General features: G+C 45.5%; 1 protein-coding gene across 6 annotated transcripts; it reads right to left on the bottom strand.

Annotated features, from left to right (window-relative positions):
- Window positions 1-44421: 44421 nt before the first annotated feature.
- Window positions 44422-133257, bottom strand: EEF1D (eukaryotic translation elongation factor 1 delta). Of its 6 annotated transcripts, none has more exons than XM_069220883.1 (9): window positions 133142-133257; window positions 107613-107790; window positions 97158-97229; window positions 83527-83598; window positions 76007-76100; window positions 75139-75263; window positions 74042-74245; window positions 73367-73561; window positions 44422-44525 (listed from the first exon to the last, which is right to left on the bottom strand). In XM_069220883.1, exons 2-9 carry the CDS (start codon window positions 107784-107786, stop codon window positions 44487-44489), a joined length of 975 nt encoding a protein of 324 aa, XP_069076984.1. In that variant the 5' UTR covers window positions 107787-107790; window positions 133142-133257; the 3' UTR covers window positions 44422-44486. The 6 variants fall into 6 exon arrangements, with proteins under 6 accessions (XP_069076984.1, XP_069076985.1, XP_069076986.1 ...); XM_069220884.1 differs by having other exon boundaries at window positions 97158-97226; XM_069220885.1 differs by lacking the exon at window positions 83527-83598.
- Between the last annotated feature and the right edge of the window lie 10922 nt (window positions 133258-144179).

Genomic DNA, 144179 nt, shown 5'->3' with positions numbered 1-144179 from the left:
ACTTATGGAGGTGCCAATAATCTACCTTGGATGATGAGCCTGCCTTTCGTGCTGCCAAGGAGAATGCCCAGTGGAGAAACCAGTCATGGCTCCGTGGTAGAGGAGGTGCTAGTATGGCATTGTGAAATATGAGGGGTATAACACTGCAAGGATTTGAGGTGAGCCCCAACACCTCTTGCCACTAAAGCACCTGTCCATGTTGTCCTCAACTTGGTCTTGAGCATGTCTTGAACCCAGTCTTTCACCTGGGAGAGTTTAATGGGATCACTGGAATCAACTGAGCGTAATATTAACCAAGAAAGGAGCCCAGTAAAGCCGGGACCTTGTGTCACAGAGTGGGTCCCCACTAGCTCTCTGCAACACAAAGCACTTAGTTGACCACTACCACAACTGGTTGATGTTTGTCTGTTTCAGAAAGAACTGTGTGTGGTGCTGTGAAGTAAGCTGGTATGACCGTAGTCACCTTCACCACTTGGACACTGGAATCTTGGAGCAACTGCTCCAAGGATCAACATTGTAGGGGGCTGGTTCTGTTTTTGGTGTACAAATATGGTGGGCAAACTATACTGAATCCAGACAACCCTTAGTGATAGTGTTTAGGTGTCCAGATAGCAAACGCTCTCTAGGAGTAGCTGTGGTGAGCAGCTAAAGCTTATCTAGGAGGTGTGTAAAGCACCTGCAATACCACAATAGTCAGTCAGTAACTGTTCACAAGAAAGAACCACACTAGGTGTTGCAAAATAAAGGTTTCTTTATTACAACACTAAAGCTATACTAGCATTGATATATCTCCACCTGGAGATATCAACACACAAAAATATACACAAAGCAATAATCACAAAAAGCATAACAATACAGGAGGCCCTATTGGGGGTGCCAACCATATACTAAGAAAGTGGTTTAAGAATGGAGGTGCCCAACCAAGATAAGTGTGTTAGGATCCCAGGGGCTGGGGCAGTAGGAAATTATCAAAGGTAAGTACTAGAAATCCTACAGGCACCGGGTGCGGAGCTGTTATTGAGCCGGGTATCCCATAGACTAACACAGGACTGTTACGGTTTCAGGACCCTTCCCAGTGGACCCCGAGGAAACCAGTTTGCACAAAGAAGGTTGGAGAGTGCCTCCACCCGTGGATACCCAGAAGACTGGAGTACCTACACCAGGGAGCCCAAGTGCATAGGGGTGAAGTGGCATCGGAAACCCTTGTTGAAGTCAATGGAAGCCTCGACTGTCCAGCTGCTGTTGCGACCCATGGACCAGGTCAGGGGAACCCAGAGGTGGATTCTGGATGAGAAGAACCTGAGGAAGAAGGAGACAGAGTCGAGACCACTCAGAGATGTCCAGGCAGTGCAGGGAGGCAATGCCCACCCTCTTGGAGGTGAAGTTCCTGCAGGACGGTGAAGGCAGAAGTCTAGCTGCGGAATCCAGAGTATGCAGGAGATCCTTGGAATCACCCACGAGCTGTCCCACGTCGGTCATCAGATTGCAGGAGGGTCAGTGGCCAGCAGGGCCACCAACAAGCCTTGGTAAATGCAAAAAAGCTGGTTTCAAGGAAGTTTGTAGGTTTTTGGGGAGCAGCAAGGCCCTAGTGACTCGACCCTTGGAAAAGAGTCAGGGCAGACCTTCAGCAGTGAGGAAAGACATCCAGAGTCAGAGGAGCCCCCACGAGTGCCCCACTGGCAGCAGACACAAGGAGTTGCAGGGAGGTCTCAGCAGCACAAGAAAACAGGAGTCTTACGTCGCAGGAGCTACAGAGGGGAGTCTATCCTTTGAGTGGCAGAGTGCTGGAGTCTGGGGCTTCTCAAAGCCTGAAAATATCCTGAAGAAAGAGTCAACAAGCCTTGGCAAATGCAGCAGTCATGTTGGTGAATCAAGTCCTTGCTGGCATGGAGTCCTTTAGTGCAGCATATCTAGATGATATTGCTATCTTTATTTCCAACTGGCAGGATCACCTGGTCCACCTGGAGAAGGTTTTGCAGGCCCTGAAAGCAGCAGGCCTCTCTATCAAGGCATCCAAATTCCAGATAGGGCAGGGAACAGTTGTATACTTGGGCTACCTTGTAGGTGGAGACCAAGTGCAACCTTTACAGCCCAAGATCCAGAGAATTCTGGACTGGGAAGCTCCAAAAAAAACAGACTCAAGTCAGGGCATTACCTCCAAGAAAATGTCCAAGAAAGTAAACTGGACCCTAGACTGTCAAAAGGCCTTTGACACCCTAAAAGAAGCTATGTGCTCAGCACCAGTTCTAAAAGCTCCAGATTATTCTAAGCAATTAATTGTGCAGACAGATGCCTCTGAACATGGGATAGGAGCAGTTCTACACAAACCATTGATGATGGCCTTGACCAGCCTCTGGCTACTGCCCTCTGACCCTAACACACCCCTAAATTTAGTATTTAGGGGTGACCCTGAACTCAGCTCTTCAGATTCCTGACGACCTCAAGAAAGAAGAAGGACTGCTGAGCTAAAAAAAACACAGAGAAGAGAAGGAGACACCAACTGACTCGGGCCCAGCCCTACCGGCCCATCTCCTGCTTCGAAAAGCTGCAAGAAGAGAAGCAACGCATTCTACAGGACCAGCGACCCCTGAAAAGCCTCCAGGGAACTGCCTGCACCACTGAGGACCAAGAAACTCCAGTGGACAGCGGACCTGTCCAAAAAGAAGACCAAGAACTAACTTTAAAGGGACTCCCACCTCACTCCAGAAGCATGATGCCCCCAGCCCGTGCCCAGAGAAACCAAGTACTTAGAAAGGTCCCCCAGGTGACTCCGACGACGTGTCCACCCTGGGCTGACCTCTCTGCACCCCCACGACGATGCCTGCAGAGGGAATCCCGAGGACCCCCCTGACCGCGACTGCCCGAGACGAAGATATCCGACGCCTGGAGAAGCACTGCACCCGCAGCCCCCAGCACTGTGAAAAAAACAACCACCGGTGCAGCAACGTCCAGCAGGCGGCCCTCATCCTTGCTCAGTCAGTGGCTTGCCCGAGAGGCCCCCCTGTGCCCTGCCTGCAGCACCTAAGTGACCCCGGGTCCCTCGATAGAGTTCTATTGAGAACCCGATGCCCTGTTGGCACACTGGACCAGGCCGCCCGTGCTGCTGAGGATGTGGTTTTTGTGCCTACTTGGGGCCCCGCTAGTACTCCTCCAAACGCCCCTGGTCTAGCCTCTGACAACACAGGTACTTACCTGCAAGCAGACTGGAACTGGAGTACCCCCTGTCTCCATAGGCACCCACATTATCTTGGCTCCTGTTTGACCTCTGCACCTAACCTGCCCTGTGTTGCTGGTGCTGGGTGCTTGGGGTTGCCTTGAACCCCCAATGGTGGGCTACCTATGCCCTGGAGACTGAACCCATAAGTGTGGTACTTACCTCAGAAACTGTACTTTACTTACCTCCCCCAGGAACTATTGAAAATTGCAGTGTCCACTTTTAAAATAGCTTTTTGCCATTTTTAAGAAAACTGTGTACAATATTGATTCTCTTCAAAGTCCTAAGTATTACTATGCAAAGTACCTTTCATTTGATGTACTTACCTGCTAAATTAATCTTGTGGTTCTAAGACTAAATTAACAAAAGAATATTCTTCTATATAAAAACCTATTGGCCTAGAGTTCAGTCATTGGGTGTGTGTTTTCACTTATTGCTTGTGTATGTACAACAAATGCTTAACACTACCCTCTGATAAGCCTAACTACTCGACCACACTACCACAAATAGAGCATTAGTATTATCTATTATTGCCTCTGTCAAGCCTCTTGGGGAACCCCTGTACTCTGTGCACACTATATCTCATTTTGATATCGTATATACAGAGCCAGCTTCCTACAGCTCCCATCCCTCATTCACAGGACTAAGGGGACCCCTAATTCAATGTCCAAACAAAAGTTCAAATGGGCTGTAGCCCACCCACTTTTGGGGAACCTCTCTGTAGGCAAAAAAAGGCAAGGTAAAAGGACATCCCATCTCCTACTGAGTTTTTCTGAGAGTCCCATGATCATACCTTTAAGGGTTTTGTTGAGTCTTTCAACCAACCCATTTCCTTGTGGATGATAAGGAGTGGTGAATTTGTATGTTACACCACATTCCTTCCACATTGCTTTGAGGTATCCAGACATGAAGTTTGCGCCTCTGTTGGATGCAACCTCCTTAGGGAATCTCACCATGAAAAAGATTCCCAAGAGGGCCTTGGCCACTGCAGGAGCTGTAGTGGTCCTAAGGGGAATGACCTATGGGTACCTGGTGGCATCACCCACCACCACCAGAATAAATCTGTTTCCAGGATGCTGTAGGACGGTCAAGGGGGCCAACAATGTCAATCTCTACCCTCTCAAAGGTGACCCAACCAAAGGTAGTGTGATTAATGGGGCCTTTGTAGTACCACCTGACTTGCCACTGGCTTGGCAGATGATACAGGAGCGACAAAACTCCCTGGTGTCTTCAGGCCAGTCTGTCCCAAGTCTTACTCTGCCCAAGATGTCCTACAAGGGGAATGTCATGAGCTAGGGTCAAGAAGAACTCCCTAAATGTCTGGGGTATGACCATCTTCCTAGTAGCACCCGGCTTGGGGTTCCTAGCCTCAGAATAAAGGAGTCCATTTTCCCTGTAGATCCTGTGGAATCCACTGACATACCCTGCCTCTTCTGCAGCAGCCTGCGGCCTGAGGCCTTCAAAGGAGGGGCAGGATTTCTGTTCCAAACTCAATTCCTGCCTGGAAGATCCCTCTCCCCCCTCCCCCAAGAGCTCTGCAGTGTCAGGTCCAAGTTCCTCTGGTGTAGGTTCCTCACAATGGGCAAGATCATCTCCCTGAGGAGATTGATCCTCACATAAATTTTGGGCAGAGGGTAGTTTCTTACCCTTCCTACCTCTCTTCTTGGGAGCTCTCTGGTCCATAGTTTCAGGCCCCAGAGCTCCTGATTCTCCATGTTTCTTGACCTGTGTTCTAGTAATCACAAAGACATTTGCAGGGATGACTAGCATTGCTGCATGGGCCTGTACCCCACTTCAGCTCAGGCTCAGGTCTCCAAGTCATTGCCCATTAGACATTCTACAGGAATAGTCAAGGACACTACAACTTTGTTTAGGGCCACTAACCCCCCCCCCCCCTAGTTAAAGTTAACAACTGCCATGGGGTGGCACTTGGTGATGTTATCAGCAATGGTGACTTGGTAATTGTGATCAAGTAATATTTGCTCAGGAGACACCAGTTTTTCAGTCACCATGGTGACACTTGCTCCTGTGTCCCTGAAAGCTTCTGCTTCTCAGTACCATTTATGAGGGGGTACTGCCTGTATTTCAACATATTAGGAGGCCAGGCAGCCAGAATGGCAAAGTCAGTGTCATCCTCTGATATCAGGACACCCTCAGTGATTTCTCTTACTAGGCCAGAGTTCATTATAGTACCCAAGGTAAACCCAGCTACACCTTTGGTTGAAGTGCTACTACCAGTGCTATTGCTAGGGCACTAGGGGAAGTAGTAGTAGTACTCTTGATGATTTCTCAGGAAACCTGTCCTATGACGTGTTTCTTTACACAGAAAGCACCAGGGTTTCTTTTTAGAAGAGGAGGAGAACTTGGACCCATCCGCAGAAGAATTGCGTGGACCTGTAAAAGACTCCTCCGTATCTTTAGGTTTTTCCCCATCCTTCTCCTGAGACTTAGAAGCATTCTTCTTCTTTTGGTCAACCTTACTGTGGAATTTTTTACCCACCCTGGTGCAAACCCATTTGTCTATCTTCTTTCCCAATTCTTGGGGAGAGGTCAGATCAGAGTCCACCAGGTATTGGTGCAGTTTGTCAGACACACAGTTATTAAGGATGTGCTCTCTCATGCTAAGACTGTACAGCCCTTCATAGCCATGCACATTATTACCATGTAACCAGTCTACCAGAGCCTTAACTGCACAGTCAGCAAAATCTACCCAGTCTTGAGAGGACTTCTTCTGAGTTTCCCTGAACTTAATCTTATACTCCTCAGTTGTAAGCCCAAACCCATCAATCAGAGCCTCTTTGAAGACTTGATAGTTGTCTGCATCCTCTTATCTAACTGCCAAAAGGTTGCCTCTGCCTTTGTCTGCAAAGGAGAGCCACAGGATAGCTGCCCACTGCTTTTGAGGGAACGTCTGGACTTTGCAAGCCCTGTCTAAAACAGTAATAAACTTATGGATCCTGCTGTCCCACAGACAATGAAAAGGCTCTGTGCACAGGTGGTGGTTATGAGGTCCTCTCTGGGTGCCCCTGCTCTGCTGGCCACCTTGGGAGACAGTGGGCCTGTCTGCAGCCACTGGAATGGAACCCCTGTGCACATTGACTGTTGCTCTTGCACAGGCGTGTTGGCTCTTTCTCCAGGAGGTCTCCAGGCTACAAGAAGCCATAGCCTCCAGCACTCTACAACTTGAAGGACAGACCCCCGTCTGCTACTCCTGTGACTTGGGACTCCAGTTTTGTTGTTGTGCTGAGGCCTCCCTGCAACTCCCTGTGCCTGCTGCCAGTGGCTCACTACGGCTGGCTTTCCTTGCTGCTGAAGGCCTGTCCTGGCTCTTTTCCAAGGGTCGAGTTACTCTTACCTTGCTTGTCCCCAAAAACCTACAAATGTCCTTGCACCAGCTTTTTTGCATTTGGCAAGGCTTGTTGGTCGCCCTGCTGGCCATTGACCCTCCTGCAATCCGGCGACCGACATGAGACAGCTTGTGGGTGACTCCAAGGTTCTCCTGCTTCCCCTAGACCGCGCAACTGGACTTCTGCCTTCACCGTCCTGCAGGAACTTCACCTCCAAGAGGGTGGGCATTCCCTCCCTGCACTGCCTGGACATCTCTAAGTGGTCTAGACCCTGTCCCCTTCTTCCTCAGGTTCTTCTCACCGGGAATCTACCTTTGGGTTTCCATGCTCTGGTCCATGGATCACGACAGCAGCTGGACAGTCAAGGCTTCCACTGCAAATGTGCCCTTCAAATTTGTCTGGTAGCGCTCAGAGGCCACCTCACCCCAGCCCAGCCCAGAGGTACTTATTTCAAAGGGAGAGTTGATCACACCTCTCCCTTGCAGGAAATCCTTTGTTCTGCCTTCCCCTGTTTGAGATAGGCTCATCAGTGGGAGGGCAGAACAGTGTCAGGGGTCGGCGGCAGCGTGGGCTGGCAGCCAGACCCCATAAGCCTGCACAGGCAGAACTGGGGGTCCTCTAAGAAACCCCCAGAGTACATGGGATCATGTAACTAACCATGGGAATCAGTGTAATTGCATGATTCTGACATGTTTGATACCAAACATGCCCAGGTTCAGAGAAGCCATTATGTAGTTGGACCACTCGTGTTGACCTGTATCCACTACATATCATAAGATGGCTTCCTCACACTTACAAAGCCCAGGGAATGGAGTCTAGGGTTTGTAGGTGCACCCTGCTCATGCAAACCTTTTATGCAAGCCTTTTATCGGTAGTGAAAAGGTGCATGCACCATTTCACGCAGGCTGCAACACCAGGCCTGCAGACACAGCTTGCATGGACTCCTATGGGTGGCACAATACCTGCTGAAGCCCATAGGGGACCCCTTGTGTACCAATGCCCTTGGTACCTAAGCACCATATACCCGGGACTTATATGGGTGCACCAGTATGCCAATTGTGGGGTGTAAAATTTTAACACCAACCAAATTTAGAGGAGCGAGTAAAGACACTGTGGTCCTGATTAGCAGGATCCCAGTGTACTTTAGTCTAAATACACTGAAGCCAGGAACAATGTGGGTGAAACTATGTCAGAAAGATGCTACTTTCCTACATACATCATCTAGTGAAACAGCCTCCATATTTGGTGAATAACCAGGTGGGATGCTCTTTTGTTTGTGCAAGGAGGTTTATTGTGGCCATAACAATGGCATGTAGATCTATAACTTTACCTGGCCCAACTACTCTGTGAGTCTATAGGAGCGGAAATGAGGCAGTGAAGGGCGAATGAAGGTGATGTGACTGGGCTACTGCAGAACAGAAGGTGAAGGAGAGGATCAGAGAGGCGAGGATTGGATTGGCGCAAAAGGCACATTTAAAAAAATGATTATTATTTATTTTGTCATCCCCCCCGCTAGGTGCCGCACCACCCCACCTGCCCCTTTTCCCTCCTGCGAGCATCCACTGATTGTAACCATCTCATGCAGATTGTGAAGGGGATGAGACTCAACCCAAATTGCACTATGAGACTTCGCAAGTCAACACATAGCCTCAATTCACCTGAGGCCTTAACAGAAATCATTACAGAAGATGGCACAAATATCAATTACACCTTCTTTACATAAACCTTTCAACATATCTTTGAGTTTCCCTCTCTGAGACAAGGATAAATTGTCACACATCCTAATGCAATGCCTAAATCCCCAGTACTCCCATAGTTTATCACTGAAAGCATCACTATATTTTTTCCTTACTTTTTCAACAAATGTGTCCAGCTGTGGACATTTTTCCCCTTGCCAGACCTTTCTGCATTATCAATAATGTAAACCAGAGAGGAGTTTGTGCAGGGACCTAACCTAATCCTTCTTTCCTCTTGGTGAGGCCAACCCAAAAGAGACTGCCCATTCCTTGCCACATATACTTTTCCACAGGTACAGCCTCTTCCCAGAATTAACCCAACAGATAAATTGTATGTCCTGTATACCCTCCAGGCGACACATCTGGTGGTAGAAATGTTTTTTGGGCCATCCTTCCTTTATTATGGTTTGTCCAATAATAGTGTACCACACACAAGAGTCCACTAAGACTGTGACAATTTTCCCAATCTATAGTGATATTACAAGACAGGAACTCTTTATTCACCTTCTCCATCACTTATGCTTAAAATAGTATTAGGGTCCTGATCAACAAGTCACCCTGTCATCACTGTATTGTACAAGATTCATCTTCCTAGTGTTAGATCTGCATACTCTATTAAAGTGCCCTTTCTTATTGCATTTAGAACACACTTTATCAACTGCAGGGCAATATTTTGAGTTACCTAAATGTGACCTACTACCACACCTGTAACATAACTGTAGGAAATTGCCCCTTTTGGCATGGTTACCCCCACTTTTTGCCTGATATCTGATGCTAACTTGACTGAGTGTGTCCTGGGGTCCTGCTAACCAGGCCCAAGCACCTGTGTTGTTTTCCTAAACTGTACCATTGCTTCCACAATTGGCACACGCCTGGCACACAGCTAAGTCCCTTGTAAAAGGTACCAGTGGTACCAAGGGCTCTTATGTACTTGATGCTCCGTTTCCAGGAGACCTAAGTGGACAGCCCCAGGACATCAAAAGTACATGGACTTGATAATCTTAACTCAGGCCCAGTCACTCCTGAGTGCTGTTTGGCTTCCAAGACGGTTCTGAGAGGAAACTGATGGGACTTTATGATCCAGTAAACAGGCTGCCAAGACTTCTTGTTCCAGGGAAATCTCATGAATATCAACTCTCGGACACGAGGGCATCTTGGTAGTGTAGTGCAGGCCAGTGGCCAAGTAGGCAACGGCCACAATCTCTGGACCACAACTGTGCAGAACTGGAATAAAGGGTCTGTTGTCTGGATGCTTGTGGGGGGAAGCCCTTGAACACTTGTGTTTCTGGGACTCTGGGGGAAACACAGGAAACATGAACCTCTATAATGTGGGAAATCTGTTGGGAGCCCTGCGAGTCCTTACAATTTCTTACTACTCCATACTAATCAACCATGTTTTGCTAGTCTGACCAATCGTGTTGGCAAGAATCGAACACGAAAGCATGACCAAACATGTCAACTATTGCTTTCCTATTGTGAAATCTCAATAAATAAATAAAATTCTAGCCTTGGTTACGTCCGTGCTTGGCTTATGCAACCATGTTTTGTACGCCTCGTACACCAATTTCAATAAACACGCAATACATTGTGATACACATGCTTAATGCATGTAAATACTTTCAAGCCACTCATGTGAGCAAGGTTATCCCAGCAGCTGATACTAGTCCATATTATCCTAGTATTTGTTTTTGAAGCCAAGAATAGTCTTTGAGGAAAAAAAACAACTAACAATGACATTGTGCCCTTCTATGGAATAATAGTCGAAAAATATCAGACCACCTGAATACAGAGAAATTATTTTTGGTCACTGAGTCACGGTTATTTCAGTATATGGTAACAAAGTATGTATGCCACCCCTTGCGTTTTGGGGCATTTATAACTTGTCACTAATAGCTACACTAATTGTGTTTCATAGGTCAAATGTTATCTTGTTTTACCTCTAGCTTTGTTCCAGATTGACATATATTCATGAATCATTCTGAACATTACTGGCTGATCCTGGAACCTTTAGCACAGACTGAAAAAAGGAATAGGTAAACTGTAGTTAAGACCAACCAAGTTAGTTATCCCATTTAAATTGGGACACAAGATGTTTGCTAACTTCCAGAGCAGGAAACAGAAAATATTTTCACCAAGCTTGGACCAAGAAGTAGTGGCTGTTCCAACTAGCAAACACCTAACAATTTTTGAGACACACCCCAAAAGCAATAATAAAGATTCTAAATATATTTGATTCTCGTGTGTATGTAAACCAAAAACTTAAACTCAAACTTGGAGGCTCATTGATTAACAAGATTTTGATATCTTTTCCATTGTTGAATTTTAGATTTTAATCTGTGTCCACAGTTCTAAGCAGGTGAAAAAATTGTTAAGACCTTGTAGGTGAGCATGGGACCACACTCCAACTTCTGCGTGAGGATAATAACGCTAACATTTTGGCAGTACACTTCTACATAAAAGCCTCCAGGTGCTAGAGCCTCAGTTGTTTGCAACTGCAATAAAGATCGAGGAGAACAGAAGTAGGTTAAGACTTACTTGAAACACAAAAACAACAATATTGCCATTGGCCCTCAAGTAGAGAGTTCCACTTGTGAACTGCAGGTTTATAAAAGCCTCTGCTTCAGCAGAAGGCAATAGGGCATGAAATGTTAAAATAAGATCTTAAAATTCAATTTCTAAGTGGATGTAGCATGTCCTCAAGTAGGAAGGAGCTATACACAGGCACCAGAAGATAATCAGATCCTAATCCCTGAGCCAATATAAATCCTGCCTGGACTGTGAGACAGGCTCTATCCTGCTAGAGCTCCCCTACAGACAGCGGATAACACCAGTAACAGGGGTTGGGCCAACCCATTTCTTGTCATTGGCTGGCTTTCTTATAAATTTTATTTGCTTTCTTCTTATTCAAAAACCTTTCCTTCCTATTCTTCTGTTTGCACTTCCCTAGCAGCATATCTGCTGTACAATCCTTTTGGTTGGATGACTGGCATCCTTCTACTGTTCACGTTTCTCTCTTTCTTTCAGCATGCCATGAGAGTAAATGAGTTTCCTTTCCTTCATGTGATACTTCCTCCTTCAAATAACTGGCCTGTCAAGTGGTCCAAGTGGACGGGATCAGAGGGGCACGATATGCCCCTACTTTTTTCATTTATGAAAAACCATTCCCCTATTTCTTATTAAAAGACCAACGTCCTGGGACAGAAAACTCCGATTGTGCAAATGCTTCAGCTTAAGTTTCATTCAGGAAGTCTCCTGTGCTGTGAGACCGAGGGAGGGACAGGAAGCTTAACAATAAACAGGCCTTCTCGCCAGGGTGCCTCCTCGCCTAAAGTAATGCAAATGCGCACAACTGGTTAATCTGCAAATGTAAAGGTGGCTTGGGAGCAGGTACTGGTTTAATTGATCGAATCACATTCTTTTCAACTGGTAGTGCAAGGGAGTTACCAGCTGGGCTGTGCAGTGTGTGCTTTTCAGGGCAGTTAAATAAAAAGAAATCATTACCTACAGTCTGGGTATTACTGAAACCTATATTTTGGAAGCACTGTTTTATCTGAAACCTTTTTGCACATTTAGTAGCAGTATGTCTTGAACTGTGTGTAATGCAAGGTTAACATAATGACTTACATTTTCTCAGTGCTTCCTGTCACAGGCTGGGCCCTCGTAGCACTGACAACACACAAGCCACATTTCTCCATTGCTCCAACCAAGACTTCATTTTTTGCCTTTCTGGTTACACACAGACCTCTCAGTGCATTAAGAAATAGAGGTTTCATAATGCACAATAGTGCACATACCACTCATTAACTTAGCTTTTTATTTTTTTTATTGAATCCATGAGTTATTATATATGTGGGTACCTGAAGAATAATCTTTTGTTTTTTTCAGCCACACTTTTGTACCCGCCCTCACACTCATTAACTCCATTCCCATTGCATGCAGCATCATAGCTCCCATACTTTTTTTTTTTAATACACTTCGACCGCCGGCCCTGTCCCCCCCAAATGCTGTGCGTTGCCCCCCTTATCCTCCCTAGCTTGTCTGCTTTTTTTGCCCCATCACTTCTTACTTTTTTTTGGTTTATAATTTATTTTTCTACTTTCCCTGCCGTAAGCTCATTTGTTTCACCCCCTGCATTGACTTCTGTCTCTATCTTCTGCTCACCCATTGCTTTCCTGTCCTGTTCGTCACAGTTTTGTTAGAAAACAATGTGTTTTTTATCAATTTTTTTTGGGTGTGCCCAAAAGCCATAATTTGCTGCTGGGCCACTCCTTTTTCAAAGCACACATTCACGCATTTTTATATTATTTTTTATTTACTGCTTCAAGATTGACGTCCGTCATCTTGGAATGGTATATAAAAATCAAATACAAAATATCAGCTGTAACATGTTGTACATGTGGTGATGTATGCGTGCATGTACATCACACTGGGTCACCATTGCGATTGTGCGGGCACACAGTTAAGCATTTTTTTTGCCAATGCTGTAAAGCATTGGCAAAAAAATTATCTTTTTGATGATGCGGAAGAGCATCAGCCAAATGAACTGGCAAAGCCAATAGGCCTTGCATTCCCAAATAATGTGAGATGTCATAATGCAGGCTACAGTTGATCAGTGCACCAAACACTAGTAGATACACTTTAAGTCAATGCGGGCTCCCCGGGCATGTATTGGTCTGTGAAAAAGCCAATATTTTCAAATTAGGGGCTGGTGTTCACTACTGCTCAAAAACAAGTAGACCACAATCAAGAGCTGCAGATTCCTCTGTTTGACCTATGTACCAAATAGAATGGACATAACCTGCAGCCTGTTGTGCATGAATATCTTATTTCCAGTCTGTTGATCAGCATATCATACAGATTGGAATCACCATCCAGGACCATGATCTGGTTATCATCAGGTTGAGAGGTAATACATTTCACTATCTTGAAAAGGTAGTTTGATAAGCAAGGGTCCTCTAGTAACCCATATGTCAGCAGAGTAGTGGCAGGTGACTAGAGAGTTCCCAATTTACATCAGTCAGGAATGATCAAACCCAGGAATGATCCAAGGAGGCCCCACTCCTCCTCCCTGTAATCTTTCCAACAGGACCAGATAGAGAACTGGAGATAATCTTAGAGGGTGTACAATGCAAGTTGCTACTTGAAAACAGCCGAGATTGTGCCACTGTGTTTGCACACCCCAGCCCTATATTTGTGAACAAATATGGACATTTTAGTACTGCTCTGCCCAGCAATGTAAAAGAGGCAAGGATACTGTAACAGTGCCACGCTGTATGCCCAGTACTGCATGGTAACAACCACTGGCCTTCCACAGCATCGCCCATACTGTGCCCTTTCAGGAGCTACAAAAAGGGGTATGCAGTGTGGTCTTTGACCCAGGGCATAGGCTGTCTTATGTAGAATGTGATGGACCTGGCTATGCCCATCAGGCAGTGAGGGCACCAGTGCTGGCCATTTCTGTGTCTATTGCCAGTTGACTCTCCAGGCAAAAGTAACAGACAAAGGTACAGCTCATTTCAGACTGACCAGTAGCCACTGAGAGCGAAAATAATGGCTTTAGGCCTTTTGACTGGCCCCGTAGTCTGTCCTCGGTGCCTGCAGGCTGTACCTGGCAGGGAAAGCATATATGGGTAACAGGTAGAGGGAAGGATCAACAACGGCACAAGGCATCCAGGGTCTGTTGGGAAGAGATGAAGGCAGTTTCCAGTTGCATCTACAGACACAGGTACATGGCTTCCCTAATTGCTTGACACAGGCCATGTCCAGTTGTTGTAAGGACAAGAGTAGGTAGTTTTGGGTGAGGAGACAGTGTTTTAAGAACCATAACAAATCTTAACCTTTATTTCCTAAAAGACCTGGCCTCCTTGGAGTACAGCGTGGGTCAGAGCTGTGGACATGTTCAGGCTCGAGCTTAAGACATTACACGCTTAAGACTACTGTTTGGGGCGGCGCTAAGACATTACACGCTTAAGACTACTGTTTGGGGTGACCTACCTTAGGTCTAGAGCTCGCCCCCCACGTCCGCAGCACCAACCTGCTGTCTCCTGCCTCTGACCCCCGCCCACGCTGCTGCTAGCGTGTTCGAGGCCCTCCTCCTCCCGCAGGCATCCTCCTGCGCCTCATCCCTGGTGTCTAGTGGGCTCTAGTAAGCTTCACTTGACCCGTGTGCCGCTTTCCTCCGTCCTGTAAGTGTTTTTCTATATTTTCAGCGCCTTGCCTCCTTGCGCTTCTGCCCCCGTCGTGCCCCTTCTGATTGTGCTACTTTTCGCCGTCCTGTAAGTGCTTTTCTATTGTTTTTTCAAGCGCCTTGCCTCCTGCGCATCTGCCCCAGTTGTGCCCCTCTGATTGCTGTACCCCGATTGTATTTTGTGCCATTAGTGTATTTTTGTGACTGTTTTTCAAATTGTGCCCGACTTTTTTGTGCCTTGTTTTTCTTGTTTTCGCCCCTTGGGCGCTCCCCCTTACAGTTCTCTCCCTGCTGCTGCCTCCCTGCGGCCCGCCCCCCTCGTGCCCCCATTCGCCGCTCCCTCCCGCCTCCCGCCTCCCGCCTCCCAGCTGCTCCTCCCTCCCCCCTCCCTTCTTAATGGCTGGCGCTGCGCGTCCGCGCCACTGGCGCGCCAGAGGCAAGCCCATCTGCGCGCGTCCGCGCCTGGACCGCGTCCAGCGCTCCCCTCCCTGGTCCACGCGTCCCCCGCACCCCATGCCTTCGTTACTCGGCCAGCGAACTCCTCGCCTTCAACCCTGGCTCCTCCACAGAGTGCTTCCAGGCCAGCCCGAAGCACACCAAAGGACCTTTTTCCTGCCGCACCTGCAACTTCACCTGCAACAGAACAACGAAGCCAGCAACAACCAACACAAACCACCTGCACTGCATCCTCCTCAACACACGCTCTGCACGAAAGCACGCCATCGAACTCTGGGACCTGCTCGACAGCACCGCCCCAGACGTAGCCTTCCTGACCAAAACCTGGTGGAACGACTCCTCGGCCCCTGACATCGCCATCGCCATCGCCATCCCTGACGGATACAAGATCACCAGAAGAGATCGCACCAACGGAATCGGCGGAGGAATAGCCATCGCCCACAAAGCTACCCTCAAGATCCATACCCACACGGACGACACCCTCAAAACAGCCGAACACCTCCACTTCCAGATTCACACGGACCCCAACACTACCCTCAGAGGAACCCTCATATACCGTCCTCCAGGACCAAGAGCCCTCTTCAGCGACACCGTCTCCGACCTCGCAAGCACCCACGCCCTCGCCTCTTCAGCCTACATCCTCCTGGGAGACCTAAACTTCCACCTGGAGAACAACAATGACATCAACACCGCATCACTGACCACCAACCTCTCCAACCTCGGACTCCGTCAACTGGTCAACACTCCCACCCACATCGCCGGCCACACCCTTGACCCACTCTTCACTTCAAGCAACCACATCTCTTTCAGCCACACCTCCGAACTCCACTGGACCGACCATCACTGCGTCCATTTCTCCTTCAAGAAAAACACCGAACACCACCGCACCCCTCTGCCGCCTCACCGCCGCTGGGGAAAAGTCACCGAAGACCAACTCACCAACACCCTCGCCAAAAACCCACCACCCGACCCCACCGACCCGGACTCCACCGCCATCAACCTCCAACAATGGATCCTCAACTGCGCCAACATCCTAGCCCCACTCAAGAGACCCACTGCCAACCAAGAAAAGAAAAAAACAGCCTGGTTCACAGATGAACTAACCACCTCCAAACGCACCTGCCAGAAACTCAAGGAAAAATGGATCCTCGAGCGCACACCCGAGAACCTTACTACCCTCAAGGAAGCCAACCGTAAACACCACCAACTGATGCGACTCGCCAAGCGCTCCCACTTCACAGAACGCCTTAACAACAACACTCACGACTGCAAGGAACTCTTCAGCATTGTGAAGGAACTCACCAACGCCAACGTCAACGACATCCCTCCATCCCAGAAACTCTGCGACGATCCCTCCACCTTCTTCTACCAGAAAATCGCAGCCATCCACGACAGCTTCAACACCTCACCTCCGCCAGACCCCACCCCCAACAACTCCTCCCACGCCGACCACATCACCACCTGGACCCAAGTAGACGACGCCAAAACCCTAAAAACCATGAACTCCATCCACTCAGGATCTCCCTCTGACCCCTGACCACATCACGTTTTCAACAAAGCCGACGTCGCCATCGCCCCCATACTGCGCAAGATCATCAACCTTTCCTTCAACACCGCTACCTTCCCGGACAGCTGGAAGCACGCAGAAATCCAACCTCTCCTCAAGAAACCTAAGCCTGACCTCAACGATCTCAAAAACTTCCGACCAATCTCCCTCCTCCCTTTCCCAGCGAAAGTCATCGAGAAGATCGTCAACACACAGCTCACCCACTACCTTGAAGACAACTCCATCCTAGACCCCTCCCAATCCAGGTTCAGACGAAACCACAGCACAGAGACTGCACTCCTCGCCGCCACAGATGACATCAGACTACAAATGGACAACGGCGAAACCTCAGCCCTGATCCTCTTAGACCTATCAGCCGCCTTCGATACAGTCTGCCACCGCACCCTACTAACCAGTCTACACGAAGCCGGCATCCAAGACAAAGCCCTCAACTGGATCTCCTCCTTTCTCTCCGGCAGGACCCAGAGGGTCCGACTCTCACCTTTCCACTCCAAAGCCACCAACCTCATCTGCGGCGTCCCCCAAGGCTCCTCACTAAGCCCAACGCTATTCAACGTCTACATGGCCCCCCTCACACAACTGGCCCGCCAGCTCAACCTCAGCATCCTCTCCTACGCCGACGACACCCAGCTCGTCCTCTCCCTGACCAAAGATCCTCACACCGCCAAAGCCAACCTTCACGAGGGACTGAAATCCATCGCCGAATGGATGAGCAACAGCCGCCTAAAACGTAACTCCGACAAGACGGAAGTCCTCATCCTCGGGCGCACCCCCTCGGCCTGGAACGACTCGTGGTGGCCCACCGCCCTGGGCCCTCCACCCACCCCAGCCAACCACGCACGAAATCTCGGCTTCATCCTCGACTCCGCCCTCACCATGTCCAAACAGGTCAACGCAGTCTCATCCTCCTGTTTTAACACCCTCCGTATGCTCCGCAGGATCTTCAAGTGGATTCCAACAGGAACCAGAAAGACGGTAACCCAAGCCCTCGTCAATAGCAGACTCGACTACGGCAACGCACTCTACACAGGCATCCCAACAAAAGACATCAAACGACTCCAACGCATCCAGAACGCATCCGCCCGCCTGATCCTCAACATACCCCGCCGATGTCACATCTCCCCTCACCTGAGGGACCTCCACTGGATCCCCGTGGACAAGAGGATCACCTTTAAACTCCTCACCCACGCACACAAGGCTCTACACGACACCAGACCCACCTACCTGAACACCAGACTCAACTTCTACGTTCCTTCACGTCAACTACGCTCTGCCAACCTTGCCCTCGCCATCGTCCCCCGAATCCAGCGCAAGACCTCTGGCGGCAGATCCTTCTCCTACCTCGCCGCCAAGACCTGGAACGCACTCCCAACCTCACTACGCCAGACCCAGGACCTCCTCACCTTCAGGAGACTCCTCAAGACATGGCTCTTCGAACGATAGCAGCACCACCACCCCCCCCCCCCCAGCGCCTCAAAACCCTAACGGGTACATAGCGCGCTTTATAAATTATTGATTGATTGATAGGTGGAGGTAGGTGCATGCTCACGTTAAATGTTCATAACGACATGAAAGAAGGTTGTTGTCACATGGGAAGAAGGCCCTGGGCAGGCGGCAGTAGGGGATCAGGGCAAAGGCTATGTAACAGGTATAAAATGCATGTAGAACGTGCACCGCACGCTGGCCAGCGCCCACTGCACAAATCATCCCTACTTCTCATCCATCATACATCATCCCTACTTCTTACTTCTCATATATTATCCCTACTTCTCATCCATCATCGCTACTTCTCATCCATCATTCATGCTTCTTACTTCTCATCCATCATCCCTACTTCTCATCCATCATCCCTGCTTCTCTTCCATCATCCCTATTTCTCATCCATCATCCCTACTTCTCTTCCATCATCCCTGCTTCTCACCCCTACTCCTCTTCCATCATTCCTCCTTCTCACCCCTCATCCCTGCTTCTCATCCATCTTCCCTCATTCCTACTTCTCTATACCTCATCCAACTCCTTATCCATCATCCCTACTCCTCATTCCTCATCCCTCAGTCATACCAACACATTTTCAGTTTTGAGAAACACACCTTCACACTGATTGATTGGCAACAGCCAATCAGAGTTAAGAAAGAGAGCTGCATTCTATTTCACTGAAAAGCAGCCTCCTCCTTCGGGCACGGTCTTAGGACTTGAATCTTGGCTCCCTCAAGAGAATGCTTGCCCTAGATGCAGGGCTCATGTTGAGGGTAAGAACCAGAGAATCAATCTTCGTATGGCACATGAAACATCTGTGTCTTAGGTGTAAGTTTGTTTTGGGGGGCTTGAAGACTGTTCCTCCCCGTAGTCAGAAACCTCTGAGCCAAAGCTGTGGGCTCCTTGTATTTCCCAAACCAGCATAGCTATCTGCCGAGGCCTGTGTAAACAGAAAAACACTTAGTTAAATAAAATGAAATGTTGTACAGCCTTGAATTCATTGGAAACAAACACACAGTTGCATTTCCACTCCTCTGTCTTCATCCAGCACATGCAATGAGAAGGCTGCTTTTCAGTGAAATAGAATGCAGCTCTCTCTCATAGCTCTGATTGGCTGCTGCCAACCAATCAGTGTGAAGGTGTGTTTCACAAAACTGATAATGTGTTTTGTTATGACTGAGGAATGAGGAGTAGGGATGATGGATGAGGAGAGTGGATGATGGATGAAGTATGAGAAGTAGGAATGATGGAAGATGGATGAGAAGTATGGATGAGAAGCAAGGATGAGGAGGAGGAATGATGGAAGAGAAGTAGGGATGAGAAGAAGGGATAATGGATGAGAAGTAGGGATGATGATTGAAGAGAGGTAGGGATGATGGATGAGAAGTAGGGATGATAGATGAATAGTAGGGATGACAAGGAAGGATGAGATTTGGGGTGATGGATGGGAAGAAGGGATGATGGATGAGAAGTAAGAATGATGTACGAGAAGTAGGGATGATGGATGAGAAGTAAGAATGATGTATGATGGATGAGAAGTAGGGATGATGGATGAGAAGTAGGGATGATGGATGAGAAGGAGGGATAAGAAGTAGGGATGAGGAGTGAGGAATGAGGATGTCCTAAAATGGATGCTGTATGCCTGAGATGTGCACGCTACTGTCGTGGAACGTACATCTGTAAAAAGGCACAAGTTACTTCAAACTATGAAAGTCACACTCTGCAGTTGAAGAAATCAGAATGTGGTTTATTCCCCACATGAACACCAGGAATCTTAATGTCCACATCTCTGGCAATGTAAACTGAAGTTCCGTGTCTTACTACTACTAGACAAACGTCTTGACATTAATACACCACTGAGGCAAATGACCGCAGAAGCAGCAGCACTGGGTTGAAATGAACCCTTGCATGCGGGAGGGATGCCCCATGTACAGACAGGATAATCCAATCATATCCATACGGCCGGGATCTGCACCGCAGTGCAAAGCTTCTGGGACCTAGAGAAAACAACAGATAGACCAGACATGAGCCCAGGGGACGTTAATGCCAACCCATCAATTATATGGATCGTGAATACATTTTGCAATGGATATATAGTAAGTGAGATCACTAACATGTAAACCTCAAGCTGGTCCTGTGCACGGCGATGGCTGTTCTATTTAGCCAAAAAGCTTGGGAAAGTGTTTGAATTAAGAGACCTGAACATCCGTAGATGGGACAATCTCATTCAGGCTCTAGCAGCACACTGACTTTTTTGGTATTTCTCACTGGCAGAGTCTTTAGTCCTAGTGAATGAATACCTTTGACAGCGGGGGCAGGAAGTATTATATATAATATTTTATACTTGTGAATGGGGATCTCCTTGAAACCTTTAATCTACTCCGGTACACTTTCAATGTATTCTTGGCTCTATTTAACTTTAGAAAACAAATTAGACTTTTTCATGTAGAGGCTTATACTAATATTGAGATGACAAGAACATCAAAAGTGTGGATACTCAAAAGGTGACAGCATGACACACCATACATAGGGAGTGGATATTACATATGGATTCTTGACCTTTTTTTTGTGCTGTTATTTCCTTGGGACCGGCTCTCTTTCACTCGCACTCAAATGAATGGTTCCTAAAAATCTGAGCTTTAAGTCACAGATGCAGTTTGTAACGGGACTGCGGTTATCCTGTGATTGTTCAACATATCCTGTGCCCAGCTTTGTAGATGGACAGTGCGTTCTGTGCAATCAGTGTTGGGTATTTCAACGATACATGCTCCTCTAGAATCACAGGGGGCGCTTGGCCATTAATGCCTCCTACTGTTCTCATTAACCTATTATCCCGATGACGACCCTTGAAACTAACACAGGTTGAAACAGCCCGAGCGAGTCGATCCATGGAATGATCAGGTTTTGAGTAATTTGTTGCACAGTGAATTGTTTACCAATATTCTGAGTCTGTAGGTTCCATTGTCAACCACAATATATAATACACACATTTTGTTCCTTTTGATGTTCGTCCACCTCACCGCGAGCACTTTTTTCTCATTTCTGTATGTGTGCAATGAAACTACACATCATATTAATTCCTTTAATTGTTGTGTCTTTATATAAGGCCCATGCTTGTGCCCAAGCTTGATAAAGCTTTGATTGCTTGCTACATTTGTTTTTGTTAAATATATATAACATACAGTGCAAAGGACCACTGTATACTTACTAATTCCACTGCCCCACGTTCCGGGCAGTTACTGGGCTGCCCTAATTGCTGGTGCATTGCATCAAATGGCAGCCTGGTATGCTGTGGTGTTGTTCCGAGGTGAAACCTTCCCTAGGGATGGTTCAAGGTTGGTATTTTCTTTGAGGGTGTAAGTTATAGTCCTGCCAAGGACTCGAACTAGTGGTGTTGTGGGTCAAAGTGACTATCCTGATCAGAGTCAATATGAGAGTGAAGTGAGCCCTGAGATGAAGGTGATTGCTGGGCTGATGGAGAACGAGTAGTACTTGGTTGAGGAGCAATATGGGCATCTTTCTGCTTAAGTCTCTATGGTATTGGGAACCTCTGGAATTCCTCAGAAATAGCTTCTTAAAATGTCTGCTCCTTTTGGTTAGAGCGGTGTGTCTGTCTCCCGATGTTGAGGCACATTTCAGGGCTCACCTTGGCACTCGAGGTTTTGGCTTGATGTCTTGTTCAGGGGAAGCAGTGGTTTGGCTTTGAGGATCATAGCCTCTAGGGGTGCTTTTCCAGGGCCTATATGGGCTATTGGTGACAAGCATCCTCAGAGCCAGTGGCGACAGCAGCAGTATACCGAACCTCCTTTGGCACGGTCTTAGGGCTTGAAGCTTGGCTCCCTCAGAGAATGCTTGCCCTAGATGAAAGGCTCGTGTTGAGGGTAAGAACTGAAGAATCAATCATTGTACGGCACGTGAGACGTCTGTCTTAGGTATAATTTGTCTGGGGGGCTTGAAGAATGGTCGTCCTCGTAGTCAGAAGCCTCCGAGGAGAGTATGTTAGAACTATGATCCAGGATATTTGTCTGGGCTTTCCCTTCTGACTAGGCTGCCTCGTTGTGCTCAGGTCTGACGACCAGCAGCAGCCCTGCAGGGTCCTTGCAATGTATCCTGTAGTGCACCCACTAATGCTACTTTTTTAATTTAATAAACTTGTCTGTGAAGGCCTGGCAGGCCTAACAGCTAGATTCCTTTTGGTTCCTGAGCAAGCAAAGTTTGTGTACCAAGTGATGGTCTGACCATAGGAGTTTACTGATTCACCTGGGACAGAACTGGAATACGCAAGCTGGTTCGCTTTGTTAATGTTTTTAAAGATGATGCACAGTAGCACGGGCTGCTGCGCAATATAGCTTAAAGTAAATAAAACAAAGCGCTATTGACGGTCAGTGATGACCGCTCCATGGTGCTTTGTTTTGATTTATTTTAAGCCATGTTGGTACAATATGCCCTAAAACAGCACAGGGGAGGGGTTAGCAAGCAAGAATGAGAAACAATGTGTAGCAGGAGGCAGCAGCAGAGTGGTTTAAAGAGAATGACAGCGGGATGTTTTAAAAAGATTAGACTACAAGAAGAGGGTGGGTTATAAACAATGGGCAGTGGGAGAACTACGGAGGGGGAGGATTGACACCACAGACAAGTTGACACAACAGAGAGCGGGAGGAGGGCACAGGTAAAGTTTAAACACCATTGATAGCCGGAGAGGAGGTAGGGGGTGAAGGAGAGGTACTGCAGAGCATTGCACTCTCCATGACCACTGTCTGAAAAGTTAAAACAGAGTACCAGCAAGAGCCTGTGGCCAGTGGAAGGACAGTGGCCAAAGTAAGTTGTACTTGGTCCATGCTCCACAGCAGAGACAAAGACCGAAACCCAGGAGGAAGCCTGAGGCACGGAGGAGGCGCTGACTAATAGGAAGCAAGGAAATAAGTGATGTGGGAGACAACCAATTAGAAATAAAGGTAAGTAATAGGTGGGCTCTAAGTCCCTTTTAAGATTTTTTTTTTCTTTACAAGAAATTTTGCAATACAGTCCAAGTGATGTGCAAGCAAAACCTAGAAAAAATTGTAGTGGAATACTGACATCATTTTTGATGACAGCCATCTTCCCCCACACCCCAAATATTGTATACCTTATAATAGCTGCTGTATTATCAGACTGTTTGCATCTATATACCAAATAATACGTAATTTTGGCAACCCCCTTTGAGATGTCCCATATGCAACACACCCCGAATCAGGTCTTTAGCCAGAAGAATAAGTTACTTACCTTCGGTAACACCTTTTCTGGTGGATACATTAACTACCTGTGGATTCCTCACCTAAAGAATTTTCCCCCACGCACCAGCTTCGACGGAAATTTTCTTCTAGCTCTGCACATCGACGATGACATCACAATTGCCCGACTACACGCGATCCCGTATGACATCATCCAGGCAATAAGAAGCCCTCGTCGACGTGCAGACATCAGTTTATCACCAGTTTTTACGTGCCTTTGAGGCGAACAGGTAAACATTGACCTTGAAGAGAACATAATCGCATCAAGTAAAGTGAAACCGGAAAATTTATTACAATAAAAATAAAACGAAACTAACGGTAACAGCACCTTCATATGGAAACATATATACACAGTCAAGTTCAACCATGTTTCCTTGAAATATATAAATTATAGAAAGAAATACATATATACATGCCATCATTATATACATGACTTAATTATATACAAGAAAACGGTGCTCACTCACGGATTTCGTGGTAAGACCAGCCAGGCAACGGGGAGGCGGGTGGGACTGTGAGGAATCCACAGGTAGTTAATGTAGCTACCAGAAAAGGCGTTACCGAAGGTAAGTAACTTATTCTTTTGATGGATACACCTACCTGTGGATTCCTCACCCAAAGAATAGAGTCCCAAAGCAGTACTACCTCCAGAGGTGGGTTCCTGAATGGTCAAACCAAGAAATCCTGCAGCACTGAGCGGGCAAAATGGCCATCCCTCCTGACCTCAGAGTCCAAACAATAATGTTTGACAAAAGTATGGAGGGATGCCCAAGTTTCCGCCTTGCAGATGTCAACCACAGGAACACCCCTAGCCAAGGCCGATGAAGCAGCCTTAGCCCTGGTGGAATGAGTCGAAGCCCCACAGGTGGTTCTTTCTTTGCTAAGGAATAACAAAGTTTGATACATAGAATGACCCACCTGGACAGCGTTCTCTTGTGGACTGCTCTGCCTCTCCTCTTCCCCACGTATCCAACGAAGAGCTGATCGTCCTGCCTGAACTCCCTTGTCCTGTCGACAAAGAGGCTCAATGCTCTTCGTGGATCCAATCGGTGGAGCCTCTCTTCCTCCTTGGATGGATGAGGCAGTGGGTAAAAGGAAGAGAGAGTAATAGACTGCCCCAAGTGAAAGGGTGTAACAACCTTCGGGAGGAAAGCCGCCTTGGTCCTTAACACCACTTTGTCTCTAAAGAAGGAAAGGTATCGAGACTCTACACTAAGAGCCTGGAGCTCACTCACTTTTCTGGCCGATGTTATGGCTACTAGAAATACAGTCTTTAAGACCAGTAAACGCAAAGAACAAGAGTGCATCGGCTCTTATGGCGATCCCATCAGAAATGTCAATACTAAATTAAGATCCTACTGTGGCATAACAAACATAGTGGGTGGAAACCTATTAGTGAGACCCTTAATGAACCTCAAAACAAGTGGTGATTTAAACAAGGAGGGTTGATCTGGGAGGCACAGAAAAGAAGACAGCGCAGAAAATAGCCCTTAACTGTGGCAACTGCACAACCCTTCTGTGCCAAGGAAAGAGCAAATAATATGTCAGACAAGTGAGCCTTTAAGGGATTAATTTGGTTCTCTCCACACCAACCTACAAATCTGGCCCACCTGCTTGCATAGATTGATTTGGTGGAGTGTCGCCTGGCCGATAAAATAACATCCACCACTTCCGGAGGGATAGAAAAAGCACTCAGATTGCCCCGTTCAATCTCCAGGGATGAAGGTGCAGACTCTGGAGGTGGGGGTGTAGAATCTGCCCCTGCGACTGCGAGAGGAGGTCTGCCCTGTAAGGGAGACAGAGCGGAGGGCACAGAGAGAGTTGGAGAAGATCTGAATACCACACCCTATTTGGCCAATCCGGGGCTATTAAGATGACTCGGGCCCGGTCTTGGCGGATCTTCCTCAGAACTCGAGGAATCAGGGGTATGGAAGGAAACGCGTAAAGCAACTGACCCTACCAGGACATCTGAAACGCGTCCCCCAAAGCTCCTTGCACCGGATACTGGAGGCTGCAAAACAACGGGCACTGCGCGTTCTCCTGAGTAGCAAACAGATCTATCTGCGGACACCCCCACATCTGGAAGATGTAAAACACCAGATCCGGATGAAGACGCCACTCGTGGTCGACCGAGATGCGCCGACTGAGAACATCCGCACGTACATTCAGAACTCCGGCCAAATGATTTGCTACCTAGCAAATCTCGTGGTCCTGAAGCCAGGACCAAAGTCGAAGAGCTTCTCTGAGGAGAAGATACGCCCCACTCCTCCCTGCTTGTTTATATACCACATCGCAGTAGTGTTGTCCGTCAGGACCTGAACCGACCGACCGCGAAGGGAAGGGAGAAAGGCCTTGAGAGCCAGATGTACTGCCCGCAATTCCAACAGATTGATGTGAAACCTCTGTTTCACTGGATACCTTTGAACTCCAGGTCCCCCAGATGAGCTCCCCACCCTAGAGTGGAAGCATCCGTTACAACTGTGGCCACTGGAGGAGGCAGCGAGAACGGCCTTCCTTGTGACAGGTTGCTGACCGCAGCCCACCACTGAAGATCCACAGCAGTGTCTCTGGAGATCCTGATCGAATCCTCAAGATCTCCCTTGTGCTGAAACCACTGCCTGCAGACGCACCACCGAAGAGCCCTCATGTGCCAGCGTGCATGAGTGACCAGCAGTATGCAAGAAGCAAACAGACAGAGCAGACGAAGGACCTTGAGGACTGGAACTACCGCTCCATTTTGAAACATTGGAATCAATGCCTGAATGTCCTGAACCCGCTGGGGCGGAGGAAAGGCCCGATTCAATGTTGTGTCCAGCACTGCCCCTATGAACAGGAGGCGTTGAAAGGGCTCCAGGTAAGATTTGGGCACATTGATTGAGAAACCCAGGTCAAACAACAACTGAATTGACGACTGCAGGTGACGCCGCACGAGCTCTGGAGACTTGGCTTTGATCAACCAATCGTCCAGATAGGGAAATACCGCTATCCCCCTTCTTCCACAAACCAGAGATACTTCCTGTGCGATTTGAGGATCGGAATGTGGAAGTACGCATCCTGCAAATTGAAAGACACCATCCAATCGCCTTCGTTCAACGCCAAAAGAATCTGTGACAGGGTCAGCATCTTGAACTTTTCCTGCTTGAGGAACCAATTCAAAATCCTCAGGTCCAGGATTGGCCTCAACCGACCATCCTTTTTGGGGATCAGGAAGTACCTTGAATAGCAGCCCTGACTCTTCTCCCGCTCTGGAACCAACTCCACTGCGCCTTTCGACAAGAGGGATATCACCTCCTACTGCAATAACAGAAGATGGTCGTCCGAACAGAAGGAGGGACGGGGAGGGAAGGGAGGAGGGAATTCCCGAAAGGGAAGAGCATACCACTTCTTCACGATGTCGATGACCCAGGAGTCTGATTTTATAAACTCCCACATGGGAAGAAATCGGGCAAGTCTCCCCCCTACCGGAGACACGTGAGCATGGAGTGGTGGAGTACTAAGGCTGCTTTCCATGCTGCACCCCTCCTGAGGAAAAGGAAGAGGCAGAGTGCCGCTGGGTGACCCCTCTAGTTTGTACTCTACCCCTTGCTCTGAAGGATCTGTAAGGTAGGGATCCTGCAGATTGCTGTGCCGCCTGGAGCCTGCCACGCAAGGAGGAACCACGACCAAAACCTCTAAATTTTCTAAAAGATCTAAAGGCAGAGGAAGTGGCTGCTTGAAGTCCCAACAACCTCGCTGTAGCTCTGCTCTCTTTAAAGCATTCAAGGGCAGAATCTGCTTTTGCCCCAAAGAGTTTTTCCCTGTCAAAAGGCAGGTCCAGGAGAGTAGTCTGCACATCCGGGGAGAACCCTGATGAACGCAGCCAAGCCTGTCGCCTCGTCGCTATGGATGTACCCATAGCTCTTGCCACGGAATCCGAGGTGTCCAACCCAGATTGAATCACCTGGGTCGCCGCCGCCTGAGCGTCCAACAATAGGTGCAACACCTCCTGTGGCAATCCAGGATGACCATTAGCCTCCTCCATAAGGGCATGAATATAACACCCCAAAATGCAAGTCGCATTGGTCGACTTCAAGGCCATGCTGCACGAAGAAAACGCCTTCTTTGCTGCCTGGTCCATTTGCTTAGACTCCCTGTCCGCAGGGGTCCCGGGGAACGAACCAGGAGCTGACCGGGAGGAGCACGATGCCTGAACAACCAAACTCTCCGGAGTTGGATGTTTGGAGAGAAAGTCCGGGTCACTGGAGCCGCACGATAGCGTCTATCTACCACCCTGTTGACGGCTGCTGAGGTCACTGGCTTCTTCCAGATATCTTTAGTGGGGTCCAAAAGAGCCTCATTGAAGGGCAAGAGAGGCTCCGCCACCGCCGACGCCGGATGCAGCACTTCAGTCAGAAGGTTTGTTTTCACCTCTGCAGCAGGAAGAGGAAGGTCCAAAAAGTCTGCAGCCTTTCTCACTAACGCATGAAATGATGCAGCTTCCTCAGTATACTCCCCACAGGGAAGCCAAATCCCATTCGGGGGAAGTGTCAATGCCACTTGCTGTGTCCAAGCCTTGGAAATCACCCGAAGGCTCCAGGATCTCACCTTCCTCCAAATGTTGTCTGCTGTATTCCTCTTCCTCCAGGAGCCGTAAAGCTAATCTCCTGGATCGGAGTCTGGATTCGAGTCCCGGCGTCAATTTTGGGCAATGCCAAAGGCATCGGCACCGAAGCGGCTCCAGAAGGAAGAAAGGGCATAAAGGGTGTCGGCTTGTAAGGAGCCGGAGCACCCAAGTTAAAAGCCAAAGGGCCTGACGGACCGACATGCCCTCCACCAGGTGCCATGGTGGAAAAGATATTGAACATTGCATTTAAAAATGCAGCGGGATCGGTACCCGGCGCCGGGAAAGCCGGATAAGTCTGTGGAACCGGCGCCGGAGTAGAAACCGATGATGGACCAGGCATCTCCTGCTCCGGAGAAGCCGTCGGCTCCTGATGAGGCTTAATATCAAACACCGACAAAGGTGAAGTCGGAGAAGCCTGAGTCGTCAGAGGCGGAGGTGTGACGGTCGGGCTAACCTCCCATGTCGGTCGGCGCCGAGCTGACGGAGATCTGGATCGGCCCCTGCTCGATCGGCGCCGTGACTCGTGACGACGCCGAGAGTCCCCATGACGTCAATGAGTCTTCGAAGATTTCGAAGAAGACTCTCTGCGATGACGCCTTTCCTTCCTTTTCTTGGAACAGGCCCACAAAAACTTTGCCTCTCTCTCCTTAAGTGCCTTGGGATTCATGCGTTGACACGATCTGCATGACTCGACCTCATGGTCGGAACTAAGGCACCATAAACAATTTTCATGGGGGTCCGTGACCGACATCCGAACCCCACACTGGTTACAAGGTTTAAAGCCAGATTTTCTCGGCTGAGACATAGTAACACCGAAGTGCAACTGTAGCTCCCTGTTAGCCTAGAAGAAAAACCTTTACTCGAAGGCACGGAAAAAAGGGAACTGACGTCTGCACTTCGACGAGGGCTTCTTATTGCTTGGATGACGTCATACGGCGTCGCGTGGAGTCGGGCAATTGTGATGTCATCGTTGATGTGCAGAGCTAGACGAAAATTTCCATCAACGCTGGCGCGTGGGGGAAAATTCTTTAGGTGAGGAATCCACAGGTAGGTGTATCCATCAGAAATATTTGTTTAGGGGGGCATGACCCCCAGTAGTAACATGAAGGAAATTGCATGGGCTGGGTGCACAGGGCAGTGAGTGTACAATAGCAGAATATTACGACCTAAATATCATGTGTAAAAATATGTTATTGTTTATGAAAATATTGCACCATTGTAGTTATAAATATAAACAAAAAGATGCCAATCTAGTAGGGGCTTCTATGTAGTGCACAGGACATTGCACTGCAATTGACTGTCAGCATGTGATCAAAGATACACCATTCCCCATATGCCAAAGTTCATAGTTCAACAGGCATAAATGCAGTGCACTAATGGAAGTAATAAGCTTCTAGCTGTGGGCATATCATAGAATAAAGTGAAACGTCCTCCCGAAAGCTGACTTTAGATCATCAGTGCAGGAACTGGTCCACTCCAACCTGGATAAAAGCAAAACTTTTCAGGGCTTTCTCCTTTTTCATTCTGTCATGGCTCAAAGGCATCCTACTTTCTGGGGATGTGAGCAAATGCAATGACATCCCCTGAACTCTGAAGGAGCATCATTGATTCCCCATTCAGGCCTACATCTTTTTCTTAAGACTTCGCCTTTCTGATAAGTTCGTCTATATGAAACTCATACCAGGGCAACCTACCCTTGGATACAATAAGGACTGCATTAAAATTCCCAGGATACACTTGGGAGGATCAGGACAGATCTCTTAGCCAATGAGTGACCACCCTCTTCCCAGAAAGCTGCGTTATCTTTAAGACATAGTGCACCATCTAAACGTCCACAAAATTAAAACCCCTAGTGTACCTAGCAGCGAAGCTAGCTATCTTGAAGAACAATGCCACACCAAGAGCAAGGATGTTTCCAATTCTGAAACAAGAAAATGGAAGAAAACAAGATCAGAAAGAACCAGAATGCAAACATTCTGAACTGATGCACCTATTTGTCTCAGAATAACTACTCTCACCCTCCTGCGATTCCAGAAGGAACTGAAGATGCATCTCTTCTCAGAAATCACACTAGTTACTCTCTCTTGCAACTTTTGTCTTGATAGAAAACTATCTCGTCACTGCAGCTTACCTACCTTTTCTCTGCCTCCCTGTAAGTATTTTCAACAATGTACCTTGACCTTTGCCCTTCTGTTCAGCACTCCATTGTTTCCCAGCCACTTGTGTTATATAATTACCCCCACAAACATGTACTGTTACAATAGGTGATCATTTCAAAAACAGAAATGATAGAATGGACATGGAAACTGATATATTCCATCACCCAATAGAAAGGTTTTATCTAAGGAAAGGCCAAAGATTGATTAGGCATTAACATAACCCCGCCACCTTTCCATTGTATGCCTACTTGTGTATTGACTCACTTTTCCCTAGGTTGTGTGGACAGTGATTGAGTGTTTGGATGTTTGATGACTCAGTCTTAGCTTTTGTGTCTTGCTTAGTGGACATGGTTACTTGGCTTGCTTGGCATCTTTCTAACATTCCACCCTTTCTAAACATATGTTAACCCCCTGATCCTCACACGGTTAGCCCTCAATGCATTGATTTATATCTCCAGCCCTATCTTACTCCCCCCTTCTGTCTCCTGCAGCCTTTTTTTTTTTTTTTTACATACTACTTCCTCCCTCTATGATAAGCAGACACATACATTTGCTTATCAACCACTACTTATTTCCATTTTGAGGAAGATCATCTCATTCAATAGGCACCTTCCTCAATCCCTAGCTTTTCTCCTTTCACTCCCTTCTCCTGTCACATCAGCACTTGCAAATGGCCTTACCACAGCACAAATTACTATACAAGAAACCATCATACCACGTTGTGTGGTCTGTTTGTATGGATGATTGCATGTATAGGTGCCTGTATGCTTATATATGCACGAGTGCATGATTATCTGCTGATTATGTGCATGAATGTCTGTAAGTGTTCCGTGATGCCTGTGTATTTGCATTCATGTGCCATCTATGTCACTGAATGTGTGGACTGTTTGTGTGTATGCACCACATAAAAGCTAAACCTGTTGGTTTTATCACTACTTACACCCTGTAGTTAAATGTCTCTTTTTGCATCATCACCCATTTTTTGGTACTGATGCACTGGGGCTCTGCTAAGAAGGCCCCAGTCCATGTGACCTGACCCCTAAAACACGTCAAAATTTGGTATCCTCCTAAATGTCATATTCTGGTATAAAGTGTACCCAGGGTCTGTACGTTATGTGTCACTAGTGGATAGCAGAATACATTGTGCCACCACTAGAGTGACAGTGCAAAACATGACTGCAGGTCTACCACTGTAGCCTGGTTGTGCAGTTTTAAAACTGCAAATACGACTTGTCAAAGTAACCATATTTAACATGCTTACACCCTCCTTTTAAATATTCATAAGTCACCCCTAAGTAGGCCTTAAAAGCACATTAGGCAGGGAGCATGGTATTTAAAAGTAGGATAAGAAAAGGGTTAATGTTAAACATGTCGCCACAGTCACAAAGCCCTAAAAACTATTTTTACTGTAGCATGGATAGCTGTTCAATAAGAAAACACCGAGCTACATTATTGAAGGTAATAAAGTTATCTCTCCCTAGGAACCAGTTGAAAAGTTAATTCTTGGACTTGTTAAATATTTATTACAAAAAACAATCCATTGGTAAAGTTAGAAATGTACTAAATATTATACAAAAGGAACTTTTAAAAAGGTACCTTTTACCTGCCTAAAGTCTCTGGAAACCCATTTGCACGAGCTTCCAAATGTTACCCAGAAGCTGAGTAGCCCCTTTGATGAGGGTGAACTTGCTCTCAGAGCCGAGACAAAGATCATGGCTGTGGTGGGTGTTCTGTTCCTCTGACAAGATAACCATCTGGGCAGTATCTAAGAAATTAACCTCAAAGAGGTCTACCCTGTCAGTGGCAGCTGAAGCTAAAACCTTGGCCTGCCCCCTTCTTTGCTACTCTATTCAGCCATGCACAGATTTCAGTTAAAGAGGAGCTGCCCCAGAAACGATTCTGAGTGACCACAAAGGAGGGGTTGCTCATTCCCCGCACCTCAAGTGTGGGCATAGGAGATCTGCACAGGGGAAGGAAGAGGAAGGCTTTGCCATGTTGGATTTAGGTAGTGAGGGAGACAATGGGATTGCTTGCAGAAGTGCAGCAGAAACTGCTGTAAAAGTAGGGAAGATTCTCCATAGAAATGTTTCCCCTATTGGTTAGAGAAGATCTAGGAGTCACACCCACTCAAAGGTTGGTGCCCCCAAAAATGCCGCACCCCTGAACACCCCTCCTCAGAAAACTACTGGACCTTTAGAAGACAGAAGGAAGGCTGCACCTGCCATTGAGACCTGTGAGGAGAACTCTAAGGGTTGGGCTTGCTCCCACTTCTACCAAGGACAAAGAAGTGGACTCCAGGTTGCCTGCCCGCCTGTTAAGTTACAGAGACACAAAAGCTGTAAGAAGCTCATGTCCCCGGAAGAGCCCAACTGCTCAGTTTCAAATGGACATGCACAGGGCCCTGCTGGTAGCTCCTAGGTCCTGACCCCCAAGTGCTGTTTCTGGGGTCCTGTAACCCTTGGCTGGTGTCGGACTGTACTGCTCCTGCTTAACACTAAAACATAGGGACTTAAAAAACTTCCTGATAACTTTTCTCCTGGAGAACGTTTGAGGGACTGGGGAAAACCTGCCAGCGAATCCACCAAGGAAGCATTGCCAATGGGTTGGACGTCACCACAGCTCCCATTATGCTCTGCTGTCGATGCCAGAATCTGGTCACGCCAAGCCCTCCTCGGTTTCCAACCCCAGCTTGATCAGCGCTGCTGCTGAAGGAGACCTGATTGACCATGAAGACCAATAGGGAGCGAAAAGTTGAACTTCTCCTGCCAGAGGTTTTCCTGCATAAACCAACAGTTTCACCAAAGCTCCATCTCAACACCGATATCTGTTGAGGTCGAGCCCCTTCTCTCAGTTCAAGTCCACTTCCTGCTCTCACTGAAGACTATTGACATCAGGAGGTAACCAATCCAGCAGGACGAATAAGGTCATTGTATCAGACCCGCACTGTATAATAGCTAGTCAGAAAATATACCCGTCTCTGTCCAGCACAACCAGTTAGTAGCGATTGCCGCTTTGAACTTTTTTATGCTATTTATATTTAAAACTTTCAAAATTCATACTCTGGTTCCCTTTATTGGATGTTTTTCATTTATGTGACATATTGGGGCATATTTATACTCCGTTTGCACCAAATTTGCGTCGTTTTTTTCGACGCAAATTCAGCGCAAAACTAACGCCATATTTATACTTTGCCGTTAGACGCGTCTAGCGCCAAAGTATGAGGAAAGAGCGTCATTTTTTTGCGTGAACGCCTTCCTTGCGTTAATGAGATGCAAGGTAGGTGTTCCCGTCCAAAAAAATGACTGCGACACAAATGCGTTGTATTTATACTCCCGGGCAAAAATCACGCCCGGGAGTGGGCGGGGCAAAAAAAAACCCGCATTTGTGCCTCTTTTTAACACCTGGGTCAGGGCAGGCGTTAAGGGACCTGTGGGCTCAAAATGAGCCCACAGCTGCCCTCCCATGCCCCCAGGGACCCCCCCTGCCACCCTTGCCCACCCCAGGAGGACACCCAAGGATGGAGGGACCCATCCCAGGGACATTCAGGTAAGTTCAGGTAAGTATAATTTTTTATTTTATTTTTTTTTGGCATAGGGGGGCCTGATTTGTGCCCCCCTACATGCCTCAATGCCCAATGACCATGCCCAGGGGACATTAGTCCCCTGGGCATGGCCATTGGGCAAGGGGGCATGACTCCTGTCTTTACTAAGACAGGAGTCATGTAAATGGCGTCTGGGCGTCATTAAAAATGGCGCAAATCGGGTGGAGGCGATTTTTTTGCGTCAACCTGACTTGCACCATTTTAAGACGCCCTAACGCCATTTTCCCCAACGCCGGCGCTGCCTGGTGTACGTGGTTTTTTTCCACGCACACCAGGCAGCGCCGGTCTGCTAGCGCCGGCTAACGCCATTCAATAAATACGGCGCCCGCATGGCGCTTCAGAATGGCGTTAGCCGGCGCTAAACTTTTTGACGCTAAACTGCGTTAGCGCAGTTTAGCGTCAAAAAGTATAAATACAGGCCATTGTTCACAAAATTATTATTGGAGTGAGGATTTTTATTGTGTTTTCAACGTTTTAACTATTTTGGTACTTATTCATGCTTAACACATTTTTCTTAAGTTAAGCCTGTCTGCTCTGCCATAGCTAAAAAGGGTTGAGCTGAGGTTGAAATTACTGAAACCTTTACTGGGCCTAACAAAAATAATGACATTATTACTTGTGGTCGGCTACCAGCCACCTCAACTAATAATCGACTTCCTAACACACCCTATACTGCAGTTTGAAATCCAAAATGTTGTAAATATCTGATGTTACTATTTCCCAATTTAATTATACTCAAACGATTATTCTTAAAGGGATAAATGGCTGAGTGTGCCCTGCAAGGGATTCAACAGAGGAAAATTCAGCCAGGAGACTGGATGCATTGGGGTGGCTTGCTGAAATATACCATGAATGACTAAAATCTCCAGGTACAGTGTTTAAAGTTTTATAGATTCTTAATGGTGAATTTGAACTTTTGCACCACAACAGTGCACCCTCCAAATTACCAAAGGGAGCTGAGTGTAAAGCAGATGGACCTGTATTTCATTGAATATTGGGATTCATGATACCTATTCACAATCAATCCCACTTCAGCACCTCACCCTCACATCCCCGCTCATGTGAATGAGGCTCTACGTCTATGGCTCACAACCTTCAAGGCAAGTTACAGTAAAGGCAACAAGCTCATAAGGACCATCCTACTCTTAACGTCTTGCAATGATAAAAAGAAAATAGTAAAACAGACCACCACCAAACACACAGTAATAGCCCATAAGCAAGATAGAAAAAAAACACATAGGCTTGGAAACTGATGAAGAGAAACCTGTAAATGAAATGGCATGTCAGATGAAGCTGCTAAATACTTAGCAGTGCATTACCACATAAGGAAGACTATAGTTGAGAAAGCTGTGACCCTGCAAAATAAAACTTTTGCAGAATAAGTTAAGGAGCATGTAACCAGCGCTCTCTCTTTATTCCTGTTTCTGTCTCCTGTGCTGTATTAGTAATGCGTTGCTCTTCATATTCCCCCCAGTCATTCGACTGCCTGGGTATTTTTTGGTTGGTTTGTGGTGACTCCCCTGTTTGACCCTGTTCGGGCCAGAAAAGGGCTTTGGACAGAACCCCTCATTCTCCAGCAACAAGCTACACCTTATCCTAAAGGAAACCTTAGAGCCCGCAGTTTAAGGTCCTATAGAAAATAATCCACTTTGGCTCCATTGAAAGTAAAAAATGTACAACTTTTAACAAGATTCCTGTGCTGTTTCTTTACGTTTTTTTTTCTTTGATCCATCTTCTCTCTTTTTCAAGGTTCTTTCTTTTTTCCACATTTTCCCTTTTCTCCCCGCTCCTCTCCCACATTTTTGTCCCTTTTCCTCTCATTCCACACTTTTTGCCTTGTTTTCCGTCTCTCTTAGTCTCTCCCTCTCTCTATTTCTTTTCCTCTTTTGAACTACAGGAGTCCTTTCTCTAGTGTTGTCTGGGACTTCCCCTCTCTCTTCTGGCTTCGCCCCTTCCACCTTTCGCTTTCCTCCAGCTATATGATCCTCTTTTATACAGTGCTCCAGCCACGGCATACGAGTGAGGGTGGACTGTTGAGGGCATCTTCCCGTGGAGTCTTCCCCATTAGGATCTGTTAGGGCCAGGAAGGGTGTGGGGCAATAATTCCTTTCTCTTCGTCTCTCTTGTCCTTTCTTCAACCAATTTCCATGTAATTCTGTGTAAACACCTTACATAATTGCTTTGTTGGTTTAACAGTGCCCTCAATATGTTGATCCTCATGTGTTCCTAGGCAGACTCCATTTAATAGTCCTCACGGGTTTAGCAGTGTCTCTAATGGGTCACACCACTGTCGCCTTTGGACAGTCTCCATATCAAAGTAGTTGATGTTCTAAAAATGCTTCCAATAGGTTGTTTTTCTGTTGCTCCTCTGGTTCTCCTGGGTAGACTCCCTATAATACCCTTGTTGAATTAACTGTGGCTGTTTTATTTCTGTGATCTTGTCGGGTAGACCTGGCATTTAAAGAGCACCCCCAATGTGTTGCTTTCCTGTTGCTCCATTGAATGCATCTTGGTAGTTTAACAGTGCTATCAATAGTTTGGTTCCTCAGGCACTACTGAGTGATTCCCATACACTACAATAAACCCCCACTGATCTACGTAGATGCTATACCCTTGCGTATGCGCAGCAACACTCCATTTCATCCAACCTTACACACCTCATCAATATATCCCATGTAGGTCAAAATGCAAACAACTCCCTTTCAACCATGCACTCCAAAGGGTGCTCAGGAATCCAATGCAAATTGAAGTGTTTGAAGATCTCACCCGAGGGATGAGGCGCTAAATAAATGATGCAACTTGACCATTTGTACTTTAGGTCTCACAATGGGTATCGAAAGCACTATATAAGTAACCAATAGGACCCCTCGATTTTCAAGAAACCTTATAAACATCTAACCTTTGGTAATGCTGTGCATCCTAAAGTTATGCTACTAAAAGTAAAACTGTATTGCCATCTTGCATACAGCAGTAATTTAAACCTGGATGTATTTTAGGACTAGAGATAGGCAAGACTGAAAATTAACAGGGACAGTTGAGCTAAGCTATGACCAGAGGTCTGGCTTTTACCCAAGTCCTAATGCACTTTTGTTATGTAAATTATACAACAAATAGTAAAAACATGACAAAGTCTTACAATTCAAAACATGTTTTTCTTTAACATTTAGGAGAGTTTCAGTGCAGCAATTAGATTACATCACTGCATTCAGGGACATTTATTACAAATGAATGTTTCTAAATACGTACTTAAAACATTTATGAACCACTCCCATTGCCCACCATCCATTACCACTGTAAGAATATGCCACAAGCAAGTTAAGAGACAATTCAGATGTTATGCACTCCCCTATTAGAGAATAGAGAATTTTGTATAAATCACACAGTAAAGTGATTCCTCTACAATCCCACAACTTGGTACGTGCTAGAAGCAGGGATTTAGAACCCAGATTTCCTGGTTACAAAATGTGCTATTTAATTATTGAATTGATATCTTCTTCCATGTTTCCTTTTCCATCAAGGCACAGTGATTTTGTTTAAATCTACCAGTAGTGTAATAGTACATTGTGTTAAAGGTAAATTAATCATATGCAAAACGTCTTAAAAAAAAAAAAAAGAAAGTACAAATTTTAAAAAGTCAGGAGCTAATGCTAGTCTCACTGCACAGGTGATGGTGGTCAGAGAAGTGCTGAAGTGCCTGTGATATGATGGATGTAAGGCACATGCACTTTCTGATGGCACAAGCTAGGGAGGCAGGCACTGGTACATGATGCAAGCGTGGGGCCCAGATGGGTGCGTTGGAATCTGGACTACCTGCTTGCCACTCTGCATTTTGACACTTTTGGAGCTGTCCAGTAAATAGACTAAGATTACTCTAATTCAGTGGTTCCCAACCTTTTAACTTCTGTGGACCCCCGCTTTATTACTACTGGAGCCCGGGGACCCCCATTGAATCTTTATTGGAATCCGGGGACCCCCACACTGAGTCCTTAATGAAAGCTGGGGACCTAATCTGTTAATAATATATAATTTTCTAAGCTGTCGCGGACCCCCAGGGGTCCCCGGACCACAGGTTGGGAACCACTGCTCTATTTAATCAAGGCAGAAACCGGAATGTGAGCCTCATATTTTCTAGGTACAGATTGTGCATTTTAACTACTATCTTCTTTTAAAATACACTTGACACCAGAGGATCATACTTCTCACAGGAGCTAAACAGTGCACCATGCAGCCTTGCCAAGTTTCCCAGGGCCATGAGTGATGTGCTGCTCCATTCCAGGCTTTTTCTCTAAATTCTGGGACTTGTAGTATTGCTTTTTTCCTCAGGAAAACAGGACTACAACTCCCAGACTGCAAAGTAAAAACCTACAGTGGAGCAGCACACCACACATGGACCTAAGAAACTTGGCAGATAGGCACAATGTTAAGTAAATACTTTGGTCACACGTAAAATTAATCTAACACAAGTCAGCTTTCTTAATAAAATTAAAAAAACAAGTAGACATGTAAAGAAGGGATTTCGGTGGCTTTGCACTCGTGATGCTGACGGCCTGGCAGAGCTCTCAAGGAAGGTGAGTACATGAGCTGCAATTAAAATGTGGGGTCCAGCTGCTTGCATTTGAAACAACACCATGACAGTCCTGCATGGTGACAATGCTAGGGACTCACAGGAGTGGAAGCTGTACTTGCACAGAGACTGTGCCGCTGCTCCACGGTGGGCAGAGGAAGTAGCAGCTTGCCAGTTACTGAAGGTGTTGATTTATCAACAGGAAACACGAGAATGGGAGCAAACAGAACCACCAACTTCAGCCTCTCACTTTCATATTTGGTTTCCGAGCTTATAGAGTTTGGAAATGCTGCCCCATAACCCCCTCCCACACTAGCCCTTGGACCATATAGGACATGCCCCAGTAGGTCTAAAATTGAACATCTGGTGTGGGGGGGGGGGGGGGGGGGGGGGGGGCACAACAAACTATAAGCTGGCCTGGCCCCTAGCACCACAGGGCTATGGCCCGAGTTAATATGACCCATGTACTGCCACAAAGTCAAAAACAGGTCAGAAATATCTAACAATCGTCACATGAGGGCACGGCCGATAAACCGAGCAAGCTGGTGGCTCTTCTAACTACCAATCTCAATATATTAACATTAGAAGAACCAGGCCCTAACCAGAACACAATACTAATGCAAGGTACAGGCTACAAAGGTTTGCTGAAGGGTATTGCCAGGACCCCAGAGATTATTCTATTTGGCATAGTTAACAAAATAGGGTCCACGTGCAAGCATATATGTCGATTGCTAATATAATGCTAGCAACGGTATGATTAGACCAATATGCCCCACTGGCTGGTCAATGGTTTTAGAAATGTTTATCGATTCCATACTGCTGGATCTTAAGGAGTAATAGCTAGAGGACAAAGGAATGTAACCCATCAACTAATTTTAATCTCAGCATACCTGATGGTTAAACTGCAAAAATGCAGTGGGAGTAGCTGGGCTTGCATACATACCATAGAGGTCCATGTGTTCCTATTCTTTTAATCTGCATTAAGGAAAGCGTAAAGTGCAGGGCTCCTTAGTTGATTACTTTCAATATTCAGGCTTCGGCGCTTCCATTCACCATTTTTTATCGCATAGAGTATGAAAATTGATTTATGAACTTAGTTCAGTATTTCTTTCCATTAAGAAAATTAAAAGTCCATTTAATAAAAAGGAGCAAAAAGTGATTGGTAGGACGATGTTCGAGGTAATTTTTGTAAGCTCTGCACATCTGGATTATTTCAATTTGCGACTTGATGTTCCCTTCTTTATCCACCCAAACTTGTGTGTGTCATAGTTATGTTAGCACTGTCAGGCATAAATTATAAAAATTCCTCTCTTTAGAGTATTGTTGGGATATTCTTAGATTATGTAGATTAAAATGTTTAACTCATGATGATCATTTGCAGACCACTGCTTGATAGTTTTTGATAAAATCCCAATGATGCAGTTAACAATAAATGTAATAAATTAAAATTATTCTCCTTTCTTTAACCCCTAGTGTGCGACGGACAACAGGGAGCAGACTGACACCGCAGTTGGTGAGTGCATCGGATGGTTCCCTGCCGCCCTAGCAGAGAAATCCACTAGGCCACCAGGGAAATACATTTTGGCGATTATGGGGAACGTCCACTTGGGCAAGGATAGCTCCCTTTAGGGGGCAATGTATTTTGGCTGCTTCTGCCCCCCTGAGGGAGGGGGTAAATCGGCCATTCTTTTAGGCCCATATGCCCCCAGAGGTAAGGAGAGGGCAGAAATCCACTAGGCCACAACAGAATTGCATTTTGGTGATTTGGGGGTGCGGCCCCTTGAGCAAAGGTCGTTTCCTTTAGGGGGGGGCACATATTTTGGCCATTTCTAACCCTGTGGGGGGGGGGGGGGGGGGAGGGCAGATGGGCCTTTTCTTTTTTCAGGCCCATCTACCTCCAACAGTTACAGAAACCAGTAGCCACCAGGAATTTCTATACAAGCATGATTTTTGTGTTTAGGGAGCATCTGCTTTGGCAAGGGTCACTCCACTTTAGGGGGTGACTTTTATGGCCATTTCTGCCCCCCTTGGAGGCAGATTCACCTTATCCTTTAACCCAATCTACCCCCAGGGCGGTCAGAAGCCACTAGACACCAGGGATGTTTTATTCAGTATGTTGCTGTTGTTTTGGGGTGCAGCCTCTTGGTCAAGGGTCACTCCCCTTTAGGAGGGTGAATTTTCTGGCCATATCTTTAGGCCCATCTGCCCATGGGTGCTGTAGATGGAGTAGATAAGAGAATGGAACCTTACACTGCTGTTCATAAGGCTTGTGTTTGGTATACAAAGTTGACTATCTATCTCTTCCATTTGATCAACCTTTAATGCTTTCACTGTGTTCAAAGATTGTTCTCCAGAGTCAAACAGGACTCGTTCAGGAATTTGTGATAGGCAGCCTTGTTGTAGCAGAACAGGCAAGTGTTCCTTCAGTTGGAGTGGTGGAGGACGTGGCTAGGTTGAAAGATCGCCACTTTGCTGATCACATTCCTCCCACACCAAAAAACAATCCCTGTAAGCGACGTAGTCTTTATGCATACAGGCGTGCGGAAGAAGAGTCCTATGCACCCCCCGATTGTCCTAAACCTGGGCTGTGCGCCCCGGGCTCGTTTTAGAATGTACCACATGCAAAAGAGTTTTTGAGTGCACCTGTGAGCGTTGCCTGATCTTAATCGTTTTATATTTTTTGTTCAGTTTTCACAGATGGCATTAGTGTGATGTATTTAGTTACAGCTATTGGGTTTGTAGTTTTGTATTTACTTACAGTTGGTTTGTTTTCTTGGTGGTGTGCGTAAACTGGCTCTTGGCTGGCGGTGTGCGTGGGCAGTATGTGAGTAGTGACTTGCTGCTGGTCACTACACACCGCTAGCCAAAAGCCAGTCCACACACTACATTAGCCAGTGTGATTAGTGTGTCAAGCATGTGGGCATATGAAAGTGATGGGCCTTTGCACAGCGCTACCTGTTGATTTGAGTGTAATATGCTGGGCCTGCGGCTGGCGGAGTTAATGGTCTTGTATGTATCACGTCTGAAAGGTTTGTAAATGGACTATAAAGCAATTGGTGCCTTGACAAGGGCTTACAGCTCACAAGCAGTCAATGGTTCAGGTTTTGGACCTTTCAATTATTATCAGTGCATTTGATTTTTTGTGAAATCATGTTAATAAAATTGTATATATTCAACCATCACTCACCCTCGTGCCAAATCCACCCAGAATGTACATGTGAAAATAATGGTGGGTAGCCACAAGACGTTTTTGATCAGACTTCTCCTCTACTCATGAAAAACGAAGAAAAAAAAAAACTGCTCCACTGTAATCAGGTGTCGAAGCAAACCCCCCCCCGACATGCTAGGTGTGTCGGGTGTGACTCCAATGACGAAGACTGCCACCAACGAGGTTGGTGGGTGAGAGGTCTTTTTAACAAAAAACAAAAAAAAGGGGGGGGGGCATAATTTGAGTGTTTGGGACATCACAGAAGTAAGACTTGGTAGCGTGTTCACTTCTTGTCTAGGGAAAATCTACCAACTCTAGATGTGTTTGAAAACTAGACACCCTGGGGAGCACAGGGCTGTGTGCCTCTTGTGGATCCCAACAAGTATCAAGTTTATTTATCAAGTGCTTAGTTAATAAAAACCGCTACACTACAAAATAGCATGAGGTAAAAGGAACTATAAATAGCATTCATCCATTAAAACATATTTTAAAAACTTATCAATTTTGTGTACCTCTGGCCATGCTGCAACTGAAACGGAGTCCAGGAGGTTGAAGTATGATCTTGAGCATATGTGCAAAATGCATGCAGGTGAACTAGAATGGTGTTCAAAAAATTATTTCCCTCCTGGTCCACACACCTTGAGTTACCTCATCGAGTCTTGGGTAAACTGTATGTCAAGCCGCCTGATGCAAGAGTTTGTTCACTAGATTCATGAATCTTACTCCTCTACTAGCCAAAAGGATTGACGTCCCTTCCAGCCAGCTTATAACTGCTTGGCGGCAAGATCATATTTTTAAAGCAAGAAAATTGGTTTAAGCATAGTCTTTCTTTGACCCATGACCTTTGGGCACATACAGATAAGGTGGCTTATTGATTCCATTTTGTAGCCACATAATCGACATCTTGGGTCTGTGAAATCACCCTTCTATGCTGGTAAGAGGTCCTTATATTCAAAGAACCCAAATCGGAAGAGCATAAAGCTCTGTTTAATTGCCTGGTGGAAATGTGCTTTGATATATGGTTGAGGTTTCAAAATAGTATATGAGTTTATCACTGCCCAAGCATGCCTTTGCTCTGCTAATATAATCCTGTCTTGCATAAAGGATTGTTTTTTGGATGGAAGGTTACATACCTTTGCGAAGGCCACTTGACGCATTTTAGCGGCTCCAGGCTCCCTGGACCTCTAGTGCTGGGAAAGCATTATCTAGGTCCCAACAAGTTTTCTTATCCACAATTTCCTACAAATCTCAAAATGTGACTAAAATAACATTTAATTGCATTTCTATGCCATATTCTTCCAGAAACAGAAATAAACCAAACGTTTTCTACCACCCAGCATACCCCTCGGTCTCCTGATAAAAATGGTACTTCGCTTGTGTGGATGCCAAAAGCAGATTCAGCCTGAAAACGTTAAAAAAAAAAAAAAATTTAAGAATGCATTTATGAACATACTTTGGTGCCCCGTCAATCTCTTCTGACCCCTACCTGTCGCAGGCAGTTGCCCATCCACACAAGTGAGGAATCTTTTTTAATCAGGAGACCGGGGAAACGTGGAGTGGGAGGAAATTTGTGGCTCCCCTCAGACTGCAGAAATTTATATCACAGAAATGTGGGGAAAATGTGTTTCATTCAGACAAATTGAGGTTTGCAAGGGATTCTGGGTAACAGAACCTGGTGAGAGCCACACAAGTCATACTATTCTGGATTCCCTTAGGTACCTGGTTTTGAAAAATGCACAGGTTTGGTATGTTTCCCTAGGTGCCAGCTGAGCTAGAGCCCAAAATCCACACTTAGGCACCCTGCAAAAAAAACAACAAAAAAAAAAAAGTGTCACTTTTCAGTGAAAAAAATGTGGTGTCCATATTGCATTTTGGGGCATTTCCTGTCACGGGCCCTAGGTCTACCCACACAAGTGAGGTACCGTTTTTATCGGGAGACTTGGGGAGTACAGAATAGCAGAACAAGTGTTATTACCCATTGTCTTTCTCTGCATTTGCACCTTCCAAATGTAAGAGTGTGTGCAAGTAAAAAAGTCATTTTGAGAAATGCCCTCCAATTCACATGCTAGTGTAGGTACCCACAAATTCAGAGATGTGCAAATAACCACTGGTTTTAAACTCCATATCTTGTGCCCATTTCGGAAATACATAGGTTTCCTTGACACCTATTTTTCACTCTTAGTATTTTAATAAAATTAATTGCTGTATACCCGGTACACAATGAAAACCCATTGCAAGGTGTAGCTCATTTAGTGACTCTTGGTATCTCGGGTTCTTGATGAACCTACAAGCCCTATACAGCCCCTCACCCAGAAGGGTCCAGTGGACGCAACTGTGTATTGCTTTCAAAAAGCTGTCATAGATGGAAAAATGTATAGATGAAAACAGACTGAAATGGCTGTTTTTTTCAACTCTATTTCAATATTTCTTTTTTTATTTCAACTATTACTTTCTATAAGAAACACTTGTAGGATCTACACAAATGACCCCTTGCTGAATTCAGAATGTTATCTACTTTTCCGAAATGATTAGTTTTCTGGATCTACCATTAGTTTCACACCCATTTCTGTCACTAACCGGTAAGAGGTTGAAAGTACAAAAAAAAAAAAAATAGGAAAAATACGTCCCAGTAAAATACCCAAACTATGTTGAAAATTTTGGTTTTTGGATTCCAGTCTGCCTGTTCCTGAAAGCTGGGAATATGGTGATTTTAGCAACACAAAGCCCTCGTTGATGCCATCTGCAGGGAAAAAACAGCTGCTTTCTTCTGCAGCACGGGAGTGGACTGGGTGGGGAGCGGCAAAGGGCTCAGCAGAGAAGGATTAATTTACATTGAATTTGTGGTTGAGATTAGATAAACAATACCAAATATTTAACTTCTCAGCAGCCTCAAGGATTCAACTACATCAGTGCATTCAGAGGCAGCCCTTCACAGCTCCATGTACACCACCATGGCAGACAACCTGCTGTCGCGAATCTCTTCTGCGAGGGGTTACTCTTGCTCATGGGATAGAAACAGAAACTGAAGACGAATAGCAATATAGATTTTTATTATGCATGGTTGACCTTTATTACAGTAACAAAGCCTACACCACCTCTCAGATCTTGTTGAAAGCAGCAATGTCGACACTCTGCACCTAAAACGAGACCAGAAAACAAGCTATTAAAATCACACGTTGAATAGGAAAACTGCAGAGGACATTCAATCAAAACCTCTAACACACGACTGCATGATTTGACAAAACATGAAAAAGTGACGTTCTGAGGGTAAAATATAAAAACGTAGAGTTGATAATGTACTTGCTTCAAAGTGAGCCAAATCCACTTGGTGTGCATTGCAGATGATGACCGTGCCTATTTACCCCAGAAGGTACACTCTGGGTGGCAGAGTTGTAGTATGTAGATCATTACGCTCTCCTTTGAATGACAGGATATTCCACAGTAAATATTAGTACCACGCGTTTTCCAGACATTAGGCACATTAATGGCCTAATATACTACTGGTGAGGGGGCCGGAAAGGGGGGGGGGGGGGGGCAGGGGGTTGTGGAAATCACCTAGTATTTTCTTGAGGAATGCCATTAGAATGTCACAAAATTATTCACAGCGAAAAAATTGCTGATCTCTCATCAATTATTTTTTTTTGCACAAACATGCAGCTAGAGAATCCTTTGAGCAGAAGCTGTCTCTTGGCAAGTTTCTGTGCGAACCAATCTTCCATTGGTAGCCGGCAAAACTTAACACGAGACGAGCACAGAGATTAGGACAAGCGTTGGTAAAGTCTATAGGTCTCACTATGCAAGATACGGTCTTTATCAATGTTTTAGCTACGTTGCAAAGATGCATGGCTGTTGTGCGGCAGGATTGAACCCTTTTTTAATTTTATTTTTTAAATAGCATAGGTTTTTATTGCCATTTAACAACATCAAGACATAACAGTGACAAATCACAATGTCATAGTGCATGTGCAAGCATAGTAGTATACAATCACAAACTGGAAAGATCTCCCTCCTCCCCCCTCCCATCTCTCCTCTCCCCCCTTCCCACTTCCCCCTCCAATATGTTCCCAGGTGTACCACAACATAAAGGGAAACCAGACATATCGTCCGGAACTAAGCCCATCGATATACCCACGCCACGACTCCAGGAACACCCCTGGCCCCTCGCACCCACCTCGGAGGGGAGACCCACTTTTCTTCCTAATCACAGTTCACGTTGGGACGAGCATCTGGAAGGGGTGGGTTGGAGGGGTGAGTAGTCTAGTAACTCAGTAAGCATTGCAGCCCGAGCCCAGGTCATCAGCAAGTTTATCATCCGTGACTGAAAGTTTTTATATACAAAATAAAAATTATAAAAAGGCTCTGATGTGTCACAGTTCTTCAAAAATGTCTGGTCGGGGGGCCTGCGGAAGGCACCTCCTCAGGAAGAGGGCACATGAAACACAGGATGTAGATGCCTCCTGTGCCACCCTCCTGCCTGCAATATATACAAAAGGTGCAGTATGCCAAATGATGTCCTGGGCTCGGGGCTTTCTGGCTCAGTCCTGCCACCAAGTGACACTCTGGCATCCGGATAAAAACAGGAACAGAGTTTTAACCATGTGTGATATGCGCAGCGTGGTCTGTCTATAGACAGAGATCGGCAGTGTTTGAATTTCACTGGCAGAGGTGAAACTCTGAACGCTCACAAAGCTGCACATTCTCAAACCCTCACATGCTAAAATGTTTTTGAGGAAGAATTTTCCACAAAAACTTTGCCGGTCAATTTTCTAGTACAAATAGTATTTGAACGTTTTTTGTTTTTTTTTAATCTGACAAAACCTATTTTATAGCAAGTTCTCGAAGTTGCCGACGCTTGCAAAAACGTTGTCACCAAATAACTGAGTCTGTTCTTGCCAAGTCTGCACACTGTCTACTATGCAACATATGAGATATTACACATCACACTTCACCTCCCTTACGATTTTTTATCTCCTGTTCCGTGTATTATATTGCTCTTCATAGCACTAAATATAGAAAGTTTTGGGATCTGAATCTCACCCTTTGGGCTAACAGTGAGCCCGGACACATTTAAGACTAGTGAACAAAGATCACGCAATGCCTGAAAAAACATTTATCTGGTGTCTCTTCTGGTGTGGAAGCAGGGAAGCAACAAAAAGGGAGGGAAAAAGCAAAAACAATCTAACCTTAAGTAACAAAATCTGGTCCTCATGTAAAGTTCTCCAATGCAGCTGGCTTCACTGCCCTACATATAATAAAATAAACTGCAGTGTGGGACTTGTGAGGTGGGGGGAGGGCTTTGGAGTTATACCCGGCAAACAAATGCACTCTTAAGGAGTGTGTCAAGAAGAGAATAAAAAGGTAGCACCAAAAGTGTGTGCAGTGGAAGGCAGTAGATAAGGAAGCAGAACTAGGGCCATCCCCCAGAGGAGGAACACAGGAAGTTAAGCCGCATGAGCTGACCAAAGTAAAGCAAGGAAACAAGTGAACATGAAGCAATGGATGGGTTCGAAGTGCATGCACACACGTTCTCAGACGAGACCTAAAAAGTCAGGTAAACCATAGCTTTGACAATTTTCACCAACATAATTAGAATTTCTCTCCAGCCTGCCCGGAATACAATTTACCATTGGGGGATCCTAAACTTGTTTTTGGGGGTTTTTTTTCTTCATATTTTAGCTGCAGGTATTTATCACTCCTTGTGGTTGATGTAATGTCACTGCATAAAGGCAGCATCAATGGACCATAAGAGGAAATGGTAAACAAGTTTCTCTACGCTTCCTCTTCTGTACCTATGCCCCATTCCATTTAAAGTAACATTTAGGTAAGTATTCATGCAGGACACCTTAGTATAGCAGGAGCAATATATGTGATATATTGGCAAAACACGGAAAATGACCTATCAAGTAGAGTTTGCCTGATTTGTGGCAGGAAGGGACTCTGGAGTTCAACACTACCATAAAGCTGACCAGGTGTACACATGTTTGACAGCGCCCTAAAACCCCTGGTATTTCACTACAGTACAGGAGACTCCTATGTCGAGAACAGGAAAATTGCCTTCATTGCAGAAGAATGCAGAACCCTGGATTTAGGTCCGTAATTAAAACTTTATCTAGTTAAATAGGGCAAAAAATTTTTTGACAAACTTAAGACAGAGGTAGCTCTTTTAAAAGGTTCTTCTGCAGGGCTGGAGAAACATGAAACCCGTAGGAGTAATTTTGTAACTTGATGTACTAACATGCCCTCCATTATTCTAGGATCTAGTGGTTGAGTCCAGAATTATTATTTTTTTTCCTTCATGGGCGTCGCCAACCACCATTTGGTGGCATTTGTGTACCTCCTGTGACATCAGACGTACGCCCTATAAGGTCTTGTGCATGGTTGCACGTTCAGACCAGTTTTTCTCCTTCTTGGTGACTTGCAATCCTTCAGACTTCCTTACACACATGCAGTTTCCGTCCACGGTTTGCATCTTCTTCCCACTCATTCCTGGGGAGGTGGGAGGGTTGCATGTGAATCCAGAAAATTTATCAAGCTGCAAATCTACTACTGCTGATAAATAAACATTTTAATTTAGTTTCACAGCATGATCTTTTCCTGGATTTAACTATGCGTTGATTTTGTAGCAGTATTGGTCACCTTCGGGAGGTTGGGCTGAAATGACTTCTTGCTCGAGTTACAGGTGCTTCAGCACTTCTGTTCTACCCAGGCTTCCTTGTTGACCTGCATGCCTATACAGCGATGGTTTTTTAAAGTGTTGATGTACGAAAAAGTAGTGACCATACAGATGGTGGAGACATTGACTAGGAAGCCCTTCTGTCTTGTGGTGTAGGCTCTCCTATAGTACTCCAGAATCGTCTTAACCATGCATTGTACTATAGTCCCTTGGAAACTGGCACCCCCTTGCCTGGTGGTGCAGACGAAGTAGACAATTGTTTTCTCTTTTCCTAATCTTTGTTTCCTGGATACAGTATACAACTGCCCTTCAGATGGCCAGCATGTGCAAGGCTCATTCAGCGGATCTTTGGCTGTTGGAAGAACGCTGGCAGTGGGAAAGTTTGGTTTACATACAATTGTAACTTAGGAAGGAATTGTGTTTGTTTTCATGACCATTCTGTCCTTTTCTATCTGCAAGTATGGATCCTGAGTTATGAATGCTTGCAGCTTGCTACCTCTGCACAGTGATGTGATGGCTACCAGGAAGGCTATGTAGAGTTACAAATTTTAGCTCTGCTTTGTGTATTAGTTTAAATGATTCCTTCAATAACTGGGCGAGCATTAAGTTCATGATCCTCATGGGTGCTGAACCTGGGGGTTCCCTTTTCTCCTACTAGGGTTCTCTTGATGACGTGTGTTAAAGGAGCTTCTGCTTTTTAGCCCCCTACTAGACGCTACAATGCCGGGCAGGTGAACCTTGAGTGATGCACAGGTTAGAGTTTCATCCAGTAAGTCAGTTAGGTATGTGATAACTGGGATATCCATATTTCTACTATCCCGCAAGTCCTCTTTTTTGTACCAGTGGATATACCTTTGACACTGTGGGGTATAGCATCCCCACCTACTTAGTGTCCTGAGTACTCAGAAGCCAGGCTGAAATTTGCCAGTTCTAGGTGACAAACCGGTCTGCCTGGTACCATGAGTCCTTAACTACTGGAAGATTCATCACAGCTCCTCACAAGAGATCTCCACCAGGTCAGAGAACCACATGTCTTACTTATTGCAGAGTTACTATAAAGAGCATCATGGGCAACATTTTGTATTTGCTCGTTTCCAGCAGAATCAGTGTTACTAGAGAAAAAGTGTACAAAATTACCCTGACTAGTCTATCGATAAGTCATTCCCCTTGGATTGGTGGTGTGGGTACCTGGACACAAAGTTTTGGCATTTTGCCATTTCTGGGCTTGTGCACAGGTTTGTCTGGTGTGCCCCGCCTGTAAAAAAAAAAAAAAATAGCGTCCAGCCCCTGCTGCTATAGCCTACACTCGTAGGATGTGTTGCTTGCCTGCTTAACCTGTCTCCTTGAACACGTTGCACATCCAGCTATATTGCCAAAGGGTTTGCCTCTTTGAAAGCTCACTTCCACATGTTCTGAGCAAGCTTGGACAGTGGATAAGATCTTGTGCCCCAAACCTCCTCTTGCTTAGACAGAACACAATGGTTATGATGTCCATCTGAAGCTGCACGGTTTTCCCTTTGCTGGGTCATGAAAAGCCTTCAGTGCTTGGTAAAGTGTCTTCAGTTCCAACACATTAATGTGCTTTACCACCTACCCATTGAACTATATTGAAGCACAAGCAAGTTTAGACAGGAGATAAGTAAAATAAACAATTTGTGGCTTCAAATAAAACTTGGGAGTCTCCTGCCTGAATCAGGTGTGTTGCCATGTATGTATTCAGTGTGTGCCACATCTGTGGTGATGTTGAATGTAGGAGTTGGTAAAGTGAAAGGTTTTCCACAGAAATGGGACTTGTGTTTTGCCACACACTCTCAGCACACTGTGACAACTTCTAGATACTTCCAACTTCCTGTAGTGCACGACTATTTGTCTGCAACCGTTCCTAATTGGATGCATGTGAAGGCTGACCTGTGGAACGAGTGCTATTCAAGACCCCATTGTGCCCATAGTATGGAGTTAGCAATTCTCAACTGGGTGGGAGCTGCTCAATTATCTTCCTGCCCACCATCTCCACACACGTGCGCTCCTTGTTTGGGGGTGGTCCTGATGATGTGGGGGCATTACCTCTCTTTATGGCCACATTACCCTTAATGAAGGTGATAGTTGTGCAACGCAAGTCTTACTATCGACTAGTGGAAGCACCACCTTCAAGGAGGCTGGTTCTCAAAAGGCATACAACTGTTGGTCAAGCATTCTTGGAAGTCTCAGGAAGTAGAGGTTCTTTTTCTGTGTTGGCACACGTGTTTCAAGGAGAAAAGCAGTTTGGCTTGCTCCTCTTCAAGGTGCACCCCATGGGTATCCAGAGCTTTCTTCACAAGTGCATTGTACACAGCCAGGTCATCCGGTGGCGAGGTCCTCAAAGTGTAGGTGTCTACACCTTCCTCTGGCGAGTTGGCGGCAAGTCTTTGCCAGTCGTCCTGTGGTTCCCAGTCTTCGTAGGCTGTTGTGTGACCCTCTTCATCTTAGTCAAAGAACTCATATCACTGGGGCGGGTGTGACATGCCATCAAATGATGGTTGACAACAACGCCCAAATAAAACCCACCACAATGGCTTTTGTTTGCCAGGGGGGCCTGGAATTTCGAAGCACGAGGGACGAATAATGCACAGCAGAAAAAAAAAAAATCAAACGAAAAGGAACCAGGGCACTTCAGTTAGTTAGTAATGTGTACAGCCTTCACAAGGTCCGAAGTCCACAGAGTAGGAACTCCACTTCTGAACTTACTCTGTATGTTTCCTGGCTTGGGAGCCACTAGTGACAGCTCCACCTGCCAGGGCGCTCCACAAAGAACCCTGCACGCTGCTCCCCAGCTTAGTGCTTAGCTCTGCTGGGAAAGGGAGTTCACGCTATGTGTACCTCTTTTCAGCATAGGTGATAAATGGCAATATGTCCATTACCAGGATACAACTGATGTCTGACAGAAGCCTTCCCTAGCAAAATGTATGTGGTACATCATGAACGACGACTCCTATACGACTCCTATCACATTTCAGTGCAAGATAGAAACAATGTTCGAGTGTAAGCAGTTAAGGGACACTAGTGGGTGGGGGGGAAGAGTGATCATTGCAAGATGGTGGGCTGCCACTGAAGGCCCTATTGGTAGCTTACCCTCTTCATTTCGCTGCACAGCTCAGGCGTTCCCCCACCCCTTGGTCTGTAGGCCAGTGTAGATAAACACGTGAAACAATGTAGCTGAAAGGAAACCTTACATTTTAACCCACTGGTTTGCGCAGCATCCACCAAGTCAGCCAAAAGCCTGCGAAAAGCACTACACAGACACAGAGGCCAAGGACTCAGCAGCCGAAACAGCCTCCAAATGTTGGAGGACTGTCTAGAATAAGTTCACATCCAGTGCCAGTATTACAGGATGTCTGCACGGTAGAAAAGAGGATGTTCTAGCTTTTGGTTGCTTCAGACAGGCAGCCTACACCTCACAAGGTCAACAAAACACTCCATGATCTTAGTTGGAGCATGCGAACTCAGACATGAGAGTGGTAAGAGTCAAGTTGTTCCTGGTTTCGGTGAGAACAATTTAACCGAGAACTATCATGTTTTAACCAGACTCATGAACTTTTGAGTAAGTAAAGTCAATTTAATTTTTAAAGTGAAACGCTGTCTAGACCTCTATTTAATACACATCACGTATGGGCTAACTGTATTTGAGCCCAAAAATCACACCCCTTTTAATGATGAAGTCTCAACTGAATAACTTCACAACTCTTCTAGTCTGAGAATCCAAGCTGCCAAACGAAAGAGGGTTCCTGGCGTTTCATTGACGGTATGTATGTAGGCCGCTGTTTTACAAGAATAACAGGCATTTGTAGTCACAAGAACTGCTATGTAACCCAGAGGCCTGCAGGTCCTGACAAACCGGCTTGACTGCTGCGAGGCAGGAGGGGCCAATGTTGATCTGCAACCTAGGAATTCAATAAATCAAAACTGCTGGTTCACGCAGTGGTGCCTATTACCAGTGCTGATACCAGCCAGGGGAGTTGTAGAGGTGGGAGGGGCCAAACAGAGAACACAGATTTAATACTATCTACTAGTTACTTTTTATAACTTTGCGAAAAAGAAAAACGCAGACATACAGATCGGCGAAGAACTGGTCTGCGATTGCAAAAATATGAGCTCTACCAAATCTATTCCTTGCTAGTGGCCTATAACCTAAACAATGGAAATAAGGCAAATCTCCTCTCAATACGTAGTTTGTTTCAACCTCATTTCTCACTCCCTACTAACAAAAGTGGAAACTGCATGAGAAGACATCCTCCAGGACTTGTAAAGTTTAATCTCACGATTTAGCAAGAGTCTGTGGGATTAAAAATAAATTACTGGGTTCACAAGGAGGGGCGAGGCCAGAAGGACAACGCAGGGGAAGCAAATCTGTTCCTTTTCTGCCAGGGCAGCTGCCTAGCAAGCGCACCTTATCCAAAAACGACTACCTATACCGTTGTTACTCAACAGTGCCTCCTAAACAGGCTACTCTCTCACTTCTGGGTGCACCACCCCGGGTCTCTATCTGGGTATCTCTTTTCAGCATAGGTGACAACTGGCACCAAAATGAAAATGTCACTTACCCAGTGTACATCTGTTCGTGGCATCAGTCGCAGTAGATTCGCATGTTCTGCAATAGCTCGCCATCTGGTGTTGGGCCGGAGTGTTACAAGTTGTTTTTCTTCGAAGAAGTCTTTCGAGTCACGGGACCGAGTGACTCCTCCTTTTGTCTCCATTGCGCATGGGCGTCGACTCCATCTTCGATTGTTTTTCCCCGCAGAGGGTGAGGTAGGAGTTGAATTGTAGTAATAGTGCCCATGCAATGGAGTGACTAAGTATGCACTTATTTAAGGTTGAGATGATACATATATAAATAATTGAAGGTAACTTCCAAACTGCTACAGGCTCCCGGGGAGGCGGGTGGGCACATGCGAATCTACTGCGACTGATGCCACGAACAGATGTACACTGGGTAAGTGACATTTTCAGTTCGATGGCATCTGTCGCTGTAGATACGCATGTTCTGCAATAGACTAGTAAGCAGTTATTTCCCCAAAAGCGGTGGATCAGCCTGTAGGAGTGGAAGTAGTCTGAAATAATGTCCTGAATACAGCTTGACCTACTGTGGCTTGTTGTGCGGATAACACGTCTACACAGTAGTGCTTGGTGAATGTGTGAGGCGTAGACCATGTGGCTGCCTTACATATTTCTTGCATTGGGATGTTTCCTAGAAAGGCCATGGTAGCACCTTTCTTTCTGGTTGAGTGTGCCCTTGGTGTAATGGGCAGCTGTCGTTTAGCTTTAAGGTAGCAGATTTGGATGCATTTAACTATCCATCTGGCTATACCTTGTTTTGAAATTGGGTTTCCTGCATGAGGTTTTTGAAATGCAATAAAGAGTTGTTTAGTCTTTCTGATGTTCTTTGTTCTGTCAATGTAATACATTAATGCTCTTTTGACATCTAATGTATGTAGTGCCCTTTCAGCTACGGTATCTGGCTGTGGAAAGAACACCGGAAGTTCCACTGTTTGATTTAGATGGAACGGTGAAATAACCTTTGGCAAAAATTTAGGATTGGTCCTTAGGACGACTTTATTTTTGTGTAGTTGTATAAAAGGTTCCTGTATAGTAAACGCCTGAATCTCGCTTACTCTTCTCAGGGAAGTAATGGCGATGAGAAATGCCACCTTCCAGGTTAGGAACTGTATGTCGCAGGAGTGCATGGGTTCAAAAGGTGGACCCATAAGTCTAGTTAGGACAACATTTAGGTTCCATGAAGGAACAGGTAGTGTTCTTGGTGGTATAATTCTCCTAAGGCCCTCCATGAATGCTTTAATGACTGGTATTTTATATAGGGAAGTTGAATAGGTAGTCTGCAGGTATGCAGATATTGCTGCAAGGTGAATCTTAATGGAAGAGAAAGCTAGGTTAGATTTTTGTAAGTGAAGCAAGTAACCCACTACATGTTCTGGAGTTGTGTGTAATGGTTGTATTTGATTAATATGGCAGTAGCAAACAAACCTCTTCCATTTACTTGCATAGCAGTGCCTGGTGGATGGCCTTCTTGCTTGTTTTATGACTTCCATACATTCTTGGGTAAGTTGTAAGTGCCCGAATTCTAGGATTTCAGGAGCCAGATTGCTAGATTCAGCGATGCTGGATCTGGGTGTCTGATCTTTTGGTTGTGCTGTGTCAACAGATCTGGCCTGTTGGGCAATTTGATGCAGGGTACCACTGATAGGTCTAGCAGCGTTGTGTACCAGGGTTGCCTTGCCCAAGTTGGTGCTATCAATATGAGTTTGAGTTTGCTTTGACTGAGTTTGTTTACCAGGTAAGGAAGGAGAGGGAGAGGAGGAAAAGCGTAAGCAAATATCCCTGACCAGTTCATCCATAGGGCATTGCCTTGGGATTGTTTGTGTGGGTATCTGGATGCGAAGTTTTGGCATTTTGCGTTCTCCCTTGTCGCAAACAAGTCTATCTGAGGTGTTCCCCAGAGTTTGAAATAAGTGTTCAGTATTTGGGGGTGAATTTCCCATTCGTGGACCTGTTGGTGATCTCGAGAGAGATTGTCTGCGAGTTGATTTTGTATCCCTGGTATAAACTGTGCAATTAGGCGAATTTGGTTGTGAATTGCCCAATGCCAAATTTTTTGTGCTAACAGGCTTAACTGCGTGGAGTGCGTCCCTCCCTGCTTGTTTAGATAATACATTGTTGTCATGTTGTCTGTTTTGACGAGAATGTATTTGTGAACTATTATTGGTTGGAAAGCTTTTAGTGCTTGAAAAACTGCAAGAAGTTCTAGGTGATTGATATGCAGTTTTGTTTGATGTACGTTCCATTGTCCTTGTATGCTGTGTTGATCGAGGTGTGCTCCCCACCCTGTCATGGAAGCATCTGTTGTTATTACGTATTGTGGCACTGGGTCTTGGAAAGGCCGCCCCTTGTTTAAATTTATGTTGTTCCACCACAGAAGCGAGAGGTAAGTTTGGCGGTCTATTAACACCAGATCTAGAAGGTGACCCTGTGCTTGAGACCACTGTGATGCTAGGCATTGTTGTAAGGGCCTCATGTGCAGTCTTGCGTTTGGGACAATGGCTATGCATGATGACATCATGCCTAGGAGTTGTAATACCATCTTTGCTTGTATCTTTTGTGTTGGATACATGCGTTGTATGATGGTGTTGAAATTTTGAATTCTTTGTGGACTTGGAGTGGCTACTCCTTTTGATGTGTCTATTATGGCTCCCAGGTATTGTTGTACCTTGCGTGGCAGAATTTTGGATTTTGTGAAATTGACGGTGAACCCTAGTTTGAAGAGGGTTTGTATGATATGATTTGTGTGATTTGAGCACTCTATTAACGAATGGGCCTTGATTAGCCAGTCGTCTAGATATGGGAACACATGTATTTGCTGCCTTCTGATGTGTGCAGCGACTACCGCTAGACATTTGGTAAAGACTCTTGGTGCGGTTGTTAATCCGAAAGGCAGTACCTTGAATTGGTAATGTATTCCTTTGAATACAAACCTTAGGTATTTCCTGTGCGATGGGTGTATTGGTATATGGAAATAAGCATCCTTGAGGTCTAAAGTTGCCATGTAGTCGTGCAGCTTTAGCAATGGCAATACTTCTTGTAGTGTGACCATGTGGAAGTGGTCTGATTTGATGAAAGTGTTGACTACTCTGAGGTCTAGGATTGGTCTCAGTGTTTTGTCCTTCTTTGGTATCAGAAAGTACAGTGAGTAAACTCCTGTGTTTATTTGTGTGTTTGGCACTAATTCGATTGCATTCTTTTGCAATAGTGCCTGCACTTCTATCTCTAGGAGATTGGAATGGTGTGTTGTTAAATTTTGTGCTTTTGGTGGTATGTTTGGAGGGAACTGTAGAAATTCTATGCAGTAACCATGTTGGATAATTGCTAGAACCCAAGTGTTTGTAGTGATTTTCTCCCATGCTCTGTAATAATGACCTATTCGTCCCCCCACTGGTGTTGTGTGGAGGGGGTGAGTGACATGTGAGTCACTGTTTAGTAGTAGGGGTTTTGGGGCTTTGGAATCTTCCTCTATTTCTAGGGAATTGCCCTCCTCTATATTGTCCCCGAAAACCTCCTCTATACTGTCCTTGGTAACTGGACGGTGTGGCTTGTGAGGTGCTGGCTTGTGTGCTTTGACCCCGAAACCCCCCTCGAAAGGGCGTTTTACGGAATGAGCTGTAATTCCCTCTGCTCTGCGGGGAGTAGAGTGCGCCCATGGCTTTGGCAGTGTCCGTATCTTTTTTGAGTTTCTCAATCGCTGTGTCCACTTCTGGACCGAACAGTTCTTTTTCATTAAAAGGCATATTGAGAACTGCTTGTTGAATCTCTGGTTTAAATCCAGACGTTCGGAGCCATGCATGCCTTCTGATAGTTACAGATGTATTAATTGTCCGTGCAGCTGTATCTGCAGCGTCCATGGAGGAGCGGATCTGGTTGTTGGAGATGGCCTGTCCCTCCTCAACCACTTGTTTTGCCCTATTTTGGAAGTCTTTGGGCAGATGTTCAATGAGATGTTGCATCTCGTCCCAGTGGGCTCTGTCATAGCGCGCAAGTAGTGCCTGGGAGTTCGCGATGCGCCACTGGTTTGCAGCTTGTGCTGCGACTCTCTTACCAGCTGCATCAAACTTGCGGCTTTCTTTATCTGGGGGTGGTGCATCTCCAGATGTGTGAGAGTTGGCCCTTTTCCTAGCTGCTCCTACAACAACAGAGTCTGGTGGCAGCTGTGTTGTGATGAAAGCCGGGTCCGTAGGAGGCGGCTTATACTTTTTTTCCACCCTTGGTGTGATTGCCCTACTTTTGACCGGGTCCTTAAATATGTCTTTTGCGTGCCGGAGCATACCAGGGAGCATAGGCAGGCTTTGGTAGGAGCTGTGGGTGGAGGAGAGTGTGTTGAACAAGAAATCATCCTCGACCTGTTCTGAGTGGAGGCTTACGTTGTGAAATTGTGCTGCTCTAGCCACCACCTGAGAGTACGCGGTGCTGTCTTCTGGTGGAGATGGTTTTGTAGGGTATGCCTCTGGGCTGTTATCTGACACTGGGGCGTCGTATAGGTCCCATGCGTCCTGGTCTTGGTCACCCTGGCTCATGGTGGTGTGAGCTGGGGAGTGTGATGGCGTTTGTGCTGGTGAAACGTTAATCACGGGCGGAGGAGAGGGTGGTGGTGTAACTCTTTTCACCACTTTTGGTTGTGGTGCTTGTTCCGTCTGGAACTCCAACCTTCTCTTTCTCCTAATGGGGGGAAGGGTGCTTATTTTTCCTGTCCCCTGCTGAATGAAGATACGCTTTTGCGTATGGTCCGCATCAGTTGCTTGTAGCTCTTCCTCAAACCTATGCTTCTGCATTTGGGAGGTTAGCGAGTGCTCTTCTGTATAAGAGCCTGAAGCTGGGTCGCTTGCAGTTTGTTTCGGCATCGAAACTTTGTCTGCGTGTTTTTTCGGCTCCGAGGTGACTTTTTTCCTTTTCGGGGCCGAAACCTCTCGGCGTCGATCTGTTTCGGTGCCGCTGTCTCGGCGTCGAGCCGTGTCCACACCGGCATCTCGGTGTCGAGGCTTGTCTCCAGCACTTTCTCGGTCCCGAGAAGGCTGCGTGCCGGTGTCTCGACCGGAGTCGGACGATCTCGGCACTGTTTGGGCCTTTTTCGGTGCCGACGGTCGGTCACCGATTTTATGGGTTGAGCCATGGCCTGGTGGCAGTGGCGTCCCCTGGGCCTTGTAAATGTTTCTTTGTGTGGTTTTCGACGTCTTACTCACGGTTTGTGTATCGTCGAATCCTTCGGAGTCTGAGTCTTGGATGGAGAAGGTACCTTCCTCTTCCTGTTCCTTGAACTCCCGTCGGGCTGTCGGTGCGGACGCCATTTGAAGTCTTCTGGCTCGACGGTCTCGGAGTGTTTTTCGTGACCGGAACGCACGACAGGCCTCGCAGGTGTCTTCGCTGTGCTCAGGTGACAGGCACAGGTTGCAGACCAAGTGTTGGTCTGTGTAGGGGTATTTATTGTGGCATTTGGGGCAGAAACGGAACGGGGTCCGTTCCATCGGCGTTCCTCAGCACGCGGTCGGGCCGACCAGGCCCCGACGGAGGATCGAAAAACTACCCCGAAGGGCACCGGAGCTCTTCGATCTTCGATGCGGTGTTGAATCTAAGTACGCCGATCCCGAACGCAACAATACCGACGAAAATCTTCCGAAATTAACTATTTTTCTGTTCCGAAACTCGGAGCGACAGGAACACGTCCGAACCCGATGGCGGAAAAAAAACAATCGAAGATGGAGTCGACGCCCATGCGCAATGGAGACAAAAGGAGGAGTCACTCGGTCCCGTGACTCGAAAGACTTCTTCGAAGAAAAACAACTTGTAACACTCCGGCCCAACACCAGATGGCGAGCTATTGCAGAACATGCGTATCTACAGCGACAGATGCCATCGAACAAACAACTTCTTTCTTTTCCTTCAGGTTCCTGGTGGATTCCACTTATCCACATTACACACGTTAGGGCAGTCTCGACTATAGGGAACCGAGGACCCTGCATCATGCTTGAGCCACGCTTGATCCTCACACACTTCACCCAACACCTCCTGTATAGGTGTAACTACACTGAACCCTTCACCCAACACCTCCTGTATGGGTGCAACTACACTGAACACTTCACCCAACACCTCCTGTATGGGTGTAACCACACTGAACACTTCACCCAACACCTCCTGTATGGGTGGAACTACACTGAACACTTCACCCAACACCTCCTGTATGGGTGCTACTACACTGAACACTTCACCCAACACTTCCTGTATGGGTGTAACTACACTCCTGTATGGGTGTAACTACACTCCTGTATGGGTGTAACTACACTGAACACTATCAACCATGCACGTGAAAAGGCCCCAGGAAATCCATGCAAACTGGAGGGCTTTGGAGCACTAACTAAATGCTACAATAAAATATGCGGTATAAACAGCTGTATGAAGCGAAAAAGTGATGTGTATTGCTGGAGGGTGCCCTAAAAAAATGACAAAAGAGGGTGCCCTTGGCACAAGTATTAAGGGTTGGAGAAGGCTATAAAGTTTAAAGGGGAGTAAATTGGTCATGGGCAGGTTAGCCGGGTTGTGGCGTGGAAGAGACGTGCCCACGGGTGAAATTGTGGGTTTGAAAATATTACAAATCTCTGCTGGCTGGCAACCCTACTGATGACCTAGGTCGAGGTCCCCGGAATGAGAATGGTTCAACCTCGCTCACCGCGCACTGCCATTCTCTGCTGATTTATTTGGTCTCAAGAGCCAGAATACACCAAGATGCTTTATTCGTGTTCAGTGTGGGACAGAGGGCGGAGCCCCTCTAACCCTGGTACTATATCCAGCTTGTGCCACAAGACCAAAATCCTGTAGTTTGGTATTTTCCCTCCAAAATAAACGGCTTGCACCATCTAATTAACTGCCTAAACGCAATAAGAAAAGCATGCTTGGAGAGTGAGGCTTTTTTCTTTTTAGCCACCTTGAAATTAAACAAATTGAAAAAAAACAACACAGAAGATGAAGGCAGCAAAAACAGAAAGAATATCACTAAAAAGGGGAAGCTGGAGATTCAAACTCCTCCATGCAAGGAAAACAAATCTAGACAGATTTTGAATTTACCAAAGCGCAATAAAAACATTTCGTGTCTGATATCAGTGCCAACAAAGGTCATCTAGCTGAAAAAATAACCACTCCTTGAGAAGTTTGGCACTAGCAGAAATAAACAATAAGACCTCTAATAAGTTATCCGAAAATAAATACACAAGAGTGATAAGCAACCACCTCAGCTTGCTACCTGCAGCCTAAAGTCCGGCCAGGAGTAAGACCTGCCCTCCATACTGACGCAAACTTGCAAAACAGCCACCTCCAGCCACAGGGGCGCTGCCTGTTGTCTACGGCGTTGCAAGCAGCTACACTTTAACCACCTCAGTCTGGAAGAATATGGATGTTTCACCTCAATCCGGACCCACAACCTGCTAAGAACCCATAATCATGCCTGGATATCCATGCAGATCATCTCTTTTTTTACAGTCTGTAAGCTTAGTGAAAACATGCGCCTAAGAGGCGCACAAACCTCTCTTCTCTTTTCTGCTGCCCAGGTCTCATACTCCCTCTGTCTGAAGTAATCCGCTTCTACCAAAACCATACCCAGCTTCCCTGTGGCATCTAGGGCACCCATAGTCAGCAAACGTGGTTCATGAACCATCAGTACTGCGGCCTCCATCCAATACCACTGAATGCAAAAAGTATTAAACCTCAGAACTCTGGCGCCATTAGTGTCATTTTCTTCTCCAGACTCGCAATAAAGAATGTGCAAACCTCCAGCACCCTCTCTCTATGCACACCTCCTTATACGGCCCCTCTATAGCTGAGCACGGATCATTCAAACGTCCATTTGCAGGCTCCATTTCAATCGGACGCCCTCCGATTTAGTCAAAAATATTCTCCATCCCCTTGATCCTGTTTTCAATCCTGTGTGGCCCCTTTGAAATCGGATACGGCTACTTGCCAGAATCATAGCCCACTGCGAGAGTAAAACTCCCATGAAGATGCAGGTACAGCCTGGTCTGTCTTTACTTGCAGATATGTCGGGGACCAAGGTAAAGAAAATAAGTTACTTACCTATAACTACTGTTCTCCAGTACACTATCTAATGTAATTCCATTTAAATTAATTAAATGGGAAATGGGCATTTTTTCTTTAAAAGCTGGTATGAATCACGCACTTGGAGACGCTGCACTCTGCCAATTTAGAAATGCAAAATACTTGTCAATCCTCAAAGTGTAACGCAATCTAAAAATAATTGGTAATTGTATCACACGAGTACCAGCATAGATTTTTTTTTTGTAAAGCTATTATTTCTGAGTACCCTAAATGGAATGCAGAGAAGTAAAGCAAAACACATCCAACTACTGTGTTGTATGAAACCGAGTCCTAAAACTATCATTTACATACACTCCTGAGAGAGGCACAGAGACAAACTACACAGATGCGGGGCCCGGAAGAGCATGATGAACCTGAAGGGTAACACGTCAGACTAGTACCCAGTCAAGGGAATGATCAGAAAAGCCTTCCGTAATTCTATGCATAATGTAACCAGCAACCACTGCTTCCCACGCACAATTAAATAATTATCTGCACTTTTACGTCACCTCAACTACCACGTCAGAGGCATTCTGCACTAGCTCAAACAAGCCTGCTACAGGCACATTAGAAGTAATTGTCAGTATAAGGAGTTATCTACGAGCAAGGCAATCACTGGCGAAGCCAACAGGACTTGCATCTGGAGCCTATTGGCTTTGACTGGTTTTCGGCAATACTGTACATCACCCGCGAAACTGCGCAGCATGGCTAAAGAAGAATATAAATAAAAAATAATAATAATAATAATAATAAATAAAAAAAGCCATAGAGGAATCACTTTTTTCTTTTTCATTTAATGATCGAACTTGGAAAACAGTCACGGTTGGGGAGTGGGGCAGAGAAAAGCGGAGGCGAGAGAGCAACATGGAGCTGGTGGGGGGGATGGGTGGCGAAGTGCACAGAAAATAAAGCAAATTGGGGGTGGGGGAAGCACATGAAGAACGCACCACTGATAGGTTGTGGGGGGAGAAGTACACGGGTGAGAAAGCTACACGCGGTACTGACAGAGAAAGAGAAACACGTTAGGGAGACCACTTGAAAACATGGAGTCTTGTGGAGTACTTAAGATAAAAAAACAGCAGTGCCCTAAAAGCGAGCAGAGGAAGGGCACTAGTAAATTGGAAACGCTCCACTGGAGGGAGAGGCACAGGATGGACAAGGTGAACCATTGAATCGGACAGTAAAGCCAACCAACAATAGGGAACGGGCGGGCTGGAAGACCCTCTATGTTTTTGGTAAAAGACACAATGTGTCTTTTGCAACCAGACAGCTATGCTGTCTGGTCGACTCAACCTAGAAGAAGGATAAACACCACTTAGGGATGGGTTGTAACAAACAGCAGTATCAAGGCTCCGAATCAAAGCTGGTCGAGTTTAAAATCTTAATTCATTATTCCTTCTTACCTCTTCTTGGTCTTACAACCTTGAACAAGAGACATATCCCCTAAAAGCAGCATGTCAGACTTTATTCCATCAATCTCTACTCAAATTGTGCTACGTAACAGGAGCAAACTGCTAAGGCAGATACTCAGTCTGGCAACCATTCTAGATCAGGACCGCAAAGATAAATCACTTATTCGGCCATCTGAGGGCAGCTAAATGCTCGCACTTGAGGGAGAAAAAAAACAGTTCCAAAAACTTTGGTAAACAAGTGACCGTCGGCAGCTCCAGGAAAGTAGAATTCTGGTTTTGCAATGTAGATGCCAGGTCTAAGCAAGTTTTGCAATTAATGAGACTTGCACCTTGCACTCAAGTTTCCAGATCCCATAAGTCAGTAGCTCATCCACTTAATGTGTTTCCCTGTACATTCTCGTACTTCTATTTCTAAAGTGAGTAAACAGGGCTATAAGTACCAAAATGCAAAGATCAGTATTTGAAAACTAGAGTGCTCACCCATCAAGATAACACTTTTAAGGCTTTACCAAGTTTGAAGAAAAGAATCTAGAGGAACGTAAAGGTGTAGGAGCCCACGCTCATCCACCAACAGTTACAGTGCATGAAGGATGGAAGGGCGCTTTATGACAAGAGGAATAGAGTAACACCATCTTGTGTAGTGCCAAATTCAAAAACATTCAATGCAACACCTAGACAGAGTATTAAACTTTTGACAAAAGTAACAAGATATTCCTCGGTTCTCACGCATCATGTACCGCTGGTGAACTGCCTCTTAAACAGATCTCCAACATGCTATGGAATTACAGTCCGACATGTTACTGGTTTGAGGTCACTGAAAATCCAGCTAATGTCACTTGTCAAATTGACCTGAAATGCCTGGAGATTTACACTTTTGGCATTTTCAAACATAATAAAAGGAACGAAACAGCGGCCAATTTTCTTGCCCGGGACATGTTTCTATCCAGGGAGGTCAGAACAACGAAATGGAAAGCTAGAGCACCCCCTCACGTTTATTGTTTGGTGCCTGTCCACTTTAAAGAAGGCTGGAGCCGAGAGCAGCGCACTGAGAAAATAACGCATAACCTATGATTAGGATGAAATGCCCAGAGATGATACAAGGACATCATATACATCTGGAGCATCAGTAATGGTCTCTGAACTTAGCTATGTCCTGCATTTGCAATATGTGGGTGATACGTGTCGGACCCAACACCTGAAGGCCGCACAACTATGAATTAGAAGTGCTTATGGCTCCAAAGTTCTATCTCTCAGATCCAAGAAGTCCCATCCTAGATGAAGGACTTGGCAGCCACTGGGCCACGGAGACCAAGAACTTGCCATCCCTCGAATCTATACAATTAGGTTATGCGCATAGTTTATTTTAGTTCACCTGGTGTTTGTGTTTAACCAGCTGTAAGGAAATGCCTCCTTGGCATGGTTACCCCCTGACTTTTTGCCTTTGCTGATGCTAAATCAAATCAAATCATTAACATTTATAAAGCGCGCTACTCACCCGTGCGGGTCTCAAGGCGCTAGGGGAAAGGGGGGGGGGGGGTTACTGCTGCTCGAAAAGCCAGGTTTTTAGGAGTCTCTGGAATGCGGAGTGGTCCTGAGGCTGGTGGGGAGGGAGTTCCAGGTCTTGGCTGCCAGGAAGGAGAAAGACCTCCCACCCGCCGTAGAGCGGCGGATGCGAGGGACGGCAGCAAGTGCGAGGCCAGAGGAACGGAGGAGGCCGGTGGGGACGTAGAAGCTGAGGCGTCGGTTGAGGTATTCCGGTCCCTTGTTGTGGAGGGCTTTGTGTGCGTGGGTGAGAAGTCAAAAGGTGATCCTTTTGCTGACTGGGAGCCAATGCAGGTGTCTCAGGTGTGCGGAGATGTGGCTGTTGCGGGGTACGTCGAGGATGAGGCGGGCCGAGGCGTTTGGAATGCGTTGCAGGCGATTTTGGAGTTTGGTGGTGGTCCCAGCATAGAGGGTGTTGCCGTAGTCCAGGCGGCTCGTGACGAGGGCGTGGGTCACGGTTTTTCTAGTGTCGGCGGGGATCCAGCGGAAGATCTTGCGGAGCATGCGGAGGGTGAGGAAGCAGGCGGAGGACACGGCGTTGACTTGCTTGGTCATGGTGAGAAGGGGGTCCAAGATGAAGCCGAGGTTGCGGGTGTGGTCTGAGGGGGTCGGTGCGGTGCCGAGGGCCGTGGGCCACCAGGAGTCGTCCCAGGCGGACGAGGTGTTGCCGAGGATGAGGACTTCCGTTTTGTCAGAGTTCAGCTTTAGGCGGCTGAGCCTCATCCAATCTGCGACGTCCTTCATACCCTCTTGTAGGTTGGTCTTGGCGCTGGCGGGGTCCTTGGTGAGTGAGAGTATAAGTTGGGTGTTGTCGGCGTAGGAGGTGATTATGATGTCGTGCTTGCGTACGATGTTGGCGAGGGGGCTCATGTAGACATTGAAGCGTGTCGGGCTGAGCGATGAGCCTTGAGGTACGCCGCAGATGATCTCGGTGGGGTCTGAGCGAAACGGTGGGAGGTAAACTCTTTGGGAACGGTTTGAGAGGAAGGAGGCAATCCAGTCCAGGGCATTCCAGCTGCGTTTTGATTTGAAAGTGTGCTGAGGCCTGCTAACCAGGCCCCAGCACCAGTGTTCTTTCCCTAACCTGTACTTTTGTTTACACAATTGACACACCCTGGCATCCAGGTAAGTCCCTTGTAACTGGTACCCCTGGTACCAAGGGCCCTGATGCCAGGGAAGGTCTCTAAGGGCTGCAGCATATCTTATGCCACCCTGGGGACCCCTCACTCAGCACAGACACACTGCTTGTCAGCTTGGGTGTGCTGGTGAGGACAAAACGAGTAAGTCGACATGGCACTCCCCTCAGGGTGCCATGCCAACCTCACACTGCCTATGCAGTATAGATAAGTCACCCCTCGAGCAGGCCTTACAGCCCTAAGGCAGGGTGCACTATACCATAGGTGAGGGCACCAGTGCATGAGCACTGTGCCCCTACAGTGTCTAAGCAAAACCTTAGACATTGTAAGTGCAGGGTAGCCATAAGAGTCTATGGTCTGGGAGTCTGTCAAACACGAACTCCACAGCACCATAATGGCTACACTGAAAACTGGGAAGTTTGGTATCAAACTTCTCAGCACAATAAATGCACACTGATGCCAGTGTACATTTTATTGTAACATACACCCCAGAGGGCACCTTAGAGGTGCCCCCTGAAACCTTAACCAACTACCCGTGTAGGCTGACTGGTTTTAGCAGCCTGCCACACTCGAGACATGTTGCTGGCCACATGGGGAGAGTGCCTTTTTCACTCTGTGGCTAGTAACAAAGCCTGCACTGGGTGGAGATGCTTATCGCTTCCCCCTTGCAGGAGCTGTAACACCTGGCGGTGAGCCTCAAAGGCTCACCCCCTTTGTTACAGCACCACAGGGCATTCCAGCTAGTGGAGTTGCCCTCCCCCTCGGGCCACGGCAAGGCCGGAGGAGATAATGAGAAAAACAAGGAGGAATCACTGGCCAGTCAGGAGAGCCCCTAAGGCAACCTGAGCTGAAGTGGCTCTGACTTTTAGGAATCCTCCATCTTGCAGATGGAGGATCCCCCCAATAGGGATAGGAATGTGACCCCCTCCCCTTGGGAGGAGGCACAAAGAGGGTGTAGCCACCCTCAGGGCTAGTAGCCATTGGCTACTGCCCTCCCTGACCTAAACACACCCCTAAATTCTGTATTTAGGGGCTCCCCTGAACCTAGGAACGCAGATTCCTGCAACCTAAGAAGAGGACAGCTGAGCTGAAAAACCCTGCAGAGAAGACGGAGACACCAACTGCTTTGGCCCCAGCTCTACCGGCCTGTCTCCCCACTTCGAAAAGACACTGCTCCAGCGACGCTTTCCCCAGGACCAGCGACCTCTGAATCCTCAGAGGACTGCCCTGCTCTAGAAGGACCAAGAAACTCCCGAGGACAGCGGCTCTGTTCATCCAAGACTGCAACTTTGTTTCCAAAGAAGCAACTTCAAGACAACTGCGTTTCCCGCCGGAAGCGTGAGACTTGCTACTCTGCACCCGACGCCCCCGGCTCGACTTGTGGAGAAACAACACTTCAGGGAGGACTCCCCGGCGACTCCGAGACTGAGTAACCAGAGTTGCCCCCCTGAGCCCCCACAACGACGCCTGCAGAGGGAATCCTGAGGCTCCCCCTGACCGCGACTGCCTGACTCCCAGATCCCGACGCCTGGAAAAGACCCTGCACTAGCAGCCCCCAGGACCTGAAGGATCGGAACTCCAGTGCAGGAGTGACCCCCCAGGAGGCCCTCTCCCTTGCCCAGGTGGTGGCTACCCTGAGGAGCCCCCCCCCCCCCCCTTGCCTGCATCGCTGAAGAGACCCCTTGGTCTCCCATTGATTTCCATTGGAAACCCGATGTGTGTTTGCACACTGCACCCGGCCGCCCCCGTGCTGCTGAGGGTGTACTTCCTGTGCTAACTTGTGTCCCCCCCGGTGCCCTACAAAACCCCCCTGGTCTGCCCTCCGAAGACGCGGGTACTTACCAGCTGGCAGACTGGAACCGGGGCACCCCCTTCTCCATTGAAGCCTATACGTTTTGGGCACCACTTTGAACTCTGCACCTGTCCGGCCCTGAGCTGCTAGTGTGGTAACTTTGGGGTTGCTCTGAACCCCCAACGGTGGGCTACCTTGGACCCAAACTTGAACCCCTAATACATGTAAAATTTGAACCTGTGGTTCTTAAAATAAACTAAGAAAATATATTTTTCTATACAAAAATCTATTGGCCTGGAATTGTCTGAGTGTGTGTTCCTCATTTATTGCCTGTGTGTGTACAACAAATGCTTAACACTACTCCTTTGATAAGCCTACTGCTCGACCACACTACCACAAAATAGAGCATTAGTATTATCTCTTTTTGCCACTATCTTACCTCTAAGGGGAACCCTTGGACTCAGTGCATACAGAGCCAACTTCCTACACCAGCACGCACTGTTGTTGTTCTGTGATGCCTGCCAAGGACATTTGAACTGAAAATGTCCTAACGTTACAAAATATATCCTCTTTACCCGGAGAAATGTATTGCGTCTTCTCCTGAAGAAGTTGGTGTTTGTAAAATATTGAAAATGTCACTTACCCAGTGTACATCTGTTCGTGGCATTAGTCGCTGCAGATTCACATGTTGTGCATAGTCCGCCGTCTGGTGTTGGGTCGGAGTGTTACAGGTGGATTTTCTTCGAAGAAGTATTTTCGAGTCCCGAGACCGAGGGACTCCTCCTCCTTCGTTCCATTGCGCATGGGCGTCGACTCCATCTTCGATTGTTTTCCCCGCAGAGGGTGAGGTAGGAGTTGTGTGTGTTAGTAATAGTGCCCATGCAATGGAGTGAATAAGTATGTACCAATTAAGGTTTAAGTAATATATTTACAAATGTACAAAGTTGAAGATAACTTCCAAACGGCTACAGGCTCCCGGGGAGGCGGGTGGGCACATGTGAATCTGCAGCGACTAATGCCACGAACAGATGTACACTGGGTAAGTGACATTTTCAGTTCGATGGCATGTGTAGCTGCAGATACACATGTTGTGCATAGACTAGTAAGCAGTTATCTCCCCAAAAGCGGTGGCTCAGCCTGTAGGAGTGGAAGTAGTCTGAAATAAAGTTCTTAGTACGGCTTGACCTACTGTGGCTTGTTGTGCAGATAGCACGTCTACACAGTAGTGCTTAGTAAATGTGTGAGGCGTAGACCATGTGGCTGCCTTACATATCTCGTGCATTGGAATATTCCCTAGGAAGGCCATGCTAGCGCCTTTCTTTCGGGTTGAGTGTGCCCTTGGTGTAATGGGCAGCTCCCTTTTTGCTTTAAGGTAGCAGATTTGGATGCACTTAACTATCCATCTGGCTATACCGTGTTTTGATATTGGGTTTCCTTTATGAGGTTTTTGGAATGCAATAAACAGTTGTTTTGTTTTCCTGATGTCTTTTGTTCTGTCAATGTAGTACATTAGTGCTCTTCTGATGTCTAATGTATGTAGTGCCCTTTCAGCTACCGAGTCTGGCTGTGGGAAGAACACTGGCAGTTCTACCATTTGATTTAAGTGGAATGGTGAAATAACCTTTGGTAGAAATTTAGGATTGGTTCTTAGGACTACTTTATTTTTGTGTATTTGGATATAAGGTTCTTGTATTGTAAACGCCTGAATTTCACTTACTCTTCTTAGAGATGTGATGGCGATGAGAAATGCAACCTTCCAGGTTAGGAATTGTATTTCGCAAGAATGCATGGGTTCAAAAGGTGGGCCCATGAGTCTTGTTAAGACGATGTTGAGGTTCCATGAAGGAACGGGTGGTGTCCTTGGTGGTATAATTCTTTTGAGGCCTTCCATAAACGCTTTAATGACAGGTATCCTAAATAGTGAAGTTGAATGGGTAATCTGCAGGTATGCAGATATTGCTGCGAGGTGTATTTTAATGGAAGAGAAGGCCAGGTTCGATTTTTGTAAGTGTAGTAAGTAACCCACTACATCCTTTGGAGATGCGTGTAATGGTTGAATTTGATTATTGTGGCAGTAGCAAACAAACTTTTTCCATTTGCTTGCATAGCAGTGTCTAGTGGATGGTCTTCTAGCTTGCTTTATGACTTCCATACATTCTTGGGTGAGGTTTAAGTGTCAGAATTCTAGGATTTCAGGAGCCAGATTGCTAGATTCAGCGATGCTGGGTTTGGATGCCTGATCTGTTGTTTGTGTTGTGTTAACAGATCTGGCCTGTTGGGTAACTTGACGTGGGGTACTACTGATAGGTCTAGCAGTGTTGTGTACCAAGGTTGCCTTGCCCATGTTGGTGCTATCAGTATGAGTTTGAGTTTGTTTTGACTCAATTTGTTTACTAGATATGGAAGGAGAGGGAGAGGGGGAAAAGCGTACGCAAATATCCCTGACCAGTTCATCCATAGGGCATTGCCTTGAGACTGCCTGTGTGGGTATCTGGATGCGAAGTTTTGGCATTTTGCGTTCTCCTTTGTTGCAAATAAGTCTATTTGAGGTGTTCCCCAAACTTTGAAGTAAGTGTTTAGAATTTGGGGGTGAATTTCCCATTCGTGGACCTGTTGGTGATCTCGAGAGAGATTGTCTGCAAGTTGATTCTGGATCCCTGGAATAAACTGTGCAATTAGGCGAATGTGGTTGTGAATTGCCCATTGCCATATTTTTTGTGCCAGGAGGCACAGCTGTGTCGAGTGTGTCCCCCCGTTTGTTTAGATAATACATTGTTGTCATGTTGTCTGTTTTGACAAGAATGTACTTGTGGGTTATGATGGGTTGGAATGCTTTTAACGCTAGGAAAACTGCTAGCAGTTCTAGGTGATTTATATGTAGCTTTGTTTGATGTACGTCCCATTGTCCTTGGATGCTGTGTTGATTGAGGTGTGCTCCCCACCCTGTCATGGAAGCATCTGTTGTTATCACGTATTGTGGCACTGGGTCTTGGAAAGGCCGCCCTTTGTTTAAATTTATACTGTTCCACCATAGAAGCGAGATGTATGTTTGGCGGTCTAACAACACCAGATCTAGAAGGTGACCCGGTGCTTGTGACCATTGTGATGCTAGGCACTGTTGTAAGGGCCTCATGTGCAGTCTTAAATTTGGGACAATGGCTATGCATGAGGACATCATGCCTAGGAGTTGTAATACCATCTTTGCCTGTATTTTTTGTGTTGGATACATGGTTTGTATAACTTTTAGGAAATTTTGAACCCTTTGTGGACTTGGAGTGGCTATTCCCCTTGTTGTGTCTATTGTTGCTCCTAGGTATTGCTGTACTTTGCACGGCAGAATGTGTGATTTTGCATAGTTGACGGAGAAACCGAGTTTGTAGAGGGTTTGTATGACCTGATCTGTGTGGTGTGAACACTTTGTCAGTGAGTTGGTCTTGATTAGCCAATCGTCTAGATATGGGAATACGTGTATTTGCTGCCTTCTGATGTGTGCAGCTACTACTGCTAGGCATTTTGTAAAGACTCTTGGTGCAGTTGTTATACCGAACGGCAATACTTTGAATTGGTAATGTATTCCTTTGAATACGAACCTTAGGTATTTCCTGTGCGAGGGATGTATCGGTATGTGGAAATACGCGTCTTTGAGATCTAAGGTTGTCATGTAGTCTTGTTGTTTTAGCAATGGTAACACTTCTTGTAGCGTGACCATGTGAAAGTGTTCTGATTTGATGTAGGTGTTTAGTGTTCTGAGATCTAGGATTGGTCTCAGTGTTTTGTCCTTTTTTGGTATTAGAAAGTACAGTGAGTAAACTCCTGTGTTTATTTGTGTACATGGTACCAGTTCTATTGCGTTCTTTTGCAGTAATGCTTGTACTACTATTTCTAGAAGGTCTGAATGCTGTTTTGATATATTCTGTGTTGTTGGTGGTATATTTGGAGGGAGTTGGAGAAATTCTATGCAATAACCATGTTGGATAATTGCTAAGACCCAAGTGTCTGTTGTTATCTCCTCCCAGGATTTGTAAAACTGACTTAGTCTTCCCCCCCACTGGTGTTGTGTGAAGGGGTTGAGTGACTTGTGAGTCACTGTTTGGTTGTAGGGGTTTTTGGACTTTGAAATTTTCCCCTGTTTCTAGGGAATTGTCCTTCTCTGTACTGGCCCCGAAAGCCTCCCCTTTGGTACTGTCCCTGGTAGGTAGACGGTGTTGATTGTGAGGTGCTGGCTTGTGTGGCTTGACCCCGAGACCCCCCTCTGAAAGTTGTTTTGCGGAAGGTGCCGAAAGTGCCTCTGCCCTGCGGGGAATAGAGTGCGCCCATGGCCTTGGCTGTGTCAGTGTCCTTTTTCAATTTCTCAATTGCCGTGTCCACTTCGGGTCCAAACAATTGCTGTTCATTGAACGGCATATTGAGCACCGCTTGCTGTATTTCCGGTTTAAAGCCAGATGTGCGCAACCATGCGTGCCTTCTTATGGTTACTGCGGTATTTATTGTTCTTGCAGCTGTGTCCGCTGCGTCCATACAGGAGCGTATTTGGTTATTGGAGATGTTTTGTCCCTCCTCAACCACTTGTTTTGCCCGTTTTTGAAATTCTTTGGGCAGATGCTCGATGAGATGCTGCATCTCGTCCCAATGGGCTCTATCATATCGCGCTAGGAGCGCCTGAGAGTTCGCGATGCGCCACTGGTTTGCAGCTTGTACTGCGACCCTTTTCCCAGCTGCGTCGAACTTGCGGCTCTCTTTATCCGGAGGTGGTGCCTCGCCTGATGTGTGAGAGTTGGCTCTCTTACGAGCTGCCCCTACCACGACTGAATCTGGTGGCAGTTGTGAGGTGATAAAAGCAGGGTCCGTGGGCGGTGCTTTATATTTTTTCCTCCACCCTTGGAGTTATAGCTCTACTCTTGACCGGTTCTTTGAAGATCTGCTTTGCGTGCCTTAGCATTCCTGGAAGCATAGGCAGGCTTTGGTAGGTGCTATGGGTGGAGGAGAGGGTGTTGAAAAGGAAGTCATCCTCGACAGGTTCTGCATGTAACGACACGTTATGGAACTCTGCTGCCCTAGCTACCACCTGTGCATACGCTGTGCTGTCCTCAGGTGGCGAGGGCTTGGTAGGGTACGACTCAGGACTATTGTCTGATACTGGGGCGTCGTATAGGTCCCAAGCGTCTTGGTCATCTTGGCTCATGGTGGTATGAGCCGGTGAATGTGACGGAGTCTGTGCCGGTGATATGTGAGTTACAGGTGGAGGAGAGGGTGGCGGAGTTACCTTCTTCACCATTTTTTGTGGTGTTTGTTCTTGAGTTTGGAACTCGAGTCTCCTTTTTCTCCTGATTGGGGGAAGAGTGCTGATTTTCCCTGTCCCACTTTGTATGAAGATCCGCTTTTGTGTGTGGTCTACATCAGTGGTTTGTAACTCTTCTTCAAATCTGTGTTTGCGCATTTGAGAGGACAGTGATTGTTCCTCTGTATATGAGCTGGCAGTTGGTTCGGTTGCCTGTCGTTTTGGCACCGAAACTGTGTCTTTGCTTGTTTTCGGCTCCGAGGAGAATTTCCTCTTTTTCGGAGTCGAGCCTTCTCGGCGTCGATCCTCCTCGGTGCCGCTGTCTCTGCGTCGAGCGGCTTCGGTTCCGCTGTCTCGGCGTCGATCTTTTTCGGCAGCAGTGTCTCGGTCCCGAGATTGCTGCGTGCCTGTGTCTCGACCCGAGTCGGACGATCTCGGCACCGGTTCGGCCTTTTTCGGTGCCGATGGTCGGTCACCTACTTTATGGGTTGAGCCATGGCCTGTTGGCAGTGGCATCCCCTGGGCCTTGTTTGTTTTCTTGTGTGGTGCTTGCTTCGACGTCTTACTCACGGTTTCTTCGACGTCGAATTCGTCCGAGTCCGATTCATGAATGGAGAAGGCTTCCTCTTCTTCTCCTTGTTCCTCGAACCCTTGTTGTCCTGTCGGCGTGGCCGCCATCTGTAATCTTCTGGCTCGCCGGTCACGGAGCGTTTTTCGGGACCGAAACGCACGACAGGCCTCACACGTCTCTTCCTTGTGCTCGGGCGACAGGCACAAGTTACAGACCAAATGTTGGTCTGTATATGGAAATTTATTGTGGCATTTAGGACAGAATCGGAACGGGGTCCGTTCCATCAGTGTCGATCTTACACGCGGTCGGGCCGACCAGGCCCCGACGGGGGATCGAAATTACCCCGAAGGGCTACAGGAGCTCTTCACGATTCAGTGTCGATTCTATTCTTACCCGATCCCGAGCGAAACAATACCGACGTAGTTTTCCGAAGTTAAGACTATCTTTCCGTCCCGAAACCCGGAGCGAAAAGGAACACGTCCGAACCCGATGGCGGAAAAAAAACAATCTAACATGGAGTCGACGCCCATGCGCAATGGAACGAAGGAGGAGGAGTCCCTCGGTCTCGGGACTCGAAAATACTTCTTCGAAGAAAAACAACCTGTAACACTCCGACCCAACACCAGACGGCGGACTATGCACAACATGTGTATCTGCAGCTACACATGCCATCGAACACAAGAATTCCATTTAAGACAATTATTTTTTTTTTAAATGATGTACATGTAGGACCTCTGTGATGCATAATAAAACACACTGGCATTAATAATCACCTTCAAGAACAGCTTTCTTATTATCAAAAACAAAACAATCTGGCTGAGACTGCAAATCGCTTCCTTGCTTCATTTTTTAAAAACCTTACACTACAGAATCAATCCTGAGGCTGTCTGGGCACTTACGTAATCTTCAAACTTGGTGATCTCCTCCTCCAGAATGTCTGTGCCAACCTTGTCGTCCTCCACCACACACTGGATCTGGAGCTTCTTAATGCCGTAACCAACCGGAACCAGTTTGGAGGAGCCCCACAGCAGGCCGTCCATCTGAACCGTCCTCACACACTCCTCCAACTTGGCCATGTCAGTTTCATCGTCCCACTGAAGACAAGAAAAAAACCTTCATAAGACAGCAAACCATTTCTAACACGTACAAAGTCATTATATACACGTCATCACCACAATCATTTTGCAGTAAATGACAGACAAATGCCTTCTTGTCGCAACCCTGAACCGGATTCAGAAGTACGAGGTGTCAGATCTGTTCATCTAAGCATTATTACATCAATATCCGGACACCAGGCGATGGTGGCAGAGGAGAAGTGCACAGGGGGACCAGAGGCCACCCTGCAATGCTAGTGGAGAGGAGTCTGGGAGCGTCACCAGTAATATCACCCAAAGGTGTCAGAACCCAAGCCAGCTTCAGACCCTCTGCAGGTTCAGCACTCCCTTCCCCAGCGGTCAGGGAAGGTGTCATTGTGCTAAAGGTATCAGCCAACTAAGCCAGGCGCATCAGCTACACGAAGGAAAACAAATAATGCCAGAGCGCTGGCGGGCAAAGAACAGGAGCTGCAATCTCACCGGCTTGACATCGAGAAGGATGGAGGACTTTGCAATAATGCCCGGTTTCTTAGACTTTTTCTCAGCGTACTGACGCAGCCTCTCTTCGCGGATTCGCTCGGCCTCTTCATCTTCTTCTTCATCACTGCCAAAGAGGTCAATGTCATTGTCATCGTCTTCTTCAGGAGCAGCAGAGACTTCAACTTTCTTCACTGGGGCAGAAGGCTGAAATATTAAACATGTAGACTTCAGAAAGCTTCAATGTGTCCTATTAACTGGGGATTGTGTACTTTAACCCCTCCCAAAATGTGTTGCGAAAGACAAGTCCGTTGTAATTAGACCTTTTATGGAAAAGTCAGAATTAGACAGTGAAATATCAGATTACAATACTGGCTCACATGAAAAAGCAATGGATAGGTCTTGCACTCAAGCCTTGTATTTTCCATGAAAATGCCCTCACACGAAAAGTTGAAGAAAATGCCTTCATGACATCATCATCTCAGTGCGCTACTGAAAGCAGGTCTGATGTGCCGGCTTTGCAGATTGCTCTCAGAGGAGAGCAAAGTGAACCCACGATCAATATTCCATTTCACCTGAGCTCCAAGGAGCTGAGCCTAGCGTTGGTAAATCACAGCACACCCCGCTCCTCATCAGTGCTTCTAAGGGTAGCCTTGATCAAACATGGCCACTTTAGTGTTATTGGATTTGGTTTTCTGCTCTCCTCTATATGGCAGAAAGTAGGTCTCTTATCTGTATGCTAGACGCTCAACCGAACCGCAAACGCAAACATCTCGTGGGATCATCACAGAACGCTAAGTACAGCTAAGTCATCCAGAAATGGGTACAACTTGTTCGAGGAAACGTGGAAAGCAATATGATCACAAAGGAATTAGGCCTCTTAATCCAACTGTTACATTGCTATAAAGCAAAAATGTAATGCACTCGACTGTCACACACAAAACAGATTATGTCACACACAGTATTATCCACGCGGGCAGGGTCACTCTACTAGCGAAACAATCTATAGCATGAGCATCTTTAAAGCAGTCCTCAAAGGGTGGAGCCAGGCTGAAAAGCAAACACAGTAATCACAGCCCTTTAACCTTCCAGGGACTCACCAGGGCATTAGTGGTGGGTGCAACAGAAGGAGGTGCTGCGGCGGGCTGCTGAGAGGACGGGGATTTCTCAAGTGCTGTGAGACGAACCTCTAGCTTCGAGATCGCCAACTGCAGATCTTCAACAACTGCAAACAAACAGAGAACATCACTACACGACCAGCAAGAACTTCTACATGATGCAGAATTTTGATTGGCCTAGGTGGATTGCACAGTATTAAAAAAAAAAAAAAAGTGTCAAACCCTACAGAGGATCCTGATCCTGACTACTCCTGGTGTTCAGAAGAGGGCCATCTAACATGAAGCACATTTCTACATCAGGGATTAAAGTAGAAAGTGACCTAAAGATGGTTCAACAATATCTAGGATACTGATGAACGGTTAATTCGTCTTTGAAAAGCCATTAAAACAGACACCATATGCAAGCACTGCACACAAAGAAAAATGTATAAATGGTTCGATGAGCAATTGTAGTGAACTGCACAATGTCAGAGGTCATGGCACTGTTCTGTACAGTTAACATTTAAAGCTAGAATGTCGAATAATGCTTTTTCCCTCCCAGCTCTAAGGGTCCCTCCAAGTCTCCTATTGTCAGGTACGTGCTCACTTCCTGTAACACACAGCAATCTCACTCAAGGCTTTTCATAATAAATACAATTTAAGAGGAGGTTCTACAATGGGTGCAGAAGGATCTCTTGAAGTATCTTGGCAGCAACACTAGACACTGTAGATTCCAAACATTTCAGGGCGAAATATTTTTATAAATATCAGGGTTGTTAGCACAGCCATCTGCAAACCTACCAAGGCAGGTCTCAGAGGCCTCTCATCACTAATAAAGCCCGTCCGACGAAGCGGCCTTGCCTTCGCCTACCTTTGTGGAGGGACTGGTTCTCTAGCTCCAAGTGGGCAATTCTGCCGACAAGGTCACTTGGGTCTCCACCTGGCCCTGCAGGAGGAGCCGCGCTCTGCAACGAATAAAGAAACCGGTCAGGTCAAATATACACATGTTCACTTTGCAATGTCACAGACGCAAGCCACGGCGACATGGAACCGCGCCCTAAAATCCAGTACATGTGGAGAAAGGGAAATGAAAGATGACAATTATGAGCCAAGCCTTGGTTAGTCTACTAGGAGGTAAAACAAAACATGCAATATGGACCACAAAGATCTCAAAGAACTTTCAGGTTGCGCACTCCACTCGAGCACAACCTTCACCCACTCTTGCACACCGCTTGCACAGAACATGTCAAACATCATAGCAAAGTTGGACGCTACTGAAAACCTAGTTTTGATGACTTCCTCCACGCAACTGCTGTGGTGTCTGTCTGATGAAGTAATGGAGCCAAGAGGCCAGCAACGACATAAGGTTCTCTTAGAGCGCTACTGAAAACAGTAATAATGCATCTGAAGTTTTTTATGTATATCCTACTCAATGTAATGTTTAGCCACTTGGGAATGTCTGTAGCAGTGCATAAGGTTTGCGTGATCTCACAGCTGATGACCATGAATACAGTTTTGAGCAAGGCTAATTTTTGCTTTGTCATCTGGCTTGGAAATAGTTGGATATGAGGGCAGTAGATGGACTTCTAAGGTTAATGAATGCAGAGTCCGTAGAGTTTGTTACAATACTGTAAACTGCACAAGGGTATTTCGTAAGAAATTGGTTTTTACTGGATAATCCAAATTTATTAAGACATACGTTTTGCTTCTCTCTGTGTGCCACTTTTTATAATCAGTTCTTAAAGTGTGGTCTAAAATGTAAGTGGTATCTACCTTGTTACGTTAAAATATAACCATCTGAAGTTTAATGATGATTAGTTTGCAGTTAAACTAAGAGAGGCACAGTCAGGAGACCACTCGGATTTTATTTTGTAACTAGGATAAGTGGATGTTCTTGCCTTGTTTCCATGTCAGATGCATTTCTTCATGAGTGTTCAGGAGCGCTCATGGCCTGCCACCTCTTCCCTAAGAGGAGTGCTGGATGTGGATCTGCCTTGCGGGCGCTGCAGGCCCTCTCACCTCAGTAATGGTCGTGTGTTCCATGATCCCTCTTGAAAACCGCAGTGGATTTTTTTGGGGGAGCAGGCAACAGATTGGGAGAGGGCTGTGCTGTTTGCATCCCGTTTATCTCCACTGACTATAGCCATAACCTCACCCAGCGCTTAGGAAAAGCTTCTACAACCTGTCCCGGACTCATGGATTTCAAAGTGCAGGAACATGACTTTATTCTACCCTTTGGGTATCTATCTCTCCTCCACCACTTGAGGGTTTTCTCTGAAGCTACGATATTGCACTTAGACTAGCAGCAAAGGAGGGAGTTCAATTAAGTCCAACTGCCCTACTGCACAGTGCACCTCGATCAACAGACAAAAGAGGGAGCGCAGGAACGTTTGTAGCACTGAAGAGGGAGTTTCGGGGTGATCTGTGAAGCAGGGGCTGAGAAAAGGGCTGTGTATGTGTCCTGAAACACTTTCCCTCATGCATTTTTCTAGCGGTATTTTAAACAGGAATAGCGCCTGAACCACTGGACAGAAATACACCAAATTTGGCAGAAAGGTAGCTCCTGGTCCAGAGAGCGCCCTTTTTGATATTTGTTGTAAATCTGTTCAGTAGTTTAGTTTTTTGAGAAATTAAAGAAAAAACTAATTTGAATAAATAGGGATGCGAAGGCTCCGCTAACCCTCCCAATCTCATGCTGAGATCTGACTGGCTGCCAACACTTCAACAAGGAAGTGTTGGCAGCCGCATTGTCACCTAGTCGAGTTATCAAACTTCCCAAATGATTTTAGTATATTAATCACCAATTACACAGCACCCGATGTTAAAATACCTGAGCCTTCTCCTGAGATCTTTAAAAAAATCCTTTAACTCAAGCAGCTAAACAAAAAAAAAAAAAAAAAAACCTTCAAAAGATTAGGAGGAAAAAAAAAAAAAAAATGTTATTACCTTTCCATCTGTTAAGAGATCTTGGTCCGTTTAACCATTCCGATGATAGTGTTTTTTTTTTATTGCAAGGCATGTTTTAAACTGAGTATTGCCCTCCATATTAAGTCAGATGGAGAAAATCAGTGTATAATTCCAATAATATATTAAATAAATATTTTAAGAGAATAAAATGCCATTATAGCACCAAATTCCAACTACAATTGTTGGAAGAATTTGGTCTCCATCCAAAATGCAGATCAAAGGGAGGAGACGGTTGCCCAAAGTGTAGACATGGGGAATATCTAACAAAAAATTTTATAAGTAGGAACCATGCAAAAAAAAAGATTACACCCAGAAGTACCTACTACTAGTAAAACAATAGAGAAATCAAAGGGTAAGGTAAAACCTATAACATATCCAAAGAGCAAATGAGAGGATCAATGCACTAAAAAATCATTTTAAAGAGCCTGCTGTGAAAGTAGTCCAGCATTTGAGGTTGTTCTCCTCCCTGATCCTTCCCAGATGCAAGCAATCCCTATAAAAAAAATATTTTAAAAAGTGCATCCTCTTTTAAAAAAAAAATATATATATATATATATATATATATATATATATATATATATATATATATATATACATACATACCTTAGTCATAAACATTGGAAATAATGAAGAAACTGAGCTTGAAAATCTTCAAGGTAGAATCCGAAGAATTACAAAAATAATCTAGAAAATAAAGATTGCAGCAAGTGGACAGGGGGATCCAACTGATGATAGACCTTTCTTTTCTCTTGTAAAAGAGTCTTAGGATGTTGCCCTCAGATTTATGATCTTAAGAGTTAAGAGAAACACAATGGTCCAGAATCTTGATATTGCATGATTATTTTCCACTTAATCTGGATGTATTGGAATTTTTTTATCTAGCTTGGAGAAAACAGACAATGTCCAAAAAACATATAGAACCCAAACTTCCTAGTCATCTCCAGGGCAATTAGAATTCCAATTAGAATTTATAGGTCTTTCCCCGGAGCTTACAGACGATTTTAACCTGTAACAACAGTACAGTTGCTCAACAGTGAAGGAGCACAACTAACCCAGGTGGAATTCTTTAAGCCGGCAATAGTGAACTTGTTACTGATGAACTGTAAACGTTTTCATATGAGAGTCTCCAAAGACCGCATAAATAGGAGCTACAATGGTGGTCTGTCGCCATTCACCCAAAATTTGGGGCTCCCACTTCCAACTGGATTAGGAGCAAAAGCAGACTCTGCAAGATTGAGGGGTCCTGAAGAATATTCCAAGCTTGTGAATCCGCTACAGTAGAAGATGCCAGTCGGTCAGTAGATGATCCCAGGCTTACAAACCCAAGGTATCTCCGACGTATAAGACTAGGACCATCCTGGATAGATAACGTAGTGTGTGCTGCTGTTTACTTCATATGTGCTACACATGATGTTAAATAATACAAGTTTAGTGATCTTTTCAGTAAAATAGGAGATGTCTGTCAATCTGAAGAAAACCAAGATGTTATCATTTTGTGGTTATTTTACCAAACGTTCCTCATTGCTTTGTACAATGTTCTTAAAAGAGGAATTGTATAGGTCATGGTCTATACCAGGTATTCAGCTTATACCTAGCTACTTTTGCACGGTCTTCGAACCAGCATGCTACAATACTAAATGTGATCGTTGAGAAGTATATTCCAGGTGCTCGGACACGAAGAGGGAACAAGATCTGCTTTACCAGCATTATGCAATCTGGTCTTAAAACGTGCTTGCACATCTCCAGGACCATAATATAAATGTGTGCACGGTTTAATTATCTAAACAAGAGGAGGAGGGTGCTCGTGGTACCTTGAAGGAGGGAAACTGCCAGTGCATAGGAAGAAGTCGAGGACACACTAGCCAACGTTAAATACAATGGTACCGACCAATGTCTCGGAAGATATACTGTTAGGCAATTTCTATTCATAGAGAGTTTATCCCACAGATATTCAACATTTGGAATTTATTTTGAAGAGGCTGATGGAGTTTGTGAATTCCTGTAGCTCGCCATTCATTCCAAATGCTGGTATATCTAGTTCTGTGACAATATCAAATGAAGAAAGAATTCTCAAAGCGGACATTCAATCATATTAGTTAATCCCTTGCCCTGGTGAAGGGGCTTAGATATAAAAGCTCCAGGAACAAGGTTTGTTGAAAAACACGGCATAGGAAAAGTAAGGAAGCAAAAGCCAGGGTGATAACTGAGGCATCTAAACGACAAAAATAACATTCTGGCACCTGCTGGCAAACGCGTCAGGGTTAAAAATATAAAATTGTTATTTGCATTCCCAGAAGAACTCAGTGCTTCATGATATAGCACTTTATGCACCAAATAACTGGTAGCTGGGGTCGTGATAGATTATGACCCATTGCCCAACCTCGGATGCTGTCTACCAACTCCTGCGAAAACGGTGTCCTTCCTGCAGAATGCCAGAAGTGCAAATGCACAGGGCCCAGACAGATGACCAACAATGTGCTTACGCAGACTCTTCAGGGGAAATGATCTATCTCCTCTCTTTAACGTTGGTTAGAATACAGCAGGTGTACCCTCTCATGGACTGGTGGTCTCTCGTTTCCTCTCTATAACGAGGGTTCCTGTAAGGATCCTGAGCACTATAGGTAATTGGCTCTCCTAGACACTGGTGGAAAGATTTTTGCTAATGCAGCATTGGGACATCTGCGAAAGTGGGTGGAGGAAAACAACTTGTCGTCCATTGAGCAGCCTGGTTATCGAGCCAAGTAGACTTTCACACCCGATAATATTACAGAACTTTAGATGGCACTGGAAATATATGCATTTCTAAAAAGGCATCCAATCAGCAACGCTTTAATTGACTATATATCAGCATTGGCATATCTAATAAACTTTAGGGCATAAACCAGCTGCCTTTCAAATACTGGCTGGTGGTCTTGGAACTCCTTGGTGCACTATACACTGAAACCTGCACCAGTTGGCGATGAGGGCGCAACTAGCCAAATTAACTGTGGTTAAAATATGTGTCCGAAGGGTTTACTGCTTTCCTCCTTCATTTTCATGACTTCTGTTGTTAAAAAATTCCCCGGTTCTCAGGTCCATCTACTTACACAAACCATTACACACAGATGTTAGCTATGATCTGGCCCCAACAGGCCAGCAACGGGAATTTAAAGACTTGCAAAATTCTGTAGGCGAGCACCTCTTGAAGGTAATCACCTCCAAGACTTAAGTGATGGTGTTTGGCCAAAAGCGGGCTCATTTTCCTTAGAGCTGGGAGGGCAAATACTAGAAAAAGCAAGATTGTTTATGTTTCTAGGTGAGCTAATGTCTGCCTCCATGAAGAACAAGCATCTAGAAAAGGAATAAATCAATGTAGAGGATAAATATTTTTCCTAATCTGAAGCGAAAAACAAGTTAAATACCTACTGCAGGTCTACAATGCAAAGTTTCACCCTGCTCTATTATACAGTATAAAATGTGTCTTTTTTACAGTGGTCCTTTTTTAAATAGAGTGGAGGGAAATCTTGACATCACTGTGCTTGGTTTGCAAAAAAATCATTTTTTTTTGTTTTATTTAAAGCACCAGGTGCTACTCCCAGGTGAGGGCACAATTTCCTAGGCTGTTGAAATACATAACTTATAAAAAAGATTTGTGGTTTGCATGTCTGGGGTGGAGAGGGAAAGCCAATCTCCTTTGAGATAGACATTTTGAAGTTGTATATTAGCAGGTAAGCTCGGGTTTTATTCTGCGACAAAAAAAGGCATAAACTGCAGGTGAGAATATAGTAAAACGAAATTCTACAGTGCAGAATTAGGACCACTGATGCGCGAAATAAGAAGCACAATGGCCTGAACTATCAACTCACCATGAGTGTGATTCGGTTTCGAAGCCCCCACCGTTCACGTGTGGAACGCTAAAAAACTGCATGGCATAAAATATGTTCAATCCCACCCCATGAACCACAAACCTGTCTCGTACAAAGCATGCTGGTCTTCTACTCTGTTCTGGAGGAATCCCCACCCATGGAATGAAGTCCTCACTGGGGAGGGGGCGGCTGTGCGGCTAGAAGCATGAGTGGTTGCGAATGAAGGGGCTTTAGGAGCAGCTCTTAATATAGGACAAGTGCACTCCATTCCCAGTGCATGACGATTGCAAGGCAAGAAACGAGCGGGAAGGTAGCAGCACTGATGGGCAGCAATGGCAAACACGTTCTGGAGAAGTGCCCTGGCAAACAGACCATTAAGGCACTTTGTGTAAAGCAAATCGAGCCCGAAGAAACCGTGTGGGGTGTTCCAGGTGGCTCCCATTCAAATTAAGTCTACAGGGACGTTGGAACTAAAGTATCCCTAAAAGGTTCGAGGTGAGCTGGTTCCATGGGCCGCGGAACATGCTGGGGATTTCGCATCCTAATTTAGTCTTAAGTGTGGTGGGGAGATCAGAAGCTTGTTTGTACATCTCAGAGTACTAGATCTGGTCATGTCGACTGCCAGGATCCCTGCGGACTGCACTTCTATTTCAGCATTGCTCTCCAACTGAAGACTGTGCTCAGTGCCAGCAGCTGCTGGTGGTTAAGACCTGGGGTCTCAGGGTATTCACAGGGCAAGTACTGCCCTAAGCGCAACAATTGTTTGCAGGACGCATTTCTACTACGTTTGTGACCTTTTGCGACTTCTGGATTCTAGGATTACCTTCTGTACATTTGCCTTTCTTCTCGATATTTCCTTCTATATATTTAAGTGAAAACTGAGTTGGGTATATCGGCACAATGCGTTGCCCCAAAGGTACGTTGACCATTCACTAAGCTCAGAACTGTCCCCCACGTGTTCGCTGCATGGAATGTGCACCCCCAGAAAGTCGGCGATTTCCTTTGTTTGAGGAATGTAGTGCTTCGCCCCCATTTTCGTCCTAAAGACCACGATTTCCAGCGCCTCATTACATTGTACGTCAGCGAGTTACAAGACATTGGATGAGCACGTGCTTCAACGTGGGTTCTGGTTTACACGAGCCAAGATGCATCGGACGTGCTGGCCCTTTAACCAGTCTGACTAAACCAGGAGCCTGCAGACAGAACGCAGCCAGAGGCGCGTCCGTCAAAAACTCCTACCAGATCGCGCTGATAATCGATCGCGTCCTGGGCTGACGTCGGGGTACGGCGACACGAGAGCGAGTGGTCTCTTTCCTAATACTAGCTGAAGTTTAAAGTACAGCCTCAAGGTGGGGCTGTTGCTACATCTTATAAATGTGTGGATAACTCACAAGAATAGTTGGGTGACATTGCAGATTCATGCAGCACATAAAGCGAACAAAGAACACACGGATTTACAGGACAAACGTAGTTCCTCTGACATGACTAGCAAGCTAGAGAACACCACAGTTTGATCTCACTTGGGTGTGCTCGTCTAGAGCCCAGCAACAACACAGCAATGCTCCCCAGAATCACTTACAGTGCCTGGCACTGACTGTCTCGGAGAGTGGACTTTCTTGGCGACGGCTTTGTCTCCAAGGGCAGTCTTGAGCTGGAAAGGTGGGGAAAATCTTTAATTACATTTTCAGAACGAAATGAAAAGGCACTGCAAGCGGCAGGGGCTGGATGGCTGCAGGCAGACATGCAGGAAGAGAAGCTGCAAAGCATGAAGCTATGTGGAAAAGAGGAAACGGGCAAACAGTGGTAACACTTGGCAAAGTCAGCAGGTCCTGGGCGCCTGCCACCCTTCTGGGGTTGTCACGGTTTCCATACAACTGTTCAGGGGAGCTTACAGGCCCTCGCGCTATATAGCTAAAAAAACAATTTTACAAATTGTTGGAAAAACTGAAGTTACCAATTACTGGCGGAATAACCCACTGCCCAATGGTGTAATGAGTGGAAGAAAAAAATGTGAATGACAACAGGCTTATTATATGAAGAGGGCTTGCTGAAAGCCCCTCTAATTAATATGGTATATAGAATAAATATGTACATATATTCGCAGAGCCTTTAAAAAAAAAAAAAAAAAAAAAAGGGACTGACAATGGCCTAATCCTATCAGCTGGGAATTCTAAAAGTAGGGACCCCGAGTAGAAAGTGCCCTACCGCTCATGGGTCACAGCTTAAAACAGGGGACTAGATAGAAAAATCAAGGTTACTGCTCTGCAGAGTTCTTACTCTGGTGTGGGAATAAGTAGATTGGTAACGTACCTGTAATTCATACACCCAGTTTTGAAATTAATTCGGGCGTACTGGGAGCCAGTGGTGGGTAATGTGATCTTTTGTAACGAGGCCCTAGATGAGCAGAACCAGGGTATTTTGACAGTCCTGTAGACCACAGATCTAGTATTCTTGAAAACTAGGATACACAATTGCCAGTAATTGAAGGGAGAGGTGGATGGTGGCACCAACCACCGAAGATTTAGGTCACACAGAAAGACGTGGGAAATAGGTCACCCCACAATGCAGCAATAGCGACTGTTACATGGGATTTTCTTTCAAATGCATATTTGGAGTTGCCTAGCCCCCTACCCTCTTCTTCCATTTGCAATAGGTCTCAGTAGACACTGCAAGAGAATCAAGCAAACGAGGTCATGCTTCAAGGTGCTATTTCTCAGATTCTCTACAGAAAAATGTGAGATATGAGCGTCTTAAAGGCATCACTATGTTATGCAGATTTGTATATTGCACCATAACCCTGGAGGGTATCCTGGTGCAAAGAAGGCGAGTCTCTAGTCAACCTAAGGGCCTTTGTGGGACTAATCGAAAAACACAGTCAAGTCTTCAGCTTCTTGTGGAATTTCAGAAGCGAGAAGGAGGCTCTTATGTATAGCGGCAGGTCGGTAGGCTGAGGCTTGACCACCAGATCTGGTTTTCTGTATGCATGGGATGTGTCAAAGTAGGAGTCTGGACAAGCAGGGGGCAGGCGACCAACCTGTATGGTGCCAGGCTGACTGGGTCTTTCAGGGTGAAAGGGACAGATCCATTGGAGTGCTTGTCCTTGGATTCAGATGTCACAGATGCGTTGGATGAGAATGAAATGGGAGACCATGTCAAGTGTTGCAGAGAGGTCCAGGTAGATTAGGACCACCATGTCTCCTCTGAGCAGAGTCATGCGGATGTCATCCGTGGCAACAATGAGGGCATTTTCTGTGCTATGGTTGGGTCTGAAACCAAACTTGAGTTGGTGGTCGTTGAGATATTCAGTGAGGTGTCTGGTGATGTTTTCTCCAAGAATTATCCTCCCCCCTAGTATGGTAGTCAACTTTGGATTAATAACTAATCTACCCCTTGAAGTTAGAATTGAGGCAAATGTGATGACTTGCCAGGTACAAAGTATCCCAGTCATGCACTACTGCCTAGCATCCACCCAAAAGAGCCTTAGACACTTGCATAGAATAGAAACAGCTTAGATAAATTGGTGTGGCCAGATGGTTAAAGGAGAGGTTGGCATTTTCATCTTACCTGGCATGTCCAGATAGTTAAAAAAAAAAAAAAAAAATCATCTTATTGTATGTATTAGATACACTGACTTCAAAACCATGCAGAGGCCGTATCTCCAGCAATAGGTATGGGACTTATAACCCCATTATTGGGGGGGGGGGAGGTTTACTTTGGTTAGGACGCACCTCCCTAGTCCTCCTTCCTCTTCTGCCGGCAGAGATATACAGCGTGGGCCGAGGCACTTTGTAGAGCGGGAGGACGATGATGAGGTAGCCGGGGAATGATGCCTTGGAACAGTGACAGACAGCGGCGGGGGCAGACGAGGGAGCCCTGAGGTGCCCCTGGGGGCGAGACGAGTGAGGCTTCAAGCAGGTGGTGTGCCACACGGGAGTAGGTGTGGCGCTGACAGACGCCTGAACCAGGGCCGAGCTGGAAGGGTGGTGAGTCCCTGTAACGCCAGCAATATCACCCTCGCGGTGGAGCGCGGGGTCCAGAGGAGGGCTATGTTGGCGCCCCAGGCCGGGGGAGGTGCACGCCGCCCCCACTGAATTCAACAAGGAGCGGCACTTGCACCGGAGTGGGACGGACGCCACTGTCAGGAGAAGGAGTCCGGGTAGCGGCCTGGGAAACAGAGGCAGCACCGGTTATGGACCTGCCGGAGGGGAGGGGGGCACATCCTGTGCCTGGGACAGAAGTGAGTTGCTGACTGAAATACGCAGCGGCTGAGTGAACCGCCCGCAAGGGACCCACAGGGTCTGCCATTGGGCGGAAGGACAAGAGACAGGCCGGGGGTTAGAGACCAGAGAGCCCCAGGGCCACCTCACAGTTCTGCACCGGAGGGACTTGGGAGTGGCATGACCCCAACCAGCGCATCAACTTTTCCTGCGGGCGACGGGTGAGTCCCTGGGCCCGGAGCAAGAGTCGATCGGCCTGACCGGTGCGGTGTGAAGACTCAGACGCAGAAGGTTAAGGATAATAGCAGAGCACGATCCCGGACTCCGAAGCCGACTCAATTGGTCAATTCTGGAACACCCCTGGCCCCGGTTGCAGAGGCTGGGCACTGCGGCCAGTCTCCAGGGGAGACTGACCGTGACTGGCAGCCAAGGCATGCACTCGCTCCAAGAAGAAGTGCTCCCTAAAGGACATGTTGACAAAGGTGACTGCCCCAGAGCACCTGCATCTATCGATCCAAAGCGTAACCGGAGAAGCAGATGAGGCAGAGGGACTGGTTATGCGCTCCTTTCTTGAAGCGCTCTTCACCTCCCTGAAAGATGATCTCCAAAACCTCAAGAGGGATTGGTCACAAGACCTGAAGATCGTCCAAAAGGACCTTGCTGACAATGGGGACAGAGTTTCAACTCTAGAGGATAATACAGCAGCAGAGACGAGGAAATAGAGGTCCTACAACAAGAGGGTATCCGCCTCCGCGATCAACATGCAGATTTGGAGGCACACGCCAAAGAGCTTGAGAACACATTGCGTCATAACAATATTTACATACAAGGAGTGCCCACAGCTGCAGAGGGAAATGCTATTACGGCATATGTACAAGCTCTCTTCGCCCACATATTGGGCCCCGACGATCCCCTAGTGCAGTTCGACAGAGCACACAGGATGGGTCTCCCTCAGGCCTCATCCTTTTGCCCAGCAGATATCCTGGTCTGCGTCCACAAATTCCCCATAAAGGAGAGGATTATATGGAAGGCAAGGGAGCTCCATCCTTTGACTTTCAGGGACCACACACCGGCACCATACTAGGATCTCTCTGCCATCAAACTGCAGAAAAGGACTTCCGCCCAGTAACATCCTGCCTCCGGGGAAGGAGAGTGTGCTACTCATGGGGACATTCGTTCGGTATTATTTTGAAATGGGAGGACCCACTACACCAGATCAGATCCCTCTCGGCAGCATGCAAACTTCTGGGCATAGGCAAGGATGCAGGCTCGGGAAGCAAGTCGGGCTCACCCTCTCACAGATCAACGAAGAGACAGATGGCACAGGCACCCTCCGGGGACCTCCATCCGGGACCAGACATCATGGCACAGAACAGCGGGTGGTGCTGGACAAGTTGGCTGGAACCCCAGATGGCCTGGGCCGTGCCTGGACACTGAGATCTAGGCTGACTTAAGCAAGGGGCAGCACACTGTCGATTGTTCTGCTCTGCGGGCGGTAGAGGGGAGGTTGGGGTGTGAAGTGACGAAAAGGAGGAACACGTCGGCACACAACTGCAGATTCTACTTCTCCACTGGAAGGTGGATGGGCAGGGACCCAAAACTCCCCCACCGTAGGACATTGTTATGTTTAAAGTTCTTGTTTACTTTAGGGGTTACAAGGTAGGGACACTCAACAACAAAGGCTGGGCTACACATTGAGTATCTAACCTGGCTATGAAGAATGGGGAGAGTAGGAAGAGAGCTGAGGGCAACACTGGGGAGGGGGACCACAGACAGGGGCAACCACCACGCACCCATTCAACATCTACACCAAATGACTAGACTGTACATACTCACTTAACAGAAAAAGTCTTGAATAGCCCAGCCAAAACGCAAGACTGTCCTTTCACACCTAGAACAAACAAAAGCAGACACATGCCCCTTACAGGAGACCCACCTTCAGGCTAAGGATTAGTACCGACTGAAGTCTTGTGGCTTCCCACAACAATTGCACTCTTGTCAGGCGGGTAAGTCAGCGGGGGTAGCAATTCTATTTTTAAAATCATTCAAAGGGAAGGCGGAAGACAAAGTAGCAGAGATTAAAGGAGGGCTCCTAGCATATCATGTGCAGGTGGGAGGGCAAGCCTGGCCCTGACCTCAATATATGTGTCCCGAATATCAACCAAGAAACCTTCATTCGTAACTCAGTCACTGACATGTTGTGCTCCAAAGATCAGCTGGTTCTACTTGGGGGAGGACTTAATCTGGTGTTCAACAATAGCATGGATCGCTCTGTCCAGCGTCTTGGGATGTCGGGAGATCTCAAGGGGTAAGAAGTGGTGGGTGGGGGTGAGGGGGGGGGGGGGGGGAAGGGTTGGCTGATAGGCTACAGGAAATGGGACTTCATGATTTGTTGAGGCTGATCCATTCCAACTCCCAGGACTTTACTTTGTATTCCCATGCACATAAAAAATATGGTAGGCTGGACCACTTCCTGGGGACGAGAGCACTACAACATATGACCACGGCTGTTGAAATGGAACCCCGTTCATTATCTGATCACTTGGCAGTCGTGATTGACCTCTCATTCCTCCTGATGGGTCGAGCTAACTGTGTTTGGAGACAGAGGCTCTCTTGCGTCGGCCCGTGGTCGTCTCACAGATTGAGCGAGTTATTGATAACTATTTAGCGACCAACGACATCTTGGCCGTAGTGATATGGGACGCACTAAAAGCAGTAGTCCGAGCTGAATTTCTGGCAATTTCTGCACAGACAACAAACTATTACAGAAAAAGAGGGAACAGCTAGAGAGACAAGTTAAAGAGCCAGAGCACATTCACCACCACACAGGGCCACCCAGGGTATGGAGACAACTGGAAGCCTACCGGAAATAACTGGCACAAATAGACCTAGAAGCGGCAGAATACTCCATACTTCGGCTGAAACACTCTTTCTCTCTGGGGGGCAACAAGCCCGGGCGACTTTTTAGTCAATAGACTCCACGCATAGCGCCAAGCAATGACTGTGGACGCACTGGCTCAGCCAGACGACTCCCTGCCCCAGACTGACTCACAGATCGCAGCCAAGTTCGAAGACACTTAAAGGGATCTCTATACTACCCAAAACATACCGCCGCCACTTTAGATAGCTATCTGCGGTTGGCCAACATCACTCCTTTGCCCAGGAGTGCTCAAAGCTAGACTAACCCATTCAGGTTGAGAAGGCTTTTTCAGCAAATGCCTGCTTACAACCAAACAAGTCACCGGGTCCAGATGGATACCTAGCGAGTATCTAGAAGACTTTCTGCCAGCGGCTAGCACCCCTCCTGACCAGAGTCTAACTCTATAAAAGGCCCACATGATCTTTCCCCGACTATGAGGGATGCTTCCATTATACCAAGAAGATACTACATATCATAGACAAAGCTAAAACATCCGGAAAGGACATTTTGCTGCTGGCAGTGGACGCTGAAAAGGCCTTTGACCAGGTCCTCTGGCCATACTTAATAGAGACACTCACCCACTTTACCATAGGACCACACATACGAAATTGGACCCTAAGCACTTCTAGTCAACCAAGGGCAATCGTCAGTGTTAACGGGCACACATCAGCATTCTTTTTTAAAGGCAAGAGGCCCACACCAGGGGTGTCCGTTCTCACCACTGCTTTTTACGCTCTACATGGAGCCCTTTGCCCAGCATGCTGGAGACCATACAGGTATCGGGAGGAGGACCACACCATCTGCCTGTACGCAGATTACATTATAGTGGCCCTCGACAACCCCGCCACAGCTCTGCCTGCTTTCCTGGAGGAGGCATTTGGCGCAGCGGCTGAATTCCGTAATAATGTCCAGAAATTGCAGGCTCTGAACACATCGGTCTCCCTGCAAACTATGATACTGCTCTCAGGTTGCACCCCTGTTCAATGGACTAACGACACTATCCCCTACTTGGGCATTCAACTGGCCACAGCAGTGCCTACCACAGCACAAGTGAACTATAGGGCTCCCATGCAACAGGTAAAGCGTAACCTTAATAAGTGGCACCGATACTCCCTTTCTTGGCTAGGCCGCATCGCATGCTACTGAAAATCCTTTTTTTATTCCACTCCCTACCTGTTACTCCCCCACCCGGTACAACGGAAAAGCTACAGAAAGATGGCTTGCTTCATCTGGGTGGATAAGTGTCCCTGGATGACCCGGACCCTGAGTCCCAGACCCATGAGGGAAGGCTGGTTACGCATTCTGAATCTCTAGACATTATCAGGCGGCAAAGCTCTGCTATCTAGTTGAGTGGTCACGTGCAGAATCCGAGAAGCCTTTCCTCAGAAAGCCACAGATACTCTGGGGTCTTTCTTCATCCCTGGTCACGGAGCCCACACTCAGAGCCTGGGACAGGGTGGCCCTAGCGATGGGCCTGACTACATTCCCGTCCCTCCTGGCCCCTATACTAGACAACTCCGATTTTATGCCAGGGCAAAATTGTTGGTCATTCCGTTAGTGACAGACTAGCGGTTGCAGGTCCATCGGTCATCTGTATGATGCAGACGAGGTCCAATCCTAAAAAAAAAAAAAAAAAAAAAAAAAAAAAAAAAAAAAAAAAAAACACTAAAGGCAGAGGTTGGGCTGCCAGATTAGAAGAGACACAGATACTTCCAGATCGGCCACTGGGTCACTCACTCTGCCCTCCGACCTGGGGCCCAGAGACTGCGGACACCCTTCGAACAATGGCTTCTTTGGAAGCTCACAGATAAAGGAATGGTGTCCGACTTGTACGCCACCCTGGTCCGAGCTCCCTTGAGCCAGCAACCCTCAGGACAACGTCACTGGGAACAGGAGGCATGACACCCACAGAGTGGGGGGGATATTTACTGTAGACCCTACCACATAGGCAGCAACCCGAAAGGCACAGAAACAGCAGTTAAAATCACTATGTACTGGTATCAAACACCCCCACAACTTAGACAATGCTACTCCACTCAATTGGATGAATGTTGAAGACTGTGTGGAGTGCAAGGCACACTGCTTCACATTCTGTGGGAATGGCCTGGGAATTCTCAGTTCTGGACCCAGGTCCTACAGGATATAGATACTCACCTCAACACCCAGCTACCAAGGTTCCTGCTGTACATTATACTTGGCCTCCCCACCCCACTGTCATTCCCACTCAAAACGCAAAGGGGGCAACAGATAGGCCTGGTGCTGCGAGCAGCACAACAAACCATTCTCGCACACTGGGGTACCACCATGCTTCCCACCCATCGAGAATGCCTCTATAGGCTCTGGTATATCTTGGGAATGGAGAAACTCTCCCTGACATTGGTGTCTCAAGGAGAATCCTGTAGCGACCTCTGGAGCCCTTTTATTAAGCTAGTATCCTACAAATTCAGAGAGCTGACATGTCCTAGATACCTAAAGTTGCTGCGACTGTTGGAGAGCTCGTAGCGTGTCCCACTTTATAGAATGCAACACATTTGCTGTCAGCTCACCCCTTTTTCAACACTTTGCTTGAACCTCCACCAGAAGGGGGGGCTCGGGCCTGGGAAATAAAAACTCATCGTGGCACTGGTGTCCTAAGGAATACTCAATGGCGACCTCCAGATCTCATCTAGCAAGTAATTACTCTGCAAACTCGGGGAATTGACATGCCTTCGTAACCCATAATTGCAGCGACACAGGATACGGCCATAGACAGATATACCGATTAGGAAATACCACAATTGGTATTGCCCATTTTCCTTTTGTGATGAAGCTTGAGTGCCCATCAAGAGGTGAAGTGGGGGTTGATATTATTGGGAATGTTTAAGGATGTTACCTCTTATGTCCACGTCCATCACTGTTTCTGTTATGTGGTTGATGTTTTTCCGACCACGAAATAATACAAAAAAAATATTGTTGTAAAAAGAGCTACTGTACTATGCAGAAACTTTCTTTTAATGGGAAAAGGGCATAACAACTAGGATCTTTGACCCAGTAAATAACTTTAAACCATCCAAGACTGCATGAACGTTATCTGCCTTCATCGCAATAATGGGAAATCCACTTTTGTCTTAGGATGGAAAGTCTCACTGGTCAATAGACCACTACAAAAGGGGAAGCACTCCCACTTGCGAAGAAAGTAAATATTTAAGGACCATGATAGGATCTGACATGAGATAGGAAAGGGCAGGCCAGGCAGTCTAGTAAAAAGGCTTTTTTATTTAATACTTCAAATTAAAAGAGAAAGGCAGACTCCAAAATCGAGTATCACTGTCTATATGTAGGCATTCTAGGCAAGCTACCTTCAACATTTTCACAGATGTTTAAATGGTCCAATCTTGATGGGCTGCCAAACATCAATTGGGGATTTACACATTTGCAATTCAGAATTACCATTCACATACTTTCAAGGCAGTTCTAATTGCAAGAGATTCGCACAGAATCACGAGTAGACAATTGTTTATAGTGCCCCAAGAAACTGGTAGTTATGTGATGTGCCACAGGAGTACCCACCACACACAACTGAAGAAAAATAAAAATTGGCCTAGGAGTTTCAAAGTTGGAAAGGCCCTTCTTTCATTTCCCTGCACACTTATAAGGCATCTTACTTCTGGTAAGGAAAGGGACTTCACAAACCCTCTGCCTGGTGCAGTTTAAATATTTGCACCAGGCGTATATGACACCCGGCGCATGTGGCAGGAGGGCATCTGTGATTCTCTGGAATGTTACAAGTCATAGGATCCCATAGAGTTTTTTTCCCCCACGCAAAGTATGGCAGTGCCCTGCAAACAATCCTACCGAACCCCACATTTAAAGATTCACTCTGCAGTCGTAGGGTCCCCAATTGAACTACAACCCCGAATTGCACTCTTGGGCATTATGTAAGACATTAGTGGGCCTCGGGCAGATAGAACACTGGTTGGCCTGGGCACTCTACTGGCTAAAAGGGATACAGCCAGACATTGGATATCTCTTATAGCTCCCTCAATAGAGGCATAGATAAGGGGCATGGACTGGTGTGGCAAACAAAAACTATATATGAAGGAAGAGGCTGCCCCACAAAACTCCAGAGGCTGTGGAAGAGGGGGGGGGGGGGGGGGGGGGGACTACCATGGCCTGGTGGATTAGCAAAATGTTGTCACGCCACCGTGTTTTGAGGGATAATGACCAGAACTGAACCTGTGAATGCATTATCATACGAGTCATTTCACTTGAGAAACTGGGCAGAACAGAGCAACTATTGTTTTTGTATGTTGTGTAAAAGCAATAAAGTCACAGAGGTGGAACGTTTAGAGAACCAAGGTGTGGAATGAAGCCCTCTTATTGGGAGCCTCCATAAAGTGCAAAGAACTTTGAAAACATTTATGTTGATGGCGCGGCAACTGTTTTGCAGTCTCCGACTGTGTGTAAAGTGCAGCACCAAGAAGCAACACTGTTCGCTACATGAAAAAAATTATGTATAACACTGAAAGGGTTGTCTATCTTCAAACATGTCTACCAGCGCTAGCTATGCTTTGGCTACATCTTGTGCACGGTCATTTTTTTTCCCTATCAAATCTACTCCTGAAAAAGGGAGGAAAAAAAAAAAAAAAAAAAAAAAAAAAACTTGTAGCACTAAAATAGCTTACCTGTAACAGAGGCAGGTGGATACATATTCACAAGCATATTGTGTTTAAATGAGTGCGACTAAGACGCCCAGTGGCTACTTCAAATGACTAATACCAAGTCACAGTGGGTAATTATTAGGGTGCAGTATGCCACCTACAGTTATTCTGGTTCCATAAAGAGACTGTGGGCTGCTGTCTGCAGGGGCAGGTGTCTCTAGGTGGAGGAGGGGAAGTGGCAGAAGTGACAGTGGGATGAAGATCTGGTTTTGAGACCTTGCACTGCACCAAACCTTGTATTTAATCGGAGTGATCAGTTGGTCTTGTGTCGAAGACTTGTGTGCATGGGCGCATTGCTGTTCCAGTTATAGTGTTGAGCTCCACCGGTCAGGTAACGTTGACCATATCTGCCCGACTGATGGGTTCTTGTTTAACCCTAGACATTTATCTATTATGAGGTCCAGACAACAACCTAATTTTGATCTAAAATAATTAGTTACATTAAAACCAGAGTTTGAACAAGAAAGTAGCAAAATAACTTATAAGGTATAATAAATACATTTTGTTATGCAAGCACACTCCACTCTAACGTCATACTAGAACACCAGGCATACAATCTGTCACACCACCAGGTGACAACCAGGTGCTGCAGGTTTTACATGCCAAAAACCAATGCAGGTAATTATGTCAGAAGACAGACAAAAAGGGTTTAAGATTAGGTTAAAAAGCAAAGCGGGGAATGGATTATGGAAATATGGAGAAAGCAGATGCATGCAAAGCAGAGATGTGCAAACAAATGTTTTTGGCTCTCAAGAGACCCACTCCTATGAGAATCCGGGGCTTGCCAAAGAACAGAAATCCCTTCGCTGAAAGTAGTCAGTGGCCAGGACCATCACTGCAGGTTCCTGGGACGTACTTCAAAGCTCTACCACTGCGCCATCTGTTCACTTAGTTCAACATCACCTTCCCACCAGGAGAGCTACACAGCAATGCACCAAGCAAGGACAGCGACTCAGGCCTCATAGAAAGTTCTTCAATGAAAGGCAAGGTCAGTTCTACTGACCACCAGCTAGAATGTTTTAACTCAAAACCATTTTACTCTAAAACACCCAAAAGTATTGCAATTTAAATCTAACCTACTCAAGAGTCATCACCTTGTATGGTTAGACTTAAAAAAAAATCCATTCACGGGTGCTGTGTTACAATGGTAACAGCGGAGCTCTGAGATAATGCTTTAACCATCATAATCTGGCATGGTCATTTCAGATGTGCCAAGTGTGCCAGAGCTGCACACAGGTGGGATACATGCTTCTGGAGGCTGGCACTTGAGATCAAGACGGACCAGAATAATTAACCAAAACCACTCCGCTACAACCAGAAGGAGAGTTTAAAACTAGCCCCCTCAGTGAGATGAATGGACTTGGGGCCTTGTGGAAGCAGCCTTTTACTTGACCCAGTACTGTAATAAAAACTGGAGGGCCACATAGCCAAAACAATGCTCACTGCTCCTCCCTCCACCTACCCTATCCTACCTTATCCTTGCCACGGATCTCACAGATCCTTTCTGTTCCTGTCTTACTGCACTGCCTTCCGAGCAAGCTGAAGATGAAATTCAATTCACCCTGCTAGTCCGCGAGGCCCCGCTCAGTCGGTTGCCCTACTTCCAGGAAGTACCTCTGGAAACCGTTAGTAGAAACTCGGGGGAACAACTGAGGTTTTATTTTGATGAGTGGACTAACTCAAACACAGCATTCAAGCAGTACCAGAGGATCAGCTAAAAGGTGAGAACCCCCCCTCCCTTTCACAGGACTGCACTTCGCTTCAACACTCAGTTACTTATTGCATAAACTGAACACCACAATAAGGACTTGGGACCCAACAGTGAACTACGCCTAAAGTCCAAGAGTATCTTCAGCCTGTACCTGCCCCGCTCCCTGCTAACGGACGAGAGAACACGGATGAGCCACTTCCTGTATGTTACCAGTGACATATTTTAAGGTACTAGCATAATGACCTAAGAAGGCAGACATTTCCCTAATAGCTTCGTCTGGGAGAGTGTTCGGAGACTCTGGGCCCGATTTAGATATTGGCAGATGGGTTACTCTGTAACAACAGTGACGGATGTACCATTCTAAATCCAGGAGAAAATAATGGGATTTAGATTTCAGCAGACTGGATACCTGTGAAAGTTGTCTCTAAATCAGGCCCTTTGTCTGTTGCTCTGACCTTCCTAGAAGAGGCACAAGAGGGTTAAACTTTTTAACAAAGATTTTTTTATTGACTTTGCCAGGAATTCAACAAACCACCTCACGTGGGTAAACTTGGTATTGCGGTGGTTTAGGCTTTTGACCAAGAAGTAGGCTCCTCATGCTACAGTAAAGAATTTCGCTCTGCACTAGTGGGCTTGTGTTTATGGTTAGCATATACCTACTTCCATTCTATACGTGGCTTCATGGCACGTCACTTGTATTTGCGCTTCAAATGTCCTAACGCGGAACATAGCAAAACCCTAGCTGGGTGACAAATATGAAGACAAGAAGCATTTAACCACAAACCTTCGTAATTAAGAGCAGGAGGGAGGAAAGCCCGGTCCATATGTAAGGTGTAACAAAAAGAAGTACCGGCATGGAGGTGTTGGATGGGGAGGCTATGGCGGTGCTCCGGGAGGTGCTAGTTCTTTACAACACCTTAACAGTGCAGCAAAGAGTAATTTAACGGCCATACACAATAATGGCAAGGCTCAGTTCCTATAGAAACGGTGAGAGCCAGATAGTTCACTGCCTACAAAGTGATTTCATAGGAGAGAACTGGTGCCACCAAACACCTCAGCATCTCCACCTGCTGCTGGACCACTTCGACCTAAACCTCTTGCTTCCATTTCAACCTCCACTCCCGCCACACCCAAGGTCTCCCTACAGAGACCAGCACACTGAGGGGACTGTGACCCTACACAATCCCTTTCTTGTGTCTTTTAATTGTAGTACTGCAAGTGCCTCCCCCACCTCTTTGCTTTGTAGCCATATTACACTTTTTATAGAGGTGTACAGCTAACTACAATTCATGTGCACAAGTACAATTAACCCTACATTGCAGTTTCTGTTTAAACAAATGCTATTTCTTTGCACAAATCCAGAAAGGAAAGAAACAAGACGCAGGGCCATTAGCAGTGCAGTGCTCCGTAGTCTACAAAAATTCTTCAACTGTTTTAACAAGTCGGTAGGTTTCTCTGCGTTACGATCAGGGCTATCCAATACAGCAATAGCCGCATGCATGGAGTGGATACACAGCACTGGAGCAGGCCTGTCTACACACATATACACACACACACACACACACACACGCTGTTAAATCAATGAGGATTAATTAAAATGGGAGCAGCAGAGCACAGTTATGATTGGTGACAGTGTCAGCTGGTGAGAGCGGAGGTACTCACTCCGGCCAGCGATTTCTGGATATTCTCCCTGGCTCTGGCAATGTCTCGGAGGATTGTGCTCGCTCCATCCTGCTGCGGGCAGTGCAGAAAGAACCACACAAAAACTCATGTTAGAATGTCAAACATATCAAATTAGATCAGCTGAGGGCAATTAGGAGAAATTAAACTTATTAGTTAGAAAAATGGCTTTGTATGTGAGGATTATATGATATTGTATATTCGAGTTGAGCTTCACATGGTCAACAAACTATTTATTGGATTGGAATTGAAGATTCCATTGGTCATTAATGGGAGTTGGACAGGCTGCCTCAGGAGCCCTGGCAAACCTAAAGAGAGCTGCTCGTTGCAAGCTGTCCTGGGCTTGACTAAAGTTTCCTCTGTAGGAAGTACCCACTAACCACACCCCCTCAGTACTTCAGAAAGGTAAGCTAGGGTTTGGGATCCACATTAAACAGCACACAGGTGGTTAGGTTCCAGCTAGCGTCTCACAGGCAGGAAGCCTTTGCTAAAAGCCTTCACAACAAGCCATGTTAACAGTTGGAGCACATGCTACACATAATATTTCAAAGACAAAGGAGTCCAGTGTTCCCCATCCACCGCTGCCCAGCAGAGCCATGCTATCACGCATTACACGAGCCTGGCGTCAGACAAACCAACACCATCAGCTGCATCTATTCTCCAGGGCAGCCTTTCAACTAGTCTTTCCTAAGAAGCACAGCAAACAACTCTATAGGATGAGCAAAAAGTTATTTATGCAAATGGCTGATGTGCCAGAGGACTGCAATTAGGATAGTTATCTTTCAGTCCCTCTTCAAAGTATTACGATAAAGGCGGAATAAAAGTTTTAAAAAAACTAATGGCTTCATGAGTTTAAGAGGTACTGCAAACATATGCTGCAGTAGGATGAGAACCACAAACATTGGGTCAAAGAGCATCAATTCAAAGAAGAAACACACCATCTGCCATAGAAACTCCGAACAGAAGCAGTAACATTCCATTCCATTCCCGCTAAAAAAAAAAAAGACTACATTGATTATTTCCTAAATAGTTTAAAAAATAGGCACTAACTGGCAAAGGATAACAACTGGGGAGTTACAGGTAGTGAGGTGTTTGCAATCTGTATGAAAACAGAATGTCTGGAACAAGCCATACTTCTGGCACTCGTTTATTCAGGGGGGGAGCGACGGGGGTTCAGCTACTTTATATATATATATATTCCTCGAGTCTGGTACAAAATAACCCTACTTATCCCTATATTTTATATCCGTAAAGCTTGCAGTGTTTACAAACTTTTCTAGAACACAAACATTTCTGGAACTGGTACACTGTCAGGGAATGTACCATGCATGAGAAAATCAGGTTCTATGTCTGCACCGGAGGCCCAGATTATGCTTCTTCCTCTTTATTGCATAAAATAACAGCAGCCAAGTACAATAATATGAAGTAAAAAATGGCATGACTCTGGACGTCTAGTGCAGGATGATAACATGGTCCAATCACTATCAACACCCTTCTAGAAAAGGTCATTTTTTTCAGTTTAACTTCTTTGTTTGCTGCTTTTGCAACCAGTTAAGCGATATTACCTTTTTATCTCTTATGCATGCGGTAGTAGTAACAACCTGAGAACGCTATCCGCAGAGACAAGGTCTCGCACGGGGAGTTGAAGTTAGATTGTTGTGAACGTGGTTGTTTTGGTTAATCCTGGGGTTTGTTGAGATTGCATCGTGGAGCGAGTGAGCTACTGCTTCAGTCAGTGCGCCGCTCCACTGATTGTTACCTTCCCCTGGGGACAAAGTGGGCAGTGCTGGGAGCGGGTCTTGCCTCCCGCTGGCAGTACCCTCTCTGTGGGTGCAAGCTGTGCAGCAGGAGCGAGGCACGATCTTCAAACCCGACGGCCGTAGTTGCTTTCTAGCGCCTTGGGACTGGGCACACGTGTGCATGTGCGAGGCTGCAGTGCTTCTCATGAATGCGGCAGCCAACCTGATTATAACCGCCTAGCGGCGCTCTTTCAGCTGGTATATACGGAACCTCAGTTGCCACGCATTAGTGACCTAGTGCTCAAGCACCTTTGCCCTTTGCTCCCTCTGCGCCCAGGGTTGTAAAATTACAATCTAAAGCTCTGCTTAGAAGTGCTGAACATTCCACGCACACACCCCCACCCACCCACATTTAGTAGTAACCACTACTGCCTTAACTGCTTTATAACTGGCTCTTTGCAGCCCCAGTGAATGATGGCCCAATATGATCAATAAGAGGATGGCTTGGAATCCTATGGAGAGAATGAACAAGTCTAACTACAGGAGAACCTGGTCGAAGCACTAGATAATATTGTGCAATTGTTGGTAAACAAAGCTCTAGTTAAGGCCCTGGGGCCATTCACCCAGCATGTTCAGGGCTTCGCCTGACAAAGGGTGGTTACATCCCCTCAATGTTGTGGAGGTCTCTCATACACAACTTACTGAGCCTGGTAAAGGCAAGGCTGAAAGATGGGCCCAAAGTGAAGCGTTTGAAAAACTTTGAGACGGTCAGTGAAGAGCATGGTTATAGCGTGTCTCAACCACTCTATGCTATTCCTGATGAATCGCCTAAACCCACCCATCTGTCTGACTTCGATTCTCACTTCAGTGGGTATAATGATGCTACTAGGATATAACATTGAAGCCTACGGAAATCAACCACTCACGTGGGTCCAATTGGACTCACCCTCCAGAAGTTGCAGAGTATGACCAAAGCAATATCAGACAAGCGTTTGACAAAGATGTTTGCACCAGACTACGCACGGAATGTCCCCAAACTGGTGGGCAAAGTTACAGAGACCCCACCATTGTCAAGTTTATGAAGAAATGGGCAAAAGACCACAAGAAAGGTACAGAAAGGGCCTGGCATAACTGCAAGGAAAAACTCCTTTACATCCCCGGACCCCTGGCAAAGATTCTGGCGATGGCCTTCCTGGCCAAGGAGTCTGGCAAACCCATAGACCCCGATTTTTTGGTGGGATGGACGCAACATGTCAGCTAGAGAACACCAACGTAGCCATCTCCACAGAGAGACAAAGATCCATAATGCTGCGCTTAGACCCAAAACTAAACAACCTAGCCTCTTTGGAGGCAGGAACAGTAGTACAAGGTCTTCTGTTTGGGGGTCTTTTTGTTTAAGACTTAACCAAGTTTGCAGCAACATATAATGTGCTAGACAAGGCTCAACTCATTAAAAAAAGCCTTCCGCAGTACCGTTTTTGGCAGGGCCGGACGATACAGGGGCCATTAGTCAGGCCTAACTTATTCCCAAGGCCCTAAAAGAGACCTCATTCCGCAGAGGATACTACAAAAATCAAGGGACGTCCCAAGATCCCGGATACACAGGTGAGAATTATCCCTTTGTCCCAAGGAACTTTGGGGGGACAGGACTCGTTTATTTCTTCACAACTGGCAAACTTCGACTCAAGACCGTATGGGGAATCAAATACACTCAGGGATACAAACTAGAGTTCTGTCCCACTCCCTACCCAAGTCCTCCCTCAGAGGTAATATTTTCCCTTCAAGAGCAAAAGCTCGTATCAACAGAAATTCAGGCGCTCTTTCAAAAAGAAGCAATTTGCCCTTCTCCTCCCCAGCCAAAGGCTTTTATAAACACCATATTCTTGGCCGACAAGAAAGGGGGTGGCTCTCACCTAGTCTTGAACCTAAAAGATTTCAATAACTGAATCACATACAGACAATTCAAGATGGAGGGTAGCCACCTCCTCAGAGACATTCTTCAGGAAGGAGACTGGATGGTCCGGCTGGACCTGAAGGATGCGTACTTGATGATCCCCATTTTTCCACTGTATATACAATTCCTCCAATTCTTCTGGATGGGTTGTTTCAAATCCAAGGTTCTCCCCTTTGGTCCATCATCAGCTCTGTGGTGTTTTACCAAGATGATGAGGCCCATAATGGAAATCCTGCGGGCCAGAGAGATAAGACTAATCATTTACTTTGAAGACCTGATCCTTTTAGCACAGGATCCGCAGACAATGACAATTCACCAGTCTTGGATGACCCAAACCTTGCAGGATCTGGGTTTTGTCATAAATCAACCAAAGTTATGTCTGACATACCTCTCAGCAGATGGTAGTTTTTGGGTTTCCAGATCGACCCAGTCTTGTCTCAGCTAATTCCAGGCCATTTTCCCAGATCTTCTCTAGTACAGGGTTTTGCAAAGACTAAAAATCCAGCATCTACAGAAAGGTCTTTCATACTCAGACCAGGTTCACCTCTCAGAGGAGGCCAAGAGAGAGATGGCATGGTGGATCTACACATGGATGCCTGGAATAACAAAGCGATCTTTGGCAGCTCCCCAGACATCATCCTGGAATGGGATGCCAGCAGGTGGGGCTGGGGAGCCAAATGTGGGTACATCACTACAGGTTTGGGGGCAGAGGGAGTAAGGGGTTGGGAGGAAGGGTGGCAGTGGTTGTCCGCCAGCAGGTGGGGCTGGGGAGCCAGATGTGGGTCCCTCACCACAAGTTTGGGGGGTTGAGGGTGAGGGGCTGGGAAGAAGTGTGTCAGTGGTCAAAGTCTGAGCTACACATCAATTGTCTGGAGTTCTTTTGTGATCAAGAGGCTACCCCCAGAACAAACAGACTGTTGCATATTGTTAAGGATGCACATCTCAGCGGTCCAGTACATCAACAAGTTGGGAGGAATGAAATCCCAGATGCTGGCCGAAACTGGCAAGTATTTTGGGCACTTCGGTCTTCAGAATCACATTTCAGTCTTAGCGGCATATTTCCCCGGGGAGATCAATTCAGTGGCAGACTGGAACTCCAGATACCTCCGCGATTACATCAATTGGAAGCTGCATCCGAAAGTATTCTTCAGCCTTAATCGCAAATGGGACCCTTGCTCAATAGATCTTTTCACCTCTCGACTCAACTGGCGGATCCCTTAGTTTTTCAGTTGCCATTCAGACCCAGAGGCAACAGCGAGAGATGCTTTTTTGCAGGACTGGTCCCTGCATCTGGGTTATGCCTTTCCACCTTTCAGCATGATCCCCAGAGTCGTCGCAAGTCTGGCGACAGAAAGTGGAGTTTGTCCTAGTGATCCCGCTCTGGAGGGCTCATCCTTGGTTCCCCTTGGCTCTAGAGTTGTCTTACGACATTACTCTCCTGATCCCGCCTTGAAGGAGCCTGCTGTTGGACCCAGTAGGATTGCCTCACTCGCTAATCCTTCCAGAACAGCTCAAACTAATAGCATTGAGGGTTACTGCAATACATGGCAAATGCCAGGCATTTCACAACAAGCTTCTGCCTAAATCATTCAGGCCTGGGCTGCGGGTACCCACAAACGTTATGTGTTAGCTTAGAGATGATGAGTGCATTGGTGTAATGAACGGGATTCAAATCCCAATGGGGTAGATATCAGTCTGGCGATTAATTTCCTTGCTTCTCTTGCAGGCTCAGGTTCAGCAGATAGATCCATTAATTACCGATCTGCACTATCTGCTCTTCATTAGCCATTAGAAGGAAAACCTGTTGGCGAACATCCTATAGTATGCAAACTTGTGAGGGGTATTCACATGTGCAAACCCCCTCTGCCCAAATACTCTTCGTTTTGGGATGTTAACACTGTCCACAATTTTCTTAACAGTTGGCTGGAGAATAAAATCCTTTCCTGTGAACAGCTGCCAGCCAAATTAACCATGTTACTTTGTCTGGTCTCCTGTAAGAGTTTCCAATGTGTGGGCACTGGAGCCATCTAGCAGGGTCTTCTACCGTAACAGGGTGTCCTTTACCATTTTGAGAAGGAGAAAATGTAATACTAAGACAGTGTTCTTATCAGCGTTTCTAACTAATACAAAGCTGTGTGTGGTGCATTGCCTAAAAGCTTCAGAGGCAGCGACCAGCGAGTTTCAGAATGACCCGGGAAGGGGAGGGGGGGGGATTAATCTCTTTGCAGAAACCTTACAGTTCAGTAGCGGCTGCTACACTAGCCGGATGGATGTATTGGTTGCTAGCTGAAAGAGGTATTGACGTTTCCATTTTTGGTGCACACTCCAGTCAGAGGAGCAATGGCCTCCATATCCTCCTCCTTGTGTTCGCACCTCGAAGATATTTTGAAAGCTGCAGACTGGTTGTCCGAATCCACTTTTAAGGCTTTTTACTATAAACCTATTGTGGATGTAGCCTCTGTGGTGGTAGCACAGCTTTAAACAAGCATAATCTGAGCTTCTAATCATGACAGAATAAAAAACGTTCTAGCTTGCACTATAAGAATTTTCAATTCTGTTAAGTACAATGAGGATTAGTCCACCCGGATTGGATGATGTGGATATAACTACATACATTATAAGTACATATTTATTATCTGTTACTTTATGTTGCAATGCCACCCTGTTTGTGAACAAGGTTGATCATTTTATTCAATCTGGAGGTTTTTTTATGGCTAGTAATCTCTATTTTCACAGGAAATGATCAGAAATGTGGCCTACACCACTGTGCCTATGGGAGTGGTTGAAAATGTAGCTTATTTACATCATGCGAAAGTGGCCCAGGTTTTCAAAACCACTTACAATTACCCAATGTGACAAACGTTACATCACCAACACTGCAAAATGTTTATTAGTCAAACAAAAAGAATTAGCACCAACAAAAGACCAAGTTTTCTCGCACTGTAAGCGACAAACCATATTTTTGACTGTGATAAACAGTTTTAAATGGCAACAACCAATGTCAGGATGCTTGTACTAGTATAAAGATGGCATCATTGCGTTGATGGCGAGGTTCAGGGTTTCATATTATGCATGGTAGATAATACTAGTGCTCCCTTTTATGGTAGTGTGGTGAAGCAGTTAGGCTTATCAGAGGGTAGTGCCAAGCATTTGTTCTACACACAGATTCAAGAAATGAGGCACACACTCAATGACTAACTCAAGGCCAATGTTTTAACATAGCAAAAATATACTTTGGATCAATCATATATATCAAATGTACTTTGCGTACGTTTTGCAGATAAAACAGTTTACAACACTTTACAATTTCAATAGTAGACAGTACAATTTCTCATAGGGAGCAAAGCAGGTCCTAGGGGAGGAAAAGTGTTAACACAGTTTACAGGTAAGTATTCACCTTACGATCCCAGTCTTCAGCGTTAGGATGTCCATAGGTCAAGGTTCAAGATGACCCCAAAAAGGCACCACCAGCAACAGAGGGTCGGCCAGGTGCAGAGGTCAAAGTTGGTGTTTTTAATAGAATCCTATGGAGGCTGGTGGCACTCTGAAACAAACAGGTTACAGGTAAGTACCTGAGACTTTGGGGCACAGACCTGGGGGGGGTTAGATGAGCACCAGGGGAGAGCCAACAGGTCAGCACCAATCACACACAGCTGGGTGCAGGGTGCAAATAAAGCGTCGGGCACTGTATGCATTTCACTGTAGGAACCCTGCAGGTCCACAAAGACGCTGCAGGCTGGGTCCAGGGAGTCTGTTGCGGAAAACGAAAGGCTGGACAAGTAGTAGAGGAGCCAGCTGGACGTTGTTGGCCCGGTCGGATTCCCCAAGCCCAGGAGGCTGCGAGTGCAGAGGTACCTTTAGGCGTTGGGAATCTTCATCTGATCCGGTCAGAGGGGGTCCTCTGGATTTAGGCTGAAGGCGTTTTTGTGTTGATCAAGAGGGGTCAACCCAGGGTGGAGTAGAAGTCTGAATTGCTTGGGGCCACCAGGACTCAGGCCGTGGGCTTTGGGTGCAGATTGGGCAGGACTTGTAGATCCGGATAGGTTCTGGAGTCCTTTTGGAATGTTTCTTGTGGACAGGGGCAGGCAGTATTTTGGGGGTTTGTATAGGTAACTGGTCCTGCAGGATGCATCGCCTTCTTGTAGCAGGAGTCTTGAAGCTGCAGACAGGCCAGTCGGGCTGGGGCCAAGTCAGTTGTTATCCGGAGTCTTCACTGCTGGGCTCGGCTCTTCAGTCCTTCAGGTCGCCAGGAATCTGAAGAAAAGGTTCAGGGGTGCCCCTAAATACTAGATTTAGGGGTGTTACAGGGGTCAGAGTGTAGCAGCCAATGGCTACTGGCACGGAGCATGGCTACACCCTTCCTGTGCCCACTACCTTTGGGGAGGGAGGCACATTTCTAACCCTACTGGATGGCATCCTCCAAAGCAAGATGAAGGATTTTGCCAGGAAGACGTCACTTCAGCTCTGGGTACCCTAGGGGTGGGATCCCAGCTGAAGTGGTCACTCCTCCTTGTTTTTCCTAATTTTCCCACCGGACCTGCTGTGGGGCCTGATCAGGGGATTTGGGGGGGGGGGGGGGGGACTCACATCTCCACTAACTGGTGTGCCCTGGGGCATTTTTAACATGAGACAGGAGCCTTTGAGGCTCACTGTCAAGTGTTGCAGTTCCTGCAGGAGAGGTGTGAAGCACCTCCGCCCAGGGCAGGCGTTCTTCCTGACCCCAGAGAGCACGAAGACTCTCACCCCAAGGGGTCAGACACTTGTGTCAGGCTGGCACAAACTGATAAGCCCTACACTACAGGGTTGGGTGAAATACAGGGGGCATCTCTAAGAATTTTACAATAAATCCAACACTGGCATCGGTGTGGGTTTATTGTGCTGGGAACGTTTATACCAAACTGCCCAGTCTTCAGTGAAGCCATCATGGAGCTGTTGAGTTCGTAATGAAAACTCCCATCCCATGTACTCAATATGGCCAAACTGCACTTACAATGCCTAAGAATGTATTTAGACAATGTAGGGGCATATTGCTAATGCAGCTATGCCCTCACCTGTGGTATTATGCACCCTGCCTTAGGGCTGTGAGGCCTGCTAGAGGGGTGCCTTACTTATGCCACAGGCACTGGTTTGTGGGCATGGCACCCAGAGAGTGATGTCCTGTTGACCTTACCTTTTTGTCAACAACAACACACACAAATTGCAGGGGCAGTGGGCATGTGTTTGGTGAGGGGTCTCTTGGAGGGAGGGGAGGGGAGGGGTCAGTTTTCAACAATGACATGCCAGTAATTCAGCAAATCTATCCAGTCTTCCTCTGCCTTCTTGTTAGCATACAGAACAGACCTTTCATATTTCAATTAAATATTTCTCACCTCAAACCTCTTTAGTGCTTTTTCATCTGTTTTGCCTCCACTGTGCCTTGCAGGACTTTAGGTTTCCCCATTTAGGTATTAACAACCACTCCCCTACATGCGACCCACACCACTCTTCCCAAGAATTTTCCATTTCCATTCTGTATGCTTAAGTGCCAGGGGCAGGTACACAAAGATTTTTCCTGTGACTTACTACTGTAGTATTCCTGGCTTAGTCCTACACTCCACAAGCAATTCTTTGCGAGTCTGACCCTAAAACTCCAAGCGGCTGCCATCAAGTTTCATTTCTCTAACACTAGCCTTTACAAAGAATGGTTCAATTTCAAAAAGCTATGAAGGAATGCCCATAAACGTGCCATATTAAAACCAAATAAACGTTGATGTCCTTGTTACAAGGCTATTCATCTTCATCAACATTCAGCCAAGGAGCATGGAACACGTTTACCAATATTGCTATGTTATCCCTATTTGTGTAGAACATATGTTCAGTACTGTTGCCTTTTATGGATTAAAAGGGTCACCTACTAACCAGTCACCCTGCAGCTGCAAATTAAATTGACTTCCCGGATATGTTGACAGCATATGGATTCAGCTGTGCTTACAAGGGGGCGGTGTGCAAATGTGTGTGTGCAAAGGGGGTGTCAAATGGATTATTTTAGTTTGCATATATGCTGCTCACAAAGAATTGTCCGTAAATGCATTTACATTTGCTGACGCACAGATCACATGCATAAACCAACTTGACAGGTGGCTGCAACAGCGGTAGAAGAAAGGATTCCTTCACTAGCTCTCGGTTCCACCAGACATGCATACGCCCTTCCGCACAGGATGTACAATGGTATGCACTCCTATTTAAGGTCTGCTACCAGCTAAATCCATAGGTTGAATGATCTTTACTGGTCACAGACAAAAACGGAGTGAGTAGCAGCTAGCTGAGCTGAGGCTGTATGTCCTAGAAAGATCTATGAGCCAATGTGAACAAGCAGGAATTGTGTGAAGCCATGTATCTGCATTACCATCAGACTCAAGAGCACCCCTATCTTTAAGGAAATAACTTCCATAGCCAATAGCGTTCAGAAGCGCCTTAAAAACAACAACTCTAAGAGCTCTAAAATGCCACTATAACATTTAAGGTCACATATTCGTTGAAAAGGGCAGTCAAATGGCCAACAAAGATGTTTCTTCTCATTGTCTGTCATCTTTCTGAGGCTTTGTGCACGTGTGCAGGACTTCAGAGTTTGATTCAGAGGTCTATTCACAAACAGCTACACTGGGTTCATTTGTCAGGGTCTTAATTTCCATAAGAGTCTTTCCTTCCACCACTGTACAAACATTAGTCAAACAACAACTACAACACTATAGGAACATACATTACCTCCTTTTGTGGCGATTTTGGGGCCTTTTTGCAGGGAGATTCAGTGCTCTTCTTGCACGGAGACACATTTGCATTAGCAGGTCTACTTAGTTGTTCGTAATACTGCCTCTCTGCATCATCATACTTTGGCTTATCAAACCAGACCTTGTCGTAAAGTAAAGATTCTGCAGTCATTTTTCTGCAAACAGGAGGAAAGAAAGTTAGAAAATCTCAGAAGTGAATAATTCTGGATATAGATAACTAAATGTGAGGGTGAACTTCTATAGTGGTGCACTCAGGACATTTAAGGACCTCTGCTACCTAAAATGGACAATTTTGTAGGCACATTTAGGGGACAAGTCTTCCATGGCAGAGGGGTGCAGTTTGACAACAGATGGGACTGCTACTAAAGCTTTGTACAATTTGTAAAGAAAATACCTAAGGCCGGGTCAGAATCCCAACTACAACTGGACTTTATTAGCATATGCTTAGAAATTAAATCTATTGGCCTCGTTACTAGGTTATTCTTTCATGCAAGCAGAATACATGCTCACCAAACAGGGTCGTATCAATCATATGAGAAGGGCAATGCCATATTGTGTCTGATAAAGCAACGAGATCACATCCTATTATTGTTTCAAGTATATTACTCCTACCATCACACTAGCTTGACTTTATCACCCCAAAAACGAGAAATAAAGTGCATCTGAAGCACAGAAGCTGAAGACAAGGTAAATAACAAGCCGAGAAGAACTGATATTTCAAGATTGCCCCTCGTGAGCTCGTCCTTGGTTGAGAAATGGAAGACTAACCTAATCTGGCTGGCCTGATGCAGACACCATTGGGTTTATGAGAGATCAGTGGCGACCCAAGACCAATACACACTACCACTCTGGTCTTGAAAAAGGTTACTTTCTGTGAAAGGTTTCTCTTAACTTGGAATGACACTGTGCCAGCTGAGCGATGAAAAACCTAAAAGTTTTAATCTCTTCTTATAAGCATGCATGCCATAATAGTATCCCAAAGTCTGAACTCAAACTAAACAAGTAAGTAATGTAACTTAGTTTATGAGCAACAAAAAATGTATAGATCTTCATAGTACCTTCTCCCATCAAATGGTTCATCATAGCTTTAGCATTGAGCAATTTTCTTGCTGTTCCACCAGACGTTCATAAGCCCTTGTGGCAGAGCACATACCAACGAATGTACTCATATTCAAGGTCGGTTACCAAATAAATTAATTGAGTTGAAAGATATTTAGTGATCCCTGACAAAAACTGAGCACGTCATAACGAGTTGAGCCGAGACTATATATCCATGTAGCCAGGAAGACTGAATCTGAGCTGGTTTCAGAAAATTGTAAAAAGAAAACAAACAAAAAAAAAATCACTGCCTAAGTAGGGTAGCTAACTAGTCTTATACCCGATTTCTGCCTAGCGCTGGGAAACCTTGGTGGGTAGCTATGCGCTTTATAAATCTTGGAGACTAAACTATATGTTCAGATCATTTGTACAGCACAGTATCACCCTAAAAAGTGTATCCTGGCACTTTCAAGAATCCCCTTGACTGGACTGGGAACAAACGGACAGAAGAGGGCCAGAGGTGAGGAAGACAGTTCCAGCTTTGGGCAGCCAAGTACAGGAAAGAATATCCTTCTGTTCCATTGTACAACATGCAAGCTAACTCTCAACTGCTGAGAAGAGGATCAAAGCAAGTAAGCGGACTTAAGATAGCCTCTTGTTTAAATACTGTAGACCAAAATTATGGAGAGATCTATGTGAATACCACAGAGTTTGAGGTCTAGTTTTGTACTTGGGTATCATTTGGAAGAACTCGGCAGGTGAGGACACAGGTGCGTGTGGGGAGGCCAGCAGGCTACTGCATTTATGCACAATTTTAAGCCTTTTCATGCACTACTAAGGGGTGCTTGCATAAAGGGCATTTTTTAGTCCAGTCACCTGGTAATCAAGACCTGGATTACAATCTTACAGGTCTCAATGGAAAGCCAGATGAACATCTTCCATAGCATATTTAAGAAGCTAAAGGAAGATGGCAACACTTTTTTAAAATCGACTATATACTCACGTTCATGGCAGAGTGAGTTGGGGAGTGGCTTCTAGCTTTGCTGGCCACCATACACCTTACCAATAGGTGGTTGACTGAAATTTGAGGCAACAGGTTTTCATACAATAGGCAGAAAAGTTTAAATTGGTTTGAGTTTTGAGAATGATATGAGATAGAAACGATTAGCTGGGTGTCATTTGCACTGGACAACTTAAAAACCATTGGACGTGATGATTCCAGGAAGAGGGACCATGTAAATATTGAAGGGGTTTGGGAGGAACCCCTTATACTATTTTAATGGTATGTGGGTGGAAAGGGGGAGAGAACAAGATTGAGATCTTTCAGATATGAAGAAATTAGGCAATTTTAATGTACCCAGGCAGATATTCACTTCTTCCATGCGACTGAAAAGAATGAGATCAGAAGCCGAGTGCTATGAAGCGGGCAAGATGGATCAGGACAGCAGAAGGGCTCCGACCCAGAATGCTGTGAATACTACCAATTGTCACTAATAAGTCTGTTTCTGTACTGTGGGCAAATCCCGAAACCTAACTCACAGAGATCCAGGTGGTTGCTGCTTTCCGAACAGGCAGAGAGCTGCATATTAATTATCTTTTCAAACAATTTTGCAGGAAAAGGTATCAATAACATAGGCATATAGTTGACAAGAATCTTAGGGGCTGACAACAGTTTCTTAAGCAAAGGTATAACACTGGTGCGTCTCCAACCTGCTGGGATTGCTGCTGAGGTGAGGAAGAGTTTAGAGAGTGGTGAGTGCAGGCCTATTTGATTAAGGCAACAAAAGAAAAAACAGTGTGGACAGGAATCGTTCAAAGAACCAGATTTGAAGTAACACGCAACTGCTAAGTAAACTCAAGTCAGCCAAGCCAAACTTGCGGAGGTCCTCCCATTCATGGAGGAACAGTGAATGACAAAAGGGAGCGTCTCCATGGGGGTTGAGGATCTAAATTGGGGAATATTTTACCAGTTTTATTAGGAAAATTCGGAGGGCAGAGCGTTAAGTCCTGGGAGGGAATAAAGGACTGAGAACACAGTTAAGTTGAAAAAAGTTTCTAGTCTTAGGAAAGACATCTCGTGATGAATTTGAGCTGTTGCAGATAAGTTAGCAAGGCAAGCACAGCATGTCCGACATATCTGCCTATGTTAATTTTCAGCTCTGCGTTGTATGTGCATTTATCTACGTGAAAAAGCGTTCTCAGGTGCGTTTCAAGACTTCTGCAATATTGTTTTAATTCTCTGGCATAATCAATATACCAGTCAGGAAATGGTCACATTCTCATAGGGGTGACAATATAGAGTGCTATCGTGGTCCAATGAGAGAAGCCCTCTACTGCCGAGGAGATGTCGGTCTCAGCAACTAGAGGAAAATGATTCACTGCCTCTCCTTAATTCGTTTGAGTAACCTGCTTTCAGGACTTAGTTTTCACAGGAAGTTTGGTTGCGTTCACTTGATGTGGCACTTGGATATAGAACTATTCAAATTATGTGATGGTGATGAGACCAAATCACAGAAAGTAAGGCTGTCTAATATCTTTCATATTCCTAAAGTTGGGACTGAGTATGTTTCGTGCTTGGTGCGTCATACTTCTAACCAAATGAATAAAGCCATTCGCTTTGAAGTCACGAAGGAGGATGTGGGAATCAGTGGGGGAAGGAATAGGCTTATCTCCTGATCGGAGCTCAGGGGGCAGGTGTTCTGGCACCGAGCGTGTACAGACTGTTTTGCCTTCAAGCATGTCCACTGCACATCGGTGCTGTGGGCTCCATTTTCAAGACAGGTAAGGTAGCACCTTGGGACTCCGGGATGGGGAAACCAGGCACTTCTGGCCCCACCCAGGAAACCACATAGGCGTAAGCAGTTACAAGACCAAGCTTCCTCAACAGGATAATACAAGGAAATAATAGTTAATGAATATAAAATAAAGCCAAAATAATAACTGGTCCAAAACGGCAGAAAACCTTAGCCAAGGGGGCTAAAAAGGGCACAAGAGATCCAGCAGTCAGGCAGATGTTCAAGCAGGGATGACTAAGCATGTATTTTAGTTAGACCACAGATATGCCTATGATGTATCGTTTTCCAGAGATGCTTTAACATTCCAAGACTACAGTGAACGTGAACTGGCAGGGTGCTTTCCAACAGCTTTGGCCCAACAAGGGACGTATTCTCTACTCAAGGCTTCAGACCGTCACTGGCTGCAGTTACCACATCCACACATTTGAAAGAGCTGGCGCTAGCATATTCTGGCTTTCAAGCAACCAGGCTGACAGGCCCAGTCCATCACGAGACAGGCGACCTTCTCTCACGAGAAGGGGATGCAGGATATTTGTAGAACAGAACAGAACTGTTGTGCATTTTAGAAGCAACCTTGCAGCGGTCACGTTCTTCTACCAGCAGTATTTTTAAGAAAGGAAAAACGGCTGAGACACAACCAGTGCTGAACACAGAAGTAGATTCCCCACATTGTTTTATTTCAGAGGTTCCCCTTCCGAATGAAAATATGAATATTGAAATATACAATAAATTACATAGTAAATTACAATCTATTTAGAATGAGGTTTTCTTTCAAGGAGGAGGAAGGCTCACAGATAAAGGAGCTGCCTGGGTACAGGGCAAGTCATAAGGAAACTAGTGCAAGAAGCTCACGAAAGAAAGGAATAATTTATTCAAGGCCAGCTCTGATAGGATCGGGGGGGGGGCTACATTTGAAAAAGGAACTGTAAAGACAGAAACCGGCAGTAACAGGTAATATTTTATTCTAAAATATGCGGGGACTTTACAGGAGCAATGTCGGAACCGCTCCGTTCATTCTGATCCTTTCCTTCCTAACCGCCACCTTCCGAACCCCCGTCTCGTAGATCGAATGTGAATGTCAACCTTTCACATTCGATCTACGCACCACACATCTTCCCCTCTTATCAACAACAACAAAACAAATAACATACTTAAAATTTGGAAAATACATATAAGAGAAAATACATAATACATGTACCTCTAAAGGAAATTAATTTTTTACATTGAATTGGAAGCATTCCCATTTAGTTAACTTCCCATCACAAATTCATTGAAATGCCTTGGTAATTTCCTTTCTCTCAAACTTTTACGAATAGGTATCACGTCATCCTCCCGATTCCTAGATTCAAGACCACGGAATTCACCGCCTCCTTCACCTCTGTCTGGCCGCGCATCCTCGTATCCCCACAAATATCCACTCTCTTCATCAAAATCTTCACACCCAAATTCCTGGGGAATGTTACTTGCTTTAAACAAAGTCACATGCCGCAAATTACGTACTCTTCCATCCTCAAGCTGAACTGCACCATTCAATACTTTCACCACTTTCATAGGGCGTGACCATCTCGCATTCCCTTTATTTATTAGCCCAAAATTCTTCACACGTACGTACTGTCCAACTGCCAAGTTTGGCATATTTTTTCCACTATTGATTTTGCTTAAAACTTTGTTTTGATACTCTTGCACCCGATTTCTCACAGAGCTAAAGTCTACCCCAACAAAACTTCCTTGCCTTCTGTTCATCAACCACCAAGGGATTAGTTTAGAAGATGGTTTCCGACCCCTCAGTAACTCAAAAGGTGTTTTTCCAGTGACTGAATGTGGCGTAATTCTGTATGATAACAACATATTTTGGATGGCCTCCTTCCAAGACAAATTAGATTCTAAAGCTAATTGTATAGTGTCCTTAATAACCTTGTTGAACCTTTCAACCTGACCATTGCCTTCAGGATGGTATAATGTCACCCTCACATGATTTACCCCACAGCTCTTCAAAAAGGAACTCCTCTTAACAGAAGTAAGTTGTACACCATTGTCCGAAACAATAGTTTCAGGAATTCCTTCCCTCGCAAATACATCTTTTAAGAATTGGATCACAGTATCAGTAGTTATATTGCCAACCATACGAACCTCTGGCCATTTGGAAAAATAATCAACTAGGACAATCGCATACCCTTCCTTAGCAGGTAAGTTAACAAACGGACCCATAAAATCAATTGCAACTTTGCGCCACGGGCCATCAGGCAACTCAACCAACTGTAATGGTACCACTAATGGTTTCACAGACTTATCACTCAGTACACACTTACCACACTCTCTTACCCAACGATCTACCATACCATCTAACCCCGGCCACCAAAAAACTTCTTTGATCTTCCTCCTGGTACTTGCCATGCCACCATGACCTTCATGTCCCAACTTAACAATGGTATCACGCATACCATAGGGAGGCACAATTTTATCACCTCTTAATATAATATCATTCGACACAGACAATTCCTCTTTAATCTTCCAAAATGTACTGCTCTCACCTCGTAAACTACGTTCTGATGGCCATCCTTTCAAAATAAACTCCTTCACTTTCAACAAAACCTCATCCTTCTGCATTTCTCTCATCCACACGCATTCAGATAAATTGTCATGCACATTCCCATTTTGCAGAAACATAGCATCCCTATAAGTGAACGCAACATCACACTCTCCATCATCAATTTCCTCGGCACTACTATGCGATAGTGGTAACCGAGACAACCCATCTGCTACACAATTACTTTTTCCTGGAAAATGCAAAATCTCAAAGTGATACATTTGTAATTTGGAAGCCAACCTTGCCAACCTAGGAGTGAGGTTCCTTCCCCCTCCCGCGCTCAAAATATTAATCAGAGGTTTGTGATCCGTACAAATTTTAAATTTGCGCCCCCATATGTACATCCTAAATCGTTGCACAGCCCACGTAGCGGCCAATAACTCCTTCTCAATTACAGAATAGTTCCTCTCTGCTTGAGACAGAGTACGAGAAGCATATGCAACCACCCATGTGTCTCCTTTCTTCTGAGACAAAACCGCACCAATACCATATGCGGAAGCATCTACTGCTATAATACATTCAGCAGTTTCATCAAACGATTTGAGACAAGAGGCATTGCCAATTTCTTTCTTTATAGTCGAAAACTCCTTGGAATGCATCTCTGTCCAGCAGAACGTCGCATTTTTCCTCAGCAAGGCACGGAGGTTCTCCACCTTGGATGCAAAGTTTTCCACAAAGCGAGAATAAAACTCTGCTAGGCCTAAAAATGATAACAATTGTTCCTTGCACCTTGGTTCTGGAGCCTCACTAATAGCTTTGATGTGACTAACCTTAGGTCGAATACCATCCTTAGAAATAATATGACCTAAATATTCCACGTGGCTCTCTCCAAATTTGCACTTTTGATCCTTAGCAGTTAATCCATAGTCACTCAGTGCTTGCAATACTATTTTTAAGTTCCGGTCATGCTCACTTCTGTCGCGACCATATACTAAAATGTCATCCTGGAATACCTTTGCCCCCTTAACATTCGAAAGTATTTTGGACAATTCCCTCTGAAAAACTGCAGACGCACTAGCCAATCCAAACGGCATCCTTTTGTACTGGAACATCCCCTCCGGTGTAATAAAAGCTGTACAATGTTTAGACTCAGGACTTAAATGTATCTGGTGATACGCACTTGCCAAATCGATGGTTGAAAATACAGTAGCATCTCCAATAGACAACATCAATTCCTGCAAATTTGGTAAAGGAAATGTATCTATCCAAATTGCATCATTGAGTGCCCACAGGTCAACACACAACCTGAGGTCCCCACTGGATTTTACAGAAATTACAATCGGAGAAACCCAATCGGAGCACTCAATGGGTTCAATAATATCATTATCACACAAATCCTTTAACATCTCCTTCAATTTTTCTCTATAATTCAAGGGAACATTCCTCAACTTCTGCCTTATGGGAACAGCATTCTCCTTTAATACAATTGTATGTCTAAAATTTTTCATACTTCCCAAACAACCACTAAACACGGTGGGAAATAGTCCCTTTATATCATGATACAAATCATCCTGTGACGTATCCATACTCACAATGTACACTGGCGGAGTAGCATTAGGGTCCACCCTCAACCCCAATTGACATATATGTGGCCAACCCAGAATAGTTGCCCCTCCTTCTGCCACAAGAAGTTCACCTGAACACTTCTTTCCAGCATATTCGATTTCTGACTGTATTTTTCCTACAATAGCAATTTTATGACCAGAATAACTGCAAGGACTGTTTTTTGTTTTTTGTAAACTCCTTCCAGGCCACAACTGATTAAATAGAGACTTGCCTATTATAGTGTACCACGCACACGAGTCCACCATAACTTCCAGTCGTGCACCGTCAATATTTATATAACACTTCGGAAATTGAAGCTCTTTTCCCTTAATGTTACGCTCTTGAATACTTAGTACCAAATTCTGAATTCCTCCCTCAACCTCATCATCATCCACATTCTCCACAGCACAACTCACTTTTTTCTCGAAACTTCTGCAGACGCGTGCAAAATGTCCCTTTTTTTTACATGCACTGCAATTTTTCCCAATCGCCGGACAACCATTAAAATTTGCAAAATGCAAACTGGCACCGCATCTAAAGCACACTCTAGTATTGTTATTCATGCCAGACTTGTTATCCCCACTACCAGACCAGGAAACCATTTTTTTCTTTTTATCCTTGCAATCCCTGTCTTTGCTTACGGTACAAACGTTGTCACAATCTTTAACTTCCCTCCTCATAGTTTGTATGCAATCTTCGGTAATCTCAATGCTCCTCGACACTTCAACAGCCGTTTTTAAAGATATTTCCCCAGAAGACCAAAGTTTCTCCTGTATTTTTTTAAATTTAGTCTTCATTAATAATCGGTCCCTTAAAACTTGGTCATATGTCATATTGTCAAAAGCACACGTAACCGCTAAGCCTCTTAACACTGCCATATACTGGTCCATAGACTCATCAACCTTCTGTTCCCTGGAATAAAATGTATATCTTTCCATAACTACATTTATTTTCCGGCCATACCTATCCTGTAACTGTTGTAAAGCACATTTATACACATCTACCCCATGCACATTATCTACAGGTGGTAAATTTTTTAATTCCCTTAACCCTACAGCGCCCAAACGATGTTTAAGCAATGACAGGTGCCTATCAGGTGAACATTCGCCCTCTTCCAACACATCAACATATGCCTCAAATAAATCCAACCACAATTCCCACTGAATGGGCGGATCTCCTGGTTCATTCAAAAAAAATGGTGGAGGTTGAATACTAGACATTCTGTAATTAATAATGTCCTATATCAATAATTAGTGAATGCAGTTGTATTTTTTTTTTTTTTTTTTAAACAGAGTCCAGTCACAATAAATTCCGGCACATCCAACAAGTCAAATGTATAGATAAAGGTTCTTTTTGTAATTATAAGCACAAGGTGTGCCTATCACCGTATTCCAAATTAAACGTACCAAATTCCTTGTAATTGTATTTATAGCACACTAACGTGCCTAGTTCCTTGTAATTGTAGACAATATTTGCAGGTACGAAGTCTACTCCTTAAAGATGGCTGCCAATTTTCTATTTGTAGGCACACAGGTGTGCCTATCACCGTGTCTTAATAAAGATTGAAAAGATCTCCAAACCACTTCAAAATGGCTGCTTCAACTGTGTTGTTCACTCTATAGAGTAATTTGGGCACACTCCAACCCATAATTCCTGGCGTAGTTGCAGATATTTTTCCGAAACAGGAATCTTGCCAATACAGGACATCAAGAAGTACTTAATGCGCCGCCCCTCAAGTTATGGAAACACCAGCAGCCAGAAATTCGCCGAAAATAAAAGCACGATCCTCACCTCCGACATCGCTCCTGCCCGCCTCGTCGCCACTGTAAAGACGGAGACCGGCAGTAACAGGTAATATTTTATTCTAAAATATGCGGGGACTTTACAGGAGCAATGTCGGAACCGCTCCGTTCATTCTGATCCTTTCCTTCCTAACCGCCACCTTCCGAACCCCCGTCTCGTAGAACGAATGTGAATGTCAACCTTTCACATTCGATCTACGCACCACAGGAACAAATTTCACAAAAGTAAAGTGGTGAATCATCATTCATTCCTAAACCTTTTACAGAAATTTGCATCTGAATAGCCGATAAAATTGTGTTTACATTAAGATGAATTGACCAGTTAATTTTAAACTGGATGCAGCCCAACTACCACAAAAGTAAACTCAGCACACACTAATGCAGCCTTCCTTTAAGCTATGTAGATAAATCAGACTGGCCTGTAGATGCATGACTATCAAATAACCACTATGGCCATTGTTTAAAAAACAGACAAACACAGGGGCAAGCCTAAAGCAGTTCAAGGGTGCAGGACATTTGTAATGACGACAGATGCACTAATTTAACTTTATTTCTTTGGGCAGACCCTACCTTAAAATAAGTGTACAAATGTGGTATCTTTACATCTGAATGTTGCTGCAGCAGTTTGTTCTGATGAGAAATTGGTTTGAGAAAAGGGAATGACAAGGCATGAGACAAGTGAGAAGGGGAAGGCAGAAGAGGGCGACCAGGAGGCTTAATAGTCGCTTTTGTGCTAGGTGCTGACATAAATGAAGCACAAGGTTTGCAGGGACTCATCCACTTCGTACTCATTTCGCCAGCAGGCAAGCAATGGATCGCTCAACTAAGGGAACTTCGGCTAGGAGATGCTCATGTAAATAACACTCGTAAATTAGCGAATGCTGCTCCAATTTTAAACAGGAAGTTATTGTCCTTTTCAAATCCGCAACGGGAAATGGTAATTTAAATACATTTTTCGTTTTTGAAAGGAAAACATCATAGGCATTAACAACAGATATAACTTACAAGAGAATGTGCTACTTGGGTGCCAGAAAATAATTAACTTAATACAATGGTTTCAGACACACTTAGAGATTAACTTTTAGTAGTTCACTCCGATTGCAATGCACAATTTTATGGTGAAGCAGTAACTTTCTCAAAGAACACACATAGACCCCCGATGGGCATCTAGTGAACACTGGCACAGTACTCACCAGTGAAGTTTAGATTCAGACCCCATACTCACTATTTACGTTAACACCTGCATAAATGAGAACACCTGAGAATTGCACTGAAGAAGTTTCCTACTTTGGATTGAAGCTGCGGACTGTGGGTGCCATTCCAGCAGGAAGTACAGGGGGCCATGGAGTCAGATGTCTATCGTTGATACAGCAGCTCGACAGGTTACTGGCACGAGTCATGTGGTACTGAGATTCTGCTTCGTCGTAACCAGACTTATTAGGCCAGACTCTTTCACTGTCTGGATGCACAAAATTGTTAAATGGCAAGGAGGCTCTCTCAGTTAACCTAACCTCACCATGACTCTTCTTCAGGTTCTTGGAAGCGTCCAGTCTCCTGCCACCCCCCTTCTTAATCTTGTTTGCAGCTTCAGGTTTCCGCTTTTTGGACATCTCTTCTGCCCTTACTGGGGGAAGACTACTGCCAGATACGTTTTCATAATAGCTCCTTTCTGCATCATCATACAGGGGCTTCTCCAGCCACACCTCGGAAATCAGTTCTTGTAGTCCTGGCCACTGAGGCTTGCCGTTGACCGTCTCATCTAAGGAATTGCTAGCATGCAGGCGAGGAGCGATCACATGTGGGACAGGTTGCCCAGGGGTTGCAGGGGTGGCCATAGCAGTGACATATCCTTCATCCGGAGTCTGATGCAGAGGAAGATCAGGGCCAACTACAGGCATGGAAAGCGGGAGATCAAGCGGTCTCTGTGCCAACAAAGTACCAAATCGTTCCACAAACGATTTTTCGGCTGCATCAAAGCTGGCTTTGTTCAACCAAAAGCCGCAGATGATATGATGACAAGCAACTAAACTGCTATGTGAGCAAGTAATGGTTGCCTGCTCAGTCAACTTCTTAATTTCCCAGAGGCCCAATGCCAGCGATGGCACAGCTGCAGAGGTTTGGACAGACTGCTTGGCCTCTGCCAGTTTCTTGGCCAAGTCTGCAGCGAGCTTAGCCTGATAAACACTCTCAGCTTCTTCGTACAGATATTTATTAAACCACACATGCTCCAGAAAAGGTCCGCTGAGCACTCCTTCATGTTTGGGCATTGATACTCTGTTTTTCGGAGAACGGCGCCTTCGTTTTTGTTTCCTGCTGTTCTTAGGGTGCTTTTGGTCATCTTGGAGAATATTTTCACCAAGACCATCTGGCCCACAACCACTAACGTGCTCCATTTCCTGAAAGTGCTCAGCTACTAATTGCTCAGTCGCTCTCTCGTAATGCAATCGCTCTGCTTCATCATAGACGTGCTTGTCTACCCAGACGGTCTCCATGGGAGAAGAATGCTTCCTGGTCCTCATCTTCATAAGGAGGCAGCATTAAAAAGACAACAAACACAGTCAAAGGATGCAAATCGCAACAAGCAGCAAACATGTAAACGCCTGTGAGTTTTATCCAGTTAAAAACTGAAAGGGCTGAGTAAAAAAATATATAGAAACGAAGACCCTTAGAAAGTATACAATCTAATCTGAATCCATATTTATTTTTGTACAACTATAATAGAAATCATACTTAGATCTGTGACAGCAAAAGATCTACATGCAAAGCTAGTCATAATTTAAGGGAGAAGTAATAAAAGCATGGAGTTACTTTCAATGCCATGTGAAACAGAGAACAAACAGTAGTAATGCCTGCACTCTACATGAAGGTTGAGAGTTCTCCAGTGGTAGTCCCCATGCTCTAAATGTCCCCAAAATGTAAGGATTTAGAACTGTAAGGAATGCAAACCCCCACACACCCAAGGCCTTACTGCAATTCTGCAATACCATCAGCCCTTCAGTGTTTCCTAGATAAGACCCAAGACTCCTACAAGTTATGCTAATGTGGTTTGAAGGAGTCAAGTACAAATTGGGATTATGGGCTTCTCAAATCAAGAAGTAAACAGAGTAGAAAAATACCTGCAGATGAAAGCAACCGTATGGTTGACAACAGGAGCTTGTATACACGGATTCTCCAGGAACCACATTTTAATCCAGAATATGCATATTAAAAACAGTTAAACAACAAGACAGGTACAAATGGAACTAAAGTGATGGATAGGAATGTGATATGTCAAGTATTGCATGCAAAATGAAATGAGATGGGGTAGCAGGTAAACATTAAATCCATTAAACCTTTCCTTTTGTAAAGGCAACACACATCCAGCTGTTTTCTTTGGACACAAAGCCTCTGTTCAAAGAGACCAATAACCTAACCTGACCAAAGCGGTTAATGTAGATACCCACTGAATTATTTTCCTAGCTGTAACCTTCATAGCTCTGGAAGCACTAGAACGTGAAGTCCACAGAGGCGGGTGCAAAAATATCAGAACACTACCTCCAACGGTCTTCAATACTGACATGAAAGACTGCATTGAACACTAACCGATATAAACACGCCTTTATTATTGCATCACGCTAAAAGAACGCCGATACCATGTTCCCTTATCCTTACAACACAAAACTCAAGGCTCCCAGAAGCCATGACAAGAACCACCACGGAATCTAGGGGCAGCTAGAAATAGAAGGGGAGAAAAAAAATCTGCTTCTTCCTTCACGTGTTCTCTAATCAGGAAGCTGAATAAACCTATGCAAGAACCGGACTTCAGAATACAACTATAAACTCCTGCACGCCTTATGTCCCCTTTTCCTCCTCCAACTGACTATAATCTTCTGAAACGTTTAACTAAGAAAAACCTTTTGAAGATAAAAAGGTCCTTTTATACAGATGCTCCTTCCGCCTTTAAAAGTTACCTTCCCATCTTCAGCGCAAACTGCCCTTGGTCTTTAAAAGCCACATGTTCTTCATTTACAGCAGACCCAGTTCCTTGGTTCTGGAACAGGCGTCAGAACCTGCATTGTGAGGTCCACACACGGTCCTTTCAGACAGTACTGCCACTGGCTCGGGGAAGTATTTTGCCATCCAAGGGCAGAAAGAAGACATTTGATTAGTTGTACTCTTTGAGGGTTTATAGAGCACCTACACGCAAGCAATTCCCACAAGGGAACTTATCTGGACAACCAAATGCAGCCACTACAAGGACAAGGTGAAGACAGAAATGTTTTGAAGATTAATAAAAACAAATCGTTTTTAATCCTCTTCATACACAGAGCACTGCATGGGAGTTGGTGGGCGGAAGCACTGCATGGGAGCATACTGGCTGACAAACAGTCTACCACGTTTGATCGAAAAAAGAAAATTAGAATATCTAAGAGAACAGTATTGGCAAAATACAGGGACAGAGGTGGCTACCTAATATAAAACTTTACATTATGCAATCCACCCAGCAAGCGTTCTTGCACCTTAAGGAGACAGGGGGGTAGCTCAGCTGTAAGAAGCAGGGACCAAGGAAGCCTTGGCTCCACCTGAAAGCAGAATTAAAAAGGAAGGACAATATCCCAGCTGAAAGAGGCTGGGCCCGGGAAGCCTGGTCTCTACTGAAAGCAGAATGCAACCTCCAGTTCTAGCCAATTCAAGATTGTGTTACAGAGATCAATAAATTACAATGACATACGATGTTAAGTGTTCCTACCTAAAGCGCATAAAAATCCACCATAAATGAATGAATATATAACGAAGCAAGAAAACAACCCAAAAAGCTAACATGGAAAGCAGCAATGGGGTTGCAGATGACGTAGGAAATCATAACATCAGATACAAAAAGACCCTTTCAGTCCAGGAACATGATCCTGTGTAAAAAATAAACAGATGCTTGTCTACATAACATGGAGTCTAATGAACCGTAGGGCACATGTTCCATCTTTCCTGAGCGAGGGGACCACCCCTCACTTAAACTACAGAAAGGGTGATGTCTAATTTGAATCTTCTACTCTAGCCAAGGTGTGTAACTACCTTGCAGGCGCTGTCTCCAGTAACAAATGTAATGCTGATGCCACACCTCTGGAGCCTGGCAGCTGGATTACTGGTTACACTCTGGTCAGCCATTCCAATAGGAAGAATGCTGGTGCGTGCAGATGGTTTAGGTTTTTAGACTAATCTTCGACATACTATCCTGTAGCTCAGTCTTGCAGGTTTTTTTGGTTGTCAATGGACTTGGAAGGCACACACCTATAGCAGTGTCTGCATGCGATCGAACAACGGCATTTTTAACACACTTGTTTTCTAGTTTCCAGACACAGCAAACTGGAAAAGAAAGCCTATACAGTTTTATGTAAAATATAAATGTGACAATTTGAAATGCGTATTTCTAACCTCAAACTAATAAAACGTTACGGAAAATTAACTCAAATGAAATTTGTATTTTGTATTAATTCAGTGTTGATGTGGGGAATGCGCAGGAGGGTGATCTCTCCCTGATGGAGCTCTTATGACCTTCCAGGCCCTTCAAGATGAATACGGTATGGGAGCAGGCCATTTCTTGACTCATGCTATACGACACCTTGTCCGGACCACTGGGGGAGCTGGCGAGGCTGAGCCCACATTATTGCATACCTTTCACATCCTTCTTACAGAAGGGGGTGTGAAGACCATACGCCATGCCATCTCTATGCTGTACTCCACCCTACTTGCCGCTGTGATGGACGAGGCGACAACGGCCAAAGCTAGATGGGAGACGGTCCTGCCTTAACCGCTAGCAGCCAAATAATCGACACAAGCTCTAGAAAACATCAAGAAAGTGACCAGGAACTACTGCTTCAGTATACGCAATTTAATTACAAGCACCATACTTATTTATCTCCACATTATATCAAACCCATGTTCCCTGACTCTGAACCAGCGTGCCCCCAGTGAAGAACTGCGGATGCTGGCCTTTTCCACATGGTATGGGACTGCCCCCGCTACAAGTGGTATGGATGGAAATTAGAACCACTATGGCACAACTAGCAAGACACACACTAATGCCCACCCAGAGTACTGCCTGCTGGGACTCCGCCCCAGGGTTAAAGGGGCCAAACGGCTGCATCGCTTTATATACCCAACATTTGTTCTTTTTAAGCACCAGATTAACATGACCTGGAAGGTGGCTACTGTGCCAGATACACAACTATGGTAATGAACTCTCCTGCTATAGTCTCGAGCCAAAGCTAGCACACTGTACGAGCTGCGCTGTAGAGGCCTAAGCAGGATGGGCATGGGGGACTGGGACCATACATCCCTAACATAGAAGCTAAAGATGACACCTGCCCACCTTGAAAAGCCTCAACAGCTGCTACTATTGATCCACACCTAGTTATCCACACCCATACTGCCCCTTGCAACAGGGCTGCCTGAACATTAGGATGGGTAGGGGACGACACCGGCACCTGATTACCTCCTCTGAAGCCTTCCTCAAATTCAGCTATTTCATTTGGCCCCCACGCCTTTCAACCCCAGGTGAGCGGACATTATCCTATTGCCTGCAAGACACCACTTACCACACCGGCCACAAGCTAGCCTCTCACAATAGCGGCTACTAAACCAAATCAACCCTGGGATTATCTGCATTCCTTTATTTTTGTTATAACTGCATAATGAAACTGTGTTAGTGTATAATTTCTATATTATACTGTAACCGACTATCCTGAAGCACTGCAGAGGTCTCACCTTTTTGTATTGTTTTACTAAAAAAACAAATAAACAGATGTTTAGAAAATGTATTAATTAAATGAACTATATTAATTTAGAAATAATTGTAAGCATTTTTAAAACATTACTGTTTACTTTTAATATTTTGTAAATTGTGTTAAATGGTAGGTGCTCAATTTAAATTATGTCATGTAATATAAGTTTAGCATTTTAAATTACGTTTATCAATAAAAGATATAAATTAAATCTCGCTACTTTATATCCCAGCCTCCACCGTTTTTTATAGGAGTGTGCTGCCGTACCTGCGAGTGCCAATGTGTGATGCTTGACCCACTTCGAAGCTTTGCTGGATTATCTCTGAGCTTGTCTAGACACGGTTAGGGCTGTAGGAACTTTAGAAGTGTAGTTTGTGACTAGCAATGGTTTTGCGGGTGTGTCTGTATTGGCAGGTCCCTATCCCCTCCCTAGTTTTCCTGAATACCACACGCATTTATTAGTTCTTACTCCCCATTTTCAGCATCTCTTCCTTTCCCCTCACATTTACTACTAAAACCTGTGTGTGCAGAGAGCTCTGCTGCTGTGGAAGAGACCTCCACACTGAAAAGATAGGCGAGATGGAGGCCTCCACCCACAGGCTTGTGAATAAACTCCAATATATTTCTGCTATCCCAGTGAAAATAAATCTATCCCAAAACACGTTACTGGGAGCAAGTGCATATATAAACGCAGATTCAGACATTTATTATAGTGTAAAACTCAAATCCCCTATAACTACAGCAGAGCACCGTATTCTGAGTCACACCGCTCTTTGATCTTCACTACACTTACAATGGGCCTAAGAAATGAGAATGGACTTTGGTCTACTTAATTACTTTTTAAAAATAATATATTTGGTAAAAACTGCATAGCTTAATCCAATATACAGGTAGGCATATTATGGGGAAAATAACCATATCAGGCCCACTTATTCAGTACTCATTTTCTGATTTAAAACGTTTATCAGTGTCCAGCAGCAATGAATGCTGATCGAGAATCTGGTGAGTGGTCACCTAAATGGTGCAAAACATGACCATTTTAAGAACAGGTTCACATAAACATCCAACTGGAAAGTAGCAAGGTAAGACTTTTGCAGATTACTGCCTAAATGTCCTCATTCAACCATGCCACACATCCTTGTAGGGCATCAAAGGTATAGGCCTATAGATTTAGAAGCCCACAGGTTAGTTTTCTACCTATGGGTTATGCAAAAAGGATAACCCAGTGTCTACATTAGGACAGTGGCTTCTAGCACAGTGCCGGGGGAGGGCGGAGCGGGCTGGAATGGGGTTATGTATCCATGCAACATGTAATAAAGCAGCCTCCTTTCTTGCAGTCTGTACTGCCGGTTAATTTACTTTATTCTTATTGTGAAACCATGAAGGTTCAAGTTTCCTGTGAGTGATAATGTGTATTAACTAGCCTGTATCTGATGAAAACCTGTAAGCTACAACAACCACTCACTGAAATGCACAAATCTGAAAAAACAATACATACAACAAGACGACGACTTGCATTAAAGAACAATTATGCAGATTAGAGACACCAGGGTTGAACAATGAAAAGGCAGTCGATAAAAAAGACCCTTCATCCAGCTGAAGTTTACTGCGTTGATTGTCCTATTTCATCTGATAATCTACCTTAAAACTGACCGCAGAACGTCAGAAAATAAAGACAAAAAATCCAGTTTGGGGAGGATCTGTAATGCGATGATTATTCCTGGTGTATGCAAATGAGCAACTGACCCAGAGGAAAACGAAGAAAGTGGGTTAAGAGGGCAGCATGCACAAATATGGGATGCGAGGCTATGGCAGGCCGTACAGCATGTTCTCCATGGAAGTTACAATCCCTCCACATTTTACATTTGTTTTAGCGTGCATCTGGTGCATACAATGAATACAGCCTGCCCAATGTCAGGCCAGTATCTATAACTTTTTTCATTGTACATCTTCCTTGCCATAATGGAGTACTTGATAATAACCAGCAATCAACATTTTATGCCAGTATTTTATTGCTGTGAGGGGTTATTCACTGACCGAAAAACATGCACAATGCCTTTTTTATGCTACATCGTGTCACACGGTCATTCTGAGCAGTGCATATCTCTAAACTGCAGAACGGTCAACACCAATACAGGCAGAGTTCTGATCAATAAGGATGGACGGTACTCGTTTTTAGCTAATCTTCCAATTGTTTGACCGTGGGGCCGGAAGATAAAGAAAGGACTGAAAGGGCATGCTGCTACTGGCTCCACTACAAACGATCCAACAGGAAAACTACAAGAGCCATCTACAGTTATGCATTTTAAATTTACCAGGCTAGGCAATAGTATTGAAAATAATTGTGAATGAACTTGCCACTTTCAAAAACACTCCTAAAAGAAAATGATCACTGCAATCTAAGGCTGCCACTTAAAGATTATGCAGTGTTCAGTCAAAGCCGGGTTCCGGATATTCACCATGCAAATCGGACCCTCCATAAAAAGGTGGTAAACAATAAATGACCACCACAGATTTATGAAAATAGAAGAATTTAAATTCAACTTAATCTGCAAAACGTGTTTCTGGCCCTAGAGAAAATAATGCATCAAACGCCCATGAAGAACACACTGATGTACTCGGCATTCAAGGAAAAATGTAATAGCATGCACTGTGACCCTCACCATGGAAAGGCATGCACTAAAGACATGCAATGGGAAATAGAAAAGAAATGTGTGTCCAGTACTTACTGAGTTACTATTTTAGCATTCCCAAGACAGCATTAAGAAAGAAAAAGCACCCAGTTAGAGATGCATACGATTTGAAAGCTGAACAGATAAAGATAAGCGCCAAAGAGAATCATGGAACAACCACACAGTCCCGTATGCACACTAAAAACATTCCATGAAGAAAAGCAATAGTACTCGATCTTCCAAAATAACATGGGCACCCACAGCTATTTGAAGCTTCTTCCCCTCGGCTTTTCCGTATTCAGTCAGTATTTAAGGGTGTGGAATTCCTATCGCCCGACGCCTGGGACATATTGTTTGGGATCAAGGGCAACAGGTTTTCATGTTTAGTTTATCCTTGGGACAAGTAGGCCCAATTCCCTGCAGCACATACCCTTAGGCTGCCAGTTTGCAGAGACGGGAACTGTCTGCAGTTGAGGTAATGTGTGTCCATATCTTAATGCTGTTTGAACTTGTATTTATGGATCATTATTGAAAAGTATTCATTATTAGGGTGAGCACTGTAAACAAACGTTTTAAGGTCACAACGCACTACTGACAGTGGCGTCGAAAAAAAAAAAAAAAAAAAAAAAAAAAAAAGAAAGTGTACACACGTTTGAAAAGTTTAACAATATGAGGCTAAGTATAATGCTCCCAGAATGCTCTAGGATTAGATGCAAGTGTATGCAAAACGCAAGGAGAAAAAAAACGTTTCGCTATTATGGAATTTTAGGTGCTATTACTTTGAAGCGTCATTTAGTAAAAATGTGTTGATGCATGCTAGTATTTCCAAACAATATTCTTAATGGAAAATCAATGTAACCATTTTCAACAAGTCTATGGGAAGCATGAAAATAAACAAGCAGTAACAAAGCCAACCGATCAACATTTTTTTTAGAGTCTTTTGGTTTTGTCAATGCGTGTCTTGTTTTGACATGGCTTTTGAAACACTTAATTGTTGTGGGAGCTGCCAGGTCCTCACCATTGTAACAAACACTGGCAAAGAGAAAAAAAATAAAAAATAAAAAAACTTTTTGGTCTCAAAAAGCACAAATTGTCACCATTGGCATAACAAAGGCCCTGCAGCCCCCCTCTTTGGAACTGTACATTAGCACAAGCAAATATGCATGTGTAGATTTGCTCATGTGAAAATCTATTGAGCGTTTACAAGTTCACTTTCCCGCCAACTACTTTTTCCCCTCAACCCTGGAAGAATTTCTAGTTTCATTGTTAGGGGTAAATTTCTAACCTTTCTCATAATGAGAAAAGATTAATGAAGAGCTGGTGAAAATTCTTAAAACATGCAAGTTAATAGGTTTGCAGACTCAGGCATTCCAGCCCTGGAACTATTGCTTACTGTTTCCTCCAGCCCCAGTATGTAGATCTGTGGAAAGGTGGCAAAATAAGGAAACTGCTGAAGTAGGGGCTGATATTGCAAGCATTCAAGCCTTCCTGGCATAATCACAAAGGCTATCATCGGAGCTCTTACATAATGAGATTGCTGCCATAATGTGTCGCCGCGCTACATGGCACCAAAGGGACAAGAAGATTTTTTTTCAAGACAAGTTGATTTAAAAAGCAACCTGTTCCATGGACAAGTAGATATTTTATTAAATTCCACACCCATGTACCACGTTCCTACATTCTTACAGCGGGCTGATTCAAACAAATCCTTGCCCTGGTAGTTCAGTCACCATCTGAATGACAGACTGATTGCCAACTGGGCTTTTATTTGTAAAACGTTTCCAGTTTCCTCTAGAAATATGTCACATGCATCACTACAGGCTGCAAAGGGTGCGTTTTGTGATGTGGACAGCCAGAGTCTGAGGACCTAAAGACTGCATTATAGAAGTAATATCAATTCTGCTTACTGTGTAATTTCTACCACAAACGAAGGTTTGTGCATCCCTCTTCCAAGAAAAATAAGATATGCTCATGGTTCTACCATCAATATTAGTGTCTTCTGGGTCGGGATTTTGCCTTTAGAACTTATACGTTCAGTTTTTCTTTCACTTTTTACATAATGCCATAAGGCATATGATCATTTACCAGTCACAGCTAATGTCGACTTTTAAATATTTTTTTATACATACATATATATATATATATATGCATCAATATTGCAAATAATAAATAAATAAAAACACAATAAATTTAAAAAGTAGAATGCATGAGTTATTCGGAAAAAAATGTACTTAAAAAAAAAAAAAAAAAAAAACACACAACATATTTACTCTCCTAGCAATACTTCTTTATGATAAATGAGTCATGTTGACCACACCACAATCAAGATCCTTTACTCCGGACCCTATTCTTTCTTGCTCTCTACAAAATTATCCTCATTCACTCCTGCAACTCAACTTTTTCTCTATAATTCCATTTCTCTTTATTTTGCTGTCTTCTGTTGACATTCAGTTATCATTCCCACTTCTGAACAATCATTTGCCTGTTTTTTGCCTTCTTGTTGCCTTTATCTCTCCTTTGTCCCATAGCAACATCATCAGTTCCTTCACACCATCCCGGTGATAACATGTCTGCATAAACTGGTGAACGACCACAATGAAAGAATCAAGAATGGAATAAGACGGGAACTCACCCCCCTTCAACACCTTGGACAAAAGCAGATTAGGTGACCACCACGTGCTCCACAACATGCCCGAACATCAGAAGAACAGGAAGAGGACAATGTGGTTTGGATAAGGCAAAAGGGTATGCTACATGCCTACACTGGTCTAAATGTAGAGTTAATTAAGAAAGTTGGTACTACTATTGGGCCAAATGACCACTGGTACAGACTCAAGAGACCACATTTGATAGGGAAGTCTAACACTGAACAATTATATCAACAGAACAATAAAACGGACACAATTGTTTACTTTATCAAGTCACCCAAGTCAGCAGCAATATTAAAATAAAATAGCATATCATGCTTCCCTATTCTCTGCTGTCTCACCTGGCTTGGCAAACAGAAAGACTATATAAGAGGTCCAACAGCTCAATAACTAATTGAATAATTAACAAAATGAGAGGTCTTACAGCCCTAAATTGTGCACTGCAAGTTACATCACCTCAAGGAGGAAGGCAATGTCAGAATGGCTATAAAAAGGCATGTTCTGTATATAATAGCCTATACTTCAGTTTTCTCTTCAAAATTTTGTGGGGGATTTCGAGTATTCCAAAATTTGGGTGAGAAAGAGACATAAATCCCCTCTTTCCCCCATGACTGTTATGCCCATGTCTGATTGGCCCATGAACAGTCATGGTGGTGCCTGGAAAAAAAGGTAACTGAATCTAGTCTCAAATTTTGGGGGAAAAAAATCTTTCAAAGTGTGATATGAACAAAAAAAACAAAAACATTTTTTTAAAAAATAAAAAAACAAAAAAAATAATAATAATAATAATAACTTTGGCTCCAACCTATGCCCAACGCCAGGATCAGGCCTGGCTTCAACTTTAGTTACTTGATCTGAGCAATTGGTATTTGAAAGATGAGAAGAGTGGGTTAACAAGGCGGCAGCACAGGCTTCTCTTCCTCCAGCACATCTGCCTATCCAGGAGAGATTGATTATGGCCCAGATTACCAGTTTAGCTGTTAACGCATCTTATAAATAATACCACGGGTATGTCATTTAGGTGCGATAAATAACACCTATTAGGAGTTTGTGGGAAATATTATGCAGACCCTGGTGTTCAAGGCATCAAAATCTGCATGGTACAGTAAATACCGTTATGTATTTCCCCTTTTAAATTTCAGCAGGTTTAAACTGCTGAAATGTGTCAATGGGTGGGTTATTTAATGCATTTCATAATTATCAGATGCGTTAACTACTTTAAAACTCGTAATTCCGACGCATGCATAAATGGTAGTTTTCGCATGGGTCAGAATTAACCAACCCACTCGTAATCAGGATCAAAAGAATACGGACACATTCACTCTTCGCAAGTGACCAGCTTTTAGGATCCTATCCATTTAGAACCGGAATTTTTAATGAAGGCAAATCCAATGCCTTTTACTTTCTTTACGTTCCACTACTCACTGTACTGATCTGATCTAAGAGGGAACACATCTTGATAATGTACAAGAAAATATGGGGGTCATTATGAGTTAAGCTCATTACCGCCAGTGTGGTGAAGGCCCCGCCGGTCTTATTATGATTTTCCCACTGGGCCGGCGGGCAGAAACAGTCCCTCCAAACGCAAGCCCAGCAGGAAACAGGACCTTTACGTTGACGCCGGCTAATAGAGCTGGTGCCAATGTGGTGGTGCACTGGGTGCAGCACCCGCAGCGCATTTCACTGTCCGTAATTCGAGCAGTGAAATGCAAGACAGCTGTGCATGGGGACCCCTGCACTGCCCATGCGAAGTGCATGGGCCCCCAAGTCACCCATTCCGCCAACCTTTCCCTGCCGGTGTAAACTGCCAAAAAAAGGCTGTCAAAAGGGGACTTATAATCCTCAGGATAGACCGCCAGGCTGTTGGGCTGGTGGCAGCCTGGAGGTGGCGACGTTTCGAACGACAGAGCCCTGGACTGGATCACCTACTTTCTCACGGGCAGAACTCAGAGTCCTCCTCCCTCCATTCCGCTCTGAAGCCACCAAAATAATCTGCGGAGTACCCCAGGGTTCGTCCCTCAGTTCGACCCTCTTCAACATCTACATGCCTCCACTCGCTAACATCTCCCGATCTCACAACCTCAACATCATTTCATACACCGATGACACCCAGCTGATTCTCTCCCTCACCAAGGACCCCGCCAAGATCAACCTCCACGAAAGAATGAAGGCCATTGCCGAACGAATGATGAACAGCTGCCTGAAACTGAATTCCGACAAGATTGAGGTCCTCATCTTCGGCTCCACCCCCGCTGCATGGGACGATTCCTGGTGGCCTGCCACACTGGGAACTGCACCAACACATACCAACCATGCACACAACCTGGGATTCATCCTGGACTCTTCACTATCTAATACCCAGCAAGTCAACGACATCGCCTCCTCCTGCTTCAGAAGATCTACTAATGGATCCCCAAATAAACCAGAAGAACAGTCACCCAAGCCCTTGTAAGCAGCAAACTGGACTACGGCAATGCCCTCTACGCAGGAACCACGGCCAAACTCCGGAAAAGACTGCAACGCATCCAGAACGCCTCCGCATGCCTCATCCTGGACATCCCCCACCACTGCCACATCACAGCCCACCTGAGAGACCTACATTGGCGCGCCATCAACAAGAGAATTGCATTCAAACTACTCAACCACACGGCACTGCACAACACCGGACCAGAATACCTCAACAGACAGCTCTCCTACAACCCGAAACCAACAGCTTCGCTCTGCAGACCTTGCCCTCGCCACTGTCCCACGTATCCACAGAACAACCACCAGTGGCAGATCGTTCTTGTACCTCGCCACCAAGATGTGGAACACTCTTTCCACCCACCTGTGTCAGACCACAGACCTCTTTACCTTCAGGAGACATCTCAAGACATGGCTGTTTGAGCAGTAGCAGCCCCCACCCCATCTGCGCCTTGAGATCCTCACAGGTGAGTAGCACGCTTTACAAATTCCTTGATTAATTGAACATGGCGGCTCCGCCATGTTCATAATCTGGCTGGCAGACCGTCATGACCGCAGCGGTCTGCCCACCATGAGTCTGGCAGTCCCAGGACCACTAGACTCATACTGAGGGCCTATATGTCTAAGTGGAGTCTTCTTCGGAAGCAGTCTAGATCCCCAACAAGTGACAAAAACTGAGCCCAGGCATGCAACGACGGACTGGCCTACAGGACAACCTTGCCTGAAGGGCTGAACCGACAGCTAAGTGTGGGGGCCGTTTTTAGCTACTTGTGGACCTGTTTTATGGTCAGTCAGCCAGCATTTACTTTAGTTTATGCCGACACTACCACAACCGTTGCCCGCAGCAAGCACAAATGAATGCTGTCTAATTCTTTGCAAAACACCTATACAGAATGTCTTTAGAATGAGAAAGCTGGCCAATTTGCAAATATGGGCCACATTTTTGCCACTTACTTCACTAATGGGCAGCACTTTCATTGTGCTGCCCGGGAATATCCTGTATCCCAGTCCAACCCTGCATGCATTTCTTCTACAAAGTAAAGACTTGGGACACAATTATTTAGGGACCGGAGAACTAAAGAGGCACGTGTCGCTCCACTAATGCAGAGTGACATCTAAAGGCTTTCGGAGTGAAGAGGAGGGGAGTAAATAAAAGAGGCTGCGCCCCTAGAAATGCTCTCGGCCCTGCGTTACTCACGCAGTCGGCGGTACGGAGGGGAGCGCGGCTTCTCCACAGAGGATCCTCGGGCTAGCACTGCAGAAGGGAAAGGGACGGGTAACCCCCGGCGTCGCACAGAAATGCCAGGCTGCGTGGGCGCTACCAACGCGCAGGGGTCAGCGGGTGTGCGCTTGACGAATCTCCCCGCGGAATGCCGGTCGGCTGTGCCATTTTAATAAGAAACAAAAGTTTAAGTAATTGTAATACATTCCGTCAATTATTACGATGCATTCGCTTTGCCACCTTCATTCCTCTCTTGATTATTAATTTACGTCCCCTGCTGCCAGTAGTTGAACTTTCCCGGAACGGACGGAAAATGGCAAGCTAAGTATGGAAATAGAAGAAGGCTGTACCACCGTAGAGCGAAACGCAATGAGTATATTTAGTGGTCCTAGTCCTACGTCTGTTTCCAAAGTTCTTTGACACGTCAAAGCTGGGAACTGTCACGCGAATGAACGACAAGCAGCCGCACGTTCGAGGCGGTTTCCCGTCAACGGCAGAGGCGGCGCTCGTGGGGCTGAGCGAGCTTGACCCACATTAACAAGAGGCTACGCTTACACATTGTGCGGGTTTTAGATTCACTACAGGCAAAGCGCGCACTAACAGTAGTGAAACGGCAGTAAGGCGTAATATTAATAATTCAGACGCGTAAATCATTCATAGGTATGATAAACCGTTTTTCTAAAATATTCCATTCCAAATATTCACATTCCACCGGGTAAACTGAAAATCGGTTCCTCTTGGTTACTAAAGGCTCGTTGGGTGAAATCAACCCGGTTTCAGGCATATTTGCATTCCTTCTATTTTTTTGCAGTTTTTTTATACAGTGCGAACTCGATTGGAGCGCTTGACACGAGCAGTTGGTTACTTTACACAAAGACACGTTCTGTGTGAGTGATTGCCAGACTGGGCAGAAGAAGGTGAGGTTTCTGCAAACAAGCTATTCAGCTGGGACGGGACCAGTCTCTCGCCTCTCCCTGCGAAGTGGCTGAGTGGTGTCATGTGTCACAGACCGTCATAGCTCACTCTTGGCGCTCACACACCAGGACAGACCTCAAGCTTGGCTTCGGTGGGCACTCGTACTGGGGATTGAATGAAGCTTTGTGACAGCCGGACTTGAGAAACCGAAGGTGGTGCTGGATGAAGCAACCAGACGCCTCCAGTCGAAATGGTGTAATCTCGCCTGAACAGGATGGCAACTGCAAACTCAGCCTTCCTCGAAGCTCTGCCAACCCTTGGGCGTCCCTTTCAGCTTGGGATGCTGTATGACTGCTGCAGCGATCAGCTTGTTCCAGGGGATGCACTTTGGGACAGAGAGTTGATACAGAAAGACCTCAGTGTAGCACAACACTGTAAGACGGAGTTCAAAGTCATTGCATCTGATTCCATTGACGATAAAGCTTCTGCCCTTGGCGTGCCTGCGTCTTTAAAAGCAAGCCTTTTGGTTGGTTTAGTGGAAGTAAGTGGATCGGCCGTGTACTTGAACCGGACAAATACCTCCAAGCACCAAGCCAGGGTTGCACTACACTACTCTGCAACAACAAGGATTGAACAGCTGTCTCTGGAACATGTAGGCCCAGATGGCCTCTTCCCTCCGGGTATTCTTAACCAGGATTTGGGCACCCATGTGGTCACTGCTGTACTGTATGGAATGCAGGCTTTCTTTGTGTTTAATCGACATGTGTCCTCCGCTGAGAGCATGCATGATGTTTATGAGGACTTAAAGTCAGTAGTAGGAAACATTCCACTAATTGCCTCTAAAGGGCCAGGAGTCATTACAAACGACGCAAAAGATGAAACTGAAAAGTTAAAGTGCGAATACTATGGGGATTTTGGTGTGGGACATAACCTTTGCACTTATAATGAAGCCATTAATATTTATAAAAAACTCCTTGGTCTGAAGGAAGAGGATGCTGTACCAGTAAAAGTGTGGCTGTATCCGCTAAGTCTACTAGAATGTAGAGCCCCTCGGTTGGTGCACAGCATAAGTAAAAGGCTGATTGATGATGTCCAGTTGGCTATGGAAGAGCTGAATGATGTAAACATGCAGTGTAATGACCTGTTGAACCAGATGGCTGCTGTACGTTTCCCTGACATCAAGAGTAAAATACAACAATTCCAAACTCTCTGCAAGCAGTACCGACAGACCTTCCAGAAGGATATGGTGAGAGTGTTACAGTCTATCCGTAAAGGAAAAAAAGATGAACAAGTGCTTATTGGCATCCTAACGAGAAAAGAGCAATCTCCATTCAGTACCTCTAATGTTATTGGATTTCTGAAGGCAAAGTATATTGAGATAAATCTTGTAAACTACCTTCTTGACGTGCTATCCAAGTTGAACGAAGAAAGATTTGTTTCCTGTGATATTAACCAACTAATGCTAGACCTCAACACTGTGGATGATGTGTCTTTTACATTCACCTCATTAGGAGAGGAAGAGAATTACTTACTGGAGCTCAAAAGTTGGCTAGAGTCACAACATATGAGCAAATCTTTTCAGCCACTCTTGTTGAGTTCTGAGTGTGAGAAAGAAAGGCCCATGGAGTGGTTCAGTGATGCAGAAATAAGACAAAAGATGGTAAATCTCTCCAAGGTGTTTTTAGAGTTTGCAAATGAGAATAGGTTGAATCAGAAGATAAAGTTCACTCTGTCTTCCCACCCAGATCCAACCAATCGGGGATCTTCAATCTACCTGTATGAAGCAGGGAATCTGACCAGTAGAGACTTCCACCCCCCTCAATTTGATCCTCCTACTATTACCAAAATATTACATGATAGTATATGGGTGAAGCCCAGCCCATTACCTGGAACTGATGAGATGTTCGGCTGCAGAGTAGAGTATAAGCTTATGGGACAAAAGAGTTGGACTTTGATAGTAGGAAATTATACCAAAGAAGACTGCATCATTACAAATGTATGTCCAAACTCTCTGTACCTGGTTAGGCAATCTACAGTGCTTGAGAGGTGGATAGCCTTGCCCAGCGATACCGTTGGACCAATAAAGACCCTGCCAACTGACCCACCTAGATTTTTAGTAGTCCTTCATGAGAAAACAAACACTACCAGACTCACATGGCATGAGCCTGATGACATCGGAGTTGGAGTCAGGATAGGCGAGTACAAGATAGAATATATGAAAGCAACAGATGGCATTAGTGAGTGGACTGAGATAAAGACAAAGGCCAATGTCCAATCATGGCTAATGGAGGGACTGAAACCGGATATGTCCTACAGATTCAGGGTGTTTGCCATTTGTGGCGATGCAGGAAGCAGTGATGCCAGTGAGGAGTATCTTTTTCCTGCTGCAGTGAAAGCACATTCTGCAGAATTGGAGAGGAGGCGCATCGGTTCACATAAACAAGTGGTGTCTCTGGATCCAGACACAGCACATTGTGAGCTTGTCCTGTCCGAGGATCACAGACGTGTAAGAGGCACAGAAGTAGCACAAACTCTGCTTGACAATCCCGAGAGATTTGCTGTTGATACATGTGTGCTGGCAAATGAGGGGTTCTCCTCAGGCAGGCATTACTGGGAGGTCCAGCTGCTACAGGATGGATGGGGATGGCGGGTAGGAGCTGCCAGCGAAACTCTGAACAGAAAGACCGGGTTCACACGGTCGCCTAAAGAGGGGCTCTGGGCCCTGGAGGGCGATGGTGAGGTATACTGGGCTTGTCTGTCACCTGACACCCGCCTGTACCTGCGCGAGAGCCCCAGGAAGTTAGGAATATATCTGGACTACGAAGCAGGGCTACTATCAGTGTACAATGCTGTCACCATGGAGCTGGTATATGTTTTCACCCATGCTTCTTTCACACAAAAGATATTCCCATTTTTCTATCTTTGGCCACACGCAGACCTGAGACTTGTGTAGAAGCCGCCACCTTTTCCACCTGTGCAGGCGTTGGGTTTGGCTTGTAAAAGTGTTTTGTATCATGGCCTTTGTTAAACACCTTTTATATGAACTACAGTATTCTTAAACATAAGCCTTTGCAACTTGTATATGGAGAATAACACTTGTGTTTGGAATATTGCAAGATCAACACATTCACGTACAGTTTTGCTAATCTTTTATCCTGTCTCCTCACCAACACAGATCGTTTGATAGAATGTTGACTGCAGTGGTCAGCACTTTGGCTGGTGCACTGCTGACTTTAATAACCAAGAGATAACTGGAGGATCTGGTGTTGTTAAGGAATGGGCCCCACAAAGTAAGCAAACAGTTGCAAAAACTTGCCTGAACCAATTTGCCCTTAAGTAACATTCACATGCACCAGGCATATGTGGTGCAGTAAGTATGGCCGAGTGCACATAACATCCTCGTGTCCGGTATGTGTAAAGGAATGGTAGTCTTCACATAGAACATTTTACATAGCCACTGTCATCAGTGGATTTTTTTTTTACCTCTGAGCTCAACGGCTCTAGCCTCTTCATGGAGGAGAGGATTCACATCAAGATCCTTTAACTCACCTACAAGAGCATCCGGCAGGCTGTAGCTCTGCAGTAATAGAAGCTTTTCATCAAACAGCACCAACTAACCTTCATATCGATCAAAACCATCTTACTCCCACCCCCAAATATTAAAATAAATAAAGAGGCACATGATGGTTGTCAACGTAAGGAACCGTGATTTAGAACTCGATTCCACATAGGCAGCGCCCCTGTTAGAATGTCATGAAAATTCCCAGCTATCCAATATCAATTGCAGGGCGGTCAAGAACTGATTCACATTTTACATATAACACAGAGGTACGAAACAGAGGGCTGATTTATATGGCTGGTAAATTTGCAATACATAACTACACACAGACGTTACATACTACATGTAGTAAAAACTAATTACATGGATGACACAACTGAACACTTTGTTTTCTAGGTGAGATTAGAAAACAATATGGTTGATAAATAGGGCGAGGCATCATAGAAGACAACAGCATACAACACTACACAAGTGACATACTTGCAGAACATTTTTGGCGGGCATCTTGAAAGACAACATGTCATGGCAGCCGCCCGTTAGGGGTTAATGGTTTAATCAATGGTACAGTAAGTGGTTATATAGATGTTAGAGAAACTGATCATTTAATTTTGAGACACGTGCTTTGATATTCACCTGGAACAATGTCAGAATGCTTTTTAATTCACTTACCTGTAAAATGAGTCCCAAAAGTTGAAAATAATCCACTATAAAGATAACAAATGTCTGTTAGAACAACAGTTGTTCAAACACACAGTATGATGGGAGGGTGTTTGCAATACGTCTAAACACTGTCAATTGGTTGGGGTAGCATTCTAACCCATTGTTCTTTTGCCCACTATGCCACCTCAGATTAGACCCATGTATATCAGTCTTGGTCCTTCTCCAATGGGAACAGTCCAACCTGACCTGCCAAGACAGGTCCTCTCAGAATTGGAACACAATCAAACGTAGGAGGGGTTTCAACCTAATTGGGATTCTTAAGTTGTACATAGCTTGGATACAGTGAGCACGGGACCCACGTCTGGGAATACTCTTGCCACTTAGGGCGGTACATCAAACACATTAAAGGCGATGGGAGGATGTTTGCAGTAAGTCCAACAAATCACTTGGAGTTGCATTCCAACCCATAGTTCTTATGACCACCATGCCACCTCAGATTAGGCTCAGCCATATGCAAATCAATCTTGGTCCTGCACCAATGGGAACAGTGCAGCCAGAACTGCCAAGTTTTGTTGCAGTTGCATTGACTCGCCATTCTCTTTCTTGGAGGAAGTTTCTTGACCTAACTGTCCTGCTTCTGAACTTTGAGAGTTGTACAGGAGAAGAGGAGTGTCAGGCACACCACACCACCGTTCCTCCTAAAGGGAAGGAAGGAGCTCTGCACAAAAATAAGGTGTATCTGCATGGGGCTCCGTAGACTGCCTCTTCTATTCACCAGGGACTAAGTGGAGGAAGCCCAAGTTAAACAAGCTTTGGCAAGCCTTTTGTATCATTGACGGAATTAAACACCCAGTAAATCAATGTACACGCACTCTGCCATTCCTCTTTGCATTCTTACATCCTTTCATCCATCCACTGACTCATGCTTCAGTCTAAACACTATGGGCATATGCTTGCAATAACAAAACTAAACATATAAGCGGATAGCCATCTTTCAAATATGTAAATAGTCTATTGTTGTTTTAACCCCTTCACTGCTAGGCTTTTTCCCCCTCAGGTGCCAGGCCTTTTTGTGTCTATTTGGGGCAGTTAGCGCTTAGGCCCTCATAACTTTTTGTCCACATAAGCCACCCATGCCAAATTTGCATCCTTGTTTCCCAACATCCCATGGATTCTAGAGGTACCCAGAGTTTGTGGGTTCCCCCGAAGGAGACCAAGATTTTTTTTTAAATAATGGGAAAAAAGGGCTTCAGAAGAAATCTTGTGTTTTTTCTCCCTGAAAATGGCATCAACAAAGGGTTTGCAGTGAAAACCACTTTTTTAACCAAATTTTGGCATTTTACTAGGACATACCCCATTTTTAGGTCAAGCATACCAGTGCCCATGCACTGCTTTTCCGACGTGTTGGAATGTATCTGGGCTTTTAACAACGCCCCCCCTCACGCCCATCACTATCACTCATTCGTGGACTTGCCCTTAAAAAAATCCTTTGATGGCATTGGTAAATGGTTTACATTTGTCCCACCTTGGGGAGGTTTTGTTACTGCGTTGGCCATCGCCCCTGTTACATGGCTAATTGCACTTTTGCCGATAAGTTTGACTGCGAGCAAACGTTTTTTTCATTTTGTGTCTCTTCTTAACACTGATACTCATGGCAGCTGTGGCGCTGTGAATCGGCTCGCACATATGAAACTGTTTTACTTTTGATTTTCAAGTTATGTTTCAAGAAAAGTCTGTTTAGAAGTTTACTACACTAATAGCTCTAACTCGAGCAAATGCGAGACCCGTTTAAAAGATGTCTAGGTTTGGTAGGTTTTCCTATATGACCGCCGCACCCAGGCCCACACCTCCCTGGACTCCACCGGGTGTCTAGTTTAAAAAAATGTCTAGGTTTGGTAGGTTTTCCTATATGACCGCTGCACCCGGGACCAAAAACGCAGGTTCGCCCCCTCCTCCCCCACCCCGTAAAAGGAGGTAGTTTTGTAATAAATCATTTTGATGTATCCTCATTCTTCTGTGATGTCCCAAACACAAAAATTTTGAAAAGAAATGTACTTAGGTTATGTTAAAAAGACCTCTCAACCATCAACCAAGTTGGTGGCATGCTTCATCATTGGGGTCCCACCCAAGACACCTAGCATGTCACAGGTGTGCTTCGACGCCTGATTACAGCGGAGCAGGTTTTGTCATTTTTACCACACATACTGGTTGGATTTGGCACGAGGGTGAGTGATAGTTCAGTATATCAAATTTTATAATAAGGGGCCGCTCCCCCACCCCCCCCCCAAAAAAAATCCCTGGTGTCTTCTGCCCCCCTTGGAGGCAGAAGGGCCTTAAAAAATAGGCTGATCTACTCCCAAGGGGGCAGAAATGTCCATCAGTAATGTGCCCACTTTGGGGGGCGACCCTTGCTAAAGGGGGTGCCCCCAACACAAAACACACATACACACACACCACACACACACACACACACACACACACAAGATCCCAGGTGCCTCAGTGGATTCTGCCCCCTTGGGGGGCAGATGGGCCTAAAACAAATATGCTGATCTGCCCCCAGGGTGGCAGAAATGGTCAACAGTGCTGTGCCCTCTCTGGGGGGGGGGGGGGGTGGGGCGACCCTTCCCAAAGGGGGCACGCCCCAACACAAAAAAACAAAGGAAATATAAATCCCTGGCATCTTGGTGGCTTGGGCCTAAAAAAAATATACCGATCTGCCCCCATGGGGGGCAGAAATGGCCATCAGTAATATGCCACCTTTTGGGGGGGGCGACCTTTGCCAAAGGAGCCACCCCCTCACAAAACACACACACAGACACAAGATCCCTGGTGCCTAAGTGGATTCTGCCCCATGGGCCTAAATAAAATAGGCCGATCTGGCCAACATTTCTGTGCGCCCTTTGGGGGATGACCCTTGCGAAAGGTGGTGCCCCCCCAACACAAAAAAAACTAAGAAAAAAAAATCCCTGGTGTCTTGGTGGCTTCTGGCCGGGGGCAGATGGGCCTAAAAAAAATACACCGCCCTGCCCCCAAGGGTGGCAGAAATGGCCATCAGTAAAGTGGCCCCTTTGGGTGGGGGGGACCCTTGCCAAAGGGGCCGCCCCCCCCACACAAAACACACACACACAAGATCCCTGGTGCCTAAGTGGATTTTGCCCGCCTTGGGTGCAGATGGGCCTAAATAAAATAGGCCGATCTGGCCAACAGTTCTGTGCGCCCTTTGGGGGGGTGACCTTTGCCAAAGGGGGTGCCCCCAACACAAAAAAACAAAGAAAAAAAAATCCATGGTGTCTTGGTGGCTTCTGGCCGGGGGGGGGGGCAGGTGGGCCGAAAAAAATAGGCCGATCTGCCCCCAAAGGGGCAGAAATGGTTATCACTAATGTGCCCCTTTTGGGGGGAGGCGACCCTTGCCCAAGGGGTGCCCCATGACACAAAAACCACACAAACGCACACCCAAACAATCCCTGGGACCTAGTGGGTTTTGACCCTCCCCTCACCACCCCTGGGGGCGAGATCAGCCAAAAACATGGCCGATCTAGCCCCAGTGGAGGGGGGGCTGAACCATACAAAAAAATCTTGCCCCCAGGGCAGCGACTCTTGCCCAAGGGGACACTGCCCTAAAACACTAATCTAAACATAATCCCTGGTTCCTAGTGGGTTTCGACCCCGGGGGGCAAATCAGCCAACAAAAAAAACAGCCGATCTAGCCCCCAGGTGGGGCTGAAACAGGGATACAATAATGCTCCCAGGGGAGCAACCCCTGCCTGCCTAAACAAAAAAACATCCCTCGTGCCTAGTGGTGGAATCCTGCTCCATGATCGCTGACCTTGCCCCTTGATCATTGAGCAGGAATCCATTGAAAACAGGCACAGGGGAAAAGGAAAAACTCTTTCCTTTCCCCCTGAGTCTGTTTCCCCCCAGGAGAAGGACTACCGTTATCATGTCCTTTCTCCAAATGCGCTAGAAGCAAATGGCTTCCAGCGCCCCCCTGGCAGCATTTGATGACGTCAGCTCAATATGTCAGGCTTAAAGTGTTTAGCATAACTTTTTATAATAAACAGATCAGACTTATGGCAACAGAAGTGGTTAAATATTTATAAATAAACATAAAAAGAGCAAAAACTGTTATTTTTTCCTAGTGAACCAACCAGACCTGTAGTTGTTCTCATTGGCTTATGACCATAACGAACTGAGGCCTCCTGTATGGAGCGTAAGCTTTCCCACAAAGCAACCATCAGGAATACAGTCATAAAATTCCAAAGCATGCATAATTACAGTCGGCAAAGAAAAATACTATCTCTCCTAATATGGCTTAGCAAGGATTTTCATAGTGAAACTCTTCTGAACTCATATTTTGTCAGCGGAGGTAATAAACAGCAAAACCTTTGCCTACTGGGGCAGTGGTTTCCAACCTGTGCTCTGGGGACCCCTGGGGGTCCATGAGGCCTCCTCAGGAGGTCCGCGACTGCTTAGAAAATTAAATAATATTAACAGGTTAGGTCCCGAGCTTTTAGTAGTGACTCAGTTAGTGGGGTCCCTGGATTCCAATAATGATTCAGTGGGGGTCCCCGGGCTCCATTAATGATAGCTTAGGGGTCCACAGAAGGGAAAAGGTTGGGAACCACTGTACCAGGGTAATCTATGAGATTCCATTTAGCAAAAACCTATCTGTAAGCTTTTATTCAGGGTGTTAAAAATCCACCCTTAAATGACTATTGGCCTTAATATGCTTTTCATAACCAATATGTCTGGCCTACTGCCTTTATTATAACTTTTCATAATAAACAATCAGGCATGTAACATTTATCATTGGCTTGTCACTATAACCAACTCAAGCCCATTGTACTGAGCTTAAGCTTTCAACAAGGCAGCCAGCGGGCATGCAGTCATAGAAGTACAACCAATACAAAATTACAGTTGGCAAAGCACAATACTAGCTCTGTTTATTTTAGTGCATATCTTCTATTCTCACAGTTTGTTTTAAGGATCATCAAAACCCTTGTCTGCTGCTTTAATCTGTGAAATTCCATGCAACAAAATACTTGCCTGCAGCCTTTTATCACAGTGTAAAAGCAATCTATCCCATCTCAAGCCAATCCAATTCTGGGAACCGACTTGTGAGAAAGCCCCTCTTTCAGTAGGACTCTGAATATTTTTTTTTTTTCTGATCACATAGGGTGTCAACAGTTGCACTGTGAACCCAGGCATAAACATTCATGTTGATTAGTGTAGCCTGGGGCACTCAAACACAAAATTACACTCTGAAGGCTAAAGTTAGTGACTGTCATCCTATCTTTGCTGCTGCCAGAGAAAAACATTGTAAAATATCTAATTATTTAATGGACTTTAGTAGGATCACAATGTTGTGTGTGCTCCTGAAAGATGACACTCAAACAGTTGGATAAATCAACAAAATGATCAGAGCTGCTTGGAGGGCAACCACTTTTTTTGTGGAAGAACACAACTTCTGCCCAATCAAAAAATGTACTCCTGGCCACCAACTCCGGCAGAGCAAAAGCCATTCTCCTGGTACTACATCTTGAAACCCTTTATGAGGTTAATTACATAATGTCTAGCAACAGCTGCACTATCACGCCAGAGCCAACTAAGACAGGTAGTAACCCAATTAGAGCGGGCAGTATTAGAAATGCGTTAAAGAAAGTTAAATGTCAATTGTAATCAGGCCTCCTGAACTTAAGGTATTTATTTCTTTAGACATTTCCATCTGTGATTATTCATATTTATGTTTTTGCTCTTTTTATGTTCATTTATAAATATTTAACTACTTCTGTGCATTGGGCGGCTGGGAGCTGTCCAAAGTCGCAGTGGTTGTGTGCGTCAGACGTCTCCCGGCCATCCTCGCACACAACACAGGAATTC

Source organism: Pleurodeles waltl, chromosome 2_2 (assembly GCF_031143425.1).
Source record: "Pleurodeles waltl isolate 20211129_DDA chromosome 2_2, aPleWal1.hap1.20221129, whole genome shotgun sequence".
In the NCBI taxonomy this organism is placed as follows: domain Eukaryota; kingdom Metazoa; phylum Chordata; class Amphibia; order Caudata; family Salamandridae; genus Pleurodeles; species Pleurodeles waltl.
Note: the sequence above shows the minus strand (reverse complement) of the source record. Positions and strands in the feature narration are given on the sequence as shown.

Excerpts from the sequence above, each read along its gene's own strand:
- EEF1D (XM_069220883.1), bottom strand. The coding sequence starts at position 107,786 with ATGACTGCAGAATCTTTACTTTACGACAAGGTCTGGTTTGATAAGCCA. Across the intron at positions 73,562-74,041 it reads TCCTTCTCGATGTCAAGCCG|TGGGACGATGAAACTGACAT; the intron begins GTGAGATTGCAG and ends TCTTGTCTTCAG. Across the intron at positions 44,526-73,366 it reads TCACCAAGTTTGAAGATTAC|GTGCAGAGTGTCGACATTGC; the intron begins GTAAGTGCCCAG and ends GTCTCGTTTTAG.